Genomic DNA, 144,179 nt, shown 5'->3' on the forward strand with positions numbered 1-144,179 from the left:
TCTATGTTTGTAAATAAGTCATATTTTTATGTTCTTATTACCAAAATGTAAGTCTATGATCACAACCACAGTGAGCATCCTCTTTAGACAACTAACCCAATTCGTATTAGGTAACTACGTTATATTTGCTTGAAATTGTCGCAATAACAAAATAACACGTTTCCACATAACTACTTACATAGATGAAATAAACATTAATTTATGAACACATCATTCTTTCACTTCACTTTAAACTTACTCGTCAATAAATAAATTATTCTATACCTATCACTTATTTAACTTATATTACAGGGCTACTGCATCGCCTGTCTTGATTATGTTTCACAGACGTCAAAGACTGAGTTGATTTCACTTCTTCAGGAGAAAGTGGTCTTCCCCTAAATTCGTCTTCAATTTCTTGCAATGTCCTATCCTTCGTTTCAGGCAAGAAGAAATATGCTATGACAACGCAATACGCCACAACAGCTGCATAAATAACATAGGCCCCATGCACTCCGATCGTCTTAAATAAATATGGCACAGTCTTCAAAATTATGAAAAAGTTTCCGGAAAGGAAGAAAACGCTGATGCTACCCGCTAGACTTCTGTAATCCAAGGGGAATACTTCACCAGCAATAATAAATGGCAAAGGAACAGTTCCCGTGGCTATTGATACCATGTGGATGTGAATTAAGAAGATTCCTATAAAAGGATGGTCATAAGGAAGCATTTGATGCGCTTTAAGATAGCTGTACGCGGCTATTGCCAAGTATGCAAACAAATTTATTCCAACGGTTGCCATCAACATGGTTCTACGCTTCACTTTCTTAATTATGTATACAGCTATCCCGTTCGATATAATTCTTTGAGTTCCTAACGTGATTACCATCAAATAGATATGAACTTCAGTGCCGATTACGTTAGTAAACAAATCGATAGTGTAAGCTGCTAATATATTTGCTCCAGACCATTGACTCAATGTGTAAATATGGATCATTATAAAGATGGGTTTGTAGAATTCCCTTTTGCGTATAGTAGCGTTGAAGAAAGCGAAGTTTGCCTTCATGCGTTTAGAGAAAGTGTCCTCTACTATAACCTCGGCCTTCGCTTCTCTTACGATCATACTAGTTTCAAGCATTCTCTTCAATTCTTCGTCTTCAGTGTCGCCTCGGAGCCACCTGAATACTTTCTCGCTTTCCGCATAGCGGCCTTGGTCTGACAACCACGTCGGCGTCTCTGGCGAATACAAGACTATCAGTAGATCTATGAACATTAGAAAAGCGCAGACCAATGCGGCTATTTGCCAATGGAAAAACGCTCCCAAGGTGTGGACGAAAACAACTCCTGTAGCAATTGATAGAGATATCGTGGTCAAGAAGGCTCCTCTGTTTTTTGGGCTAGTATATTCTCCTATCAACACTGGACCCAACGAAGCAGTCATGCCCATAGCACATCCTTTCAGAAATCTTCCGATGAGCAAGACTTTTATGTTGGTCGCCAATATGATGCAAAACCAGCCGAGAAGCATGGTGATTATGCTCAAAACGTTTGCAGTCTTCCGGCCATATTTTGCCATTACTGTCGGGATTATGAAGTTACCCACTATCAATGCGAAGCCTATGATTGCAGCTGAAAAGATACACAAAGTTACAATTAGTGAATATCATATAGTTTAGGTATACATAAAAAGATGTGTGGCACTCGGGGACTGCCGCGGTAAAGCTATTGCATAGCATGCCTTCAAGCCACACCTCCGAGCCCGTCGGAGTGGGGAGCGTGAGGTTTTTTCGTTACGGAATTTCTCGATTCGGTCCCCGCGCTCAAGGCCCGCGATAGAAGCTATGCAATAGCTTATTATTGTTTATTTTACTTTAAGTTGATTGAATGTATCAAACTCTAAAAATAATCTAACTAACTAGGTAATCGATATCGATTTTTATTTTTTACAATGACGCGTGGAGTTATAGGCCCGTGTAAAATTATCAAAAATTATGTAATTAATAGTAATTATTATCAAAATTATCAACGTTTCTGCATCAGAAGATAAATTAGCTATAACTGATTAAGAGTAACCAGTAGGTAGATAAGATTTCGTGGTTATATTGGTTAATAACTATTGCTTGGGGATTATTTTCTCTAAAGCTTTGATTATCTCAATAATCTGTTCCACAAGAGATATGTACCTACGGTTTGCCAGATCCAATCAGCTTCAGTGGTTTATTTATTTCTTAATACTTATTACAAATAGGGGATATGTGAAATTTCTGCTGGTTTTTTTCGGTTACTTTTTAACCGTAATAACTTTTGGAAATAAAACACTTTGATATTTAGTTTTATAACATTCAAATGCTTTATAAATGAGAATTTTTTTAAAAATGAAATAATCGCGGGATTCGAACCTGCTTTTTCGCTTAGCGAGCGTTTCACAGTGGTTTCACACGTTCGAACCCGTCTAGTGATTGAATTTTTCTATTCTTTAAAAATATCAATAAAACACTTTTTAACATGATTTTTCTCAATATATCTTTATTATCTAAGATAGTGCATGCGCACACTTCTGGATTTTGACGTCAAGTTTTATCTCCAATTATTGTTTTGAGGAAACTGACTCACAATAATTGTATCTACTGTCGCGATTTATAATCTAATCATCAGTAAGGCCTTGGCTTCTATCAGTTACTGAGTTACAGAAGTATAGGGGATATAAAGATTATTTCTTTTGCGATAAGTAAACATGGGGGAAATCGATCTTTGATATTTCAAAGGTCAATCTAATAAGAATCAATATTATTAATTTAACTTTAATTCTGAGCCCGATTCTTGTCATAATTCGTTATGAAATCAATCATCATATAGAACAGTTCATTATGAAGAAACACCACTAATTGACCAATAACTACCTACAGCTACACACACACAAAATATATTGCCACGGATCCTATAAAAGTGTTCAAAGTTTGAATTAAATCTGTCCGTTTAAGTAGATCAACATACAAACATACAGGTAAAGCTAATACAAGCGTTATAAAATTATAGAATCATCAAGATTAACCAAATTTACTTACAAATCCAAGATCCTGCGGTATCATCAACTGGTATGATGGAGTCTGGCTGTCGGAGCTGCGGCAGCACGATGGCTGCAAACCCCATCGTCAGGCCATGGGATGATAGGTTCAACGACACCCCCAGGGTTACGAAGCACTGGAAAATAGCATTTATGTTTAGGAATATAAGGTTTAAATTCGTCACTGCAGTTTGACTAGGATATTTTTGTGTACGTTTGGTGTCTTAAAAAAATAAACATCACTGTATAATTATTATAATTTAAGTATTAAAGAAAAGTCGCTCCCCTGTCTGATCTGTCTGATCTATGTATCTGTAAAACTACCGAACGGATTTTGATAGATTTTTTTTGTAGTGAAACTTCGCGTGGGTCGCTATTATGTTTATTATACTAATGTTAATGTTTGAACTACTTCTTCGCTTATTACTTACGAGTAATAAACTCAATTTTTGGGTAGGTAACTAGGTAAATAATAAATATGTATAAATAATTAATTATAAAAGATATACTGAGATACCTATAGGCTCTCTTCATTATGTAGTTCATACAGACACGGAAAATGAACTTATTTGCTTAGAATATTTTTTTCAGTTGCACTCTATCATTAGGTAGAGTCTTAAAGTACATTGTTTTAAATTCTGCTTGAGTTAAAATAATACATACTGAAAACGGCTAATACATACTTCATAATTTATCCAATAATATAAATCTAAAGAGTTTGTTTACACGTCCTAATCTCAGGAACTATTCGACCGATTTTAAAAATGTACGCGATCCCAGAGCACTATAGAGTATAGACGATAATGTTTACCACAAGGCTTGCGGCACGAGCTAAATTAAAAAGTACCTAAGTATATGTAGTACGGTAGTACCTTGAAGTTACTACTCTTAAAAATGTCTATAAAGTTTAACATGATTTAACTTAAGTTTTACTTGTGAAATGTAAAGTATGTTGGAAAACAAGTGTTGTTTTGAAGTATGCGCTATGTTATCGATATATTGTTATGTAAACGATAACATGTGACAAATACTTAGCTACAATATCAAGATATGGAAGTGTATATTTTATTTATTTAATCGCTACTTCTAAAACTTACGTCAATCCAATCTAATAACATTGTTTTTTTTTTAAAGATTAAGTGCGAGTCGGACAGAAGCTACAAACCTTACTGTTTTATTATATTGCTAGCTTACCGCCCGCGTCTTCGCCCGCTTTGTCTAAAATCAATGAATCACTCTATCTATTAAAAAAAACCGCATCAAAATCCGTTGCGAGTTTTAAAGATTTAGGGACTTAAGGGATTTAAGGGACATAGGGACAGAGAAAGCGACTTTGTTTTATACTATGTAGTGATTATGATACTGCTTTCCGAATCGGTGGTAAATGTTAAAAATATGTTATGGCGATTCAAAAGTGCTTCTTAAAGATGTCTAATTGAATAAATAAATGTTTGAGTTTGAGTTTATGTTGTAACTTGTAACTTAAAATTAATACTTTTCGCATTTTTTCCTTTATCTGTGCTATGAGACGTTGCTTTTGTACCAAATTTCGAGATTCACGGGAAATACCTTATAGGTTATGATGCTCTTGCGAACGTCGAAAATTTGCAGGCTGGTTGTTTGTTTGAACGAGCTAATCCCAGGAAATATTGGATCGATTTCCGGAAGTATCCCTGGATGCTCTATATAGCCTACAAGGCTATACTGTAATATTCTTTACCTACCATGTGGATCGCTTATAAATAAACGCATATTAATTTTGTCAAAAATAAATATAAGTGTTGTCCAAATAAAATCATTAAAGACTAATAAATTATTTTAAATAATAATAAGTACTCAGCGTATGCAAAACTATAACCTCCTTGGGGCTTAGTATACCGTTGCTGGGACATCCTGTATATCCGAATGTAAAAGGTAATATTTGGAAGATGCAAAATAAATCATTATTTAGCGATATTTAATTAAAATATCAAGTTTAAATCTATATTAGTATGTTAAACAGACTATAACCACAAATATAATACCTAATTTGCTGGATAATTAATTTGCATTAACGAATTGTACAGTAGAGTCTGACCAGTCAAAGCTGAACCCAGCAAAGGGCGGAAAATTTAAAAAATATGGACCTGGTAACATCGGCTTTAGTAGAAAAAAAACATTTTGATACTTTTGATATTCTTAAAGGTGATCATAGTATATAGGTACATTAGGTACACAACACAGCAGGATTTAAACGTTATTAAAGCAAATGATTTGAACCGTTTTCAACAAAACTGACAACTAACTACGCAGAAACGCCATGATGACATTCCATGTGGCCGCTACAAAAAACACACGCTACACAAACACTTATGCTCAACATACAAAGATCTTACCACACATATTTAGCTGAGTACAAGGGGTAATTCAATATATAGGTAATATTATTTATGTTATATGCAATATCCATACAATATTTCCTAATAAAATATATCTTTACATGATTACATACGTAAGTACATATACAGTAGCAAACGTTTAAAGGTTTATAAAAATACTGTTTTATATTTCGTCAGTCATGCATACCAAATTTGCAATTAAAATTTATACATAGCGAATACAAACTATATACCTATAACTATTCATAAAGTATTATGTATAGGTTAAATAATACACTTACTTGTTTTTTGAACGGCGTTATCCATGATTTTCCCATTTTGTAGCCCCGTCACACCCGACGCGACGTTAGTTTACTTCAAAATCATTTTGCGTTTACGTTCAATGCAAAGTCGACACTTGAGGATTTTTATCATCAATCGATAATATCAATTGATATAGACATACGTTTACATGTACACTTCAGAACGTTTACATTGCTGATGGCGCTATGCCAGTATTAAAATAGTATATTTCGTTATTATATTATGTACTTATGTTCTAGGTACTGTAGAGTAAGGCCCGTATTAATAACCGGTCTCAGAATTGAGTATGCTCTTACGTAAAAATTTAAGCTGCTTAGCTATACTATAATCTAAACTTGAGTTGTCACTTGGGGTTTTTCTTTTACTCTAGATAGGGAAGCGCTTGACCACAATCTCGCCTGATGGAAATCTAAGATGCGGACTAAGATGGTACGCGCTTCCCTAGTAGGTACCGGTTCACTCTTCGCTTGAAGCTCGGAGCAATTAACAACTTGAAGACCCTTGAAGAAGGGTTGCGTTTTCAGCTGAGTTTAGCGTTGATTAAAACAACACTCGGCTCTTATGAACACGCTGTGGCCTGTGGGCTGTGACGCTAAGTAGCATGATTGGCTCCCAAAAATCGATGTTTATGATCCCGCCAATGCGAGCGATCGCATTTGAGACGCTCTTGATATCTATACTAATATTATAAAGCTGAAGAGTTTGTTTGTTTCAAAGCGCTAATCTCAGGAACTATTAGTCCGATTTGAAAAATTCTTTCGGTGTTAGATAGCCCATTTATCGAGGAAGGCTATAGGCTATATATCATCACGCTAAGGCCAACAGGAGCGGAGCAATGCGGGTGAAACCGCGGGGCACGGCTAGTGTATTTATAAACAGCAACGATCTCAAGGTGCTCAACTGATTTCGTACTGGAACGCGAGTATGAGATCGGTTCCTAATCAGGTTCTTTATAAATGTTACGATGTGACTTATGTCTAACAACCTTTCACTTTTGCCTACTACAGAGCTATTAATTAATTTCAATGCATTTAGATTAACTTTAGTTGACGACTGACGTAGCCTAAATTTAAACTCATAATGCAATATTTTTTAACTAGCTAACTAGGTACAACACTAGCTTTATTTTATAGTTTTTTTTTATCGTTGATTAATTTTATTGATGATACTAGTAATGTCCATTAATTCTACTAGATACCTATCTATTTACCAGAAAAATATATAGATATGTATAATAACTAAGTATGTAGTTATACTAGTTACCTATTTTAAAATTATTTCAAAATTGTATTTTTCAAAACTGTAAGTATAATTGTATATATATGTAAGTACCTAGGTACTTTAAGGTAATTTTGGTAAAAGATTGGATGAAACTATTATTAGGTACTCAAAATGAGTTTCTATCCAAAAATATATTTTATTATCTTATCGATAGGTACCTACCTAATCGCTATCACCAATATTATACAGACATTTTCAAAAGAATTATTAGTTACCGCATCTATTTTTAAACACCTTCAATTGATTGGCAAATATGACGCAATATTATGTTATAATCACAACACAAGTATAAAACTATATCTAAACATACCTAGTTACGTCGTAGGTATATGTAGGTACATAAAGAAAATTTAAATCCTAAAAAAACGTACACTAACACACAATTACACTAGTTCCACTTTATTTATAGGTATTTTTATTACATTTTGCAAATGCAAATAAAATGCAGTTCTTAAAAATCAACATACCTAGGTATCTTTTTAAAATACAATGCGTAAAAAACTGCTAAAATTTTTAAAACAAAACACACGCGGCTATAAATTTTAACTAAATATTATAATTCTATCATCTCACTCATCACTGTACAGAAACTAGGTAGCTCTAAATTCTTTTTATATAATTATTAACAAACCGCTGCTTTATTTATTTAAGACGCTTATCTGACAAAAACTATGTTAAATTAATTAGCAACTCAGATAAATTATATTTGCTAACTGACAAACATATTTTTTATTTATCATTAGAAACAGCCGGAAAGACTGGAAGAAATCGCTTATATAAGTAGTTCATTTTTATTTTTTCAAAATTATTTTTTTCAAAATATACTTACCACAAATTATTTAATTCTTATATTGTGTGAACAACGTTTTCTCTACATTAAACACTAGCTGCTCCGCGCGGTTTCACCCCCGTGGCTCCACTCCTGTTGCCCGTAGCGTGATGAAATATAGCCTATAACCTTCGTCGATAAATGGGCTATCTAACACCGAAACAATTTTTCAAATCGGACCAGTAGTTCCCGAGATTAGTGCGTTCAAACAAACAAACAAACAAACTCTTCAGCTTTATAATATTAGTATAGATATAAAACAAAGTCCTCCGTTGCGTTGATCGGGCTGTCTGTTTGCGAAAACTCAAAAACTGCTGATTTTCAATCGGTAGACCGTAGAGCAATGGATCGGATAACGTAATTCTTCCAATGGATAACGTGGTTCTCGAGAATGGTTTTAGCAGCGTATAGATTGTCTAATCTAAAAATGAACGCCCCTCCACTGTGTTTACGCTCACATTCAAAGTACGTGTATAGACGCAATACACACAAATTGGTCTGCCTCATTGGTCGTTCAGTCCTCCAGTCCCGTCCATGCCCGAACGACAGGACCAGTTGGCCAACTAGTGCATAAATGACGCGATGCACGACAGAACGGACGTGTCATTCCGTACATAGCGCGCTCTCCCCGCCATACAATGCTAGGCACCTGAACTGATCGCCCGATTAGTTGACAAATCAGTGCGCGAGTGTCAAAGTTTGCAGTAGAATCGACGCACGCACACATATAAAGTGGTTCAATAATTATTTGTCCTCACACATTGAAACAATTAAGTTTAGTGGAGGGGCGTTCATTTTTAGATTAGACAATCTTTACCTATATATTTTTCTATGTTTGAGACAGCTAGTAGATAATTATATCTAATCACATAAAAATGGGTAGGTATCTATAAAGTTTCAATAAATCGTTTTATATGTATACTAGCGGTCCGCCCCGGCTTCGCCCGTGGTACATATTTACCTTTATCTCTACATAAGAACCATCCTCGTACTTCAAGGAATATAATAAAAAAAGAATTATCGAAATCGGTTCAGCCGTTCACACATGATGCGGGATGCCGTGACAACGCGAAACGGGTTTCATTTTTATATATTATATAGATATAGATTCTTAGGTAAAGTAATGGCTCTTATCCAAAGAAGATATGTGTGTTATACAATGAATATAACTTTAAAAGTCTTATCTCAGGTAATTGAAGATTCAGATAATCCTACAACATTTTTGTTACCACCTAGCAAATAATGATATTAATTATCTCGCATATTTTGCTATCTACGTTTGTTTCATAAACTTGGTTCAGTTCATAATTCATTGACTTAAAGTGGCTTATATAATATGTATATGAAACATCTTACCGTATTTTCTTAATACTTTAAATACTGTATTCATTTTAGGGTGAGAAAACGACATTTATCCTTTTCTTGATAGTTAAAAATTCGTTATAAAGAGGTTTTTCGCAAAAAATGTTCGTAATGTAAAGGGATATTAATTTATATTGAATCTTATGGACAATTCAAGGGGATTACGAATTTGTTAAATCGAGGAAATCGTTATATTGAGGTACGTTAACTGTAGTACTTATTACATTATTACGTATCGCAAATTGTTTTGGTACCCAGTTAATTATACAAAATAAGGGACGCTCTATTGTCATCGTTACAGATGATGATAAAACCATACCTACTTACCTACTCATAGTACAGGTAAAGCCCCGGACCCCAGTGCACACTAATGAAGATATATCAGACTGAAGGAAGTTCCACTAAACATAAAAGTATATGTTCAATTTCTATACATTTGCTTTAAATGTGTCTCAATTCTCAATTAATTATTAAATTTAATGCATAATTTAAGATTATGTATTTCGCCTTCCTATAATGTACCTACAAATACTCTGTTGGAAGTTTTATATGGAGTATAGAGAATTAGAGACATACATGTTTGCCTTTAAAATTTTACAGGCGTTTTTAATTTGTAATGTTACTCTACGATGTAATTTTTAATCACATCACACACATCCTACTATTTTTAATTACCTAATTATTTTAATTATGTCAAAGATTTTCATATATTTCGAAAACTCTATTTTTTAATTATGTGAACTTAAAACAATAGTTACTACAATAAAATATTATGAAACAATTAATATTATGCAAAAGCGCTTACAACTTATCTCAATTGACTCTACATTTTTACGAAGCAATCTGGCAGAATGTATTCAGAAATCAGAATAAATCGACGCCCCCCGCGAATAATCCGGTAATGACCTATTACGGGGTTCTTCATGTTATGCGTTTTTCGGCATCTAGAAGTTAAAATACACCATGTCAATTTTTTTCAGAATTTTTCTATCTTTATTTACGAAGATATAAAAAACTACGCGTTTATTCCATAAAATAACATTAAAATGTATTTGAAACGAATAATATGGTTTTAGATCTTTACGAAAAATAATATCAATATGATTTGACAGTAAACGTTGTTACGATATTATTCAGGTAAAAAGTTTTCTACATTATTTAATTAAGTGCTAGTACAGGCTTATTCGGGGTTTTATTAAGAAATCGATTTCCCGCTACTTTCATTATGGAGTGCAAGTATGCAAGGTATTTTTTTAAACACTCTTTCTATTACTGAGCAAATGATTTACACAGCCTTAGAAAAAATTAAAAGAGATGAAAGTTTGATAGATAAACGAGGCAGGCATCAGAATAGACCACATCGAAACCTTCATCTTCATCTTCATTAGATGCTGGTCGTCCGACTCAGGTTCTACCTGCTGCCCAAAATAAGCCCCCATCAGCATGGCTTCATGCCACAGAGGAGCACCGAGGACGCCCTCTATAGACTAGGTAGCCACATCAGAAATAAGAGGGAGGAGAAGAAGATTTCTGTTGTGGTATCTCTAGACATAGAGGGAGCCTTCGACAGCGCCTGGTGGCCAGCCATAAAGGTTCGGTTGGCCGAAGTTGGGTGTCCGGGGAACGTAAGGCGGATGATCAGCAGATACCTGAGTGGAAGAGGTGTGAAAGTTAGGTATGCGGGTGTGGAAGTGAGTAGAGAGACCAACAAGGGGCGCGTGCAGGGTTCCATAGGTGGGCCGCTCCTGTGGGACCTCTTGCTGGATCCTCTGCTGTGGATGTTAGAGGAGATGGATGTGTTTTGTCAGGCTTTTGCCGACGACATTGTGCTAGTGTTTGATGGAGATACTGCTTTAGAAGTAGAGACGAAGGCAAACTGCACATTGAGGAAAATTGACGAATGGGGTGTCAGAAATAAACTAAAATTCGCGCCACACAAGACATGTGCCCTGCTCTCGACACGAAAATTAAAATTTGACAGGCCACGACTTGTAATGGGGAGTGTGGACATCCAATATTTCGAAAGTATTAAGATACTGGGTCTTACTATTGATGGCGGCCTGACATTCAACGCCCATGTCGGGAGCGTTTGCAAAAAGGCAATCGCCCCTTATAAGCTATTAGCAAGAGGAGCTAAAGTAAGTTGGGGGCTTAACCCCCAAGTATTTAAGACTATATATATCGCAGTTATATAACTATATTGTATGCATCAGCAGCGTGGGCACCCAAAGCGGGAAAGATGGGGGTCCAAAAGAGGCTTAACACCGTTCAACGGGGTTTTGCCCAGAAGATCTGCAGAGCATATCGGACTGTCTCCCTGAACTCTGCGATGCTGTTGGCTGGGATTCTCCCTCTTGACCTCAGGATACTCGAAGCTTCGACGCTTTATGAGATCAAGAGTGGTGTGTCGCACCCGGCGGTGTTGAGGGACAGGGAGATGGAACGAATGGCACCCGCGATACGGACCCACATACGGCAGAGCAAGTAGAGCTGGGGTTTGGCTTGATAGATGCCTATGCCGACGTGGTGAACAGCCACGTCTTCAGGGTCTATAGGAACGGCAGCAAGATTGCGGCCGTCGAGTCGGAGCCGCCCTTTCCGGAAACCGGATTACGATCTGTGTCCTGTTTCATTCGTCAAGCGTATTTTGGGACAGGGTACGATCAGCGAATGGGACAGGAGAAACGATGTAGGAAGAACGGCCGGAGTCGCGAAGCCCTTTTTCCCAAGCGCTGCTGCTGTATACAAGGTAGTCGCGAAAAAGACATCACACACCACACCACACAAGTACTGACTGGTCACGTCGGATTCGCCTTCTGTGAGGTTCTGATGAGGATTCTGATTACATTTTTAACTGTAATAGGACCATAGTATAATTTTCATGACTGTGTAATCATGTGTAATAGTCGTGTTTTCAGTGCAGTGTCTATTTTCTATGATAATAATAACTATCGTGTTTTGTGAAACAATCCAAAGTTGTTTCATTTACTAAAATGTCCTGTATTTCATAAAACATACTATAATAATCATCAAATAATACTTAAGTAAACTATTCGAATAAACAGTAATAGTTATAACAATAAAATGTACGTTACTGTTAAACAATCGAATAACCAAATAATAGATTATTACAAATGTTCAGTATACAAAACAAATAACACGAATATTAGCGCAACAAGATTTTACTGTTGCCGTCGAAAATATAAATTTACACGAACAGTATCGTAAGTGACATTACTGACCAGAGCTTGACCTACACTAGTATAGTAAAATGAATCCAGTTAAATTATAACGAAGCCCTTGGGACTACTTAAATTTTGTTGAAATAACCAGATAGCTGAAAAAATTAGCTTCCATATGCGATATTAAAAGTCTCTGATACTTGTTGTTTAATGGAGTTATTAAGGAAAAATGGTTTTTTATTTTTCCTGAACATTTACACTTTTACGATTACCGGATTATTCGCGGGGGGCGTCGAAATGTGCATGCCAGATAAAATTCCGGTTAGTTTTAGGATTAAATTTATAATTTATTAATAAATAGATTCAAAGATAAAAATGTAAAATAACAAAGGACTTCTCATGCAAATTAGCAGTCCATCTGCCACTCTACAGTGCACGTTCATACCAATTTATTTTAATAGTAAATTAATATAGCTGCCCTCATAGGCGTTTTTCTGCTCTATTGCCCCTTTTTCGAGTTTTCTGTCTATAAGAACCTTCCTTACCTTCCTTTCCTTGTATTTATGATGGTGATAGATGATTTATTACTGTTGCCGCTTTAACAAAACGCTTTTTACCAAAAATCGAAGTTAAGCAACGGTTGGCACGCTCATAAATTGGATGGGTGACCAATTTCTTTTTACAGTTGCTATTTAGCTCAATTTTACAGAAACCTTAAAGTGTTGCGAGTTCGATGAGTTTTTCTGTTTCACTCTCCGTATACCTCTGTGAAATATTATAAAAATAAATTGTTTTTAAGAATTTTCTTACCAACATTTCAAGCAGTATTTTTTATCTGTGATCAATCTAAACATTTCAAGGGCTAGACGTAAATCGCGTAAAATGAGCGCCCAATAATCCCTCATCCAAAAATTTGTTCCTAGCTGAATATCTTGTTTTCAACATTATCTAATATCTTTGTCTTTGTTTGTGAACAAATATTACGCATGTACCAAAATATAGCTGTTATTATGTTAAGTTATTATGTTAAGCATTATAATCGGGGTTTTCCCAAAGATAAATGTAAATATTTTACGATACATAATAATTAATAAGCAATAATGCAACTGTACTGCGCTCTCGGGAATTTATAGATCGATATAATCTTTAAAATAGCTTGATTATCGAGGAAAGTTATTTAGAAGCGGGTATAAATAAATCAACATTACAACAAAAACGAAAAAAATTTTTTTTTCTACATGAATACAATTTTTTTTTAATTAATTCTTCATATAGACCTACCAGATCTTAAGTTCAGTTTATAATAAGAAGGGAACGTCTATTCCTAAATCCTAACAGATTTACATCGTTGAAAAACTTGCGCAAAAGATTAGATACCAGACCCACTGTATAAACCAATATAAGTAAGTAGGTACTCAGCCTTAATAAATATACAATAAAACTTATCAATCTTAATCTCCAGTGTAAAGTTTTGTGTGTTCGTATAATATTATGAGACAATGTCGGTAATGTGTTTACATTATTCGTAGAGATCATTTTATATTCATTTGTAAGTGGTGTGCGACGTTATGGTACCACCTTATGTAAAACAGGTAAAAGACAGTAATATTTAGTAAACTGAAGTTAAAATAGTGGTCATTTTTAACCGACGTTCCCTTGAGTTTTCAAATTAACTGCATTATTTTGTGTGTGATTTTTTGTGCTTAATAGTGAATTTTTTGTCGTATTTAATATTTTGAAGAAAATTTGGTGAATTTTTATGCAGAAAGGCTTTATATTTCGATACATTTGTGCATTGTAATTATAAAAAATTTATTTTATTATTGTTTGATATTACGCAGTGTGTTGATTTTACGGTCTACTCTGAAGTTGGAAGCAATGGCAATAATGCCAATTAGTAATTTTACTCATTGATGGTGGAGAAGTTAATATTTGTGAACTTTATTTTCTTATGTTTTATATTGCAAGTTTTAAATGAAATTTAATTTCTAAAGAGTGAAAAAGTATAAAGATAAACTTAAAATAGTAGACTACCTATAAGAAAGACAGAAAGAAAAGAAAGAAAACGTTCACAAGTAAGGATTAGATGTATTTTCTGGTTTTCTAGCGATGCCTAACTTACAAAGTATTGAAGCGATTGTAAAAAAAAATATTTTTTTTAAATCCAGACCCAAGAACAAACAATTATTTATCAGTTAAGTATTTTTATTATAAACCAGTTACGAGTACCTTAAATAAATACAAATAAATACAAATAAATAAAAATATAATAATATAAGCATTCGTAGACGGAATAAACCAATTTTTTTAAATATTAAGCCTGAAAAGAGATAATAAAATATGTTATTGGATCACAACTGATTATTGAAGACTTCAGATTATAGATTTGATAAAATCAGCAGTTTTTCCATCCGATAATAAAATTAGGTCAATACTTTCAATCTAAGTAACTAGGTTTTACTTCCAAAAATATAATGTTTGTTAATAATTTTAAAATAGTTATTTCTTAATAACCCGTAAGAAAACATCATAATTTATGACGAAATTTAAATAATGTTGTACTATAATTTATATTCATGGATGTTCCTTTTTACACCAGTTGAGACCGACGTGATGAGATATAATATCATCTATATTATAATCATCAATATCGTCGTCTTAATCTTCACCATCATCGTTGTCGTCTAAATCTTCACCATCATCGTTGTCGTCTAAATATTCACCATCATCGTTGTCCTCTAAATCTTCACCATCATAGTTGTCGTTTATATCCTCACCATCATCGTTGTCGTTTATATCTTCACCATCATCGTTGTCGTCTATATCTTCGCAATCATCGTTGTCGTCTATGTCTTCATCATCATCGTTCTCTTCAATATCTTCACCATCATCGTCGTCGTCTATATATTCACCATCATCGTTGTTGTCTATATCTTCACCATCACCGTTGTGGTCTATATCTTCATCATCATTGTCGTTTTCCACATTATCAACAACATCGCTGTCGACTATAACTTCATGATCAGCATTACCGTCGTCTATCAGTGTCGTTGTAGTCTAGATATCTTCACCATCATCGACGTCGTGTACCTATATCTTCATCATCATCGTAAGCGACGTTGTCTTCATCATCATCGTCGTCATCGTCATTATCAGCTAGTAAAAGAAACTTTATATTACTTTCAGACATGGGCGGTGTTAGGTGTGCTCGTCAACATGCTAGGACAAGGCATGGTCCTAAGTTATCCTTCTAGTCTGATCCACGCTCTCCAGTCACCCGCCTCAGATATACCAATTGACATACATATGTCATCGTGGATCGGTATGTTATTGTCATATTGACATGTTTTACTTGCAGACATGGGCGGTGCTAGGTGTTCTAGTCAACACACTAGGACAAGGCATGGTCCTAAGTTTTACTTCTTGCCTGATTCCCGCCCTCCAGGCGCCTGACTCTGATATACCTATTGACATACACATGTCATCGTGGATTGGTATGTAAAATTTATCGTGTTAACACGCTTTGACATGTAGGTACATATTAACATTTATTTGGCTTCAGAATTGGGAAAATATTGGGAATTTGAAAATTCAGACTTCATTTAAATCTAAGACACTCGATTTGAAATTGACGACTGTAATGAATTTACCTAAATTACAAATTACCATATGCAACAAAATAAAATAACATTCACACAATTTAAAAACCTTTCAGTGCGCGATCGGTTCAAACTTGGCCCTTGAAATTTTACTGAGATATTAAATTTTTACTATGAAGTTAAAAAATGATGTAATTTATTTGTATACTTACAAACCGTTTTTATGTCATTTGTATATGATAATATTTAGATCGTGTTACAAAAAGATGATACTTTTTAAGCCTCTTATCTTTATAATCGAGTAATGTAGACGACTGATAACTTGAGCCGTATTCAAAACATAGAGATTTAGGTACCTAATGAATAGACTTATGATAAAAAATGTTATGTTTTTGTTATTTTGATGTTTTATATACTATAATAATAATTAACTATTCGATTAGTAATTTGTCAGAGCAATATAGAAAACATCGCGAACCTTTAGTCGTAATAAATATTTAATTTGTTACCAACAAGTCCATATACATATTTAAAATTAACATATGTAGTTTTACAATAGGTATCGCCTCATCTTCATAATTATAATTAGTTAATTTCTAGTAAGATCCCTATATATTATATAGGGTATATTTGCTCGGTCTATTGACTTATATTGATTATCTACTTAGATGCAGTTCTATATATTACACACTATTTACTTACGGCTTGCCTAAGCTTTAATGCAGACACATTAATAAATCATTCACTGTGTCCTTGTCGGATTTATTATTTGCGTTTCTATCTCTATTAATATCTGCTTTTTTTTTCCAGCATCATGCATCGGGATTGCCGGCTTTCCTGGGTTCTTCATATCTGGCTTACTCATGGATTTAAAAGGGAGAAAAATGGCACATGCAATCGCCATGATACCTGGGACTATTGGATGGTTACTTATATATTTTGCCACCGACATAAGAACGATAATCATTGGAAGATTACTGGGTGGCTTAACAGCTAGTGCCACTGTTTGCTTGGGAGCTGTAGTTATCGGAGAATTTAGCAGTCCATCTAATAGAGGGATGTTTCTCAATATGAAGACGGTCGCAGTTTGCATGGGCAATACTGTAATTCATATTCTGGGATACTTCTTGCACTGGAGAACTATTGCTTTACTAGGCGTTGTGCCACATGCTGTCGCACTCACCATTATTATAACCTGGCCAGAGAGCCCAGCGTGGTTAGCTTCAAAGAAACGGTTTGAAGAGAGCGAAAAGTCTTTTCTGTGGCTAAGAGGAAACAGTGAATCATCTCGACGAGAATTTGACGAATTGATCCGGGCGCAGAAGGAAAGAATGTCGGAAATACCACTGAATCTAACAATGAAAACCAGGGTGAAGGAATTCTTCAAGAAATTCACGCGACGCGACTTTATTAAACCACTCATTATAATCATATTCAGTGCGACGTTGTTAGAAACGTGCGGTAGACACATCTTTCCTGCATATGCGTTACAAATCATTGCAGCAGTCACAGGAAATAAGATGAATTCGTTTTACTATACTTTAGCAATTGATATAATTATAACCACAAGCGCTACGCTATCTTCAATATTAGTTAAACTATTGAAACGGAGAACGTTGTTGTTCGGTACAGCGTTCCCTGCGATAATTGTATTGTTTTGTGCTTGTTTATATTTATTCTTAGTAGCTCAGGGTGTTATTTCAGCAACACGCCCTTGGATACCAATAATGTTGTTTGTATTGTACTTCATTCTTGCCAATTTAGGTTGTACACCCATTCCACTTGCATTATTGGGTGAGGTATTTCCTCTAGCTCATAGAGGTTCAGGTTCGTTGATATCTGGTTTTGCCTTATCTTTGCTATTGATGTTTGCTTTACAAGTAACACCATATTTGCTGGTTAGTGTTAAAGTTTATGGTACGTTTGCGTTCTTTGGTACTCTTATGGCAATATCGTTAATTACTCTTCATTTTATCTTGCCTGAAACAAAAGATAAAACGCTCCAAGAGATTGAAGATTACTTTAATGATGGTAAATTCAAAGATAAATTGGACGATGAAGCTGGTATGAAGATGCTTCACAATGAAAAAGAAAATAAAGCATAAGTGTAATATATTGGCGCTAACACGATTGAAACCGAAACGCTCAGCCGGCCCAGATGGTATACCAGCTTTCCTTTTTAAAGATTGTGCTCGAGTGCTGGCCGAACCACTATTGCATATTTTCAATGCCTGTTTGAAAGAAAATACATTCCCAACACAATGGAAAATTACGCGGGTGATACCCGTGCCAAAGGGTAAATTGAGTGGAAGCATTCAAGATTACAGACCTGTTGCAGTACTGTCAACACCTGCGAAGGTTTTTGAAGCCGCTATACAGCACAGGATGTACGAGCAGGTATCGGGGCAGCTCTGTGATGCACAGCATGGATTTCGGCCTGCGCGTAGTACTTCCACTAACTTGCTCAATCTTATGGCAAACTTAGTACCGGCGGTGGATGCAGGAGTGCAGGTAGACGTTGTATACCTGGACTTCCAGAAAGCATTTGACACCGTCGACAATGATGTCTTATTGAGGAAGTTGGCGGAAGTAGGATGCACACCGAAATTCTTGCAATTCTGGGCATCTTATATGCAAGACCGACATCAGTATGTCTCTTTCAACAGGTGTGAGTCCAATCCCTACCTAACAACGTCAGGCGTAAGTCAAGGCAGTAATCTCGGTCCTCTGGAGTTCGTTCTAATGATTAACGACCTACCGGAGGTCTTGGAGTACAGTCAGTGCCTTTTATTTGCCGACGACCTGAAAGTTTTTCTTCGAATAAACGAAGAGGCGGACTGTGAGCGCTTGCAAAGTGACTTACTTAAAATCTTAGACTGGAGTCAGCAAAATAAGTTATATTTTAATATAGCTAAATGTTCTGTTGTCAGTTTTACTCGCGCAAATAAAATAATAAACTACAACTACTCACTTGGATCCGTTCCTATTCAACGGGCAAATAAAGTGCGCGATTTAGGAGTAGTCTTCACGCCGGATCTGATGTTTCGTGAGCACATCACAAACATATGCAAAAAGGCTTTCAAAAACCTTGGGTTCCTTCTGCGCCAAGCAAAGGATTTCACAAATATCGCAACAGTAAAAGTGCTCTATAACGCGTTAATACGCAGTCATATGGAGCACAACTCAGTTGTTTGGTCTTCGCATGAAGAAAAATATAACGTAATGTTAGAGCGGGTCCAGAACAAATACATCAGATATCTGTATTTGAAACTATACGGGGTATATCCCTTTTACCCGTTAATGTATCCTACACTATTCATTTTGGGTATGGTAGGATACAATGAACTGAGAGTGCGACGGGAATTATCCTTTGCACTGTATCTAATAAAGTTATTGCGGGGAGTCGCGCATAACCCCGAAGTGCTAAAATCCCTCTCTCTATGTGTGCCGGACAAATATGTCGAGAAACGTCATAGGCCGCCGCTATTTTACGTGCCCAAAGCGCGAACCATGCTGCTGGCGAAGTCTCCGCTCGTACGAGCACTACGTGGACTCAATGACCTACATGGAAGAGTGGACATATTTACATGCCCGTTGGGTGAATTGGCAAAGGTTCTTCTTTATATTATTAGTTATTCATTTTAATTTTTATCTGTTGTTGTATTGTATTAATTTTATCTTATTTCGTAGATTGTAAGTAAGTTTGTTTATGTTGTAAGTTTGTATTTGTATAGAATTATAGTGTTAGTCAGTACCGCATTGGGTTTATCCTGTAAAGGTTATTGATTTATGTAATAATAAATAAATAAAATAAATAAATAAATAAATATTTTTAAAAATTTAGCTTTTCTAATGTATGACAAAGATCTTAAGAAAAATAGTCATTCAGTAACTATACTATAGATGTTGATGGAATTTCACTTATTTCGATGACATTTTAATGATTTTGAAATAAAAAATTGCGTTTGGCACCTATTTAACAACGAAAAAAACGTCTTGCAATAAAAAAATTATGTCTTATGGATCTATCTAAAGGCAAAAGATTAAAAATTACGCGTTAATAAATGACTTTAAATTACGGATATTTTCCTGTGCAGATAAGATGCGCACTAATAAACGCAACCACTGCGGCCAGTCAGACAGCCCGGACTCCCGAAATAGGAACAAAAACAATAACAATAATCAAAGAACCAACTATACTAAAATTCTCTCTTGTCAACAACTCTTATACGAAGTGAAATGAGGGATATGTACAAATATTTTTAATGTATATATATATTTAGTAGCTATGTAAATATATTTTTATGTAGGTAAGTTTCATTCGCCATTTTAGTGTTAAGTTTTTTTACTGTATTTTTTTATATTATATCGATATAATAAAACAATTTTTTGTAAGATTGTTTTTTTATTCCAAAACAAAAGGGGGAAATAAATTCGCAATGACTTTCCTGCTCTTCCTGATAAGATACTTATTTTGTTGACTAGGCTAAAGGACTTAATTAAATTTTTGTTTGTTCAATATTACCCATAGAAATCTAAATAACAAGACACTAGAAGTCGTAAGCGTGCGTGACCTTGTCGCCACTCAGGTGATTTGCACAACACCAGTGCATTCGTCACTGTTCAGTTGCTCTGGAGACGTATGAGTGTATACATGGTGTGTTTCAGCAATTCCCATTGCGGAAATTCTTCCACAAGTTGTAATTATACTTATAAAGGAATAATATTTCATCGGAAAATATTTTTTTTTAGAAATAATGCCGTTTTTCCTTGAAATTATAGAATATTTACAAGTATTACGAGCGTCACCATAGTAATCGAAATAACAATGAATGACACAGTCGACCATTCTTATTATCACGTTTGTTCGTATTGGAGCAAAAAGTCTCATATACTTAGGGATGTTATTCTAAAATAAACCGTAAATTCGTGCGTTAGGATACATATTCAAAAGCTTAATTTAATAGATAAGTTAGTTTTCACTAAAATCAAGCTGTCCAATAAAAGGCATAGTTTACTTGTGTGTACTGTTTAGCTTTCGGTTTGAATGTGTTGATTTTGGCGACAGCGGTTTTCATACGAATTATGACATTATAGCATTTCTATGTGTCTTGTTATTTAGATTTCTATGATATTACCCTAATCTCGAGTAAGAATAGATACATTTCTTATCAAAACACCCTAAAAGTATTTAAACATTAAAAAATCATAAAATCCACTAAAAATATTTATGGAAAATTATTGTGTTAAATATTAGCTTATCAAAATATTTGCAGTTATATTATCATCTAGTAATCTTTATGACTATAAAATAACAGTTATATAGGCATACGCAGTGAAATGAGATAATTTTGACGCTAAGTTATATTATACTAGCTTTCCACCCGCAGCTTCGCCCGCGCAGTCAAAGAAAAACCCGCATAGTTCCCGTTTCCGCGGAATTTCCTGGATAAAACCGGGATAAAAAGTAGCCTATGTCCTTTCTCGGATATCAAAATATCTCTATACCAAATTTCATGCAAATTGGTTCAGTAGTTAAGGCGTGATTGAGTAACAGACAGACAGACAGAATTACTTTCGCATTTATAATATTAGTATGGATGATAGGTAGGTAATATTTGTATTGGCAATAGAAAGTAGAAACATGATTCATTAAAATTTCCATTTCATATAACTGTTCCTTAGAACCACTATTATTATACCTGAAAAATTAAAATTCAACATGATTTGTAAAGTGTTTCCCCAGAATTTATTATCGTCTCTATATCTCTTTCGACGATACAATCAAGAAACCTACTTCGCCAAAAATGTCTAGTTGAATAGATAATTATTGGCGTTATCTATACTAATATTATAAAGAGGAAAACTTTGCTTGTTTGTTTGTTTGTTTGTTTGATTGTAATGAATAGGCTCATAAACTACTGGACCGATTTTAAAAATTCTTTCACCATTCGAAAGCTACATTATCCACGAGTAACATAGGCTAGGTTTTATCCCGGAAATCCCACGGGAACGGGAACTATGCGGGTATTTCTTTGAAAACGCGGGCGAAGCCGCAGGCGGAAAGCTAGTGATGAATATCCAGAAATATATTTAACTATCTACTACATATTATCTACTACATATTTATAAACATTACCAGCTTTAAGAATTAGGTAGTGTAGTAATTGAAGGAATAATAGAAAGGAAAGTGACGAAAAGAATGCGGGATTCTGGCTCCTCCATTCATCCGACGAAATATAGTCTGTAGCATTCACTTACTTCACATGCTACTTCTTCACGTAGATATTATTCAATGCCATTGGAGATCTAGAGATAAACTACGATAACATGGCGCGCCCCTCCAAATTACTGTTTCAATGTGTGTAGTGACATCCTTACGAAGGAGTTTGTATGTAGTTGTACGTATTCGTCTTTAGTACTTTACGTCCAGATTTGTTGGTCAACTAATCATAAGTTGCCGAGCGCCCAAGACAACGCACGTGTCGTTTTCATAGAATACGTCAGTGCAGCACCATTACTAATAATAATGAGCGATTAGAGCGTGACTAGTCGAGCAACAAATCCGTGGATTTGTTTTTGTTTGACGGCCGTCTCATTACGCACACATGCGTTGTGAATCTTGGTGGTGCATTGTAAATACTTTCACAAATACTTTCAAACGTTTTGAATTTTGGAGGGGCGCGCCACGTTATCGTAGTTTATAGAGATAAAACCACCCTAAACCTAACCTATGGGTAGAGACCCATAGGAGTTAGGACCCATGGTTTTAGTAATTGCCCTGTGCGAGCTCAATTCGTGTGGAAGCCATCAACTAACACTTTACATTTTACATCTACTTACTAAATAAAGCAACAATTTTGTTGTTTTCTATGTTCAATGAAAACTAATTATGTACATTATTATACTTTACAATATAAAAGGTTCATTAAATCATTAAAAAAATGTTTATTATATTGATTTTACACGCCTGACATAAAAGTGTAGCTTATTCATTAGCCCTTCGGGTGTAAAAAATATCAGGCGCTAATAATTTTTGTAAAATAAGATAAATCAAATTAGAATTAAGAGTAAAGAGGTGATTAGACGAATTTAAATAATTATTTACAATTAATTATAATTTTTAATGACGCAATATTAATTAGGTACCTACTTTATGGACTAAATGTAACAAATTATTACTTTTGCTACTACTATGGTTTAAATAGTTTAACAAGTCTAATCGACCAGCGTTTATTTAGGTATATTAACCTAATCATAAACCAACGCTTTCACTGCAATCAACCACTCCATAACTAAACTTTACACACAAAATATTCCATCAAAAATACTTCAGCAGTTTTCGCATAATAATCGAAAGATGGATTAAAATGTCCACCCTGCAACCCGCAGCTACCAGAGGACTAAAATCCACCAAAACTGGTTTATTAAAATAAGTGATTATTTTTATTAAGACAGGTCGAGTTAGAAAAATAAACAAATTGATAAAGGACGTGTCGCGTTGGAATTTATGTAAATTGGGAGGGCAGTGGGTTCACAGTTTAATTTATCGCCGATTTATTAGTGTCCCGGGTTCGATTCCCGAATGGGGTAAGTTTTTTTTCCAAGGAAGGTATAAAGGTGTGTGATGAATTTGTTAACATTTAAAAATAGATTTTAATCTAAACCGAAATATAATTATAGTTATAAAAAAGTTTCCAATAAAACTTAAGTCTATTTATTTTCTAGGAAGGTAGGTATTAGATATTATATGATTAGATATATGTCTATTACCTACACCTATGCTGTATATAAAAATATATAACTAATATGGTAATAAAATATACATTTGAATTTGATTGTTTTTTTTTTAATTATTAAATAGCTAGGTACTACTTTGAGCTTTCCTTTCACGAGTTTCTAAGTGTTTACAATTTCAAACTCAGCCCATAAACATATTTTATGGTATTAATTGATCAGGTGTTAATTTTACTCCATATAAAATGAATGCGCATACAGACAAATTCGCAGTTAACCGCTAGTTATTATGAAGTGCCTGTTTAGCTTTCATAGTACTGGACCTAGGTTCAAAGGTCTGTAAATATATATTTAAATGCTTTCTCACGGTTCAGCTTATGTTTCTTATAATAAAAGTCAGCGATAATGCACGTGCAATACTTTGTACTCGCACGAATATCGGATTAATAAAAATTTATAATGTTTAGTGCTTTCTGCGCTTGATACCTATGTCTTTTATGTATAAGCTTTCCACCCGCGGCTTCGCCCGCTTTGTCTAAAACTTAAATAACGGCTAACCCCTTCTCGATACTCTATTAAAATAACCTCATCAAAATCCTTTGCGTATAGTTTTAGAGATTTAAGCATATTTGAATGTCTTTTCACTAAAAATGTATTTCTTGGATTTTCAAAGATCAAAGAGACGGTAGGTAGGCGGTAGGTAGACGGTAGGTTGTAGGAAGGTATGTTACGAATTTATCGTGATGAACATTAAACATAGGTACCTATCCTAGGACAGGAAGGATCTAGAATCTAGATTTCAATACGAAACCATTTAATGTTTCTATTACCTGTATAAGAAACTCTACATTTCAATTTTAGTATTATTATTAACCTTGTAGGTATGTTTTATGAAGTATTAATTCGCTTTAGTGAGTAAATATACTCATAATTGACGCAATTAATCTTTTCGAGGTAAATAAACGAAATAATTTGTATAATAAAGTTGCAGACGTTGGTCATATATTTGTAATACCTCTCGTGACTCATATACAAAGGTAAAAATTAAATCGACAGAAGAAACCACAGGCGTTCAACGGAAAATAAAATTCCTAGCACTATAAGGCTAGTAAAAAATGACATTCAAATAAATACGTTCTAAATTAATTAAGCGAGTCTAAATTCTTCACGACGTTGGGTGTTTAACGTTGAATCATATTGTTATACATTATAAATGCACAAATGTCTTAATTAAAGATTGAGACCGGCATAATAACTCAGAAAAAATACACAGCCTCCACTCAGTTCGAAGATTGCTTTTTGTTTCTTTCTAACAATCGCATTCGGATCGTCTGTCCCTTTTTTGCGCCAGACGAACTTGTAAATTGTACTTTTTACGATACATCCAGTTTCAAACGGCGTATCCAGTTAGAGCGCATACAAAAATGAACTTTATTGATTTAGATATACAGTTAGAACTAGAACAAACGTTATGGTTGTTAATACATTTGCGTACTGATTAAGATGATCAAGTTATCTCGCTCGAACAAAACAAAATACAGCACAAGTCCTTTGAGCTTTCGAGTTTAGTTGCGCGATTGCTTTTTGTAGCACCGTCCCTTTCCTCGAAGCATTTCATTCGTAACGAAAACCTGTTCGATTCTGAAATCTTCTTAACACAACGAAATTTCAGTGAATAATAGACTTTACGACTTTCACCCAAGGGTGGAAATAATCGGGTGGGATTATAAAAGATAAGTTGTTGAGAATGTTTACGTTAAGATGTTATTGTCACGTTCTATCGATGCGAGATGTGGATTTTCTCTTTTTGTCCCGTATTGAGACATACAGGCATTGCGCTGGACGTTAGTTTCCGAACTCGCGTCATGCATGATTCATACGGAACCGTCTTCGAGTTATGCAGTTTCACGCGAAACGCTGACAGTGACATTTCGTATACGAGACACGTGGGACTCGTATTTTTGACTCCTTTTTGTCGATTAAGACCTTTTATGATCTCGTATGACACACTTCCTTGTTATCCTCGCAGCTTACGCCGCGGCTTTTTTGCTGCACCTACACGAGAAATCAAAAATTGAACAACCCAAAACCAGTTATAAGTTACAAATTCCTTTTTTATATTGGACAAGACTACGGGCGGTTTTTGGCGTTGGCTGATTAACAATGATTTATTTATCACTTTTTGAAGGCGACTCACTTTTTGTGTTACGCGTTAATTGCTTGTTTTGAGGAATATTGTATTTTATACCCATTTTATGTTTTAATTACTTCAAGCCGAGGATGGTATACACGACGTACAATTTATGGACCAATGGAATTATTATGATGCTTTATAAGTAATCAGAGTCTTTATATGCAAAGAATAAGTTCACAGGAGAATCTCAAATAAGGGTCTTAAATATGGATCAGGTTCTTCTGCTACAAATTGATGCGACTGACTTGGTAGGTTATACCTATATGGAGCTGTTACATCGATATTGTCGGTTAAAAATAAATTTGTACAGCACGTGCATACAACATCCATGAAACAATCATTTCATTACTGAAATTTAAGTTGTCAAAAAAGAAAAATAATTTAATCCCAAAAAGATACAATAAAAATTAGCAACAACAATTTTTGAATCTGTGTAAAGTACTGTTTATTAGTATGAATATCATATAGCTTAAAATATACATATATTTGAACTAGATAATTTCCATGTTAGTATACAGAGTCAGTATACACTTATTTCTACCGCGTTTTCAAAGAAAAACCCGTATAGTTCCCGTTCCCGTGGGATTTCCGGGATAAAACCTATCCTATGTGTTAATCCAAGTTATTACCCTCTACATGTGTGCTAAATTTCATAGTAATCGGTTCAGTAGTATTAGCGTGAAAGAGTAACAAACACACACACATCCTTACAAACTTTTATAATAATAACATTTATAATATTAGTAGGATTTAAATAATTTTGCTATTTGATTTTCTAAACAATTTTAAACTATACAATAATCGAGTGTACGAAAAAAGTTACCATATTTGTCACAATAGAAAAAAAAACATTAGTACGTAAAATAACACATGATATTTTTCAGAGTATACATGTTTTAAAGTCTATAACCAGAAGAAATATATTATTTTTGAGTGGCATATTTTTCTAGCCGGGGCTAGGAGACTAGAGTCTTGTCTTAAGTAAACTATAAACAAGAAATATCAAAATTTTAGTTTGTATGTTACAATTTAACTCAAAACTACTCAATAAGATTGATGCCGACTGCCGAAACAAATGGTTAGTCAATTTTATAATAACAACACGCTAGATATAGAAACAACATCTACAATGATCTTCACTAACTCCTACACCTAATTTCATCATAACAACTGAAATTATAACAAAACCCTAACCACAAATCTAGTCCAGTGAATGTATGAATAAGGAATTTTTGTAAAGTTCCCAGAAAATTTGTCTTACTTGAGTCGTCAGCAATGTCATTACTAAACAAACATTGGCATAGTAGTCTCCATCACAAACACGACCCGTGATGAGTATTTACAGACCACTTAACAAATAGATAATTATATAGTCCGTTCTCAGATTTACTTATTTTACTTGCGTGCCGCTACATTTTGTTTTTATTTTTAAAGCGACATGCTTGATACTTGGGAACTTTCGCTGTTTATTCTTGGTGATGTGCTTGGACTTGCAATGTTCAATTGATGCTATATTAATTATACAAAGAAAAATAAAGAAAGGAATATATTGTTAAGTTATAAATTATAATTTTGAAAGTATGTAAGTACTATAAGGAGATATTTAATTAATATTTGCTAACAAATATTTGAAAGTAGATGTAAAAATATCAATTTTTTTATCAATGGCGTTAATTAAGTGCCGATGTAAATTTAATCTACATACCTTTTTAATTAATAACAGAATACCCACTTTAAAACATGTTACGAATGACATTATTAAGAAAGATCAAGAATAAAATATCGCCTCTAATTTGACTTTATGTCATATTAATACCGAATATTACAATGTATGCAAATTTCAGATATAAAAATAAATGAGTGGACTAAATTGCTATTCCGCCCACCCATCAAGTCTATACTTATCCATCGAAGTTGACTCATTAAAAACATTTTATCGCATGCAAATCCATGAATTATCATTGTTTATGTTAGTGCATCAGTCAGCATAGCGCTAAGCAATGCGATTGAGACATTATCTGGTTACTATCCGTGCGAGCGAGACGCAGCACAAATACGCCCGCGTATCATTTGTTCGGAAATAACTCCGCGCCAGAGCGGGACGGCGTTATTGAAATGTCAGACTCGACGCGCGCATAATGAGAAAACGGCTGTCTCTTTCGCTCCTGACGTTTTACAATCGTTTATTGTCATGTTACTGTCTCGTTTCGACGCAGATTGAGATGAATACGCCGAGCGGCGAGCCCGCGCCGTGTCCTCCCGCTAATATTATCGGCACCGCGCCGGTGTCGGACGTCGCTGCGTTATTTTTTCTCCCGAAACTTTTTAATAAACAATCGTTTATTTATCATCGTGATCTGTGACTTTTATGCGATAGTGTTTGTTTGACAGTTGAATGTTTAATGAATTTTTTATGTGCTAAATTAATTGACAAGTGTGTGTGTTGTGTTGCGAATGGATTGCTGGCGTTGCATTTAGTGTAATGATTTAATTAGTGACAAGTAAGTTGAGCCCTTAATTTAATAATTAATTAGGATCTAAGGCACGTGTGGTTTATGAGTGGATGTTGTGAAGTTGCGGCGGGGGTGTGTATATATGTAGATATATCTTGCTTAGTGACAAGTTTTAGCGAAATGTTCAACATGTGGTCCAGAATATTTTGTACCTGCCGGTCGGTCAGAAGGGATTGCTTTTTGTTACTTTAAAAACAAAGAGAGCCCTGCGACGGCAGGGTGCCCGCTCTCTGCCGTAGTGCAGTCACGTTTTCAGCTTTTCCCGGGAATATTTTTTATTTGTCACCTCACCGGGTATCATATGCGTGGATTTACATTCAGTTTTAATACTAACGCTATATTAATATGTCGCGGCGGATGTAAATAGACGTGCAGTTTGAATTATAATATCTGCGGTCGTTGCTTTTAAAAAGTTACCGCTTAGAAAATAGTGAGTTTCAATGAGTTGAGTCGTTTGTAGTTATTTCTAGTTACAACTGAATAATGCACTTTGATCTCAAGATTCTTGACGCTTGATAAACTTTTGTCATTTAAAAACGCGAAGAAAGAATGCATTGATAATATTAATGAGATAAATAAAGAGATATAAAGTAAGAACGTTTTAATCAATTAGTGTCGTAATTAAGCTGTTTAATATCCGGCAAAAACTCAAGTATTTTAATGTTTTGTTTCGCTTTTAAAACAATAGGTTACTGCTAATGACACGGCGTGGAATAATTAAATGTTAAGTAAAACTTGGTCAGATAACGTATTCCGATATTGAAAAAGGCTCACGTATTTCGGACTAGCGGTTCTTGAGTTACAAACGCTAAATAAACTTTGAAAAAGTTGGAAATCCTACCTACCTACCTACTTAATATATAAAATAACCAATACTCCTCTTACACTGATTAATTCCTATGATCCAATAACTAAGTCAAAAGAAGAACACTAATTTTTTTAGGTAGGTAGGTACCTACCTAAAAAAATATGAACAATGCAGCGTATCTTCAAGTTATTTCGCTTTACTTATTTTATTTAACAGTGAATGACATTGATGTGGTTAACTACAAGAACAAAAAATTAATATAAATGCACACATTGTAGGTAGGTACTAGGTACACACTAAATATCACATTATTAGAAATTCTTAAAGTAATAGTACCTACTTAGTCGCCTTACTTCTTGCAAGCATGCAAGCACATGAGAAAGCTACGGTCCTCACTCCTCACATCACAATTACGACTAATGGACTCTATTTATTATTTCATAATTTATCTATGCTAATTTTCTTATGTAGGTACCTATATAGTATATACAAAAATATAAGATGGGCTATTTACACAATCTATAACTCAAGAACGGCTAAACGGATCGTAACGTATTTTTATCTCTAGCGAACACGATTTAAAAACTGAGAGAACAGACGTACATTATGTGTCAAAAACTACTTACTTGAGTAGGTACTAGGTAGGTACCTAGTTACCTGATTTTGGAAATTATTTCACCACCAAAAATATTTTTGTATATCGGGTCATCTAGAGCGGAGACGGAACGGCTTGCTATATTTATAAGCACTTACAAATTACAATAAGTACATCTTAATTGAATTCAACTCTGTAAGACGCGACAGTAACATGAAAATATGGCCGACACATGAGAGAAATCAGAAATGTCAATTTGACAGTTAAAAGACACAGACATCATATTAAATTATTTAAATTATTGCAGTTGGTATTGTACATTATATTTCTCGTTCATAAACAAATATGTTTATGTAATTTTTCCGATTAGTTATCTTCAATAATTGTTATAATTATATCGATTAATTGGACAATTCTTGCCATTACACAGAAAAATTAATCTGAAGTTCTTCTCAATTAACTATTACAAACCAATCCAAATGTCTTCTAAACAATCTATTCGTAATTCGAATTCTCGTTTCCAAATTCAAAATTAAACCGTCGAACGTTTTTGAAATTTCTCCGTGCTTGCGGACATTTCCCTACAAACTGCGGAATGTAAAGTACCTATACCTGTACCGATACCTATATCTATACCTATACCTATATCTTGACAACTCAGAGGATCACGATCGGTTCCGGCGAAGCATTGGCTGATCACGAACGAACGAAATATCTCTTTATGATGGGTTTTGTTTGGGATTTTCCGTTCTTTGTGTTTTTTGAGAAAGTTATTGTTCAAATATGTTGCACAGTTTAAAAGCCACATTCTATATTTTAAATTACTTTTGTAATTAAAATACTTAATACATTCTTGTTTCTCAAAAATATATTATTACTTGTACATAGGTAGTTAATATTAAAATAATAGGACTACATATAGGTATATATTTTTAAGTATGTGTGAATTGAGTGATTAATTTTAAATACTTTACAAAAAGTTTTATATAAGTACGGCTATCATTTAATTTACTGCAGCGACCCAGGAATTTGCTACAATCACTGTTTTATTGTGATTTTGTTTCTAAATTGAACCATAATGGTTTACTTCCTTTAGCATTAATACGATAGAACATATAGACAAATCAGAATAGTATAAGTATTATCACATTTCTTAAATCTAGTGTCGAACTGTATTCTAGTTATGGCATACAATAACCTGTGAATTGTGATATTATCTTAATACTATTATAAAGGCGAAAGTTTGTATGGAAGTATGGATGTATGGATGTTTGTTACTCTTTCACGTAAAAACTACTGAACCCATTACAATGAAATTTAGCACACATATAGAGGGTAACTTGGATTAACACATAGGATAGGTTTTATCCTGGAAATCCCACGGGAACGGGAACTATGCGGGTTTTCCTTTGAAAACGCGGGCGAAGCCGCGGGCAGAAATCAAGTAACATAATATAATTATCTGAGTATATTTTTCAAGTTATTAGTTATCTTACATCGAACCTATTTTGTCTCTGCTGGAATCGAATCAACGATCATGAGGTCAAAGATTACTAAACTAATAGTTAGAACGATGTTCAATAGTTTTATATTTCGGGTCAAGTCAATTGTAGCCGTGGCTTGGTGAATAAGAAGATAATTTTGTATAATATAAAATCTTTACTTTTTTAAAAACTTCAGCCATATCGGTTCAGTAGTTTTTGCGTAAAATCACAAATATATGTATTCATAGAATCATTCGGATTAATAATTATTAGAAGTATGGTTATAAATAACGATGTTCTATTATATTTTGTAGTTTTAAATAAATAAAACGATATCTGAGATCATTCAATAATTTTCAAGTTAAAGTTAATTTTTGTTTTTGTTAATTTCACTAACGAACTGGCATTACTTAACGAAGTAGGTTTGCAAAAATTCAAGAAAAAAAAATAATCGACCATAGATTCAACGATTTGAGTAGTATAATTTTTTTACGTTTTCAAATGAAGTATCCGTGTCTAAATCTTCATTATTCTATGGTTAGGGTTGTCAATATGGAAAAATTAAAATGTTAATTCAAGATTTATACATTATACGGATGTACAAATTTAAAAGAATGAAAGTTTATAAAATAATACTGTAAGTAATTTACTCAATAAAATTATAACAATACATAAAATACCATGGATAAACCCCATTAAATTAAAGGTACAATAAATAAAGAAAATAACTATTATAAAGTTAATTGAATGTTTTCAAATACAAGCAGAGCGCTATTCTTAATACTAACAACACTAAAACATTATTCAAAAAAGGTTCAAACAACACAACCCTGAATATACAATAATGAAATAACAATAAAGTGTCAGCCCTAGCGTTTCTCGGTCGATGACTGAAGCTTGATTGAAGATCAATCAGCTTGATTAAGCAATTATCAAAACTATACGTTGCCATCGCACGAATTTCTCGAAGGGTCTATGAATAAACAGCCATTTTGCCGTGAGACGATATAATATAGGATGAACCATGTTCTTTTTTTAAATATGGTTTTTAAATGTGTTGTGAACCACACATATTGGGATTCTTTTTTTGAAATGTGGTCTTGTTTCGGACGTTATGTACAAAGCTTTGTTTAAGTATTATTTAAATATAGACAGTCATTGGTAATATATTTTTATGAAAATCTATTTTTTAACTTATCTTTATGGAGGGTAATTCTTATTTAAATGCAAAGCTTAACAAACAAAAAACAATTCAAATAGTGAGAGAATTGAATCCTCTAAAATAAAATAAAAATAAAATAACATTTATTTGCCAAAAACATGGTACAGAGAGGTGTGAAGAGATAATTGTTCAGCATGTTTCGCTTTGTATAAAGCATGCAAATATATGCGTATCTCGTATCTAGATATCAGTATTAATTTTTAGACTACTTACCTAAAATAAAAATAAAAAATAAAAATGTGTGCGTGTACTAGTGTACACACGTAAGAAGTGAAACTTCTTTGTGACCTTATTTTTCAAAAAATAATTTACTAGGTATATGCAACTTTACAGAAATACGTCGAATCAAAGATGGCGCGTAACGGAAAAATGTCACGCGTAACGAAAAAATGTTACACTAAATTTTTTTCCGACCCCGTTATAGAAGTTTCACTTCAATAACTTTGAATCAGTAATTTTCTCAATAATAATCCCTACTCTAAACTAAACTTTTCTCATTATTATAAATGTTTGAGTTTCAGTACACTTTGAGTACACGCACAGGTCTACAAACCAACATAACACGTTCACATTAAGTATTATTGTGATTAATTACACAATACTCGGCTAACACTTTATCATATATTCCAATAATCTATCAAAGATATCAATCAGCAGGATATTTTCACATCATTTATAACACTATATTTATTAACATGTAGACATGGGTTTTTCAATTTCATGCAGGAATATATTAACTTCAAAATCATGCGATTTGTTAGATTAAGAAATGTAGGTACATGTTTAGTTATAAGTCGCTTTTTTTTAGCTTCACTTGTATGTTTGTATGTAACATGACTCTTTAAGACTCGATTTTGATGCACTTGAAACGGACAGATTTAATTTAAACTTTGTACACTTATCAAGTATCGGTGACTGTACAGTAATACCATCAATTATAAGGTAAGGGTTAAAAATCAAAAGGTTGGCGAATCAATTACATTTAAATTTTGAAATTGTACACAAAACTCAGAATCAAATGGGCACATACCTACAATTTTTTAATTAGAAGTGAATAGTTATCAAAATTAACGGATCGGTGATAACTTCTCTAAATCCTGTTTGTGGAAGCTTTATTACAAATTGAAAGAAGTTGTTAATTGCGGCGTATTGATGAATATGCCGTGAGAATGAATTTGAAGATGATTCTAATTTTTTTTAATTAAATTTTAGTGTCGTGTCTATGGTTTTTGTACTCTGTAGTTTGAAAGAATTTTGAAGATGATCAAAAGTTTTGTGTGGGTACTCGATAATTGACTCATAACCTCATTACTATGCTGCTGAATTAAAACCGGGAAGTTTAATATGTCCAATGGCTATAAACTATCTTCAATTCTTAAATCTGTGCGGCAATATGTATTCAAAATATAAGCTACAAAGCCCTACCGGTACAAATTAATCCTTCATGATAGTACACGAACGAAAAACCTATGTACTTTACAAGGAAAACGGAGAGTCATGAACGATTTCCAAAAATCAACATTATCACAGCCTCGATCGGAATTGCGCCACTACCGTGACATTACCAGAAAATGCGGCGACAAAATATTTGTACAGTCAGCGTTGTAATATACAGAAGCGCGTCCAATTCGGGCCTCTACAAACAGAATCGATGAAAAAAGCGTCGACAGAGTCATCTTCTGGGGTAGAACTAATTGGCCTTCGCTGACCATCCTTAAAAAACGTTATTTGTTGCTTCACTATTTGGTTCGATAGAAAAACGCCCAACTTTTTTCCATCTTGATTGCATCTATCGATTATACTGGTGCATTGGTGAGTTTCAGCTTGGTTTACATCTAGATTTCGTATGCAGACACCTGTACCTACTACCTGTATAAATATGTAACTGGCTATTGTCTCCAACAAAAGAGATCTATCCGACGACTTGCTAACAAGGGTTTTTGGGAAAAAAATCAAGAGTGCTCCGAATTTGTTGGCGAACAATGGGAACCGAGAGGCTCGGCTCAGGTAGAATAAATTCTATTGTTAGCTGCCATTAGGACGTAATGCTTTTGGATTTTGTTGTAATAAATTCAATGAATGTTAAGCTTCGGGAAGGAACCCTGGTATTTGACTTTATTGCTCAACTGGCGATTCGACGTGAATGAGTAAAATATATAATAGTGCAAGCTGTTGGTGTATGTTTTGTCAAAGTGAAGCTGAAATTCGTCAATAGTTACCCCTAAAGGAATAATATTTCCTAATTATTCGCTCTCAAAGAAGAATTTAATTCATAACTTTACATTCCAATTAAGTTGTTTCATCGAGATGGAAATGATCACCATTACACTGATCAGTTTTCGAAAGTTATTCTTCATTTTATAATCCTTTCTTAATTAATTCATTATTTAATACGAAATACAGTTCTCCTCTCGAGACAACCGTCAAGATTCTCAACATAATCCTGCTTAAAACAAATTTTATTCATAACCTTCTAAACTAGCCACTCAATATTTTCCTAGAAACCGATAAAACCTCGCGGCTTACGAGAATCGATTACAATAAACCTTTTCTATAACATCTCGATCAGAATCGAAAAAGTTCGATCAGATATCGGAATTTATATTTCGGCTTTTCAATTAATGGTGATTCTCGGCAAGTGTCCGTTACGGTGTCTACCTGGTCGAGTATATTTAGACATCAAAATACACTTTTTTTGTTGGATATCTGTGAAACTACTTACGGGGAACACAAACCAATTTCCTTTGTTGGATCTTTAATGATTTTTTCGTCACAATTTAGCGATTTGGTCGGTCATTCTGCGAACGCGGTATTTGGTTACCTGAAGGTGTGTTTTAACTGTCAAGAGGGTGTTATTTATGGAAGGTGGACGTGATTGTACCGATATGTAAACCTATTAGATAGTGTGGTGACTTCTGCCGAGTTTTTGCGTGCAATCTTGGCCCGGAAATAGGTTAATTTCACGATTCTTTATCCGGCGATTATGTGGCTTGTTAGCGAATTTTCGAGCTTGAGTTTAGTGATGTTATTATTGTGATAATTGAGTTCTTATACTTCTATGTTAATTAACAATCGAATTGTCTGTTTTAAGGTTTAAAATGTATAATAATGGTTTTTAAAACCGATTTAATCTCTTAGTATAAGCAATTTATCCTTTCTTAAATTCCTCAATTCTGCCTGGAAACAAGTGTTCTAACAAAAGCTATATGAAATCATTTTATTAATATTTCCATATGATACATCTAAAGGTACAATAGTTCAAGTACGGGACGCGGTATAAATTGTAGTATTAAATAATCAACTTCGGGTCGGAGTATGTTTGAGCACGTTATCTGACGGACAGACAGACAGGAAGCCCCTGTTAGACCTCATCTCTGACAGGCTGATCTCGACAAACTACCTCGTTACATGTTTAATCTTGTTGTGAAATTGATATTGTTATGTAAGGTGCTGTAAATGTTTTTTATCTATGTACCTACAATCTACAATGGGGTACACAATTTTGGTTCTGTTTTATATCTCTGTGAAGCGTTTCTTTGTTATGAGTCTTTATATTATTAGGTTTTATTGGTTTTTGTGTGTTCAGTACGTGATATTTGTAGTCATTGGGTAAAGCTGTAGCAGCTGCTTGTTTAGTTTTTATTAATGCGTTTTATTAGTGGCATTTAAATTCATTTTACAAGGAAGCAATCTTGTTTGAGCAAACTTTTGAACTCGATTAAGTAACCGGAAGTAATTTACAATTTGATTGAACTTCTAGAACATTGAACCTGTCTTTAGATAAATAAATATACCTACATTTAATTTAATACATCTTAGTTAGGATGCCAGTAATACGATCAAAAACTCCCAGTCCCTCTAATTCCGGATCTGAACCAGTACCCATACCCCACAGGATTACTTCATCAAACACACATGCATTAGGCCCAAGCTAGGTGATAACCACACTTACACTTCCACTTAGCACCACCACGCTAGCTACTGATGTTTGGACATTATAGTAATTTTGGATTATAACATCCGCTGCAATGTAGATGCGTAGAAATTTTTTGAGACTTTTTGAACTTTTTGAGAGATTTTTTTTGTTAATTGTGATTAATGTGGGAGTTTTTGGTAGTACAGTTTTTGTAAGGAATGATTGTTGGCGTAAAGTTAGGGTATAGTAAATAAAAAAATTCAATAAATAGTATAAACTATCAATACTGAAGAATTTTTAAGTGTTTTAAATATTAAGTTTTTCTACATTAAAATTATTTAAGTAATACTCCATTCAAAAATATTTGAACAAGTTGTGTTTCAGATTTATCTTCTCACGCATTTTTAATCTTATCATATATGTATATATAAATCTCGTGTCACAATGTTTGTCCTCAATGGACTCCTAAACCACTTAACCGATTATAATAAAATTCGCACACCATGTGCATTTCGATCCAACTTGAGAGATAGAATAGTTTAAACATGTAGGTACCACGGGCGAAGCCGGGGCGGACCACTAGTTGTCATATAACATAAGGAGCTAAGGAAGTCGTATGTTTGTTTGTTGTTAATCTTATAATACAAATTTACTTTGAAGCGCGTTACAATCTCCCACTGTTTTCTTATTTAAAGAGTTATCTATGAATGTCTGATTATCATTTTACATCTACCGTACTTTTTACAACCTACCCGCTTTAAGTATTCGTTGCTTTTTTTTCATTTTCATTTCGGACACTTTGAATTATGGGTTAATTGATATTAGTGATAAAGAAAATGTAAAACTCGCATAATTTTTACGATCCCACATTTTTTATACCCTCACTTTTCCTTCTCTGTGGTTCAGTTTTCAGCGTCAAAATTGGTACATCCATCGGATAAACAATGCTAAAAGACTCAATCTAGTAAAGTACAAACAGATAACCTAATTGCTCAAAAAAACGTGAAACACCTGCCTAAAAAAAATACCCTCAAAAAAAATCTCGAACAAAAAGAAAAATCGATTACTTCCCAATATCCCCAGCCTCTATCTATAAAACCAATAAACTCAATCCGTACTTTAAATTTCACCTCTAGGAGTAATGGTTAAAAGTTAAAACCAGTTTTTGTAGGAATGCGAGTGGGCGTCGGTTCTATTCCCGGTTTATTTGGATAAGTTCGAATCTTTAATGACTTGCTTGGTGTGATAACATTATTAAGTGGAACTAGATTATTGTGAATTGAACGTGTTGAAAATATCACTATGAAGTATGAGTACATACTATTATATCGTGAGTACCTACTGGATAGATATGTATTCATTTTTGAACAAATATATTAATTGTAGATGATATTTTAAGTGTTTTAAATGTGTTTTTGCGGTGGTAATGTCGCGTTGTTGAGATTAATTTGGTTGATAAACTCAATTATAAAGTGCTTACTATGAATTATAGTTGTCATAAGTGTATTATGTCTTGCAAAATTCAAGTTCTTCTCCACGAGGAAAGAAAATTATTTTTTCTGAAACCTGGGAGAACTTTTTCTGACGCATTACCCCAAGTTCCCAAAGGCCATAATAAGATACCTCCATACAGCCCGAATCCTGTACTATTACCTACTCGAAAAAGACATACCTATATAAAAATAGCACGTTATAAAATTCATCAAGTTCTTCTCCACTAGGAAAGAAAATAGCTTTTTAAAACCTGGGACAACTTTTGACACAAGGCCCTAAGTTCCCAAAAGCCTATAAGATACCTCCATACAGCCCGAATCCTGTACTCTACTCGAAAAAGACATACCTGTATAAAAATAGCACGCTATAAAATTCATCAAGTTCTTCTCCACTAGAAAAGAAAATAGCTTTTTCTGAAACCTGGCAGAACTTTTTCTGACGCATTGTCCCAAGTTCCCAAATGCCTTAATAAGATACAGCCCGAATCCTAACTTTCAAAAACACGAAGTATAAATCCCACATAATTTCTTTCACATTGGATTACCTCTATAATTAATCCTCTCAGCCCGACATCGGCCATATTATTATTGTGTTATATGGATCTTAATAAAGGCTCTTGTTTTAAAGCTCTATTTATTACGATCGTTCCATCCGATTGTGTTTAGTTGTATAATAAAATACGGTTGCCTAATAGATGGAATTTTTTGTCAATAGCTGTTAGCTTTTAGATAAACAACTATAGCAAAAGTATATAAAGAAATATGAAACTGTTTAAATAATTTCGGTTTGGTTTTCAAAACATGTTGTCTAAGATCTGTTACTGTCACGCCCAATGATATTATCTTTATATATATAAAATTCTCGTGTCACAATGTTAGTCTGCATACTCCTCCGAAACGGGTGGACCGATTCTCATGAAATTTTCTGTGCATATCGGGTAAGTCTGAGAATCGGCCAACATCTATTTTTCATATGTACCACGGGCGAAGCCGGGGCGGATCGCTAGTAATATATACAAACAATATCATTGGTCACGCCTAAATGAGTGTGACATGCTCAAAATTTGCTTTTTTATAAATAACATAGTTTATCGAAAAATACCTACAGTATGTATTCCGATTTAAAAGATTTTTGAGGTCTCAGAATTCAACCATAATTACAGTCTAATCCTTATAAAAAATACCGTAAAATCATACACAAGAAAGTGCTTATTTCTTAATTATTTGCAATACTTTTACACCAGTATTGTTGGGGCAAGGATTAAAATTAATATGTACATACATTTAAGATTTAAGTGTCCTCGTGTATTGTATTAATACAATAGATATGACAGTATTTTATAAAAGGCTGCAGATTTGCGAAAATTATGAGCATTAAGAACCTTTCAAGAGGGTATTGTTGGTTTTTGCAGACATGTAAATTTTTTCATTTGTACCTTGAAGTAGATTGTCATGAGGTCCTTGTTAGTTAGTAGGTAGATTTTGTTTGTGTAATATAAAGATTTGTGTGTATTTTTGTATATAGTCGCAAGCTGAAGCTTGTTAAAATAGGTAGGTAGATCTAGATGCAAAGATTTTTCAATTTATTTATTTTAATATACTCAGTAGGAAAAACGATAATAATTATAGCATGTTTCTCTATCATACGGTGTACATTTTTTAAGAAATAACGAAACGTTGTTTTAAAGCAAACATACATACACGACATGTAGACTAAATTTTATCCTTAAAAGTAACCACATGAAATTGTAACAAGTCAAACCCTTTTTGAGTACCAAGAAAAGTTATTTAGCGCGTTCAATATTGACCAAGCGGAGCCGGGGCGCACGGTAGTCTATTAGTTGTATGGATTCTAGCTCTTGGACAAATATTGATTTTTTGGGAGCAAGGATTAGTAACTTTAAATAAGTTTTTTGTGTGGAATGCTGTTTGTTTAGTTTGGTATGAGCAATCGGGTTAAACGTAAAAAATAAAAGAAGGTAGTTACGTTTTTATTTGAATTTTGTGGTTTGTGCTATATATCACTGAAGAAGAATGGGTTATTATGGATAAATAATGTAAAGAAAGCTCTGGGGGAACTTAAAAAAGGCAAAGTAAAATCATATTCGTTTTAGAAGTTTCATCAAAATCTGTTCAGCCGTTACGTAACAACAGTAGGTAATAACACTAATAACATTTTTAATCTGCATACTTTTCACCATCATTATAACATAAACATAGAAAATACCTTAGCTATAAACTCCCCACCTATTCAAATAGTACTAAATTAATCCAAACATGACAGTTTTATTGCATGACATATTTATTCCCGTTCCATTGATCGGCAAATATGGACACAAGTGCAGCGAGGTTGTTGTGAAGTAGCAATGCAATGTAAACTTTACAGATTTTCGTTTGCTCCATAAAAGCTTCTCGCCTTAACCAGGGCTGTCGCACGATGACTATAATTTTTTTTAATAAAAATGTTTTATGTTTAATTATGTTACATGTATCTAGTATGTATTTTCAATTCGATTATGTAATTGAAATGGTATTAATTGTTGTGATGTTATTAATAAATTATAATGTAATGAACATTATTTTTAAAAGTCTAGAAATAAACGAACGTGCAGCACTACGTTTACATTAGGCCTGTTTAGATGTTAAGAGTGCATTTATTCTATCTTTACTTAAATACTCATATTTAATATACCTACATATTAAAGCTTTTTTCGTGTATTAAATATAAAATTAAATTTATGTTAAAACCAAAAGTGGCAACCCTACCCCAGTCAATATTGACTCACTCAGTAAGCTGCAGCGAGGCGTCACAGCAAACTACCATACAGCAAACATTTGTTGATGTCTGTTTGCCCACAGAACCTCTGCTCTGTTATCATGCCATAATGTTAAACGCTCAACGAATTAACCGTGTTTATTAATTAAGTAATTACTTCATAAAATGAACATTTTTCTGCTGTAGAATTAAATCATTTATTTATTTATTTATTTATTTATTTCTGATTCCTTACAGCTATTCTTACAATAATTACATAATAATTGAACAATACGCCAATAAAAAGGAATTCCATTAATAGAATCATGAGTGATTTTAGTGTTGTTTGTGTTATACGAAATCTATCGAATTTCAAATTAATTCCTATTCCTATTAATTCCTAATTTATAGTTAAGTTATGCATAATTATTATTTAAACATCGTCGTTGCGGGTATAGTATTTATTAAACTGTATTAAAACATACAAAAAATACTTACTTTGTTTGGAGTCTGCTATATAATTATGTATTTATCCTCCTATAAACTTTAATCAATTTGCCAACAAGCAAATAAAGTCGGCAATAGTATCAAATATCAATTTATTTTTATTAAACAACAAATGCGTTATTAAACCTCGATAATAAATTATCGACCAGCCGACCACCCTAACTCAGCGTAGACAAATAAATATGGATACCTACACTTACAGCCAATACGTAAATACGCTGAGTGCACGTTTCAATACTCGCCTGTGATAAAGTCGTGGCGCTGCGGGCTGATAGTGATGTACTGGGGCCGATTTAAATGTCGATATTTTTTTTGTATTATTCGATGTTGAAATTTATTGTTGCTCGCGATTTTATGGCGGTTATAGATTTAGCTATGCTTTTTGCACTACTTTATGTCGAACTACATAATCACGAATTGTAATGTCTTCCCATTAGACAGACATAAAAAATTGTTATATAGCCTTTTATGGAAACTTAATTACATTTTTTTTAAGATACCTAGCTGAAGTCCATCAATTACATCGTATTAAGACGTATCAGATCCAAAACTCAACAGTACGTCAATTAAATAAAAACAAACAGATAATAAGTAAACAAACATATTGGATCACTCGCTCGATAAATCGGCTACAATCAAACTATTGAATACAAGAAAACATCATTACATAAAACAAAGGTACAATAAACACGCTTACCAATATAATCGATAACGCTATGCTTGGTAATAATGGCCGGGGCGTTACTGAGCCACAAAACGAAGAACCAAACAGGTATGGTACGTGACGTATATGTGGGACGCACACGCGATGTGTGTGCGCAAATTAATAGGGATTTGGGGGTTTTAAGTGAATTTTGTTTGCTTGTCTGTTCTTTTATATTATAGGTAAGTATATGTAGGAAGTATCTGTACTAAAATTTTAGGGATGGATTTGATTGTTGTTGTACAGTTTATTTCGAAAACTATATCGATTTTCAACATTTTTTTACCAGCTGAAACCCGCAGTTTCCGAATAAGGCAAACCGAGTTAGGTGATTTTGATTTCATGTACGATCTAATTGTAAGGTTAAGTAGTTAATAAATCTCCGTTCAACTTAATTAGATGACGCGTCATATTTTTTAAATTATTATTACTGAATTTATTAATTCAAAAGTCAACTAATTTGTGGTGAAGCAAGCGATTGAGCGGCAAATAAAGCATGACGAATTGAAAAGATGCACTACATCAATTCGAATGTACTTTAATGATAGCGACCGAGCCTCAGCTCTATATAATTTACAAAGGATTGAGTTATTAGAAGTACCTACGAGATACAAACGTGTTCACGTTTAATGCGCTTGCTTTTCGGACGACTTAATGTGATTTTGATATGGAGAGTGTTGAATAAGATTTTTTCCTTATCTAAGATTGAGTTTTGTATTAAGACGTTCGTGGCACACGAAATGGGAAAATCGAATCGACTCAATCTAAATTACTTGGGACGTACATTTATTAAACTCATTAACATACTTGAATATTTGAATATTACACGAGAAATCTAGGATGAGGTCGTAAATAAGATCTGAATTGAGACGTTAAGGAATCTAGAAGCTATAAAAGTTTGTTTTTGATTGAGAATACAGTTTTACGTCGTATTAATATTTATGGAGGTTTAAATGATCTTTGATCGGAATCGAATCGATGACAACAGCTGATGTATTTATTGAACTGCGACTAGTTTCTAGATTACTTTCAATTTCTAAACTAGTTTTTATTATAGGGACATTTTAAGATTAAACTTATGGAGAGAAAATTGTTATATACAATAGAACAATGCAGTCGACAGGATTCTGAATATAGTGTTTTATTATAGTTTATTAAATAACGTGTATAATTTACGATGCATAAACCTTCACATGCATCTAACACATAATTAAAGCTCATTCATAACGTCACCGTCTAGTCTTTGTTTTGAAACGAAAATAAAGGTTTATCAAGAGGGACTTAATGCGTTATTTTTTCTCCCACAAATTATCTCATTATTCGTATATCCCTCTCGTGAGACGTGGGCGTAAGTTTGTCGCTTTCTTATGACCCTTTTGAATTGATTACAGTTTTTTTCGGCCATTGTAGGGTAATCACCGCATGTCTTTATCGTTCTTAATGATCTGAGATTAACATGTTCTGCCTAGAGGTTGGGACTTGGGATGACGACGCTCGAATTTCACTTCGTGTTTTAGAATACAATTTGAGCTTAGTTAATTAATGCTCAGGTCGACTGTCTAATGATATTACACATGAATTTATAATTCTGAATGACTAAGTATATTATATAATGTCGCTGCCTGCTCATTAAAATTTATAAGTGTCGATGATAAATTCATGTATTTAATTAAATTTGGATAATGATATGCCAATAAATTATTGTCATTAAATTGAGATGCTTTAAAATGTATTAGATGTATAATAACACGGCGAGCACTCACAATACAGGCATGCAATCCCATCGAATAACGGTACTCGGTCGCTCATCGAGAAATAATTTATGTTACAAGGACTAGATCCGCTTTGTCATCATGTGTTTATTCAAACATTCAAAGCGGCGCGCTAACGACATCGGAATAGCTTTTGAAAAGCAATTAATTATTAATTTGGGATTAGATTTTCAATTCTTAATTATAACGTCGATATATAACTTCACGTCAGCGTAGCCTTTGTTACAAAACAAAAGGTGGGCATTCGAAAGCGGGACCGCGAAACGAGTCCTAACGAACTCAAATATCCTTTTCTTTTTCTACGCTGGCAAGACAGCATGTCGGCGCACGAGAGCTCCTCCGGGCGATTTGGGCATTTTTTTCCTTTCATACCGATGTGGTTGCCCTCACCCGAGCTTGTTCTTGCTGTAATGGCTTCATTATACCAATCGGAATCTCGGAAAGCTTGCGGCAAAAACTGGCCGCTATAATGCTACTCGATCAAGATGCAAGCGAGTTTTATGAGCGCGCGCGGGTGTGTGCGTATTCCCAATTCGTCGCGGTTATACTTTTTAAGTGTTTATACAATTACGCATTCGGTTAAGTTAATTTTCACGAGAAATAGCAGTGGTTTGGTGTAATATGATTAACAGTTGAATAAGAATGGTAAGACAACTTTACTTTTTGGTTAACTTTTTTGAAGTAAATTGGTCGTGGTGTTTGGTTTACATTCGTAATAATATATTGCGTTTAATTTACTTCGACGTTTAACTTATACGTACTTTTATATAATTATTTACGTTCAATGACAAATTGTGATTTATTACACGCTTAATTATAATAAGACTAAATAAATAACATGCATGTATTTTGAAATATTAACAATTTTCGCTGTCCCAATTACAGCAATAAATATCGACTTAAACTTAATTATTTTCATCATATTATGTGGTTTGTGTCAAGTGAAATACATACATATATATATTTTTATATTTTTTCATAATATCGATAAAACATGCACATCACTAGCGGGGTGCCAAATCGACGGTCATGGCGGTCCTGAATGAGGCAACGTAATGACAGGCTCCCTTGTAAATTCGTTGAACCATCCAATTTCTTTACCATCAACATCCAAGTGACTTTATTTTACATCGCAATTAGGTACCCGGTACTTACATTATAATATAGCTTCGTGGAAGTCACTTTTAGCACAAATTTATTTTTTGGTAAATTATCATGTTAATGACTTTTCCTTTTTATTAAAATACTCGAAGTTTCAATTGTGAATAAAAAGATGGAGGTAGTTTCACAATTTTTTTTAATCACTTGAACTTGTTAAATGGATAAATAGGTTAGTCTTTTTTATCCACACCGCGTTATTGAATAGATGCTCTTTCTCAAATAACTACATTAAATATACTTTAATATAATTGAATTAAACACCAAAAACAAACCCCTCAACACAGGTTGAATCGTGATTCCAACTTGAACTCAAATAAACTTCATTGTACGAACAAAACGCTCCATAGTCCATACAAAAGGCACATTAATCTGCGGAACATGTGTTTATCTCTATTCAAGGTAAGGTGAAATAAATACGGTGGTTCGCAATTGAAATGTACGCCACTTAATAACCAGTAAGATCGAACGATAGTCTAGCTTTGTGCTTGGTTTGTGGGTATGACAGATTTTAATGTTAATAGTCGGTAATTTAAACGTTTGTCTAATCTCCGAAATGTGTGAACTGCTCTTGATGGATGGTAGATTAATCTGATTTATTAAGGTTACTTGTCAATGCACAGTCTTTTTTTTTTTGTTATGCTCTATTTTTATTAAGTATTTAAGTGTATTAGATCTAAGTTTACCTAAAAGTTTCATTTATACATTTTTAAAAAGTATAATCACAAATAATTCGTCAAAAACACAAATATAAGTTAATAAATGCAATTTCCCTGCCCACATGTGAACCGCAAAATGATCGAAGCGAGATTGGCATCGTTTAAACAAGTCGATAATTTGAAGTCGTGATCGCAACACTATCACGTATTAATCGATCAATTTGTAAGAAACAATCGATGAATTTTTATTCGAGTCACGTGTGGTCGCGTTTTAAGATTAAAAGTATCGATATATCTTTATACAACACTGGCCGTGGCGGTAAAGTGCTATTATGTTGCGCTTTGTGACAATGATTTTTCCTTAACAAATAGGTGTTGGGTTCAATTCCCAGTAATAGAGCTAATGATTTGAAAGGATCTGTCCTTTTAGATCAATAGGGGTCTGTTTTATCTCGATTGTAGAGGGGTGAGTTATTTTGGCTTATAAACAATCAATTTGCTTTAAAGGTAGTACGAAATTATTAATTAAAAATATATATTTAGGCTTTGAATAAGATGAATGATTATTTTTTAAGTTAAATGTCATCGAACAGTGACCGTGTCCGTTTAAAGTGTTACATACAACCTTACAAACATATAGATGAAGCTAATAAAAGTGTGTTAAAATGGCTAATATGTGTTTCTCAAAAACTTACAGCAAACTACAACGCACTATCGTAGGTATAACCCAGCCATGGCACCGACCTATTTAACACGGTCGGGTTATACCAACAATGCAATGACTATGTAGCTAAGAATTCCGCACATTCTCAATGCAAATTACGTAGGCTTGACAATTCTTTGTGTATTTCTATGCAAATTGAACGAAATTCAATGTTATTCCATGATTAAGAGTAAATTGAGTTTTAGTGTAGAATATTTAACTGTTTGATATAAAAAAAAAATGTATGGTATTGCCATATTTTTACATTTTTACATTTAAAAGTTACGTATAGCAGCCGCGGAAGTGTCTTACCTTTTTTTTGTGTGTATTTTCTACAAAAATAATTTGGCTTTTTGAAGACAAATGGTCGCAAATCGAAAAACCAACAAATCGAAATTCCGAAAAGTTTATCCAATAGTTATAGGTTGTTTGTTTCGTATATTAAGACATATTATTTATGTACATATAAATAACTAATAAGATTAAATATGTACATACATAAATCTATTTGTAGGCAATATTATATCAACGCATTCATTGCTTGTGGGCGGGATTTGTCACATAAATACGAGTGCTTTAATGAGTTTTAAATTAATAAATCATTCTGACCTTTTCATTGGATAGCGTAAATGTTCATACGGTTTTATTATTTATCGATAAAGTTGTTAATTTTTTTTATATAATATGTTAAGAGTCGGCAAGTAATTGCTTTAGGGTTAATTAAGGGAATGAGATACTCTCATAATATTAGATAATACTATTACTATATTTAGAAATTAAAGACTTTTTAACGGATTTTAAACGCGATTTATTCATTCTATTATTTTCCCGACGTTTCGAACACTTTACAGCGAGCGTGGTCACGGGGAGACTTGAGGGGAGACTTGAGTCTCCCCGTGACCACGCTCGCTGTAAAGTGTTCGAAACGTCGGGAAAATAATAGAATGAATAAATCGCGTTTAAAATCCGTTAAAAAGTCTTTAATTTCTAAATGTATAATACTCGCGTAAAATCAAACATCAGAAAATACTACTATTACTATATGTTTTAGGCATGTGTTTGTATGTGTCACACAATGATGTATCAATAAAATGTCTTAATTCAAAGCACGATTACGTGAGTCATCGTAGTACAAACAGTATCGATAAAAATCTAGCTGTTTTAAATAAAATACGACCATACCCATAGATAGGTACAGTGTTGCAATTCTCCTGACTCAAAAATCACGTAATAAATATATGTATCGATAATCGTTAGCTCAACAGATGAAGACTCTTAATTATCGTGTAAGTTAGTGCTCGTGTTAATCGTACTGTGTTCTTCGTTCAAATCACAGATTTATCTGTTTTGACAACCCTATAAACCAGCGCAAAAATTCACTATAACCACTAGTGTTGGTGTATCGATACTGCATTTTTGTTTTTGTCTCATTCCACCTCTCTCACCAAATATTGATAGAATTATGACAAAATATATATATGTATCTTCAAGTCAAATAATTATTGTAAGTGCTGCCAGCCCTATTAACCCTAGCAAGAAGTCACGATAAAAATACACCACTAGTGTTGGTGTATCGATACCGCATTCCTGTTTTTGCCGAGTGTCGCCGGGGCGCGATGTCCAAGATGTCCGATAGTGTAACTGGTATCAAGTTGCGATGTTAATCGCGTACAAGTGAAGAGATTTAATACTTATTTACACGGAAAGTGACGGGTTTAAAACGGGGTTTTTAGAGTAATTCATGGATGTCAGAGTGAGTTTTTAAGGGATATTTTTAGGATAAAATTGTGTAAAGTTTATTTATGAATAGATCAAAACATCGATTGAATATCGCTGCAACGGCCGAAATTCGGTCTGGTGAACAGTTATTGTTCTAAATTCTGCCTAAGTGTGATAAATACCTATATATGCAATCCTATATATTCAGGTATTTAGGTACTTCCATTTAAAAATTAAATAATTTCAGTAGAAATAACGAAATCTGTTTAAATGTATTTTCTAGTTTAAAAATGTCTAAGTATGAAAAATCGCATTTTCTCATAATTTATACCACACATACATTTTCTTATAAACACGTATAGCATTGGCAGTTAATTAACCCTTGCAGATTTATTGCGATATCCCGCGATGGTGATAAAGACCAAATCGTACGGTTTAGGGTAAAAAAATAGTTTTATTACACATATTTTTTAAAGTACTTTGTGAATAAACCAATTCAGTTTTTTTTTTAATAATATAGATTACCAGTTACTCAATTACCAGTAGGTATGGTATAAAAAATAAATAAATAGTTATATAAAATAATCATAATGGAACCCGGATCAACCAGCTAGCTTAGAAAAAAATGCCTTGCACCTACCCTTTAAAGTTAAGGCGGCATCACACGAGCATTAAGGCGGGCACACACAGACCCGTCTGATAATTAAAGAGGCCAACGGATGATAAATAATCAACTGTCGCGTTTTTACCGCACATGTCATTATCTCGACGGACTCTATCAGCCGTCACTCGATTAGGTACGAGTTTCCATGGAGCTGTTAATACCACCCTTGATGCATACTACTTAAATTACTTCATCTTTAAACTATCAGTATTTACGACGTACAGCATATATATTGCTGTTTTATTATAGGGGATTAAAATATTGAACAACATAATTACTCGAGCTCTATCATGATCAGTCTATCATGTTCAAGCAGGTCAGAAATAAATACAAAACACATTTTAAATTCATTCTGTTAAAAGACACTAACAATTTTATCAGCTCCATATGATATCCGTTGTTGAGACGACAGCGTAGCGCATACATAATCGAACGGAGCAACTTGATGAGGCGAGTGAGAGAGATTTTTTGTTAGCCATGAGAACGTAAACTAGTATGAAAAACTATACAAAACCTATAATTTTACTTGACGTTTAAGTGTCTGCTACCATATTAATACTAATCGACTTGTAGGTCAAATCGATCAATCGGTCGCATCTTCTCGATTATCCTCATGAAATGTATTGAATTAGTACGTCGATGATTTTTTAATTGATGTTATTTGTTTGTGCACGCGATGTTTTTAGTTTTATATGTTGCTATTTTTTTAGATATATAGTTTAAAAGGTGTGAATGGCCGTATGGACAATTAATTCGTTGGATTGATTAAGTCGTTGGATGTATTCCAGTGAAACCGTCCTACTAAAATGCAATAGTAAGGAATATAGATTGCATTTTTTTAATACATTCAATAATAATTATATCATTAGGCTCGGTAATATCATCATATTTATATCAGTCGATATAAATAAATTGCTTCCTTTAATTTAAAAATTCAACCCAAATATTAAAAAACAACCTCATTTAAGAAACAATTGAAATACACCGCAACATTATAAATACACTCGGCAACATTAAATCATCACATTCGATTAAACATGTTCAAAAAAGATTCACGAACAAATATTAAGCAATAAACAATATGAAACACATAAATAAATATCGTAATCAACGCACTGTGCAAAAACAATAAATTGCATAGCGGTATCGCCATAAATATGAGCCTGATCAAATGACATATTGTAAAACGCCATCTATGGGAAGTTTTCACAAGATGTATCCATTAAGAGCTGTTGAAACCGCGAAAATAATTTTTTTTTTTACGTTTTCATTTTCATCGATAATTATAAACGCATTATGTTGTGTACAAACAATATTGAACAGGTGGTTTTAATATAAATATCTGAACAGGAACTTCGTTGATTATGTAGGATAAAAAACTTAATGAGATGTTTTATTTCCTTATATGTCCAAACTAGCTGTGCTCTACTACCATTTTTCCGCCACCGCAGTGCTCCCCCTGTTGGTTTTAGCGTGATGATGTTGATAATTGGGCTATCTTCCTTGATAATTGGGCTATCTAACATCGAAAGAATTTTACAAATCAGACCAGTAGTTCCTGAGATTAGCGCGTTCAAACAAACTCTTCAGCTTTATAATATTATTATAGATAGATGGTTTAATATTCTATGAAGTTATAATAAGTCCCATTTATATTCTAACAGGGACACGGTTGTTAAGATGTTGCTCATTTGTACAAAAGCATGGCACGATTCAGTTAATGTTTTTTATTCAAACATGGAGATATGCTCTCTCTTATATTATGTCATTTCAGGATGAAACTATAGTATAAAATGTTATCCCGTTACCACGTAATTAGAGCCTGTATTTTTAATCAATAAACATAATGTTTAAATTAAGAAAAAATATTTGAATCCATACTAATATTATAAATGCGAAAGTAACTCTGTCTGTCTGTCTGTTACTCAATCACGCCTAAACTACTGAACCAATTTGCATGAAATTTGGTATGGAGATATTTTGATACCTACCCGAGAAAGGACATAGGCCACTTTTTATTGCGAAATATGTACCACGGGCGAAGCCGGGGCGGACCGCTAGTAAGTCATTAAAGTGCTTGGATTCGTATAATTTAAAGGTGCGTTATTCCACATGGACTTTCTGTAAGTACCAAGTTGGTACCTCAAAAAATATTATTTTATAACTTGTCCTTACAAAGTGCAAATATTTAAAAAATAATATTCACATGTCCTAGCATTCGCAAAGCCATCATCGCAAGGGCACTATTAAAGGTCAACATTTCCCATTTAAAATAATTACACGAAAAAATTTAAAGTATAAATCAGCCATTAGTCGGGCACACGGTGTTGCCAGCTTCAATTATGTCATTAATTTATAAAATGACTCCCGTCCAGCCTTACGGGGTGTAATGAAATGCAATAAATAAAGCATAATAGGGTAACACCTGCCAATCAAGTAAATGTTGCCAGCTTCGGGACGTTTTTTAGAGCATTTATTCGGTAATGACGTGTAAATAATTGAATTTTTAATTGTGATGGTTTTTAATTCGATGGTCGTTGGGCGGGTATTTGGAAATTCTTTTATCGATTGTGGCGAAGGAATTTCCGCTTGTGTTTATGAAATGTATTCACAAATATTTAAAGCCCTAATTGCCTATGAGTTTACAAGTAATATAATATGTTGTTTGTCTATCGACATATATTGTTAAACTAGCTTCCCGCCCGCGGCTTTGTCCGCTTTGTCTAATATGTACTTAATAAATTATATACTTACTAAAACGGTAAAACCTTCCTCTTGAATCACTCTATTTATTAAAAAAACCGCATCAAAATCCGTTGCGTAGTTTTAAAGATTTAAGCATACCTATGTATGGACAGATAAATTGACTTTGTTTTATACTATGTAGTGATACACCTAATCATTATTACAAAAATTTGTATAATACCAAATTAAAAGACCTATAAACTTGAAGTGCCTGACTTCGGCACAACCACCGCTAATAGTCACGCAAGTCAATATTTCCCAGAATACTAAAGCTCTGTTGCTATAATAATTCATTAAAACAACCCCTTTATTAACCATTGTAAAACTAACAAAGTAAACGATTACGGGAGCTGGGTATTTTTAAATTATGCCAACATTGTAGCAATGTTTGAGCTTGGTCACGCGCTGTTATACCGCCTTATTTGTTAAACGAAACATAATAAGTTATTTTTGCGCTAAATACACGCGAAACAAATGATTGTAATCCAAACATGTCGATATTGTTAAAGTTGAAAATATGTATGGAGGTGTACTTGGTTTTGATTTAGTGGAAACTGCTTTGGCAGTATTGAGTACGTAGTAAGTATAATTAACATAACATGGATGGGAAATAGGATGTGAAATGAACTCTTGGCCCGACAACCCGGATCTGTACGTTGCTATCATATAAGGCACAACACAGGGCATCTGAATAGCAAATTACCCAAAAAACATAGGTACATAACTACTGTAAAGTGCAGTGTACAGAATCAATTTTATCACAATAATGCACCAGGCGGTCAGGATTTACAAAGACTTTTGCAATGTCACACTAATTGCAACTCAAAATAAAACGCAAATGAACCATAGCAAAATACATTACCAATCTTACCATCTGAAACCTTTTAATTCATTCTCTTCTATACTTTCCCCACAATTATGTGATTGTGTATTCATTTGATGTACCAAAATCAGCTATTTCTATACTTCCAAAGATTTTAAATCGCAAATCTTCTTTTCCTCACCTCGTATTTTATTAGGTACCTACCTACTATTAAGCATTCTCTTCCAAAATTATTTATTACTAGCTGTGCTCTTCGGTTTTACCCGAAGTTCTCCGCGGTCTTACCGTGATTATATAATATATAGCCTAAAGCCTTCCTCGATAAATGGGCTATCTAACACCGAAAGAATTTTTCAAATCGGACCAGTAGTTCCCGAGATTAGCGCGTTCAAACAAACAAACAAACTCTTCAGCTTTATAATATTAGTATAGATTCTGATTCATTTATCCAGGGGAAAACTTACAATATTCTTTGCTATTTCCAAAGCTTTCAAAGCATTTAAATCTCAATACTTCTATTTCTTACTCGTATTAATAAACAGCAGAGAGAAACCACGGAACACAATTCCTTGTGGTCACTTACAGAAATTACGCGTTAGCACCAACAGCCTGTGAAATGGTTACCGCAGGGCTGTTTAAATCGTTTTGTATGACTGTCTGTGTATTTCTCGTGTCAGTGTTTGTAAATGCTTCATATACGGGTATATAAGTTTGTGTTTGTAGTCTAATGTATTGGAAATGGCTTGACTGATTTTTATGAAGTTTTGTGAATTGGATAGGTGTTAAATCGTTAAGTATAATTTTGCTAGATGGTTAGAGCTATGTCGGGTCTGCTAGTTCATATAAATGACTAGCCGTGCACCGCGGTTTTACCCGCATTCCTCCGCTTTTATTGGCCTTACCATGATGACCATACAGCCCACAGCCTTTATAAACGGGCTGTCCAACACTGAATAACTTTTTCAAATCGGTCCCAAAACTCCTGTGATTAGGACATTCAATCAAACAAAACATTTGATTTTCTCCCATATTTTTTTTTATGTATATGTAGTAACAATTAGTATTGATAGAAAGTTATAAGATATAAACAAAGAAATGTGTAAAATTTAAACTATCGAAATAACCATTTTGTGGTTTGTAGTTAGGTTAGTAGTTGTCAAATTAATTGACCGTGAAATCGTCGACCGCACGCTCATTCATAGCTCATTGGGAGCAATATGGGTTTTGTAAGCAGTTTTTGTGAAAATATTATGCTAGTTACATTGATTCCTTTGTGTGCTTTTGTATTTGCATTTATTTATTTTTTAAGGAATAAAGAATTTTCATTCATTCATTCATTCATTCCTTGCTATATGGTTGAAGTATAAGAATCTATTTTCAAATTTGGAATCTTTAGAATTTCTAGAATAATCGATACCTATTCTATAATTTTAAATTTAGAATATGGAGATTTTGTATCGAATTCGAACTTTTTAATTCGAATTTCGAATCTCGGTACATTTCGAAAGTGAAGCAGCTTTTATTTTTTTATTTCGAGAAAAGAGGATTAATAGTTCCATGTATTCATAATCTGAACTAAATAATTAATTGTAGGTAGTAATAAGTTAAGGAAATATAAAATTTTCTTTCAACTTAAACGTATCATTCTTAGCAATGATTTTCACGCGTTTGCAAATTACATACCTTACTTATGGCACTAAGTTTGAATAACAAAAGGCCAGATGTCCAGGCTAGGCTTTGTCTGTAGTTAGAACCAGCCTAGCCACACACTGCGTTTAGCTTAACATTCTAATACTGTATTGTAGCTACTAGCACAGCTACTAGGCTGTGTTAAGGCGAAGCTGTTACAAAATTTTCGTGAGTATTAAAATTTTTTATAATAAAAAAAAAACGTAAAAATGAATTATTGTGTTGATACCGATCCTCGATAAGTGTACAATGTTTGAATTAAATCTGTCCGTTAAAAGTGAGTTAAAATCGGTTTTAAAGAAGTCTGTTACATACAAACATGGCGGTTACATACAAACATTCAGGTGACGCTAATAAAAGCGTGTTAAATTAATGGACGTAAAAAAAAGATGATTATGACGTCGACATTGAATTAGATAATTCTTGGTACATAAAGTTCTATTTCAAAGCGAATGTTATCGCAAAATATAGCCATATTTACAAAATAAAGGTAATTAATAAATGTACAAGGGCAAGAACAACGTTATCAGTAGAAAATATAATTGAAGTCCAGACTAAGTCAATTATACAATTAATATTAATAACTCATTGACTACTTATTGCTCTGTTTACGTGTCTATTTTTAAACATACATATGAGTTTAAATTGAAATTTATATGAACTTCTGTGTGGAAATGGTAACACTTAATATAAGTACTGGGTATTAAATTTAATTGCACTGTCTGGAAGTATGTACAATATAATTTATATAAATGATTGGCTTGAACGAGTTGCTTTTTCTTGACAATTTCGAAAACAACTTTAACGTTTAATTCAATTATTTTTTATATCCATGAAGCGTGGCTTAGTTTGTGCATGACTTTTTTTTGTTATGTAGGTACATATACCAGTAGGTAGATATATGTAGGAATATGCGATTTGATTGGATTTCTCATAGTTAAGTATTTCTGTGTTTTTACTCTTGCCCGTTATTCGCCGTAGAAACTACTTTCCGAATCGATGGTAAATCTATGTTATCACGATTCAAAAGTGCTTTTAGAAGAAGTATACGTATAATTATTGAATAAATAATGTTTGAGTTTTATTTTAGACAATTAGTTTAATACTAATTGTGTAAAATCCTTACCTTCATTTTTTCTCGACTTTCAAATTTCCCCTATTGCTTCGCCTTAATCAGGTAGTTTACAGATCAGTATGCAGGGCCCGACTTCTAAGAATAGAGATAAGCGGCATTATTGCGCCCCGCGGCTCCACCCTCGGCTCCTTAGAAAAATGTTACGTAATGTACGACCGTTTGACGGTTACAATTCATAGATGGCGAATTCTTTAAGTATTTAAATAAAAAAAAAGAAAATTTATTCGAATAGTCGAAAGTTTTGCAGATTCCTATTTTAAATTTGAATGTTAGTTTGGAATATTTTTTTTGCTTATTTATAAGTACAAGTATTTAGCTCTATAACTCCTATTAATAAGTAATACAGTTAGTAACTTGTGCATTGACTTCTATTTTCTACCTTAGGTACTGTTCACCTACTTTCATATTATTATGAAAAGTTACATATTGTTTATTTTTGCTTTCAATTGCATATCTACTATAATTACCATAACCATAGCGTAAATAAGCTGCCCAGTAGCAGTTCAAAATCTGTTTAAACACTTGTTCTTAAACTCTCCTGAAGGATCAAAAAGACAAGGATACACTTACACCGTTCTTCTCTGTCACACATATAGAAACTATAGCATCTTCTGTACGAAAAAGATTTCACTCATGTTACTTTTTCTTGCTTGATGATCGTTAAAACTTTAATTCGAAAGTACGTATTTAGTATTCAGGTACGATAATGTAATTTAACGCCGCAAATGTACTCGATGTACATTTAAATTAGTTTGAAGAAACGATTTGAGCGCGTCGTAAAGTTCGCCGTTTATCGAATTTTTTATTTTTGTTAACTGGTTGCTACTGTACTGTGGTATGGATGACTGAGGGTAGTTGTAATTTTTATGTGTGCGGGTAGATGTGATTTGCTTTATGTTTTGTTTGGATAGTTTCGTTTTAATAATAGGTACATATTTTGGTAAATTTAAACTGAGATAACAACAAATGATACTTGATAGCTTCTAGTAGGTACATCCCATTAATATGAAAAAATAATTGTGTTATTTTTTCATTTTATTTGTGATAGACACTCCTAGATAAATGATAGGCCCTTTAAACTTTATAAAATGTAAAAAAAAACATAACTGAATATTTTTATAATCTCATGGTGCCTCTGTTCTTCACTAGTAATATATTTTTCTTAGCCTCGAACATTCGATCACGGGTGGAATAATTTCTTTGTAGGTACTCAACGAAAACTATTTCTGTGCAATAAAAATTATTATATCTCTCAACGAATGGATAGAAGCCAAGATATCGTGAACATTGTACTGTAAGGAGTTATGTAGTGTTGATACTTTTATTCAAGAGAATCCATAAATAAAGTACTTATTCCTCGGATATATTTGTCTTCGCCAAGGATACTAATAAATGTTGATACTTTATAGATCGTTCGTATCAATCTGTTTAATGGTTGTGTTAAACGAGTTGCTATAATTGGACGGAAACGTTATGATACTTTTTAGGGAATACTATTACGATTTTTAAATAGAATCTATATTATATCTGTAGGTTTTTAAGAAACTTAATAACTACGAGTTTATCATTCATATTTTAAACTTTAAATTTTAAAATATAAAAAACGGTAAGTACTTATAACTAAAAACATATATTTTTTCAGAATGATGTGTAGAATATTCCTTATGTGTAGTATATTCACCACCTTGTGTTAAAACTGTTGAATAATTGACAATAAAAATTAAAAACCCGCCACAAGCAACAGTCACGTAAATGACGATATTTATACGCCAAACGCATCACTATAATAATGTTAAATTCATAGAAAAACACTTAAACGTCTTCCTTGAATCAATAAATTAATAATCAAAATACTAATCTTTATAGCATCAATTTCTTTTAAAACAAATAAAGAAGCCATAAACAGCATGGGAAATAGCGTAGACTAAATTTCACCTCGGTTTTACAACTTTTTATTCCGACACCATAATATCCTTCATGTTTGGAATAAGCTTATTCAGAGCACACATAGTTAAATTAATCAAAACTGTACCTTATTGTTATTAAAATAAGAGTTATTGATTGATTGAGATTGAGTAACGTCAGCAGAAATAGAATTTGTCAATCAAAAATACACCTTATTGCTATCAAAATAGGAGTTATTGATTGATTGAGTTGGAGCATCATTAAGAAGTCGACAGCGTTGAGTAATAAAATATAAAGAACATAAAATTTGGTGTGAATGGATGGCTATGCAATTCAAGTATATTGCTATGACAATGGCGCCATAAATTCCAGGTTTAGACGTACTAGAGACGGTCTAGGCTAGACTATTCTGTTTCTTGGCACGCGCCTTGTTAATGGCCATATATTGAATTAAATAGATTTAAGTACATAATAATACCTACTATAATTTAAGTACCTAGTGTACCTACTTCTCCTGAGTTTCGTTCACTTATTTACTTAGATCATTATTCATTAAGTAATGATCTAAATTCTAAGCTTATTTAAAAGTTCTAGAAATATTAAACACGCTCGTCTGTAGATAATTCGAAACATGGATAGGGATAAAATGATATTATTACGATGAAAAAAAAAAACGCGATATGTGACGTTTTTTTTTAAATGTTTTTTCGATAAAGATGTAGAAAAAGGTAATGATACTTTTTTATCGTAATGTCGGTTCAATAGTTGTTATATTATTCACAAACAAACAGATAAATTAACCACTTTATTAATATTAAAGATAAAGATTTGCATAAGTAACTGCAACCAGATAACCTTTGAAAGTTAATTCTAACAATTTTTATACGTTTCTTATAAATATCTTTTACATATAAAAGATAGTTTATCTTTTAACTAAAAGGTACAAGTGAATTCAAAACCGATTAATTTCAAATTAACAATTAAACCTACAGGTGTAGGGATAATATCCAAAATGGCACCTGCTTAAAAATAATAGATAAATTATCCTTTAATTATGCCTTTTTATAATAATTACTAAACATTAAAACATCGATAGGTACATAAAGTATTTTAAATTTTGATATTGCGCCATGCTCTTTCGCTCTCCTTCCTTCTACAACATTAAGTTGGTTAATTGCTCTCGTTACAAGCAATACAATGTTTCTTATATATAAAATTCTCGTGTCACAATGTTAGTCTGCATACTCCTCCGAAACGGGTGGACCGATTCTCATGTCTGTGCATATCGGGTAAGTCTGAGAATCGGCCAACATCTATTTTTCATATGTACCACGGGCGAAGCCGGGGCAGGCCGCTAGTTTTTTTATATATAAGTAATTCTTTGTCCTTTGCCTATACATACTTCGTAAAGAGAGTGCTAGTATGTAACTCAAAAATGTCTCAAACCGGTTTTATAAATATTTAACCCATAGAAAGCTTTTCTTGTTACATTATAGATATTATATCAATATTTTTCGCTACCTCAAGTAAAACCGGGAGGCTCATACTTTTGATGATATTGATAACAATTATCACCAAACGGACGCACGTACCGCGGTCCTCAAAGGCATACGTTAGCCATTGTAATTTATGGATGAATACACGCTCGCTTACGGAATCCTAAATAGAGTATAAAGGATCAGCCGATGGTATATTTTGTGACGGGTTAATATGCAACTGTCTCTGTCACATTGTAAGGGATAGAAAGGGATGGAACGCTCTTGGAGTCGATTTTAGTCATTCATAGTGAATTATAAACATTGTCTTTGTATTAGTATCTAGTAGGTATAATATTATATTATCTGTGGCATTATTAGTCTTTTTATAAGAATTGGTACAAATTGAGAGTGAAGACGGTTTTTATGAAAGTTGGTTTTTAACATAAATATTCGATAAATGTAAACAAACAATCAGCTAATAATATTTGCATTTGAATTCACCAATCAGATGACAGCACTCTTAAACCAACCGACCAATCACATTCACGTATTTTGTACGCAAACGGTAACCGAAATTTGAATTTTCGTACCAATTGTTATTTTCAACACGTACACGTGATTATTTATGGGTGAAACAACCCATTTCTAATTGTCTGACGTGGTGTACTGCATACAGTTTATTCTGTGTGACTTTTAATGTTTTACGAAACGGTACAAAATACCAACATTTTGAATAGCGTATAATTGAGCGGGTAAATAGATTCTATTTGTTATTAAAAAAAGTTAATTACATATGTGTATTATCAATTATGACATGTATGAAATGTCCTATTTTCAAGAAAAGATGTTTGAACTGATTCGTATAATAAATCAAAGGCTTAATTAGCAAAATTCAGGCAAATGTATGTCGATTAAACATGTGGTTATTTCAATTAAATAGTTATGTCATTGTACAACACAAATGACATCAACTTTCTACAACAAAACACTTCTACAATTATTCACTGACATATTTAAATTCAATAAAACCGTCAGGCCAATTATGCTCCCGCGAATCGTCACCAAACGTCGCCTAATGAACGATTTAACTTCGCATCACGGATCCATTCGAACCACACGGCTATAAGTCACACTGGACAATAGTAACCTATTAGATATGGCCTCTACTTCATTGGACCTGGTGTTGAAAACAAATTGTCTCATTAAAAAACTCCGGCGCATGTGTGCGTTCGTGTTTAACGTTAACACACGTGTACATGTGTGATTCGCTTGTCATAACCGAAAACCTTCTGAATCAAGTATCACTCAATTAAAGAGAAAATATCTCCCCAAAATTGTGGATACAGTTACACGAGGTTTATCGACCTGTACCGATAAAAAAGTCGATTAAAAATCGATGATGAAATATATAATAATGACCCGCTTAAGAGTGAGCCCCGACACCATAAGGATAGACGGTTTCGAGGAATTCTGGACAGTTCGACGGCTAAAAAACAATTAAATCGTAATTAAGGTCCGTATTAAGTTGGACGGCATGCGTCTGCGCATTACGCGCTTTTTGAAGCTAGAGATGTGACACTTATATAGATTTGTATCGATATAATTTTTCGGAAAGTTAATTTTATGCATAGTGATATGCAGAATTTACCATTTAGATATATCATAAATACACAATTTATTAATTTGTTTATCATTCTTAAATTTCATAATTTAAAATGCATATTGATAAAGTTCGTTAGGCTAAAATCCAATTTACAGCTTTTAACACATGTAAATTCAAATGCTTTTATACGGTTTCCATTTTACGTATACTTTACATTTTAGCACTATAATTAGTGTGAATCTAACATTTAGAATGTAACACGCTATTTCACAAGTATATGCAAATAATAATCTAATGATCATTTACATGGTATTTTACGAGAAATTCACGCTTTGCCATTATTGGTTTTAAATGTTATAGGAACTACCGTTGCTTCATTTGCATATACATATTACGTATGTATGAATTACAATATTTATGTTGGTTATTGTGCTCACAAAAAAAGGTTGCAGTTTAACAATTAAAACTTTCATCTGTCATAATTATCCAAGGAATATGAATATAAACTTTACAGTATTAATTACAAACGTACTTACTATGATTGTACAAACAATTGAATTCACCTGCTTTACCTGCGTACTAATGATCGGAATGATTTCATCGATATCGATATGTTCACCACCGACATCACTAGTCATTCCATTTAGGGGACAATGCACGTTCAAAACAATCACATCTTCATTAATTACAGAAGGAATTTTACTAAAGGCTCCTTAATAGCGTTAAGGTTCATTTACACTAGGTGACATTCTGAAGACAAAATATTTCTTAATTAATCTCTTAAAAGTATAAAATAATTTATTTGAATGGATTTACTCGGGAATTAATTATTTTGAGTAAACGATTAACTTAGGACTTGTCTATCAGAGATAATCAGATAACAGTTTCCAAGAACCCTTAACCGTTCTGTTAATAAGCATTGAAATAGTTGTATGAAAAATTTAAAATTCTGTAATATTTACTAGGTACCGTTAGAATAAGGATACGTGTAATCTTGTAAGATGTTGTATGAATTGACATTCGCTTCTAATTATACAAAAACATTAGACGACATTTCGTTTATAAATAAGTATTTTTTGAATAAATAAATCTAGTGTAAACTCACATTAAACTACGAGAGGCCGATAAAAACCTGTTGAATTCAAATGTTGCCCTTTTCAGAACATGCTAACATCTCGTTATGATTTCATAATTTAGCCGCCTTTTACGGTATACGCTTTTTAGAAATCATCATGTCTTGCTAATTTTAAAGAGTGCATAGCTGAGACTGCAGTTTCTCTTAATTAGACTTTTTATTACTTGTTAGTATGTTATTGTGATCATTTAGGTATATGATCAGAGAAAAAATTACATAGGCTAGGTAGCTATGTAATTTTTTCTCTATTTGTATAGGTAGGTATAAATATACTATTTTGGTGTCTTAATCAGGGAAGCTGATTTTAATTCTAAGCACACTTGATTCTGTATTAAATTTAAAATAACTTATGAGTCATATTAAATAAGATTTGTTTTATTTTCATTTCATTATTATCCATTTTAATAATTAATTCTATTAGCTTTAGCGATAGTCTGATATACCGACAATCTACGCATACGTTGTTTATATTTAAAGACTACACAAATCTATGTTCATAAAAACCTATATTGTTATTTCTACACTTCATTCATCATTTTGTTTTCTATTCCTCAATCAACATTAATATGACTGTTTGTAGGTCATCACTTAATTCTTAAACGAGATAATTGCATTGAGTCGTCTGGATTGCCGCAAAACAACGTAATGCGTAGTGTTAAATAGATTGTTTGTAACATCACATCTTTGTACAATCTGGGGAAAATATTATAATTTAAAAAATTATATGTGGAAATTATAAGAGCGCGCGCTTCTGTAGCATGTTAAGGAAATTTATTCTTAACATAAAAACGCACCTCCTTTTAAAAAAATTACAAAAAATTACAAACAATAACACACTCCTTTCTTTGTTCCAGGTGACAAAATGCCAACCCGTATCGACCGCGCCACAACATTATAGCGCAACAATGACGGGAACAGAAGCGAGAGTGGAGATGACTTGATCGTGTTGTTTTTCCGTACAAACCAATAATGCCAGGACTCTATAATGCCTGACCGGGAGGCTGTCGGACCTGCGGGTAACGGTTTTCTGCCACTGCAGTTCCCGTCGGCGTTCGCTGCGTTCCATGCGACTGCGCCATCGCCGCCTGGTACCATGCACCACGCTACGCACTACCATCACCATGCTCAGTAAGTTTTGAACCTTATTTGTATTGACCGAAAATTGCATTTAGCTTGTGTGTTTATGGGCAAGTTTGTATTCGTCTAGTAGTAGTACCATGCATCACGCTACGCACTACCACCACCATGCTCAGTGAGTTTTGAACCTTATTTGTATTGCGGGAAAGGTGCTTTCAACTTGTATTTATTTGTAAGATTGTTTAAGCCGGCTGGTACTATGCACCACGCTACGCATTACCACTATCATGCTCAGTAAGTAATTTGAACCTTATGTGTATGGAAGGAAAAGTGTTTTTAGCTTGTGTTTATTTCTAAGATAGTTTAAGCCGTTTGGTGTCTAAACAATCCTAGGATTGCTTAGACGGAAAAAATGAAATTAGGAAAAAGCCAATATTTATTTGGATTTTAAATTGATAATTTATATAATAAAATAATAATTTATATATTTTTAATGTAAAATATGAATATGCAATTAACATAGTAATGAGATATATGCCTTATGGTGTCCAAAAATAACTTAATTAAATTATCTACGCATTATTAAGTTTTTAATTAAAATTCTTGCAATTTTATTCTTATCCTACATAATAAAAGGCGACTGACAATATGGTTTTATAAAGAAAATCTAAATTTAGTGCCATAAAAATAATTACTATAGACGATAAGTAGTACTAAATTATCCATAGCAGAAATATTTTCAACATTGTAGTTTTTATTAAAGTGGAAGAGGGAGATTTTGATTATAAATTCAAAACTAAGTATACAGCTTATGGCTATAAAATTATCTCAAGTCTGGGTATTATAAGACGATTCTATAGTCATAAAATAAATTAATTATTACGTAAAAATAGGGTTTAAACTTTAAATATATTAGATATTTAGGGTTTTTTTTATATAATTCCTATGTCGGTGTTTTCCGCTTATGTCAATTAAATTATCACTGACTAGCGGTCCGCCCCGGCTTCGCCCGTGGTACATATTTCGAAATAAAAGGTAGCCTATGTTCTTTCTCAGGGTCTAAAGATTATCTGTGCCAAATTTCATCAAAATCGGTCCAGTAGTTTATGCGTGAAAACCATATACATACATACATACATACTTACAAACCTTTCCTCTTTATAATATGTATTAGTATAGATAATGTAGCTTTTTAGAGGTGTCAGTCTTTAAAATCGGTTACGTAGTTTCTACACTACTAATACACAAACTTACAGTCGATTTCCTTTATCCTATAAGTTTCAGTATTCTCATTGTACCTACATTTATGATATACACTTATAAAACAACCAAGAAAAGACATCTTTAACGCACCAAAGCGATTTCTTTTAATGTTACAAAGCATTCATTTTGCATTATTTTTTCAAATCCCACATTATGTTTATGGCATTTCAAGTGCCTATCGTAATCTGAAATAATCGAAAGAGCTCAGCGTATCGGATGAAATCATCTACATAAGTAATTTTATTATTATTCTCTTGAAACGCAAGTGTCCTTTTCGATCGTTTCGTACTCATTCCGAAACGCCAGATCCATTTATCGGATAGACTAGGGCTGGCACTTGAGTGTTTTTAAATTTAATTAATTTAAGTTCTTATAAAAGTTTAAATAGGTGAATAGAACTTAAACTTTAAGTGTAGTGTGTACATGATTTTCGTATTCTAAAAATATTATAATTAAATAAATAACTCACATATACCTACACACAGTATATTATGTTTGATGGATAGTTCTAGAAATATATTTACATGTAAATTAAAGAAAAAAAATTAACTTTTATGTGGCAGGTGGCAGCCCTAACTAGACCATAAAACTGAGTGGTTCATTAAGCATTTGCACAAGACCCTTGCTACCTCTTTATGTATTAAGGAATATTTTTGCAACTTAATCGATACTTAATTTTATCATGTAAATTTGCATATTCATAATTTGCAAACTAATTTTGGGAGACTTTGTATTTTATGTTAATATTTGACATTAACTAAAAATGCATTGAAATGTTAAACAGGGAAAGAGTCAATAATATTTTTATGCTCAGTAAAATTTTAATTACCGTTAAAATACTCAATAATAACAACGATTTTTAAACATAAACGGAATGTACCTACACAAGAAATAATTCAAAAAGTGATAAAAAAATTGAAACATCTATAGTTGCAGGCTTATTTTGGGATTATAAATATAGGTACTTACCTCGGTATTTTATCTGCTTTACATATACAAAAACCATTCTAAATTTAAATACCATTCTAAATTTAAATACCATTCTAAATTTCGATAATATCAATTCAATATTGTTTGCTTTCTATGGTTGTCATTTTGTGAAAGTAAAATTTCTAAGTTACGCTAATAGGTAAAACTTATCGTTATCACGAATATAAAAGCACGCAGGTAAAACGTTTGATTGGCCACCATATTAACGCAGTTTACGGTCGAACCATAAAACCGGGGTGAGACAAGGTGTTACTTAATGATAATTTATTGCAACAACGGCCATGCGAGAGCCTTTGACGATAACATTAATCTCCTCTAACCGGACAAAGGTACAAAAAAGGGATCGAATCAAGAACAGGAAGTCATCAAAGGAATTGAGACATTTACAATGTTAGAGACGTTAATAAAAGCAAGCATTTCAACAAATGACTGTGCGGCTCTCAAAGGGTGTGTGATGTATGAAGCGGACGAGCCTCGCTCGAATGCAATGATTAATGCTCGAACTCGGACGCTTTTCTCTCGAATGTTCTAGAATATTAAAAACTTTTAAAACGTTAATTTACTAACAGTCCGCTCTTACAGCTCTGATGGATGCGACGGCCGGCTGGACGCCACAGTTGCAATATTTTTAACTTTATTGTTCGGGCTCTGAGGATCAATAGTGCTCTTTGTTCTTGTGTCAAATTGAAGTAAATCAGTACTGTGAAGTCCAGTAAATCTTTCGCACGAGAATCGAGTTGGTGGAATGATTAATTTATATTCCTGTGTTATTTGTTTAAGCTAGCGAATTGTCTTGTGAAGAGTTAGCTCGGGCGTTTGTTTGTGTCCATTATTTTTATTGTGTTACACGAGGCTTAGTTCTTTCGGTATTTCAGGGGTTTTGGCTTTGATGGTTAAATGGTTAGAGCGTTCTGGGTTTCATTCAGTATATCGTTAAGATGCTTATTGCATATGAGTATCGATGTGAAAGTTTAGTATGGAATGCAAAATATCTTGCCTTACTGTAAAGTGTAAACTGTAAAGCATAAAAATATTGCAATGTTAAAAAAATAAGTAGCTTTTTAGCCGAAATACTTTAATCACAGTTAAGCTAAGTTTAATTAATGTAATCATTCATTACAATTCATCGCAACATACGATGCACGCATTTTTATCCAAATTACAAACAATTTTGCAGCATCGTCTTAACCATATTAAACAACAAAATATTGTTCGGTTCAATTATGAATATTGCTTAATGTCTTGACCATATTATTATCCAATTTATTTTCGCATGAATGAAGTGTTCAGATCTACCAACACAAAAAGCTTAATCCTAGACAACATCAGCATGTTATTCTTGCAATATTTGTCTCCAGTCCATACGGAATTTCGCCGGAAGTTTCGGCCGAGTGTGCCCATTAGCGGCTCCACGGTGCCTCATTTAACTCTCCGCTGCGATAATTGCCACCACGTGTTTATTTCTAAGCATTCTAATTATATCACGCACAATGGGTTGGACACGATTGGCTATTTTCGGTCGACGCTTTGGGTTTAGGGTTGGTCGTGTTATTTAGTGTTTTCTTCAAATACGTGTGTTAGATAATAGATGATTGGTTGTTTTACTTTGTATAAATTATGGTAACATAATAATTATCAGAGCTATACATTAATAAGGTAACGCCAAAGTATTAAGGTAAAGGTACAATAAGTTCGTTACGGAGTAAAGTAACAGAATAGTTCGTTATTTTTTTACACATTCACATTCAAACGGGCAAAATATTTCTTCTACAGCTTTTGCGTTATTCTAATACAGTTTGAGAGCAAACATTTTAATATTATAAGTACATAAGAAACTAACGATAGGGCTAAGTGGCGTGCCATGGGTGAGACCTACGTCCAACAGTGGACGAACACAGGTTGAAAGAGAGAAGTACATAATGTGCTGTCACAAACTAAATAACTCACAGCTGACAACCCTAACACTCAGTCAATTCTGTTCGACCACAAAAGAGGTGTTGCGAGCCGATGTCGTTTGATTCATTAACCAAAAACCTTTGAACTGATGTAATGTCTAATGCGTTATGTGTAACGGTAATGACATTGTTTTTGGTTTGTTCAAATTTCTTCTGTTTGAAGTTTTCAAACACAAATACAATAAGAATGTATTCAATAGTTCAAAGAAGATTTAGAATTCAATTTATATAGATATATTGGACGTTAAAGCTTATAATTGAATAACAATTCTGTAAGATGGCAAGAATTTGATAATCTGGTCAAGTAAGAGTCGGGTATGCAAGGAGGGTTCGGTTTATGTAGATTACAAATAGTTGGAATTTATAAATTAGTTTTATCGATGTCCTAATTCTAAGAAAGTAGAAATAAAACGAATTAGAATTTCCTTGAATAATAAACAAATCCATCGGTATCAAATGATATTTTTGATAAACAAACACACAAATAATACAACTTTCTCTTAGAGGCTTTAAAAAGAACCCTAAAAATATAGATACGCATCTACCGTCATAGGTAAAATATTTATCAAGTTAAGCCCAATTTATAGATGTTTAAAATATTATATGACGTTGAATAAGTTGTTTACATAAATAATAGACATCTAGTAATATTTATAATAAAATCTCACCGTGTGAAATAAGAACGGGTTGGGAGTTAGTCCGTATTAACAGTTAGGGATCAAATCGTTTTAATACTTGATATTATAAAGCGTATAGAATTTATATTGTTATAGCTCGGATCGATTCCAAGTACAGCTTATCTGTGACATGTTTGGGTTAATCTTATGTAATGTGAGAAATGAAAGGTGAAAAAACGAAGTTGTTAATTATTAGAATGAAGTTAATAAAATTGACAATAGAGGCGTTAGGCACGAAAAAAGATAGTTCAGGATTTAAAGATTGCTATAGTTATCAGAATTGCCTGTATCATCAAGGGACTTGCAATCTTTGAAAAACAGTCCATGCTTTTCTATCGTCCATATAAATATTATGTATTATACTAGGCTTCCGCCCGTGGCTTTGCTCTTGTACCTAATCTACTTTACAAATCATATAGATACTAAAACTTTCCCCAAGAACCACGCTATCCATTTGTGGAAACAGAACCAAAATTGGTGCTCTAGTTTTTGAGTTTATCGCGTACATACAGAGCTAGACATATCAGAGGACTTTGTTGTATGTAGGGACGAGCTTTCCTCTTATCTTTCACATGGTAACCGAACACCGATGAAGATGTACCATCTAATTGTCGACACTTGAAGTACAATGTGCCACACACGGCGCATTGTTTCCAGCAATTTGCGGGATGCGGGCCAAAGAATGGCCCTTCAGGTTATTGTGAGGACATGTGGTAGCTGTTTATGGCCTACGTACAAAACAGGCTTTGACAATTCATAAGCGAAAGACGGAACGGCTCAATTAAAACTAGTGAATAGTGATAGATAAGTGTTGTGTTTCCAATTGTTTATGCCTTATGGGTATACCTTTTTATGGTGTTGTAGATTTCATCGATATGACATGATTATTGTTTTGATTGGTAATAAATGTTCTGTGAACTTATTATTTTTGGTGTTTGTTTACTCAGGTAAAGAATAGGAAAATATAGATGCATCAAATATTATAAATTATAACATAATATAAATTTGAAAAAAGAATCCCAGATTCAAATGACTCGCACATATTCCGTTATCATAATGCAACTTTTCTACCATCACTATACTTGGATATCTGTTAATATTCCTCCAGATACGTTAGTCGCCAATTCTATCTTAACTGCAGCACGAATAGTCGACGTTTACGGCTTTTCTCGTACGTCAGTTCAATTATTATTCTTGGAAAGGCAAAAATTGCGAGAACTCGACGTTTCCTTTTGATTTATTGGTCTGGTTTGAGGATGTAGAGTTACTAATTGTTGGTTAGTTTTGAGGTTTGGAAGCCATTTTGTTATTGTGGAGTCCTTTGATAGGAAAGCTAATGATAATACTTTAAGGCTGTAGAATCATTTCGTGTATGGTGTTCCACAGTTAGTTCCACAGTTAGGCATAATAAATTAATAAGCATGCCAGTAACTATAAAGATTTGTGACAACTTCACAAAATCTTGATTAGGTCGTAAATCTTAGTAACGAACATCTTTCGTAGGTACTTATGGAAAGTTCATAATATCACTACCATTTGGTACAGGCATCCTTTATTGAATGCTCGATCTCCATTTATATAAAATTTTCTAAACGTCGCTAGAAATAATACTTACCTTAACCACTCCAAGAAATCCCGTTCAAAATAATTGTAAGCCTTTTTCCATCTATTACAATAACCACAAACTGTTGTCAACTACAACAACAGTATTTCATTCAAGCAGTGCCTGCCTAATTCTGAACCGAACAAAAAAATCATTTAGACGGTCAATCGGGCCATAAACGGGATCCGGTCGTAAATTGGAGCTTCCTGGCATCCTGGACAGAGCACTATTGTCATAACTCCTCTATTAATAGATTGGGGTATGGCTTGATAGATATTGGAAGATTTTATGGTGAAGGCCAGTGTGGAAGCTGTGGTCAGTTGTCTGTGTATATGTCTAGTAAATAATCTTGCGTTATGTGTTTTTTCTAGTAGTGTTTAGGTTTATGAAAAATGGCTTGAGGATAAACCTTGCAAACTAAATAACGTGGTATACTCTTTAATTGAGGTTCTCATCGATAGTAATAATTATAATAGATAGAGTATAAGAAATTAGTTATTTGCATGGTACAGTTTTAGTTAAGTAATTACTTATTAGTATAGTAATATATTATATTATCGGTGGTGATATTAGCGTTATATTTTGGTTTATGTAGGTGTTCAGTTGTATACAATTTAAAAGTGCTATCACTAAAGAATGCCACTTTTAAAAGTTAAAACGCGTCTGTCCCGGCCCTTACACCAAGTCGTATAAAAGATGTATTAGGTGCACTTGAAAAAACAGCAAAACCGCAGAACAAGCCAGCACAAGTAAAGGGCACAAATGCAACATTAATCGAGTTGCAATAAATCGGTCGCCATTTTTACGCGCGATTGTTCCCGCGCAAACCGCGTGTCGTATTAAAACCTTTGATAAAACTTCAGTGAGCACGATATTTATTATGGTTGTGGGTTCTGTATATTTTAGAAAATATTTAGACGCAGTGACATAGTTTTTAATCTGAGTTTTGGAATTCATTGCCTCTATAATGTACCCACATCGTTAAGCAGAATAATCTTTTGTTGATAATTGAGGGTGGATTATTTCAAATTTGATTGTTGTTTTAACAGTTACTATTAAATTTTAAGTACTACGGATATAAACATTTAACTTAATCAAAACTCGTCAGTTTATTTATTTTATTTATTTTAAACACTTTATTGTGCTGCCAACATTACAAGAGTAGATACAATAAAACTTAAACTAGTACAAGCAACACAGAAGGCGGCCTTATTACTAACAAGTAATCTCTTCCAGGCAACCAACAGATTGTGTGAAAAACAATATTATAATTGAACAATATTATTATGAAATAATCAAGCTCACGTTTTATAATTAAGTTTTTAAAATTAATTGATTATATCACTAACTCAGAACGGTTTAAAGAGTTACTTTTAGAAATAAAATAATATGGGACCCTAAAGCCCGTTCATTGTCACATTGCGTGCTTAAATTCCGTTTTATTTACAACAAATGTGACCGCAGTAAAATTTAAAACAATGGCAATATACAGTTCGGTAATTACCGCGATAATTTATGATTATTGAATATTCATTTGTATAAAGAGATTAATTTCAGTTAAGTTATTTGTATAACTAATGTGTATAATTTTATTAAGTGTGTACGTCTATTTCAAAATATCAATTACTAGATTTCGCCCGCGTTTTCAAAGGAAAACCAGCGTAGTTCCCGTTCCCGTGGGATTTCCGGGATAAAACCTATCCTATGTGTTAATCCAAGTTACATTCTATATGTGTGCTAAATTTCACTGTAATCGGTTCAGTAGAATTTGCGTGAAAGAGCATACACACACACACACATCCTCACAAACTTTCGCATTTATAATATTAGTAGGATACTGAACTGAATGGTTGAATTTTCTTTCTATTTATGCGTTTTTAGGGCTATCGTTGTTAGGCTAAATGCATTTTAAATATAACTATCGTGGTAATTATATAGTGTGTTCGATTCCCGTCTCAAGACTTGCTTTTCAATTGTATCTATGTTAAAAGTTAAATATTTTTATCGGCTTGATTAGTACAGCATTTATTAACTGTAACGTGATTTAAATATGATCCACAAACATAATGTAAAAGAATATAAAGGCCAAAAAAATGCTACGAGCAAGACTATTCATTCGTATCAGACATTTCTCAACACTTTCAACTAGATATCGAACCCTATAATATATATATGTTTTGATAACTAGGTTTCCGCCCGCGGCTTCGCCCGCGCAATCAGAAAAACCCGCATAGTTCCCGTTCCCGTGAGATTTCCGGGATTGCGTCATTTTCCCGGGATAAAAAGTAGCCTATGTCCTTTCTCGGGTATCAAAATATCTCCATACAAAATTTCATGAAAATTGGTTCAGTAGTTTAGGCGTGATTGAGTAACAGACAGCGACAGATAGAGTTACTTTCGCATTTATAATATTAAGTATGGATACCCAAAATAAAGATTTAAATACACAATAAGGATCGTAATTCTGTCAAAACCCAACACAAATAATGTATCAAATAAAAATATTTGCCAACAAAACTTTTATAGTGCTAATTAAACTGCTACTGGCTTGTCACGCGACGTTGCGTGAGCTTTTTTCATGTGCACTCAGCCTCCCATGATTACTGAGGAGATTTGATTTCAGTAATAAAACGCGTATTACGCAGAGTTTTATTGCTTTTTGTTCAGCAAATGGTGGTGTATGGTGCAGTTTTTAGTTAACTAGATGTGCCCTGCGGTTTTACTCGCAATGCACACCTTATTGGTATTGTCGTGACGATATAGCCTCGCTCGATAAGTAGGTACTAACGCGGACTACGGACTATGTAGAATTGAAATATTTTTTCTAATCGGCCCCGTGATTCCTGATATTCATTCGCATTCAAGCAAACAAACAAACAAACTCTTCAGCTTAATAATATTATGGGCATTAAAATAAAGTAGATTAGTACTTTTCCTTGCAATAGTACTCGGCAGATATTAATTAAATAAATTGTATGTGACAGTGTTACTTTGTTAAAAAAAATTGGTTGTTTGTAAAGTAGGTTTACGATCGAGATGTTTACGTGATAACATAATGCAGTGGCAGCGCTCGAGATGAGACGGGAGATCGGTCCGTCTCTCTCTCGTTATACCTGCGATCGCGCTCGTGAGGTTTTGGTGTGACACAAGTTTCTGAACATGTCACCCGACTAAAACGATTTTAAAGACGTTATCACGTCAAAAAAGACAAAACATTTAAAATAACTGACGTATTCCTTGTTAATGAAATTTCTCAGTGATTCTAAACACTACAAAAGCTCTGAAACGTTATACGTTATCAAAGTTGAAGCTTGGCACCTGCCGCGTGTTTACAGAGACAATATGGGACTTGTGGTGCGATTTATAGGCTTAAGCGGTTAGCGATATAATCAAATAATTAACTGAAGAACTGAACCACATAAAAATTATTTCCGATTATGCTCATATTTATAATTAAGTTGTAGAATTAGGAGAAAATGTTAATTAAATGAGAGGAAACGAAAAACAAATTTCAACGCATGTTAGGTAGATTTTTTTTTACTGTATAATAAATAATAATTGAGATTAGAATATACAAACAAAGCAAATTGTTAGGTCTAGACTCTAGAGTTAATTATTGAATAATAGAGTAAAGCGTTAAACATTTAATTCAAACTTGAGATGGACTGCTAATGCCGTGCAATGAATGCCGTGCAGAACACAATACTATTGTCTGTTATATATCAACACTACTACAGTACTACTAGTACAGTACATAGTATTAATTAATATAAATCAAAATTAGATTTATAAAACTAAGTAATACGTGCTTGATCTTATATTTCTAGCTGACTTGAAATTACTTTATTGTCGCAACCGCTTATAACTTATAGTCCATTAGAATCAAGGCACAGTGTCAAGGGTTAGTTTTACACGTGATGTTGAATGTTGATGAACTAACGAAGTAGGAAATAGCGATATATATACTTAGAATCAAACGATTTATTTCGGAAGTTTCGGTTATAGTTTTATTATTATGGCTGTTTGTTTATTTTGTTTTAACTGGGAGAAATAATGTGTGGGTAGAATAATTTTCATTCAATTATTATTGAAAACCTATTGACCTAATAACATATTTTAAACTCGGTTCAGATGTTCGGATACCACTACCGTGTATATATTTTGAATTAAATAGATATATATACATAGGTAATTTACCGAATTAAGTACCTACAAATTTTTAACCCTCGTCGTAAAGCTTTTTCGTGAAAATTAACAGTTTGAAATAGCAAAAATCTTAAGCAAAAATATTACAATTTTGATTAATTATTAAACACCCAGGCTGTTAAATACACCATGGGATAGTAATACTAGAAGCACTACCAAGAATTTAATTTAATTATATTCCAGTAGATAAAAAATATTTTATTTATTTTGCTTATAATTTCATGCAACGATTACATTGTCAAATCAACACGCAATCGCGTGCAAATTTCAATAAACGAAAATTTTATTAACTCGATAAAGAAATAAACAAATAAAGTGAAAATATTAAAATTCATTCTCTCTTTTTAAGGAAGTTTTACAACGTTATCGTAAAAATACAATTTCATTCCGATCAGGTGATATTTTATAGTGATATAAAAAGTGGAGATGTTAAAATATTTGGGCCGTGGATTGGGTAATAAATTATTTTTGTAATGATTATTTTTATGATAGAGGAAGGGATGTGATAAATCACCTGTAGTTTTGCATTTGATGGGATTGCCATAAATAAATAGGAATGAGGTCAATTACAGGTAGTCAAAAAATCTCGATAATAATGGCAACTAAAATGAATATTGCAAAAATGTTGTCTACATTTGAAAGCCACTTGTGCCCGTGATAGCAAAGAAAACGGGGAAAAGTACAACACAATTTTGACGATAATGTCGTAAAACATTACCCTTCCGAGAGTCGATCCAGTCAGTGTAACAATACTTAAAAACTCTGTTAAAACATGTCCCGCTGATGAAGAAGTTACAATTGTTACAGATAAAGGTCAAAACCAAGGGCCAAGACGGTCGTTAAACCCAGTTTCAATAAAAATCGCCCTAGCGCTCGAACAGGCCTTTTTACGACTCATTCGGACGTTTTATAACTTCTATACATATAAATACGTAAACACAGCTCAAAAACAGGGAAATTTAAAACTGTTTACGGAGTCTAATTGAAATTTTATCGGCCTTAAAAGTTTGTGCCATGTGCATGGAGAATAGATCTTCTTGTTTATTTTCATGCGCCGGTATTGCTGTGATATTTTTAATCTGTGGTGATCAGGGTGTTTTAATTGAAGATCATGTGTTTTGTCATTTGGGTTCGGTTGTATGTATATGACAATCAGAATTTAGTATTGCTAGGTATACAAGTATATAGAAGTGTGTGTGGTGTTAACGGATGTGTGATGATTATTGCAGTAATACAATCAACACTTATAAGAACACAATATAATTCATCTTGTTTTGTAGTTTTATGTAAAATGCAAACTGCACAGCATTTGAACCAAATATCTTATACACAGCTAGCCAAGACAGTACGCGAGAATAAAACTTTAAATTCAAATGAGTCTTCCATCAAAACTTATACCACTGATTTCTTCTTCCAATAATTCATCGAGACACTACTTATTTCTTCTGCCAATACATAAATCGTAATATGTATTACAAAATAATTTATACTACAGAATAAACAGAAGCTTATTGAACTGTGACGTCACCAAGTGCACTGTTTGCATACAGGACCAAAGGTTAATATGGCCGTTGACTCATTGTAGAATGGATGCTTTGACATCTAGTAGATGTTAAATTGGATGGCAATGAACTTGCGGATGTGTATGTTGGTAAAGTTGGTTAGAAAAGGTCTGTTGGTAAGACTTTAACAGATAGTTAGGGCATATCGTTTAATTGGGTTACTAGCTTACCGCCGCGGCTTCGCCCGTTTTGTCTAAGACCTAATAAATTATATACTAAAACCTTCCTCTTGAATCACTCTATCTATTAAAAAAACCGCATCAAAATCCGTTGCGCAGTTTTAAAGATTTAAGCATACAAAGGGACATAGGGACAGAGAAAGCGACTTTGTTTTATACTATGTAGTGATTAGCAAAATTTCTTTAAATCAAAACCCGTACTACAGATTAGAGAATCCGTACGACAGAGATACATATATAATATATCGAATGCAATATTTAGCAGAATTAAAATAGGTGTGTTTGTGATATTATGGTTGCTTTATAAATTATAATATATTAAAAACATTCGATAAATCTGCATCCTTATTTGAAATGAATGCGTAGATGCAAAATTATGAAATATGGAAATAGTGGTACGTAGCTTCTGGCACTCAGGGATCACAGGTACAAGCAACAATGAAAGAATTCATAAATCGGTTCAGTAGTTCCTAAGATTAAGACGATACACAAAAAAAAATCCACTGCTTGGCGGGCGGAGTCTAAGCTCGCTATCGCGAACGCGGGTGTGCGCGAAGTCATTCTTGCAAACTCGCCGCGCTGCCGCTGGCCGACTCGGGACAAACATGTATGGAGTCGTCATACAGTTATAATATTGTTATACATTTATTCAATTGTTGATTTATTGGTTTTATTTTCTTGCTTATAAACAAATAATCTTCTTTCCAACAACTACTTAGACATAATTATTATTATTTCGTAATGTTTACTTTATTACAAAATAATACAGGTTATAAATAATCTTTAAAATAACAAAAAATATTGTTACTCAGAAAAAATTAAATGGTAATCAATAACGCGGACTACTGAATTGATTTAGATAGAATTTGATGCTGACGTAGATATTACATCATGCCCAGAAATGAAAGGTACTATTTCTGAAAGAAGTTATAAACCCTAATTCTTCTCAGTCAAAGTCAAGAGTGGAAGATATCACTAATACAGTAAAACTGATGCGAAACTTTGGATGTTAATTTGTATATTTTTTTGTTAGTTGTTACTTAATCACGTCAAGACTACATTACCAATTTTGATAAAATATAGCTAATTGCCTGGATTTACACATAGGATACTTTTTATCCGAACTGAACACTTCTGTGGGATAAAACAGGATTCACGATATAACCTAATTCCAAGCGGGCAAAGCCGCGGTCGGAATGATATTTTTTTAAATAGAAAAATTGTTTTAAAAAAAACACAAAATATATTGACGCATGTATTTATTTTTTGCACTCTATTATAATTGTAATTATTCATTACAAATAATCAAAATAAAATAGCCAGAACAAAGTTAGGCCCTGGTAGGGTAGGTAGGCAGGTACAGCAATGTGAGACGAACACTGGCTTATTTATACCAATAATAATGTATTATAAATATTAAATTAAGTTTACAACAAAAATACATAATATTAGCTAATGTGAAAACGAATCAACCAATCATCCCACAACAATGAAATGTGCACACAAATATTCATCCAAATCGGTTCATGTGATTAGGAGGAGTGACTGCAGCGCCATCTTCCGGGCCCAATTGAGTATTTGAATAAAAAAAAATTATTGATTTTTTTTATGTATTTTGAAACTTTATTATTAATAATATTGATATTTAATACAAATAACTTCAAAAAATTTTTTTTCCGTTAATTATAAGCAATTAAAAATTGATGAAATTTAAATTAGAATCACGTGACTACAAACGCGCCATGACTGGTCACCACAGTTGTGACGTCATAATGTTATAGCTATTAATTACTGCAGTACATAGCGTTTACGGCTATTACACGTGACTAGACAATAATATTGAAAGTTTATTGCTAAAATACGATTTGTTAGTTGGTTCCGAATTAGTTAGTTAGTTATGAAAATAATATTCTTGATGTTGATATATTTATGATCACCGATTTTTGTCAGGAGTTTCCTTTGTAGTATTCGTACATAATGTTACAAAACGATAACTTTTGAGGTTCGCCATTTTTAATATAAATTTAAGTAATATAATTAACAATTAATATAATTAATATGTAATTTAATAATGACAACAAAATTAAATAGATCAAAACACTGTATTTATTATTAACACGCTTTTATATTAGCTTCACCTGCATGTTTGTATGTAACCGACTCCTTTCGAAGTTTCGGCTCGATTTTGACCCACGGATTTTGTTCAAATTTTGAACACTTATCAAGGTCCGATGACAATACAATAATATCATAAATTTATCCTGATAAGGATCGCCAGGATCAGCTTAAACCATATGTTTGTATGTAACCAATTCTCTTTTCGATTCGATTTAGACCCACTATAAACCGACGGATTTAATTTAAATTTTGTATACTTATAAAAACCCGGTAACAATACAATAATTTCATGAATTTATCTTATTATCCTGTTTAGTTTTTCAAACTATATTTATTTTTCTATCAACTGCAATGAGTGAAAACTAACATTATGACGTCACACGCGGTCAGGTGACGCTTCGGGAGTTGTCGGCGTGTCTTCGGTACTGGATTCAAAGACAAATTTTTATTTTGAAATAACTTTTGAATTATTGCAAAAAAATAAAAATAAAAACAGTTTTGTTATAAAACTAATATATAATCTTTCCATTTATCACAAAAAATTTTTTAATTCAAATACTCAATTGTGTTTCCAGATCACCCAGGAACTCAATTTAATATACTTACACAAAATTTTTCGAAATTAAAACTCACATTACTATGTAAATATGAATATAAACCTGTTTTAGTACTAAGCAATTTCCCGCACAGGTGTAGTAAGTATAAATGAAATAAATATCAACATCAAATTCTTTATACAACATACTTATCTACCACCTACTAAGAAATGTAATTCTTGAAATTTTTTCGTATTTTTTTTAAATATAATACTACTCCAATGAGCTCCTGTTCCATATCACGTCCGCCATACTTCCACTAAGTTCACCATGATTTTTTATTTCTTTGCACTTTGTTGCTTTTTGCTAAAAATGGAATCATGCGATAAAACCAGTAGAACGTTGATAACATACATTTTTGACTGAATAAAGGTACTTACGAAGGAGTGGGTTCACATTGTGAACAATCAGTGGTTTATTTTCCTTCTGGATTCCGGATTTCTGAAAAGATTATCTATGCTATAAATGAAAAAAATCTTACACATTCGTTATGTACTTAAAACAGGGGTACATATCAAACATCGTCTATAATACAATTATCATCAAATTTAAAATAAAACCAACTTCTTCATTAATTTGTTCCAATTGTAAGCATTCTTTTTTCTCCAACCTTTATGTTTCTTCTTCTTATTTTCTTTATTGTCCCCATTTGTCTCATTTTGTCTTATCGTGTTGTCACCCTTTTTTACGATTGCGCGAGCGACACAAGTTCCCCGTGTGACGGCCGTAGCGGGAATGACTCGTGCAGCGATCGGGGTAGGAAGGTACAGGGCGGCTCTCGCTATATTGGCTGGTCGCGCGCTAATTTCAAGTATTTCTTGTTTATTTCAAAACCATCGCATATTTCAAAATTCTAAATCGGTAGACGTATAGGTTGTATATTTTATAGTTAATATCCAAAAAGTCGTAACTTTACGTTTGTTATTTTGAAGATGCCAGAGATTATAAAAAAATAACAATGAGAACTTTGTATTTTTTTTCTATCGAGAAAATATCATGGAATCATGTTTCTAAAACGGTAGACGTATTGTGTTACTATTGAACTTTCTTGTCAAGAATTTTCATCACGACAACTTTAATAATATAAAAATTACGAAGGTTTGAAAAGGGCCGTAAATGTTAGAAAAATTAATTCATCACCTTAACGCGTTCAAACAAACAAACTCTTCAGCTTTATAATATTAGTACATATATCAATGCCATTTTATATAGATATTAAAGCGTATAAATGAATGTAGTCTATCACGGGTCAAGTGAAGATAGCCCAAGTAATATTGATTACTTAATAATTAATGTTTAAACAGTGGCTCGTTGTATGAAAACAAGACTAAAATGAATAGGCTTTTGATTTATAACTATTTGCTGTTCAGATATGTTTTAGGTCTTAAATCTTAATACTTCCGCCATTAATAATTGCGTAATATGTTAGAGTAGTTCAGTAGTGAGCTATATTGGGATGAGGGTGTAGGTTCTATGTTTGTTACTTATTGGAAAAATAATATGTAATATTTTATGAATATTGAATATTATTTCTGGAGCTGGACAAATTGTTTCGTCAAACATATTTTTTATAAAAAAGTTTTCAGTTGCGTAGCTTTCATAGCCTCTTGCGTTGTTATGCCTAGAAACTTTAATAATTATCATGACAATTTATTTAAATTCAAAAGCTATCACATCTATTTGTTACGAGACCATTTGCTTTTCCTGGCTTTAATGAACACTGGTATGAAATCGAAAGCACAGAATCACAAACAATCAAATATCTCCATTTTATAATGTTATGCTACTAGACTAGCTGTTTGCCGCGCCCGCGCCTTTTAGCCTTATATAAAAACATAGCTTACCTATAAATACTATTTACCCAGTAATATATAGGTAATGTACCTTTAAAAAATGGTAAAATCATTATTAAAATTGATAGAGCGTTTATATTTTACAGACAAAAATACATATTTATCTTAATATTAGTGTAAATGAAATATAATTACTCATAGTATTTCACGTGGCAGTGCGACGACCCCACCGGAAGTGTGTGTGTTTGTATTTGTATACACACGCGTCAACGCGTTTCAACGATATTCTACAGTTTATGGTCTGCCTTTTATAGCTCTATCTTTGACCAGGGGTTCAGTGGTTTAGTTAGTCTATGGTAGATCACAGATTAAAAATGTCTTGCGTATTTTTTTTTTTGAAATAAGGTTAGTGGTAGATGTTGTGATTATTATCGAAGTGAGGGTGAGAGAAATATAAGAGAAGAGAGAGATAAAAGCTGGTTAAAAAAGCAAAGAATTGATACTACTGATTTTCGAATGATGGTAGATATTCATTTATTTATTTTATTACATTTAAAGCATAATGTACGATCAGTGTACCTAATAAAAATAATATAGAATTATTGTACGTATAGGATTGAAAATTATAGTTCAAAATGAAACTTAGAACGACTAGTTACTACACCTGCGTCACCATTTTGCAAGTTGCAACCGACCATTTTACAATATCTGAAAATTTAAATGCTATTAATTTTCATCTTCTTGTATTCGTGAAGATCAATCGTTATGTAATCAATGAACAGATACACTAAGAAATACTAAAAGTTTTTTGCAAGATTATCGTTTTCGGTTTCGTACCATAGTCCAACTATAGTCCACTGAGCCACTGCTTTTCTTTTATATAAAGGAGATTTCAAAGTTATCCCAATGTATATTTAGACTGTATATTACCGTTCGGTAATTGTTTACATAACTGGTCACTGTTTATTTTCCCTTCATATGCATTAAAAAATCACCGGAATTATTTACGTTCATAATCTGTTCTGGTTTATTGACTTCTGAACGTTTTCTTTAATCAACTTGTTGAATGTTGTTGACTTGGTTAATAATAACTCATATTTCATGAGTTCAGTGATAAGCTGATAATCAGTGACTGGTCAGCAAATGCTGACATTTTGTTAATGTTTTTTTTCTAGTTTTTGCGCGTATATTCATGTTTTCCATACAATTTCCCAAACATTAATTTCATTTCTTTCTAAAGAATTATTTCCATAAAGAATTTGGTAACGCAGGTATAAAATGGAGTTGTTTTCAATCGTGTTTTTATGTGTTGTAAGTATCAATTTATTTCATGACCAAATTTTAATACCACTACACACTAATCTAAAAACAACGCGGCAGATCCATAAAAAGCTGTTATAAAAATACCCTCGAATTGCGTAATTGTAACGATGATAAACCATCATAAAAAATACATTGTAATTGTGTCACTCTCGTAAATTTTAAATAATTTCGACACGTGTCTATGTGAGTCGTAAATCTATTATTTTTAGTACAAGCCGCGGTTTATGGGTAGTTGGATCTTATCGTAAAAGTGCATTGCATAATTCGGTGCACGTGTTTTTTTGTGTGTACGTCTATTTGTAATTTTATGTAGGTACTAGAGGTCCGCGCCGCAGTCCAAAAGCCCAGCGGCGGCGCGCCGGGTGCGGCACCCGGCGCGGCGCGGCGTCGCCGGCGTGGGCTAGTTATTTTTAAAGTTATTAGGGGGTGGGCGGGCAGTAGAAAACAAGACGTGTGGCACTCGGGGACTGCCGCGGTAAAGCTATTGCATGCTATCAAGCCACACCTCCGCGCCCGTCGGAGTGGGGAGCGTGAGGTTTTTCGTTACGAAATTTCTGGATTCGGTCCCTGCGCTCAAGGCCCGCGATAGAAGCTATGCAATAGCTTAACAAATAAACAAACAAACAAAGTTTTCCTCTTTATAATATTAGTGTAGATAAACGCGCCAAGTTTAAATTCCCTCTGACAAAATTTCACTGTTCCTATGAAAGTTCGATATGAAACACGTCAAAATTTCATATTTGTATGGGTGAAATAATATAAATTCTCGAATTTTGCATGATGGAAATTATCGTACAATCAGCGTACGATAATACTATGCTATCGTACGTATCGTACGTAGGCACAAAATAATCGTATTTGTACGATAATTATCGTACGGTTCTGAATCGCGCAAGCGAAATTTTTTCGTTACGGAGCTATATATACAACTTTCCGACATCATCCATTGAGGACTTAACGGCCGGCCAGTCGAGTAGACTGGTCGAGAATTCTTCCTTTTTCGATCGAGGAATTCCACCTTCCTTCCTCCACACCTTCAAGCCACACCTCCGCCCGTCGGAGTGGGGGAGCGTGAGGTTTTTCGTTACGGAATTTCTCGATTCGGTCCCCGCGCTCAAGGCCCGCGATAGAAGCTATGCAATAGCTTAAAATCTCTCTAAGTTTAATAAAAAAATATTTTTATTAAAATCAAGTAGCTTAACTATTTAGTGATGAACATGATAATTATAAACATTGCCAATAATTTTATTGGCAATGTTATGTCAGAGCAAGCAAAGGAGCAGGTGGGCCACCTGATGTTAAGTGGTCACCACTGCCCATAAACACTTGTAACACTAGAAGTGTTACAGGTGCTTTGCCAGCCTTTTATGGACAAATAAGCTCTTTTCTTGAAGGCCCCAATGTCGTAGTTGTTCGGGAACACCGCAGGTGGCAAATCGTTCCACAGTTTCACCGTACGCGGAAGGAAGTTGCGGGTGAAGCGGACAGTGGTGGAGCGCCAACCATCCAGATGGTGCGGATGGAACTGGTTTTTACGGCGTGTGGTCCGATGGTGGAACTGTGCGGCTGGTAAAAGGTGGAACAATTCCTCAGAGCACTCCCCATAGTAGATTCTGTACAGTATACAGAGAGACGCAACGTGACTTCGCACTGACAGTGGATCGAGCCTATCGGAAAGCCTACGGTCATCGACAATTCGAGCTGCTCGACGTTGGATGCGGTCAAGAGGAAGGCGTTGATACTGTGGGGCTCCGGCCCAGAGATGCCGATTAAGTTCGCCCCAATCCGAGACTTCTTGGAGAGAAGACTCGACTTCAGACACAAGTTTGTTTCGACTCTCATTGAGGCTTTCCTTTGAGGTGTTTGCACGGCCGGGATAAAGAGCATCCCCCGTACTGTCGTCTGCATAGCAATGAATGTTACTGATTTGTAAAAATCATGTTTATAATTATCATGGATAAAAATAATTTTGTTAACTTTTGCAGGATTTAGACGCGATCTCTTCGCAGTTAAGACTAGCCCAGCTACAGAAAAAACCCTTTCATTTGGCGTGCTTGTAGCTGAGATAGATAGATGCGATCGCGCTAATCCGGCAAGCCAAGGAAAAACAACTTTTTTTTGTTCCCAGAACTTAAGAATGTTGTCCTCTACATCTCCTAAATCTGAAGGGTTAGCCGTAGCCAAATATCTCCAACACTCTTGAGCGACGTCGTCATCCTCATCAATAAATCTATTGGAGTGTTTTTTTGGCTAGCTTTTGGAGTAAAACATCTGGCATCGATATAGTAGACATTGTCTACTATATCGATGCGACGTTGCCGTGTTGTAGACAACAACGCGTGCGTGACACATGGTTCGCGCGCAAAATTTGAACTCGGCGCCAATTTTTCTGTGACCCGGCGGCGGCGGCGGCGCGCCGGGGTCTCTCGGCGGCGGCACGCCGGCGTGGCGCGGACCTCTAGTAGGTACTAGCTGTCCCTTCTACCTCCTGTCCTCCTGCCCGCTGTAGCTTTTTTGAAATAGCTGTCCCGGCAAACGTTGTTCTGCCATTCTCTTATCACTTAGGTAGGTATGAAAAATAGATGTTGTTCGATTCTCAGGCCTCTCGATATCCAGAAATGTACACAAAATTTCATGACTATCGGCCAAGCCGTTACAAAGGAACTTCAAAAACCAGAATTTTGATATACATATTCTATCTCCGTAGAAAAAACTTCACAACGGAACATCCATTTTATGTTATGCGATATTAGTAAGCTGTAAGATAAGACACAGACATACATACATTTAAATTAACTTTATCCGTATTGATAATATAAATGTTAGTGGTCCAATTAAGAAAGCAGTCAATCAACGAAAGTGCATGTACGTCATCTAAAATGGCTCGCAAAATAGTTTTAATTGGTCGTAAATCAGATTCGCTATTTAAGTATAAACATGATAGCGTTATCAGTGTAGAATATTATTGCGATTTATGTAATGAACTAGAATTTTAAGTTTATATTCATTCATGTAACTAGGCACAGATCATATCATTCAAAGAAAGTCTTTCATTATTTTTTTTATGGAATGTTGTTTTTCTTCATATTCACATATGTGATATGCGTTAATTGTTATCTATTAATTTTAACTTTGTAGCTAAAAGCAAAGATTACAAAATATTCAAATAGATATGATTTATTCGCTATACATTGGCGAAAGACGCGGGTTCGAAACTGGCCTCGTCATCGAAGTTTTCTATTCTAAAAAATATATATTTATAAAGCATTTGAATGATATAAAACTAAATTTCGAACTTAATTGGTTACCAAGTCTTATGCTGGTGCAATTTTTTTACAATGATAAATTATGAAAATATCTTCATGTGTACAGTTATAAAAACTATTTCTACTGTAACAAAATAATTGAAACAAACTAACTGAGGTCAGACTGACGCGATCTTTGCTCCAGAACATTATCTTAATTACTTTGTAAACATTTGGGCCACAGATAATATATTGTTGCACAATTTTTTTGTATGTTGTTCTATGTTTTTTTAATGTGTTATATTTAATAAATAAAGTAAATATAAAATGTCACTGCATTTTCCATAAAACATGTATGTCTGGCAATCGAGATTATATTATTATATTCCTATGTAGTATGTAGCAAAGAGATTTATTTTATTTCTTTTTTTAAAGGATTTTCGATTATTATTTAGTTTTTAATCTTGCTTGTTTTTAAATTTAACACCATTGAAAATAACACGTGTCTAAAAACCAAGAGACAAAAACATTTTACTTATTTAAAACTGAACTATTGAACATTCTTCCACTCCAACTTTCAAAATCCCAAAACTGCCTAGGGTGCCCATTATTCACGACATTGTCCCCAAAACAAGACAATGCTGGTCACCCGCTGGTTTCTCGGTACCTTCACACTACAGGGTGATTCACATTTCATTTCATTTATTTTAATTGAGCTGTCATTTTGGCATATTGAAAAATAAAATGTCAAAAAATCGTTGTCGGCGCGACGGGGCGCAATCGGAGGTACCCATTAGTTTAACTTCGATGAGGTCACTGTGTATTTTTAAAACAAATATATTAATTTTAGGTCTTATTGCATTTATTAGTTAGGATTTGGGACACGCTGTATTTATCGCATTTACGGTTTGGTTGCGTGTTATTAATTATTTGTGGCGAATTACATGGAGGTTGCTGAATCACCCTGTAGATTTAATTTATTTGGTATTTTAAATTATGAGTAAAAAAAATAGTTTTGCATACAGACGTGTCATACCTATTTATTTTCTTAATATTATAATATCCTTCATTCCTTCATTAACATTATAAATTATGATCGTTATTTTTATCAATAATATGGACATGTTACACAGTAGAATTTGCCGGCAGAATGCCTGAACGGATTTGGAGAAACTTAAACTTGGAGAAACTTAACTTTATAGTTTATAACTTACATAATACATCGCTGCATCTCCAGAGCAAAGCTACGTGGAGGTAGTAATAACTGTGTCTACGTTAAAACTTAAAAATAAAAACTTCCAAATGCGAATAAAAACTCAAATATAATGAACAACACTCCACTGCCTTTCAGAATTTTTCTATATTTATAGAAACTATTGCAAAAAGTATAAAGGGTCGAACCATTTACTTTTTAAATGCCTATTAAAAACCATATACATAGTACATACATATACAGAGTAGTTAATACAACAAGTTGCAACTGTAATTATATAGAGCAATTAACACGCCCACTCGACCTCACATATCATTTCACTGACATAACTTTCCTCATATAACGCCTGCAATTGGTTGACACAAAACCTCCCTTTTTGCGCTTGGTTAAACAGAGTAATTAGAATCTAGCTTTTTATATTCATATACATATGTGTATGAAAGGGCAAGGTTTAATCATTAACTATATAAAAAGTGTTACGGTTCTTTGAAAAATATGTTTTTTTGTTTAAATTTCAGATTATTAGCAGTATTGTATTTTACGACGTGCCTTTAACAATTACTATAGGAAAATAGAAAACATATAATTTACGAAAATCAATAGGTACATGTTATAACTTACCTTTACCTTTTTGATCTTCCTTAAATGCGTAAAACGGTACAAAGATATTTCACCGAATTTATAAATATATTCCAATTAATAAAACAGATTTATCTCTAAAATATTTCGCAATTTAAAAGCTTATAAGAAAAATAAATAAATGCTTAATGGCCGCCATCTTAAGAACATAATAAATCTTGCCTTATTCTTTGTTGAGTCGGACAAAATTATTGAACTAATCCTTGGCGAGAAACGAAGCGTGAAGATATTATAGAGACATAAAATTTCGTAGTTAACACCTTTATTTGAAGGTTGGAATAAATATAAATTATTATGTGATTATGGGTTGCGTTGATTTTTGGTTAATTTTTTTTGTGGTTGGTATGGTTTATTTCGGAATTTTGTGTTTATATAAGGTCAAATGGTTTTTTCAACTAAGTTAGTCTTTATGTATTTAGTAAATACTAGCTTACCGCCCGCGGCTTCGCCCGCTTTGTCTAAAACCTAATAAATTATATACTAAAACCTTCCTCTTGAATCACTCGTTCTATTAAAAAAAACCGCATCAAAATCCGTTGCGTTGTTTTAAAGATTTAAGCATACATAGGGACATAGGGACAAAGAAAGCGACTTTGTTTTATAATATTATGAAGTGATATATCGTTAAAGTTCACAATACTTATAGAAGTATAAAGTTATTTAGCAAGAGCAATATAAAATTTAGAATGAAAAAAAAAATAGGTATAGACAATGAAACCCAGACTCTTCAAACTAGTTCCAAAAATTAGGATAATATAATGTGCACTAACATTTTATCAGTTGATTACACACTGTCCGAATATTATATTACAATTTTATTATATTTATTATCTTAAATTTGATCTTTCAATAAACGTAATAAAGTTATAAAAAATCAGGTAGTCGATAGGTATCTATTAGCTTACAGCAAGGTAGTATGAATAAATTCATGATTTAAATCATTAGGTACAGTCTACTGTCTACATATACATTGCACTAATTGATGCCTGCGGTTTTGTTTGCATAAGTGTTATTTTAATTCCTTTATTATAATAATAAGTATAAATACATAATTATTATATTGCTAATAAGTCTGTCTGTTACTGAAGATCGATTGATCAGTTTTCGATATTAGCCGAAATGCTCAGTAGATAAACATAGATTTATATGTATTTAATTTGTCTCACGTGTAGAAATAAAACTTTCATAACGTTTATTTCCTTTGAAAAGGACATGTATAAACGTAGGCTTTTTATTTTAGCTATGGATAGCAGTTAGTAGCTTTTATGATTCGAAAATATCCTACAAAAAGCTATAAAATCCTAACCATTTTTCTATCAAATGCTTGTATTCAAAACTGGTTTTATAAATTATAATCTCCAGCTCATAACAATAATTAAGAACTTGTAATTATTGTAATGAGAAATATCTTCAGTTAATAACAAATTTAAATTGCCTTGTAATATCATAATGTTATACTTTACAACAAGATCATGTGATAAGGAATAGAAAGGTTGATGATTTAATTATGTTTACTACCAACTTTTATAAAATGCAGATCAAATAGTGTTCCCTATCATTTTCATTCTTGAAAAATATATAAGTGGTCCCAAAAAATAATGTCTGGCTAGTTAACACATGGCAATTTTTTTTACATAGAATACTTAACACTAATCCCATACATGACCCTTTATTTTAGGGTTGTCACTTGTCACACATAAAAGTATCTTTTTACCTAGAACTGCAGGTACATCGCTCGAACAAACTGATCAATCAAAACATTAAATTCGTTAACACGTTCAATAACAAGTGCGTTAACCCTTCACTAGCTGTCAACACTCAATATTGAATGAATAATAATTCGACAGAACGACCCTTTCAATATTTAGTCTGTGCGAAATCTGTAGAACTTGTTCCAAAACTTTCTTCCTGTTAGGAATCCTTGTTTCCCGTCTCGCTCACACCCGCCGGCATGTAGCGAGGTGTGACGCGCGAGAGCGGGACGGGTGACATGAAGACGTCACGCAGCGCTAAGGCGCGCGGCCTGCACTCCTTTATTTTGTTGGCAGACATAATTTTTGTTGTTTTTTCATGATCCCAAAGCTACGTCTTTGTTCGACTGAGTCTCGAGTTGGATAATTTCTTTATTCCGAGATGAACACACAATTTTCTGGGCCGCATTATTACGTTATGGAGTTGATTCGCGTAATAATTTTATTACTGGCCGCAATGGTGGAATGCTTTTACGTTTTAATTTTATTTGCGTCTTCAATTACGGTGAATATTGATGAGAATTAAGTGTTGGTTTTTTGTGACTGTTTTTGTGCCACCTGCGTCGGTTTTGTGAAGTAGCCACGGTGTAGTTATTGACTTTGAGACTCTTGACTTGTTTTATTTTTTTGTACATTAATTACGCAGACTTTAGAGCTTTCTTTAAATTTTGGTCGTTATTTTAATAAAATCATAGCATTGCAGCGAAACTTTGCATATTGTATTTTGTTAGTTTCAAATTGGCAAATCTAAATAAGTACCTATATATCGTTCTTTTCTCCCACTAAACATCATAAAATAGATTTAACTTTAGTGTAGAATACATACATAATATATATAAATTACAAAATAAGTCAAGAGCCATATCTTATTCCGATGTTACTTTTCACCTCGTCTCTAAATAAAATATCCCTTTGTCCCTAACCATGATGTCATTCAGTCGATAAGAATCTTTATCTTCAATCAAGCCAAGCCAAACACTCACTAAAAAATATCCGAACCAATCCATCGCTAACTTAATTGTAATACAATGCGTAATCAATTGTTTTTAGATTAACAACTGATTTACAATTAGTTCGCGGAATCAATTTTTGCTAAGTCATAAAATTTTATGACGTCATTGAGAAAGACATATTTATTAATACTAAGCTTCGAAGGGTTAAATGATTAGGTTTTTGTTCAATTGTCTTTATTTAGGATGCAAGAAATTTTAAGAGGAACAAGATTAAAGATAAGATCTCAATCTGAATGTCTGATCTACTGACTGACTGTTTTGTTGATCGAAATTAAAAATTTCTATAGTTTTATAGAGTTTAGGCATTATACATTTTTCAAGTAATAGAATGTAGAAAAATAAATACACCCATAAAAATTCCGTACACCACTTTACAGTACCCAAAACACACTATAATACCTACATAGCAAAATATACATCAGACAGCCTTCTCTAGCAAATCTAGACTCTGCTTCACGCTTACATTTTCCTACTTTAATACCTTCACACAACTACAGAACCTCAAGTTCAATAATACTGTTAAAGTAAATTTATTTATTATCTGTGTTATTCTAAATTGCGTGCCTTCCTGTGAGGTGTATAATCTATGGTCTCTCTCTGCTCCGTGACATTATAGCGACTGCATGTGTTCCCGGTATTTTTACTTAGAAATAAAGTTAATTTAAAGTAATCAGTGTTTGTGACTCATTAACCCCATCAGATTATGGGCCCAGATAGCTCAGAAACAAAGAAAGTGCGAAATCTCGTTGTAAAATCAGTGATTAAAACATTACATGTGAACTTAACCCCATCAAATACTTATGCTTACATCTTCCTACCACTTTTATACCTTCATACAAATACTTACCTAATGCTTATACCCTCCTTCAACTTCAATACTCAATCCATCTTTTTGCAGGTTAGCAGCAGCAGCAGCAGCAGCCGCTGGGGCCACCAGTGAGCTGAGCTATCTGGCTGCACTCCACCCCGCCTACCGACCAGTGCCGTACGACCATCCCCTGTATGGGGCTAATACTTTACGAGGTGAGTGTTCCATGTGTGTTAGAAGCTGTTAGTACCTATATACCTAACTAGCCGCTCCGCGCGGTTTCACCCCCGTGGCTCCTCTCCTGTTAGTCGTAGCGTGATGGTATATAGCCTATAGCCTTCCTCGTTATATGAGCTATCTAACACCGAAAGAATTTTTCAAATTGGACCAGTAGTTCCCGAGATTAGCGCGTTCAAACAAACAAACAAACTCTTCAGCTTTATAATATTAGTATAGATTATTATTATGGGCGGGAAATGCAGAAAAGGAAACCATGAGAGTTCTATGGCAAAGGAATCATGAAGAAGAGATAATAATATAGTTGTTATCCTCTGAAATTAAACAATTCATGTAAGACGTTTAAAAGTGTTAATGAATAATATTTTTCAAGAAACTACCAATTATAGATGGCTATATAGTTGATGAGCTTATAATTATGCTGTATTTTTTCGCACATAAAATCTTTAAATGAATTAATTTTCATTTAATAAAGCGATTATTATATACAACGGAAACATTGTGGCTTCAACGGTGATCATAAAGAGATATAATTATTACTAAATGTATAAAAACGCGAAACCTCGAACACAAGGAACTATTTTTAAAATAGAATATTTAGTAGGACAAACGATAAATACTTAATGCAAAACATTCATTATCTTTAGTTTGTAAAAACGATCTACCTAATTGTTATAAAATAATCAATCTCATTTTCATGAATTCTATGAAGTAATATAGACTAGAATATGAAATGACATCTGACCTGAATGCACCAACAATTTACTGGTAAAGGTGACCTGTGAAACCACTTTTAAACATGAGCTTCGTTATCAGACGCTTACTTGTTAATGATAAGTGCAGTAATGTAATACCTAAGATTATTCTTGAGACCTAAATATTGTTTATATTATAGTCTTAGATTATAGTCGAAGATTGACGGGTTGCTACGGAATAGGGTTTAAGTGATTGGTTGTAATTAACAGGACAATAAGTTTGAGTAAAATTTTAGAAGCTTAAATGTCTTGGTTATATTTCTTCTAAGTTTAAATATTGTTTTTGATAGTTATATGCAAGATTTTTATTTGGAAACGCTACTGTGTTCCAGTTTTAAATTACAAGCTTTGACAATTTTCCAGCTATATACAATCCATAAAGAATTCTTCGTTATGGGAATTATGATACTGTCCTACTACTCATTACTCGACAAATATAAGAAACAGTTCGCAGTCCGGATCTATTCATAAATAGCTATCAAATAAAAAAACATCCGAACTGTAACGACGAAACGTCTTAATTGCAAGCTCGAAACTCCAACCCTTTCAATGCATGCCAATTTTAAACCACGCGGTCCTCTAATAGCCACATTTACCTATCTGTCATCTTGCATTGCTGCATTCAATTTGGAATTCTAATACACGGTGAGAGGGTTTATTTTTAACCGCCGTGCGTAAATACATGGTAGCAGTCGTGAGTTCAAATCCTAATTAACACCTTCGTGTATAGATAAATTGAGATGATAGCACGGATGTGAGTTGTAAGGGCTCTAGACAATATTTACGGTTGGTCGTTTTTGGGCCGGACCATAATGGACTGTACCGTTCAATATTTTCATATTTATTTTGTGCGCAGTGCCGGGTTAAGTTTGTTTGGAGTTAGGATAGGTTAGGATTCGTATGTTCGAGGTACTGAATAGCTACATTGCTACAATTTTATGAAAAATAGTATGTGTATAGATGAAAAATTAAAACATGAAATATCTTTATATACATCCAGTACTGCCTTCGAAGACGCATTTCCGATATCTAAACTAGTTATTAGTAAAAAGCTAGTTATTAATTATTATTGAGTATGTTGAGTATAAACACCAGAACTATTTCTGAAAGCACTTACCTATTCGATAATGAAAATAAGACACATAGAAATATGTAAAGTAAAGGCGGGCAGGCGGTTAGTTTAATACAGATAATAGACACATTATATGCTTATGCCCACAGACTACAAAATCACTAATTCGCTAAGCCATATAATTTTGTATAAAAGCAAAACATCGAATATTACCCATTCGGCACGGGTATACGGAGTGATGACATTTAATCCTGATTGTAAAAGTAAATTGTTATAAAATATATTGGTTTTTGAGTCATAAGTTATTGTAGGAAAGTTCTATTTGGCTGTTACGTAGTTATGTTTGAAGCGCGACTGATATGGATGAATTTTGATGTAGAAACAGTTTTAATAGGAAAAATGAGTATTTCCATTACATTTTAGAAGTATGTAATTGATTTAGAAGTAATAATATTTAGTAGGTATTGCGGTTACCTATGTCCATATTGATTTGTTTTTAAAATCTTGTATTGAACATTCATAGAGAAATGGTGTTAGTAATTATTGATTGTATTTTTATTTGATATATAATAATTTTTAAAATCCTTACCATTACAATTACCAATGTTCTGTAACATTTAATAATTAACGAATTATTTGACTGTCTCAACAAAATCTAGTGTTTCAATATTTGACCTATTACTAATTATTAACCAATAAAAAAGGTTAAAATGAGAATATAGGTCTGTAGAGGACACGGGCCTTCCGGCCACTGTGCCTGTAACGTGAGAGGTCTCGGCCCAAGGATAAACAGCACCCGCTGGGACGGTGACATGCAACAGAGCAGCAATTTTTTTTTGTTTTATTTACTGACTACATCCTTAATATTTATACTGTGCTTATTTCATACGAATGCATTTGTTGCAGTGATGAATTTGACAGATCAGAAGTATGCAATAAGGCAGCTATTTTTTTAAAGTGACTACTTATATCGAGATGATTTGTAAAACGTACAGCTTTTACAGTGTTACAATTTATAAGGCACATATTCTGATTAAAGATCTACTTTAGGTTTCATATTCTTTATGTATCACAATATGTCGCATTGTATTAGTTGTGATGTGGATAAACGATTTAGAGATGAAGAAGCATTTAATTATTTGTATCAGCTGTTCTTCTAGCGTTTAATTGTACCTACAATTAATTAAATAAATAATTTATTTTCCCATAATCATTGAACAAATTAAAGTGACCCCTGAAATGTATAACCCATAATTAATACATAATTGTATTAATATGTAAATAATATAATAAATCGTTATGATGCTACAATTTGTTTGATACCGTCCAACGAAAAAATCGCACCTAATTGAGCGTTATCTACAGCCGTGTAAAGTTAGCCAGTAAGCCGACACTGCGGATTTCTGACCGTAAACAATTTCGGTAAAAACCGGTTTCATTTAACTTTCCGCGAATATGTTATTCTAGATGCTGGCTTCAGAGAAATTTTATTGATTTCATATTTATTTGAAACCCTTTGATACTTGATTGGAAAAGGGTTTTTCAAAGATCCTCGAGATATTGTTATAAATTATAATGTTTTATTTTAATGCATTTTGTTTCATAACTTGAATCTTGGGAAGATTGTTGTTCCAAAAAAAATCAAGCCGATAGGTAATTAACAGTTTTTTGATATAAAAAAAATCAAATGCAGTCGAGTGTACTTTTAATTTGCGATAAAAACAAAAAAAATGTCATGACAGTGTCTACCGGATATTGTCTTTAACATCTCAATTCATAATTTTGATAAAATCTTGACAGGACCTCATTCTAGAGCGGCCCTGAAATCTTTTATTAACATATTGTATAAGAACGTTACAGCTTTATAATTGAAATATAAATGAATTCAAATCAAAATAACAATAAAACAGTAACATTAAGACGTATGTGTAAAAGAAATTAAATCCCACAGAAACAGCTTACCCAGTGTTGTTAAAATTCACTCGACTTTATTACTGCGTTTTATTATTCTCATAATTGCAGCTCTTTGAAATAAGATTTTTAATAATCTTTCATGAAGACCATAATTTAACAATAACACTCCAAAGCCGTATTTATTCTCTATAAAATATACTTTAATTAATCGCCATAAAAAATGTACTTTGTACCTTAAACGTTCACATTATCATATTACATTAAATTATAATAAAATAATTAAAACAGCTAGCTCACTCGACTGCGTCCATTATGCTAAATATAGACCGTCATCAGTCGACTGCAAAATTTCGCAACCGAAGTGACAAGCCGAAACTTAATAACTTACTCAGAAATGCACCAACAAATTGGGAGTCAGGTCGTCTAACCGGCTCGGTAACCCAACACTGGCTTACCGAACTCTCCGACACATATAAATTGTATTTTTATTCAAATGGAGCTTGCGTGCCGCGATAAAGCCTCCTTAAAAACAAATAAGTGCTCCTCCATGCATACAATACAAAACGCACTTTAAACATACCTGAAAAAGATGCATTATTCCTCGATGATTGCAGCTAGCTAGCCAGCAATCGTGATTCAGAGAACAAGAAGCTTTAAAGTTGCTGCAACAGAGATGTTGTTTCTGAAGTAACCACTCTTGTTACATTACTTTTAGCGGAACACGACAATGATACCGAAGCGCACTATGTCTCCCTTTGCAATACTGTAAATGAAATCATGAGAACACTGCAGAAGGTTCTAAATCAAATGACAGAGCATGATGAAATACGCCATCCAGAATTTACCAACAGGAAGACCTTATTCGAAAAACATACTGAGAACGATTTAAAGGTTCATTGAGATAGTTTTTCACTCAATTTGTAAGCCTTGTTAAGCAGACCTTGGTTCGGCTTCGAGACTTAAAAACAATTGAGTAATAAAAGTATTCAAGGGTGACGAAGATGATAAAGTATAACTCCTTATATAGAGGCAGGTTTAATTATGGATTGATACATTCTGAGTAACACTTAATTAATTAATTAACGTCTCGCGTTCCGTGCAAGGAATTTTGTATTTTGTAGGCTTAACGCTCGAGGCAATCACGAGTTAATTAAACAGCCATAAAAACGTACCAAACCGAATTCCTAAAGCCATAACAAAGTTCGCAATCGAGCAATTTTAATTTGGAGTAACTATAATAAACGGAGTGGAGTTTATAAAATCGTTAAGCGTCTCCATAAAAATCGATACACCGAAAAATTATTATTAATGTATTCGTATATTGAATCGATGTATACGTCTTCAACCTTCGATAATCGTAAATTAAGGTCCAAGAGTTAACTGAGCGTAAAAACTGTGAACGAAAGATTGAGAGTTCATGTTACTTCGAAATTGTAAAAAGAAAAAGGCTCGAGCGCGCCCGTGAAAAAGAAAGAATAATAGCAGATGTCAAGTTACCGGAGAGCCCATTGATATTGATACGATGTTCCTGAAATGATAAGGCAACAGCGTAAACAATAAAATGTGTTATTGAGAGGCGACATTCACTTTTAAATGGAAATTCTTTGGTGACGGCTTCTTTTTACAATTTAGAAAAGAGATCGGGTTAATAATGTAGTTATACCTTCAAATGCATTGGGTAATATATTATTTAGATGTTTAATCGTCTAAATAATAAAACCTTTCCTATTTATAAAGATCAAAAAATATACTTTTTTAGGTAAATCTTTTATTTATTAACACTTTTAAGTTACAAATACCTACCACAATCCAATGTTCAAGATATTAAACTCTAAATATACATTTATACCATCATTATAACCCTTATGATTATTCTTAAATAGATAAAAAGAACCTACTTGAGAAATGAATGCGTTATGATTATTTAATTAACCGTTTATGTACTTTAAGCACTTAAAATGTTGCGTTTATCAAATGAATCAAACCCTGGACCCTAATCATTGTCAAGGAAAGAAGGAGAGGGTACCGGAACGGGTTTTAGAGAGAGACAGACGATGCTTGACAAGTCACCGGATTAAAAGCCAAATCTAACATACCCCGCATCCGAAGTGATCGAATTCACTCTTACAATCTACATTGCTCGGTACTTTGAATAAATCTGACCAGCAAGATCCTGTAACAAGAAGAAAAGCACCAATGTATCATGTACAACGTACTTCCAACGAACTTCTTACAAGTGATGGAGGAACGATTTTAAACGCAGAAGGCTTAATTTTGATCTCGGGTCCTTTAATTGAGCGACTTTTTATACCGTTTCACCGAAACAGACTTGGAATTTCATGTTAATAACATTCGGATACATTAATGTTTATATTTTTTCGCGGTTTGCCCAGACATTGTTGGGTTTTATGTCTTGTCACGAATTTTAAGGATCTCCGAGATTTGCATAATGGTTTAGGAATGCGAGTAAATTAGATGTACAAATTGCAGTCGTTATACGTTCAATTACTTCGTAAAACGATAAATTCTTGCTTTTACCAGAATTCTGTTTATAACGGGCTTATTTTGCAAGGTATACAACATTTACACTCTTTATTTAATTTCCAAAATTTGATTTAGCTGTTGCACCATTATCATGTGTGTGTGTTTTTTATTTAGTTATCCTATTAATATTATAAATGTGAAAGTTTGTATGGATGTATGGATGTATGGATGTTTGTTACTCTTTCACGTAAAAACTACTGAACCGATTACAATGAAATTTAGCACACATATAGAGGGTAACTTGGATTAACACATATGATAGGTTTTATCCCGGAAATCCCACGGGAACGGGAACTATGCGGGTTTATCTTTGAAAATGCGGGCGAAGCCGCGGGCGGAAAGCTAGTTTATCATAATTTAGTCTACCTAGTTTTGACCAAAATCAAATTTATGATATGCTAGAACCAAATCTTCTAATCTTCAAAGTATAAACAAAAGCTAGTACTTCATCATTTCCTCTAAATATCAGTCTTATTTCTACGCTCATGTCAACGACTATTTCTCACATTTGTCCAATCATTATAAACAACCGCTTTATACTCGCAAATAAATTCATAAATTAAACTGTTAAACTATTCATCATAAATCGATACATAGCCAAGATCCAGTTTGTATGATTGACGATACGTACCTCGCGACCTGCTGTGCTCTTAACTGCTGCATTTAAATAAATATCTCCAGTGATTCCTTTAATAGCGATAATAGTTTCCTCTGTGTTAATGTTATTATCATTTATATCTGTTGTTGGTTTATATATTACTTTGAGTGTAGTTATGAGAGGTTTATTTTGGTCCGTTTTGATCTTGTTAAAAATGGATATCGAACATGCAATATTACTTACTGTTTTTCATTTATTCATTTATGGAACTGATTCCGTCTTAATAAATAGAAAAAGGGTGGAAAATAAGAAGTACTATATTAATATAGAAAAAGAACATTAATACTATAAACGTAATTAAATTATAATTGATTTGTTTACCTTTTTCAGACGAAGATTAGATGTTGTTTGTGTAGATATTATTAAAGGTCAATATGCCATAAAATAGATAGCAATTTTCTATTACATAATAACTGATTATAAAATCAATTAACTAAATATCTATCAAATGATACGTTTTTTCTTAAATTACTGTCATACTGCTATTGTTATTACCATCAGCTATAAACAACTAGAAATCTCGATTAGTTATTTTATATAAGACTAGCTGTGCCCCGCGTTACAAGCATTGCTCCGCTTCTATTGGTCTTAGTGTGATGATGCATATAGCCTTCTTTGATAAATGGGCTATCTAACACAGAAATAATTTTTCAAACCGGACCAGTAGTTTTAGTAAGCGTAGTAGGTTAGTAAGCGCGTTCAAACAAACAAACTCTTCAGCTATATGATATTGATAGTATAGAATAAACTCTGACTTATGAACCCATAATTCGATATCCATAATTGAGTATTTGAATTAAATTTTTTTTTTGTGATAAATGGAAAGATTATATATATTAGTTTTATAACAAAACTGTTTTTATTTTTATTTTTTTTGCAATAATTCAAAAGTTATTTCAAAATAAAAATTAGTCTTTGAATCCAGTACCGAAGACACGCCGACAACTCCCGAAGCGTCACCCGAGCGCGTGTGACGTCATAATGTTAGTTTTCACTCATTGCAGTTGATAGAAAATTAAATATAGTTTGAAAAACTAAACAGGATAAAAAGATAAATTCATGAAATTATTGTATTGTTACCGGGTTTTTATAAGTAGGTATACAAAATTTAAATTAAATCCGTCGGTTTTTAGTGGGTCTAAATCGAATCGAAAGGAGAATTGGTTACATACAAACATATGTTTGAAGCTGATCCTGGCGATCCTTATCAGGATAAATTTATGATATTATTGTATTGTCATCGGACCTTGATAAGTGTTCAAAATTTGAACAAAATCCGTCGGTTTTAAGTGGGTCAAAATCGAGTCGAAACTTCGAAAGGAGTCGGTTACATACAAACATACAGGGTAAGCTAATAAAAGCGTGTTAATAATAAATACAGTGTTTTGATCTATTTAATTTTGTTGTCATTATATGTAATTACATATTAATTATATAATTGTTAATTATATTATTTAAATTTATATTAAAAATGGCGAACCTCAAAAGTTATCGTTTTGTACCATTATGTACGAATACTATAAAGGCAACTCCTGACAAAAATCGGTGATCATAAATATATCATCATCAAGAATATTATTCATAACTAACTAACTAATTCGGAACCAACTAACAAATCGTATGTAAACGCTATGTACTGCAGTTAATAATAGCTATAACATTATGACGTCACAACTGTGGTGACCAGTCATGGCGCGTTTTTAGTCACGTGATTCTAACTTAAATTTCATCAATTTTTAATTGCTTATAATTAACGGAAAATTTTTTTTTTGTAAGTTATTTGCATTAAATATCAATATTATGAATAATAAAGTTTCAAAATACATAAAAAAATCAATAATTTTTTTTTATTCAAATACTCAATTACTAATTTATTTCTTTTCGTAGGTTCTTTATTACCTTTTTGCTAACATTAATTAAAGCCTTATAGTGTACATTAATGAACGATTAATTAACTAAATCCAAGCATGAGCTAGCTATCCTTAGATCCAAGTAATAGATACGTACAAATGTTTTGAAACCCGTTTGATTACAAAAAATCCGTCGGTGCGATTGATCAGCCCTGTATCGAGATTGAGACATCTTAAAACAAGTTCCAGTATTGGCTTGGATGTGTTATGAGCTGAAGCGGTTTGGTGATATTTATGTATTTATCTTATATTGTTTGTAATTTGTAAGAATTGCAATCATTGTAAATTATGAGATGATATGAATTTTAAATTCATAGCGGATTAGATTTACAAAAGAGATGTTCCAGTAACTACTGAACGATTACCTAGTCCAGAAACTAAGTCTTCTAAGAATGATGAACTACAGGACTGTAACGAAAATGAGAACTGATCAATTGAACGAAACAGATATGGAATTTTGGAATAGATATTTTCAATAAATTTATAAAGAATAGAAAAAATTCGATCACGAGGCGGGACTCGAACCCGCATCCTTTCGCGCCACTCCGGGGCGGATGCCTGACCAATTCAGCCACTCGTGACCCGCCAGAGCAATCGAATTTATTCTATTCTTTCAGTTTTATGTGTCTAAGGGACACACCGCGCGCCATCTATCGCCATCTATAGATATTTTCTGTTTACTATAATTGATTATTTGATTGAACACAATGCTATTAAATTCTTGATATTAATTTATTTGAAAAGGGCATGGCCTGCATATTAGAGAGTCAACAAATCAAAGAACAAATTCGTCAGTGCCACTTGATAAAACGCAAGAAATAAATTCAATTTTAGTATCAGTCCAATTATTATGTACTTAATTAGACTTGTGAAAGAAAAACACAAAAAATAGGCGCCACTATTACAAACGCTTCCGCTCATGCTTTATACCGCGGTTCCGCCCACGACACACGCTCATAATCATTCCCAGAATGTTTCCAGTTTTTAACCACTCCAATAGGAGAGGTAATTGCTTCATGTTTTAGTATACGTGTATTTAATTTTTATTCTAACGTTTAATTCGATTAATCGATTCCATTGTCCGATAATCGATTGTCTCGGTTCTTTTCAAAGTCGATAGGCGAAGTTCATCGGACGTTATGTAATAATTGTTCATATGATTGGCTTGTTTGCTTTTTTGTTGTATCTAATGAAGTGGTATCGTTTACTGTGATTTATTCTTTTGATTGTGCGAATTTAATCGAATGCAATTTAAAAATGGGTTCTGTTGAATTGTTAAAAAAAGGGAATTTCAATAAAGTTGTACTGAAAAGGGAATTTCAAAAGCAAGTGATTTTAAAAAGGGAATTTCTAGAGGCGCATGTATTTTTAAGTGAGTTTCAAAAGACAGATATTATTAGATAATCGGAGATAATTATGTATAGGTTACAAGTCCTGAACTAGAAACTGAACCTCCGATCTCCCTAGAAAGTGCAATTAACCACTCCACCTTTTAACCATAATATGTGTTAGGGGAAACATAAATCACTTCTACCGGGATCGAATGTCGTACCATTCGGTTCCTAGAAAGTTAATTAACAAGTCAACACGTGTTTTTGCGAATCCGACAACCATGTGGTGAGAATGTGTTTATTGAAAATCCCTTTTGGCGGTTTTATTTTGTCAACTTTGGTTTTTGTGTTGAAACTAGTTATGACTGTGATTGTCTTAATTATGATTTTTGACACGACAATCTTATATATAAAAATGAATCGCAAAATGTGTTGGTAAGCGCATAACTCGAGAACGGCTGAACCGATTTCGATAATTCTTTTTTTTATTATATTCCTTGAAGTCCGAGGATGGTTCTTATGTAGAGAAAACGTAAACATGTACCACGGGCGAAGCCGGGGCGGACCGCTAGTTTGAAATAAATGTATCTAAACCTAATTAAGGTATGATATGTAGTTGAAGTATAAATGTAATCGATAAATAAGTTGTGTAAGAAAATCATTTCAAAAAATGTTTAAAGTGAATTTAAAGTTATTATTAGATATATGATATTACATGAGTATATACATAATATAATATGTATATATGTACTTAACTACTCGTATGTAGGTTCATATATAAAAACGAAACAGAGTCATTCTAAAGTAAACATCGATTATTTTAAATCAATAGAACTATGACAACCATAACCCTCTTCTTATTTACTCAACTATCCAATCAGCTTCTAGATAAATATTTGTTTTAGCCAATAGCCAATTGTTTGCTTGTAATTAAAGGTTTTACGTACATTTTTAATTGCTTAGAGGCGGAGTTTAATCATGTGGAACTTCAATATTTATCTTCACTTTAGTAGTATAGAAAAAATATAGATAGAGCCGAAAGTAAAAAATAATAACTGCTCATGGAAACAATATTTAGAAAATTATTCAACTGACGTTTTTTTAGATTTAGTACTATTTGATATTCATATTGATAATGAAGAAGAAGAAAAGTTCTATATAAGTAATATAATTCGCGAGAAATTAGATATACATACTTACATAATAGCATTTTAAAAGATCTTGAAAAGAAGATAATGTACGATACATTACTGGATATCTTACCAAACAATGCTATGTAACAATTTGTACCTATCCATGTTTCTTAATTTTGATTTTACATAAGTTTTAAAATAAATATTGTTAACAGTTTTTATCCACAATTAAGAATGTATGTGTTCAAACCATAGTTTTAAAACGTACAACAAACGTCGCCGTCTCTTACACTATAATATCCTAAATCCTTAAAAAGAACTCCTACACAAAAATTAACATCAGATTTAATATAGTGTCGCTAACATTATCTGCTATTTGGCGACGTCATCGGCTTGTAAAATAAATCACTAGACATACCACCCGAGCCATAAATTGCAAGTAACGTCAGCAACACTTCATTCCGTTAAATTAATGAGAAAATAATTCTAATTTGAAACGCTATAAGTCATTAAAATGGTGGATGTCTTCATTTTGTTTTGTACAGGCTTAGGTTTTATAGGCGTTGTTTCAAGGAAAATCTTAAATAGGGATTAGTGTATGCAGAATAGGCAAGATGTATTTCATTGTCAGGGAATTTTGGCTGTTCATTGCTAAGATTATATATTATCATGATGATGATATTATATATCCAAACGTTTATCATATATTGTATCTGTTTAGTATTTAGTAGAGCGTAAAACTCACTTTTTCAAATAAGTAAGAGATCCTGTATTCTACACCCGAATATATTTTTTGTTATTTTTTTGGCTTATGGTGTATCTAGAAGATTCTTTTTTCCTTTTCTTAATCACATCATAAAATTCGTTAACTTAACAACCCTTTCCGCCAAAATCCACCCCTATAAAATTAATCACAAAATTGCTGACACTATGGTGATAAAAACACATAAACAATAATAATTATCTAAAGCTGTGAGCACATGGTCTTCCGACCAATTATCTTAAGGGTGAGCTAATGATGTATGGAAATAGATTCCCTTTCGATTGTGATCAAGGGATCTTTCAGTTTTTTTGAGTTTGAGTTTGAGTTCAATGTGTACTCCACCTGGTTTATGTGGAAAGGCGCTAAAGTTGTTTTTTGTAACACTGCTTAGTGTTAAACTACATTGTTTAATTGAATTGTTAACATGTTAACTTCGAAATTAGTTCTGTAACTTAATTCATTAAAATTATTTAATGTACCTCAAAAGCTAGCGGTGCTAGGCATTTTCTAACGATACATGTTTATTTTTTTTCTTTCTTTCATTTGCTGACAGTTGAGCTTCGTTAATTTTATAACCCTAAAATGAAGCGAAATCTATTAAATCAAACAATTATTTTTTTATTTTACTATAGAACTATACTTACTTGTGCTTTGAAATAACGATTGTATTATAGTTTAATTAAGATATCTATATTAAAATATTATTAAAATTTTAAATATTAGTAACCTTTATTCGCCTGTCGTAAATTGCCAAAAAGCCACCGGTCATATCTATCAAATCCTCAAATTAAACGATTTTTTACTTTTTACACTTCTGAGAAGCAGATGTGTTGCTCTACCTGCTATCACCTTTGATTATAACATAAAAACCTCGTTAGTTTAGGGTTGTCAAAACGGAGAAAATCAAAATTTGAAAAAAATATTTTTAAAATTGCATTTATGTTGCTTTAAAATTTTATCATCGTATTGATATTAAATGGGTTTTATATTCGTTTTGATTTATATTGTTTATAGAATTGAACTGGTCAAGCAGTTTCTGACAGTTTAAAAATTTGACGAACCATATAAACACCGCTACTTGCATGGTGAGAAAATTGACTTTTATTTCTATTATACATTAGGTTTCTTAACAAATATGTTTTGAGTGACAACCCTAGCTGTTGCTAAACAACACAGTCTAATCAGTTTTATGACATTTGATGTTTTAATGATATTTGGTAGCAATTCAGTTTTATGTGAGCGAATTTGAGGCTGAAAATAATCTTCGTGATTATGCTTTTACTGTTGCTTTTATTATGCAAAATTACTATTTGATATACTTTAAATATAGTCCTTACTAAGGAGTAAGGTTCAACGTTTAGAAAACTATTGTTTAATTTCCCTTGAGATTACTTAATACTTAATTGCTAAGCAAATACAGATATTATTTTTAAATAGTACCATTTTTAAATGAGACTGACAAACGATATTTTAACGCTTGCCGTTTCATAATACCGAAGTGTAATAAAAATTCAAATTTGACCGACTCAATATATTTAAATACGAAGGTTGCACCTTCATCTCGCCGCAAACCGAACATGATTTACGCGGCTCATTTAAATGTCACCCACACAGACACACAAACCGCATACTAGATGTCCACATCGACTAATTTTACGCCCGATCGGAGACAATAAAAATTAATACATCAGACGAGCGCCGCCTCAATCGATACTCGAATAATCGACTAACAAAAAGCGATTCAATCGATTTAATCGCCCGCTCGATTCGAAAAAAGGACGCATAGACCAGAGAATTCGGATTTCGAACGAGTTTTTTGTGGACGTCTGCCGAATGTCGCAAGGGTGACCATCGGCGGAATTCGAGTCGAGGTTCGCGTGTGTTTTTATCGATATCGATGATTGTTCTCACGGGGAATGAAGACATAAAAATTTTGGGAGCGCGGCGCGTCAAACGGGGACCACATGCGATATTTTGAGTGGTTTTGGGAATCGTGGACCGGCCGAGTGTCGGCTAAATTGGTGGTCCCTAACGCCTACAACCCATTATTTTGGTGAACGCCTCGTACGATCAACAAATCAAGACGTTTCCTTTTTTTGCTCGCGCGTGTTTGTTTTGCGAAATCGTAAGGCATGTAATTATAATGTGCTGCGCGTTATACTTGATTAATAACTAAATAATCATGTTAGTTTAATATATTACGAAGTCGTGTGCGTTTTTTGCTGAGCTTCGAGATTAATATCTAGTCGTTATGTAAAAGATAGATAGATAAACTCGATTGTATTTAAGTATAATTATTAACATTGAATAATATACGAGATGGCGATTTATGACTATTATTATTATCATAATATCTTGGATAACACACTGTTATAACTGCATGTTTGGATTTTCAAAATCTATGACGCTTAATAATCACAAATAAAACAGAAATTCAACAACATATACGAAACATGTTAACAATTAACAATTTAATTTACAATTTTACAATATATAATGTAGAATTTAAATTGGGCTGTAAAAACAAAGTTTTGTATAAATTTCCGCCATATACGTGTATAAAAGTTATACACGTATATGGCTTGTATCTCTCGCGGATTATAGCGCAGGAGATGAACCATAAATAACCTATAAATGCTGACATTTTAATATCGATGTCTTTAGTAACGATGATGAATTTCGGGACCTTTTTAAAATAAAATTATATACGCATTTTGTATAGTTTCGGTGTTCGATGAAACTTTGACGTACGCAAATACTCGCCCCGCGGTTTTATTCACATCCTTTTGCGTTTGCTCCGTTTCTTTTGCGTGATGATTTATATTATATTTATATTGTAGTGTAATAATTTTTCAAATCGGATCCGTGGTTCCAGAGATTAGCGCGTTCAAGCAAACAAACACTTTAGTTTATAAGTATTAGTAGGTATAGGTTCGGGTTAAGGTACCCAATACCCACATAATTTTTAAAATTATATGCAAATTACCTTTATTATGCTGTGATTAATCTCGCTCTCTGAGAGCTTACCTGTTTATATTATGTAGATTCATAAAATAGGTTTAAAATACTTATGTTTAATATATATGTATATATTTACGTTTCTAAGAAAACTTTAGAAGTAAAAAAAAGTTGATTTAAATTTGGAATACAACAACATCGAATAGCTAAAGACTTTTATACCGTCTAAAATAGTAACCAATAAAAGTTAATCTTACTTTTTACGACTAGATCTTAAACTACATAAGTAACCAAACAAAATAATACATATTTGCATAATCAAGTCATTAAACGCCAGCTGCGTAGAATAGGTAGCACTTTATATACGATTTTGACATCTCAATGAGCCATTGGATAGTCTGTGCTAGCTTCTAGGAATTTATGCGTTTAATAATCTGTTGTAGAAACAGGCGGCAAACTTTGTTCGAAATTTAAAAATTGCTTTTTTTTGATGACCAATCGATTAATTTTTTTTTATTTTGTTGTGTGTTTATTTATAATGAAGTAGTTATGTATCTGTTGTGGTAATATATTATTATGATAATAATTATTTTACTACTTTGAATTAAATGTTAGTGCACGAAGTCGTCTTAATACGATTATTTAATCGTATAAATAATAAGCAAAGTTTTCCTTTGATACATCTTTTTATTACTTTAACATGATATATATTTCGATATTTAACTATCTAATTATTATTTTTATTCCAGGTCTTGAATACCTGAGTGCAGCACGCAGTCTTCATCCAGAGTTACATGCGGGTAGTACGCTTGCAAGTCAAGATTTTCAACTTAGTTTAGAAGGTAAGAAAAATTGTTTATTTTTATCTACTAAAAGTAAAATCATTCGTTGTTGTTGAATGTAATGTAGACAATATAATTGTAACTTGTAATTTTTCTAGTTTATTTGGGGTATTGGCAGAGTAAAATCGATATTTTATGCAGTTATTTATTACTATTTAACTTACTTAGTAATTTAATCTTACTACGATTGTAAAACTTATTGAATTTATATTGCGAAGAAACAGAAGTTGTTTTTGTTTTCCACGACTGCGCGAAATCATCTAGTTTCGTTTGCTTTGATTGCAAATAATTAATGGACCTTCCTATAATAAATTCTATGATATTGATTTATGATTGTCAATAAAATGTTCTTAATGTTACGATATTCCCAGGTTCAAGAATAGCATCACCAAACCGTCTCCGACTCTCCGGGGGTGCTATAAGTGCATCAGCCAATCGAAAACGGGCTGTATCCTGGAGTCCCTACTCCGCTGAGTCCCTGGACCTGGCAGCAGTGATCAGGGCGTCTCCAGCCAGCCTGGCGGTTAGAGCCCCCTCAGCAGCATCCACGGGAAGCTATGGCCATCTTAGCGCTGGTAAATATGGCTGTATGTTTGTCTATTCTCATATAAAGGGTGATGTGTGTATGGTAAATAATGAAAGATGACTTTGTATTTTATGTTTCAAAAAACTAAATTCATTTTCATTTCCTTCTTCATTTTTGTTTCCATTTTCTTCTTCATGTTTATGTTCATCTCCATTTTCATCCTCATCCTCAACTTCAACTTCATATCCATCCTCATCCTCATCCCCATATTCATCCTCACCCTCATCTTCATCCTCATCCTCATCCTCGTCCTCATCTTCATCCTCATCCCCATATTCATCTTCATCTTCATCTTGTATATATCTTCAGATATTCAAAAGCTAAATAAAGCAAAATACTACCACTTTCATTTATAAATTACAATCATGCGAATATAACTAATCTACTGGTTGTCTGAAAGAGAGCACTTATAAGTTATAAGGCTGCAAAATTAGTTGTCTTTTTCTGTAAGTACATAGTTGACTGTTTGTGCAACTATAACGTATTAAGGGTTACCTACTGTCTTTTTCTATAAGTAGTTTTACGGTTGCCTGTTTGTACAACTATAACATTAAGCCGCCTTCTATTTTTTTTTCTTTTAGAATACGTTTTGTTTGTATTTTGGCAGCACAATAAAGAGTTTAAATGAATAAATTAAGTGTTACCTACATTCTCCAGGCGCAATATCCCCCGCACTATCCCTATCCCACGCTTCCCTCGCGCAGCAGCTCCTTGCGAGAGGAGGTGTGGGGGGGAGCGGGGTGCTGCCCGCGGGGGTGCTGCTGGACCCCGCGCACCAGCAGGCGGCCGCTGCGGCTGCGCATCATGCGGCGCATGCGCATCTTGTTGCTGGTATTCATCGGTGAGTTGGGAATTTAGGCTATTTGGGCTGTGGGTAAATACGAAAATTGTTCTTTGTATTGTTCGTTGATGGTATAAAAATAAATAAATATTTCTGGACAAAATTTTTACACATGGCATGATCTGATCCCATACTAAGCTTTTCACTTGTGTTATGAAAACCAGATGGCTGATAAACATACATATTTAATTTTAGATAAATACTTATAAACATATGTAATTAACACCCAGACACAGAGCAAACATCTATGTTCATCATACAAATATTTGCCCTGGGTGGGAATCGAACCCACAACCTCTGGCGTGGAAGGCAGGGTCACTACCACCCAAGCCAACCGGTCAGTCAAAAAAATGAAAGAGAAAACCTTTAAAGTATAATATTATATTGTTTATTTCGGTGTTACACTACAGATGTGTCGAAAGTATATTAGCCGACGAAAGTAAAAAAGTAGTAGATCGTAGGATGATATGAATAGGAATACCACTTTGAATGTTATTAATTTTCTTTTATATTATGAATTAACCACATTTCACCAGTATGCGAACTACATTGAAAATAGTATGTATTATCATCTCGACAGTAATATACCTAATTCAAAAACTTACCTTTTTACCTCCCCACTAAACATCAACTTTTCCCTACAGATCTCACATATCATCACCAACCCAGCTACTTATAGGGGCTCCAGTGGACGTCAGACCGGGCCTGGGGCTGGACAGCACCCCACCGCACATGCAGCAGCAGGAAGTCACTAGTGTTATGGAAGCTGATAGGTAAGAGAAAGATGTTTAGGTAGAATAATCGACGATGTGTTTTAAACACATAGGCAGCTTCTTGACCTAAATTTGGGCAGGGAAAGGAAAAGAAGCCGAATATGGATTATAAAATCTTAATATATATAAATCTCGTGTCACAATGTTTGTCCTCAATGGACTCCTAAACCACTTAACCGATCATAATAAAATTCGCACAAAATGTGCAGTTCGATCCAACTTCAGAGATAGGATAGTTTAAACATGTAGGTACCACGGCCGGGGCGGACCGCTAGTATATATATTTTAAAATAATTTTGATAATTCATATCGTGCATATAATGATGAATTAGGCAATTTGCACTGTTTGATACCATAATGGTACGCAACAGGAAGAATAGGCTGAAATGAAATGTAGGAAAATAGTTACTGCAAGCTTTTTTAATAGATCTTTTTTAAACTAGCAATGATTTTACGATTAAGATCGTATAATATCAGTATATTATAAGCTATTATAGAAGCCTAAAATAGCCTTATGGTTCCCAGCGATTATATTGAGTTTGCTCTACAACACATACTGATATTAGTTTATGTTAAAATTCTGAAAATTTATGTCCATTGTCATATACTCGTACTAGACTACAAGATTAACAAATTATTTTCCATTTCAGCGCTTCAACAGCGCTAAATCAGCGCAAATCGCCCCAAAGCCTAATGTCCCATAGAGACAGTATGCACAGCAACAAGCCGCTGAGTGCAGCCGCTGAAAGCACTGTACATGATGGATTGGATTCTAAAGACGAACCAGGAGATTTTATTGAAACTAATTGTCATTGGGTAAGTTACAACGAATAATTTTTTAGCTTACTTATGTATTGACAAACATATAAACTATTTATTCTATGTCAAATTTGTGTTATCTGGTAAAGTGCATACAATACGCTTGCAATCGTTGAAACTGGCACAAAACTGACTGACCGATTTAAATATTCTATGAAATTCAATAGGTATTAGCGCTTGTTGATAATTCTCCTGGTAGTTAGATATTTAACACTTTTAGAGCTAACTTATCTTTGTCATTTTGACAAATAATCTAAACTGAACTCACCCAGAATTATTGAAACTGGCCATTACTCCATTCCAGTTATATTTAGTAAATACCTTTCCTAATCTATGAAATACAAATCATACTAAATAACTATGGAGTTTCTTGCCGGTTCTTCTCCATAGATACTGCTTTCCGAATCGGTGGTCAATGTTAAAAATGTTAGGACGATTCAAAAGTGCTTTTACAAGAAGTCTAATTGAATAAATAAATGTTTGAGTTTAATCCTTCACAATATAAAAGGATTCACAATTTAAAACGTCTCCACAATTTCAGTAACATTTATGAGAATCCTTTGCCCTAAATTGTATCATTTTTCAATTACTACTCAACTTATGGTATTAAATATTTGTGTAAGGGCCAATTTTTCATTGCATGGATAAAACTTATTCGTCGAATAATGTATAAAACAACCATTTTAAAAACGTATTCTAATTGCTCGTATGTGACAATTTACGTGACATTTTAATATTATCGTGTAATACTTTATTGGGCGGATAAGTTTTATCCAAGCATTGAAAAATCGGCCCTAAATTGTTTATGAAATGTAAATAAATAAATAAATTCCAGGTGGACTGCAAACTAGAGTTCCCAACCCAGGACGATCTAGTGAAGCACATAAACACAGACCACATCCACGCCAGTAAGAAGGCGTTTGTCTGCCGCTGGGTTGGATGCTCTAGAGATGAGAAACCGTTCAAAGCTCAGTACATGCTGGTCGTGCATATGAGGAGACATACGGGGGAGAAACCGCATAAGTGTACAGTGAGTAATATATATCTTATTAATTATAATATTTATAACTAAGAAAATATAAAAAAGTATGGCAGATAAAGACCAAAAGGCCAAGGCTCAAAAGTAATTTCTTCTTTATTTTTAATTTATATGTGAACAATAATAAAATGTCTCGATCTTCCAGGACATAATGTTATCATAGTATGTCATATAATGTTAATCTTATTATTTCAGTTCGAAGGTTGCTGCAAAGCCTACTCCCGGTTAGAAAACTTAAAGACTCACTTACGGAGCCACACCGGGGAAAAGCCTTACACTTGCGAATATCCCGGATGCGCGAAAGCCTTTTCCAATGCAAGTGATAGGGCTAAACATCAAAATAGAACACATAGTAATGAGGTAGGATATCTGATTAAATTATGAAGAAATAAACTTTTGGAACTAAATACCTTCTTCATTGCAAAATTCCATTTAATTTTAATAAATTTTTTACACTAAAAAAGCATTTTCACTTAAGAATTTCACTTACATTAGAATATACCGCAAAATTGATAGTTTCTGATTCTTTAATTAGTGTATATTTTCTGTTATAAGTTTTCTGGACGTCCGTAACTAAGTCAATAAGTCAGTAATCCCCGTCATATATTTCTATGATCCAATAGTAGGAAAGGATATGGGCTTATAGTGATGGTGATGACACAAATAAGACTTTAATATATTTATAATTCTATTCCAGAAACCATATGTATGTAAAGCGCCAGGTTGCACAAAGAGGTACACCGACCCTTCATCACTTAGAAAACACGTGAAGACAGTCCATGGAGCCGAGTTTTACGCCAGTAAAAAGCACAAGGGTAAGTTAATATTTTTTTTTAATTCAACTGCCTGTTTCAATGATTGAGCCTAGTATTTTTACTGTAATACGTATGTGACTAATTAGTATTTTGTCAATGGACAGTATAATGTTGGTTCTTTCATTTTTCTATAAATTATTTGTTACATACCTATTCTTGAAATAAATTCTTATTGTTATACCTACTTAGGTGTGAATTGAACTCTAACAGTAAAAAAATCATATGAGACTTCATTTTCTGTAATTCTTTTTATACCTATGGATAAAAATACCATATTGAATTCAAAATTTAGCAATACGTGTAAAAATAAAACCATAAAACATTCTCTCCAGGTTGCAACCGCGGCGATGACTCCGCAGAATCCGGTGGTGGGGGAGCTGGATCTTCCCCCCGTTCAGAGGAGGGGGGAGCTCCCCTGGGGGTGCGGCACACCTCTTCCGCGTCTGTCAAGAGCGAGAGTCCAGCATCTCCACTACCCTTGGGGCTGCATACTCCTGCTCATCAGGTAGGTTTTTTTATGTAGCATAGCCATCTCAATTAATCGAACTACATTATCTCAATTAATCGAACTAGAGTATCTCAATTAATCGAACTACATTATTTCACTTAATCGAACTATATTATCTCTTTTAATCGAACTACAATATCTCAATACAGGAACTTAATTAACCGAAATACAGTAACCCAATTAACCGATGAATCATTTACATTATTATTGTTGAAAAATTAAGTGCACTTTTCTATGATCTTGAATGAATCTTTTCTATGAAAAAATTGATTTTATCTTCCAGCTATCAGCGCAATGTGGGGGTGAATTGGACTTCGGTGGTTCTGGTCTTGGAGGCTTTAGCGATGAAAATGGCGTCCCTTACTTTAGGCTAGATGGAGAGGTAAGCTATTTCATCTACACTAATATTATAAAGAGGAAAACTTTGTTTGTTTGTTTGATTGTAATGAATAGGCTCATAAACTACTGGACCGATTTTAAAAATTCTTTCACCATTCGAAAGCTACATTATCCACGAGTAATATAGGCTAGGTTTAATCCAGGAAATCCCACGGGAACGGGAACTATGCGGGTTTTTCTTTGAAAACGCGGGCGAAGCCGCAGGCGGAAAGCTAGTTATAAATATTTTGATATTGATAGTTTTTGATCGTTTCAATTAATTGCACAAGTAATAATTATTTAATAAATGCAGCTGAAATAAAACTTAGAAAATCACATTCAATAATTGTCTAAAAACTCTGCCTAAACCGGTATCAGGCAGAGTTTTCAGTGACACGACAGATTTTGATCAAAAATGTCAAAAAGTAATATGTTAATTTCAATGACTTTTTAATAGCTTTGTATTTGACGATGTTGACTTAGTTGTAGCTATAGTCCGTCATTGCTGTAACCAGACTAATCGTATCATTATTCCAGGTGGAAGGCGAAGTAGTGGGGGAAGTAGGGCAACTCCCTCTAATGCTGCGCGCTATGGTGGCTATCGGCTCTCCCCGCGCACACGCCGCACACGCCGCACACGCCGCACACGCCGCACACGCCGCACATGCGCCGCGCTTGCACAAACTGCCGTTGGCGCGCTTCGTGCCGCTGCAGCCCGACGTCGGTGAGTACACGGCTTTATATCCTGAAAATAAAATATCGTTTATTGAACAAGGTTCCTTACATCAAAATATAGACCCCAGACTCCTAATATAGCTTTCGCTGTGTTTCGGGAGTGCCTTCCCGATGTTATAGGCCATCCACACGTCTGCCGAACAACGTGACAAACAACGAACACATATAGGATGGTCTATTAAAATAATTCAATAGTAATTAATAAGTTACAAAAGAAAATTTTACTTAATGAAATAAACCTACATAATATTTATTTTGTACATTTCATTTTCATCACCAATTTCACTAACTTCATGTAGTTCATCAATCTCAGATCTTCCATGTATTTCCTTAATTTTATCCACTTCGTTAATTTAATAAATTCGATCATTTTCATTAAATTGATTAATTTTATCCAGTTCATCACGTTCACTTATTTCATCACTTTTAATAATTTCATTAATTTTATCCATATCGTTACTATCAACCATTTCATCCATTTGATTATTTTCATCAATATTATCTGTTTCATCACTTTTAGCTATTTCATCAATTTGACCTCTTTCATCACCCACTTTATTAGATTCATACAATCCGTTACTTTTTTCGTTTATTGCCCCCATTTCGTCAATTTCACTCATATAATCCATTTCATATTTAATCTTAAATATTATTCACTTATTTCCAGGTGGTGGCGTGCCCGGTAGGACGGAGATCGGTAGCACGAACGTGGCGGTAGAATTGAAAACTGGGCTTCCCAATACGAGGCGAGACTCTGGAATATCTTCTGGCAGCAGCCTGTATAGTGCTAGGTAATGTATTGATTTTATTTATTGTAACGTTTGAAGTAAAATTTTATTATTAATTATTTCTTTCAAAAATCAAGACCACGAACAGCATTCTGATTGAAATTATTGCCGTAATTTAATTCTACATGGCTCAGTTGCTCATTCGATCCGTATAATTTATTTCCTACACCAATAGCCATTTCTATATTATAGTGTATCCACCTTCTATTTATATGAATATTGATGACGCGAAGCTATCAGAATTTCCTCTATCAAAAAGTTTTCAATGACTCTTAAAGTTTTCAAAATTAATCCCACCCAAGGAAACATCAATTTGTTGCCTGGCAGAAATCACTGCATAGTGATAAGGCCGCCCTTTGTGCTTTGTTTATTGTAAATTGTTATTTTATGTACCTGGTCTATTGCACAATAAAGTGTTAAATAAATAAATAAATAAATCAATACCCTAGTTAAACTAAACTTCTAAAAGTCCTAGACCATCAGAATAACCTAACTAATAATAACAGATCATCCGATATCTCCCGCAAGAGCAGCCAAGCGTCCGTAGTGTCTGGCGCGGTGGGTGCGGGCAGACCGCCTCCCGCTGTGTACGATCAGCTCTCGCCGGATAGCAGCCGCAGGTATGTTATTAACATTATCATGTCTCTCTCCATAATACACGGGTACCACCAGAAGGAAGATACCCGGTCCTTTGGGAGGCTTACGTGGGGACACAGGTCCAACACGCAGAGGCCCTTTAGAGAATTTAATGTGTTGTGGGACACCAGCCGCAGCCTGCCCATGACTGCACTATAGAGATACAGCCCTGGGCAGTCCGCGGCCAATGTAGGACTATTGCAGAAAAATGGAAATGAACAAATCTGGGTTATAGAAGGGGGTGTTAGATGGACTGGTATATTGGTTCTATGGGGACTATGGACGTCTGCCTTTTCAATATTAAAAATTGAAAATAATGGCAGACGGTGACTTGCCAGTTCGGTAATTCGGTACATTATCATTATTATAATTTATCATGTTCTTTATTATTTTTATCAGCATTACCAGCGTCGTCATTTTCACTATTTTCAGCAACACCGTCATGTTTTTCTTTAAAATCGTTTTCTTAACTTCTTACTACTTTAAAAAGATCAGACAGTTAAACGAATTAAAACAAAATAAAAATCAAATTTAATTTGCCTTTGTCAATATTTACATTATTATATTATTAGCTGTTATAATCTGCCACTTTAAAGAACTTGAATTGTTTTTGAAATGGCAATATCGTCACTTCATGAAACAAGGCGACGATTTTAGCATCTTTGAATGTTGCTAAAGAAGTTTCACTTCTGACACGTGTGCTCAGCATACACGCTTTTTTTTAGATTTTCTTTTAAATTGTTTGTTAATTTGCTACAATAATTAATATTTTCACAGATCTAGTCAAGTATCGTGTGTCGGTTACGCGCCGCCTCCATCCTCAGCTCTCGCCGCAGTACAAGCAGTCAGAACCTCACAAGGCAATCAGGTAAATATAAAACTTTTTGAAGTGAAACTTCTTTATCGGGGTTGGAAAAAAAATTAGTGTAACATTTTTTCGTTACGCGTGACATTTTTCCGTTCCGCGCCATCTTTTTCTTATCCCTACCACGCGTGATTCGACGTATTTCTGTAAAGTTGCATATACTTAGTAAATTATTTTTTGAAAAATAAGGTCATAAAGAAGTTTCACTTCTTACGTGTGTACACTAGTACACGTACACATTTTTTTTGATATTTCATATAAATTATTACATTAATATGACTTTCATCTCCAAATTATTAGCTTGGAATCTTCTGTTGCATTAATCAATTGTACCATAAGAACAGAGAGAGTTTATCTAAATTCTGTTTAACATTTAATAATGAGACAAAAGGCCATATTACTTGTATTACATCGTATAAATAAATAAAAAATCTTCCTGAAACTATTGCAGTTTATAAAACAATTCTCCATTCAACATGTAAATTTTAGAAAGAATAGAAAAAATATAAAGCATTTGAATGCCATAAAACTAAAATATCAAATCCATTCAACATATTTTTACACATACCTTATAAGGTATATATTATAATATAATATTATAAAGGGGAAAGGTTTATATGTATGTATGTATGGTTTTCACGCATAAAGTACTGGACCGATTTTGATGAAATTTGGCACAGATAATCTTTAGACCCTGAGAAAGAACATAGGCTACCTTTTATTGCGAAATATGTACCATGGGCGAAGTCGGGGCGGACCGCTAGTACCTTATATTTTAGAGTAATATACTGTATATTTTAGAGTACTATACCATACTTTTTCCTTTCCAGGCTGTTCTCCTCCGTGGAGTAACCTGCACAGAAGTAAGGGCAGAAGAATTAGCCCTAGAGCTGGACCCCAACGTGCAAGTGAAAGAAGAAGCCAGAAGACTCTCAGAACAGTCCAACCTGAGCGACCAGCAGTACCAACCGTACCCTTGCAGTAATGATGATGTGGTTAGTAGATTACCCTTTAGAATTAGATCTTGGCACAGATCAAAGAAAAGAAAGTCTGGGTCTAATAGGATTATCATTAGTTGTTTAGTTTTAAGCAGATGGTTAAATATGTAAGCACATAGTATGGCGATAGATACAGAAACTTTTAAGAAGTTAAAAATAGAAAGTCGATAAAAAAAGGTTGAGAGCTTCAGGATCGAGATCCAAATAGGTTCAAAAAATTTATTAAAATGCAATAATTAATATACAATTTTAGAATAAGACAGTCCAACTGCGATTCCTTAAACTTTCTTTTTTTTCAGAATTTCTTACAAAATAAAAAAAAATATTGATATGAAAAGCTTTTAAAACATTATTATATATTATTGTATTTATTATATAAATATTGTACACCTTTGTATGACCATATACGAGCGAATAAACAGATTTGATTTTATTTGATTAAAAATATCTAATTTCCTCTCCCAGGGTGATGTTCCATTCCCGTTCAAGACAGAGGAAGACCAGGATGCCGTCAACTACAAGGAGTCCCGCTCTAACTCCACTGTGGTGATCACCACTGCACAAGTTCACCATCCCAACCAAGAGGTTAACCTAGAACAGGTTAATATATTTTTTTTTACATGGAGAAATCTTAAGAACTATGATGAAAAAAAATAAACAAAAAAATACCTATTAAAAATTCTAAATTACTCATGATCACAAAGAAGTATTAAAATTTTTAATATTTAATGATGCATCCTTCCTACTAATACTACGTTTAAGTGCGAAAGTTTGTGAGGACGTGTGTGTGTGTTTGTTACTCTTTCACGCAAATACTACTGAACAGATTGCAATGAAATTTAGCACTCATATAGATGGTAATTTGGATTAATACATAGGATAGGTTTTATCCCGGAAATCCCACGGGAACGGGAACTATGCGCGTTTTTCTTTGAAAACGCGGGCGAAGCCGCGGGCTGAAAGCTTGTATAATATAAATTTAAACATTTTTTACAAACAAAAAAACAATAATTGATCAATGTCAATTTCTATTATTAGTTAATAATTAAAAACTGCATTTGATAATAAACTAAACATTTAAGCAATGAAACATTATGAAATCCTTTATTTTGTATCACCAGGTTGCTGAAGGAGAAATGGTCGAAAACAAGCTGGTGATACCAGACGAAATGATGCAATATCTTAACCAATCCATATTGGGCACCGACACGGCACCAGCTAACACCGACTCCAAGGAAGACAAGGAAGACGACAGTCCAACCAAAGAGAACATACAGAACATACCCACAGACATTCAAAACGCAAACAATTCCTCTGACAAAATAAGCGATGTAGCCACAAGCGACGATTCTCTACTCAAAAATCTAGGTGCCATAGGTAGTGATCTCAACATAAGTGATATACAAGTCGATTTAAGGTCATTAGATGTTAGTATGTCGGGTAACAGCGGCTCTCTTTTAGCTAAAACGCCGGACGATAAGAACCCGCCGTTGCAGGAACAAGTTATTCCTGAAGTTGTTAATGAAAATTGTGAGAAAGAGTTTAATTCTAATAGACCACCAGCGAGTCAGGCTTCGATACCCACTAATCCCTTACAATCATTGCAATCCATGACTGCGAATCAAACGGAACAATCCAATAGGATGCGAATGAACAATCCCTTACCTCAAAAGCAGACAGCAGTTACTAAAACAAACGTTCAAACAACTATGAGCACGAATCTCCCGCACGGCATGTTAAGTCCGCAAAGTCTACCTCACAGTACGATGAGTCCACAGAGTGTGATGAGTCCCCACAACATGCCGAACATTATGAGTCCCCCCAGTGCGTACAATGTGATGAGTCCCCAGAGCGTCATGAGCGTCATGTCGCCACAACACAACGCTATGAGCCCGCAAAGCATGCAGAGTTTAATGAGTCCCCAAATGCCGAACCAAATGGTGATGAGTCCCCGCCACAATAACATCGGCAGTCCGATGTCGCAAAATCTAAACAGTCCCATGATGAACATGGCGAGTCCCATGAGCCATGGAATGCCGAGTCCCATGCACCCAGGGCTTCAAAGCCCTATAACGAGTCCCATGATTCAAAACATGACGAACATGACCATGAACATGCCGTCTCCACAAAACCAGAACCAAAACGTAATGATGAATATGAATGCAAATACTCCACAAATGGCACCACCTTACAACAATCAGAGGCAAAACTGTAAGATGCCAAACAAAAACTACAACAACGTTCCCAAACAGTATCCTAACCAGAACTTTAACCAGGCATACCCAATGCAAAACCAAATACCGCAGCAGAACATGCAATATCCAATGATGCAACAATTTAACCAGAACCAAATGCAACAAATGCCTATACCACAGTCACAGATCCAATACAACATGAACTATCCCCAGAATTACGTGCACCAGAGCAATCAGATGCATCCAATGCAAATGTCCAGATCATCTATGATGAGTGTTGATAATAGCGGGAATATGAGTAGAGGCGTAATGAATAGTTACTGCGAGAACCAATGCCCTCAACAGAATATGCAATACCCCCAAAATGTGCAATACGCCCAACCACCTCCCTACAATTCAGTCAACAACGTCATGGGTCCACCACCCCCTAAAAATAATCAGTACAACCAATTCTACCCACGAAACCAATGGGAATACAACCAATACAACAAACAGATGCAGAAATCTATGCAGAATTCCATAAACATGTCGACAGGCAGTCAAAAACCTGTCAACGGGATGAGGTCCATGAACCAAATGAAGAACGACCAAACAGACTGTAGTATGAATAGTTTGAGAAGCCAGAACCAACCGAGTGACGTCCAAGTGTGGGATATTTCCCAATCTCAAATAGACGCGTCAAACAACAGGAAAAAACAGAACAGCATGCGACAGGACACGTATCAAAGGACATTAGAATATGTGGAGAATTGTGAAAATTGGAAAAGTTCAGAAATGGTGTCAAGCAGTACACATCCTTTACAAGGCGGGGATAACATGGTTGTAAACGACTTGCAAACTTCGTTATCTTCGTTTTACGAAGAAAATCAATATTTACAAATGATACAATAGTTTATGAAATAAATATGTATAATTATATTTTGAATGCAGTTAATAAATTTTTGTACAATTTTTACATCTAGCAATATTGTAGTTTGAAAATGTCATGGTGCTAGTTATGTCTTTGAATAAATTTTCCGCCTTTATATTAAGCGATTACATTACAGTTTTAAATGTTTTATACACTATAAATAAATACTACATTAGAAAATTATCAAGTAAGCTTTTAATAAATATTCAATTTTTATTAATTTCTTCTAAATGTTTTAGAAAATGATGACATTTTATTTAATTGATGAATCTATTTCGTATTTAGCGGCGTCCTAGCACAAGATTCTATTTCTATAAATTTTCGATTATGTACAATTGAAAAGTACATTTAGCATGTTAATTTTTTTCCCTTACGAATTACAATTGAAATATAATTCCCAGTGGTTGTAATTATTTAGAAAATAAACGATGTTTATAAGACATTTTGTGTCCAAAAAGTAAAATATTTCATACATAACTGTAATCTATACTAATATTATAAAGCTGAAGAGTTTGTTTGTTTGAACGCGTTAATTTCAGAAACTACTGGTCCGATTTGAAAAATTCTTTCGGTGTTAGATAGCTCATTTATCGAGGAAGGTTATAAGCTATATAATATCCATCACCCTTAGACCAACGGGAGCGGAGCAATGCGGGTGAAACCGCGGGGCACAGCTAGTTTTCATATACATTGTTTCCATGGTGCATCAAAGGTTGTAATAAGTATATAGACTGATTAATTATTATTAGAAATATAAGTACATATGTAAAAGACACGCACAGGTTGTATATAAATTTGTATTTACGTCTTCCATTTAGCATTTTGTAAAATTGTAAATAAGTTTTTTTTTTTAAACTTCGATTAACTGGTGCCTTGTTATTGTAAGTGCCTTGAGATTATTATGTACAAATACTTTTTTAATTACTGTTAAGCTATCGTTAAGTAATTTTAAAGCAATATTGTCAATTTAGAAAGTTGAATCTCTTAGTTTTTATTGTATTGAGATTATTAGATTTATTTAGTTTAGTGCAAGTATTGAATAACGCACAAATAATTGTAATAGAATTAATGACGTATTTTGTAATAAATTATTGTTTTTACTGTTTGTAAAGAACACATTAAGCTTAAACAATATTTTAATGAAAATAAATTTTTAATTGAGTAATTTTTGTGTTTTTGTTTAACCCTGCCGCTCTTCTTTTTAATCTTCACGAGTATTTAGATTTTTAATTCCTACTAAAAGTAAATAAAATATGTAGGTAATCAACATAAATTAATTCTAACTCTATTTTCACATAAGTTAATGGTAACAAAAGCTACCATGTTCATAGTTTATCATTCAAAGAATTGAGAAATTCCGACATTCAATAAATTTAAACACTTTTTTAATCTACGACGTTAATAAAAACATAATTCTTATTCCTTTTCCTTCTCATTCATGAAACTATGTGTAATAGAAAAGTAGGGTTGAGTTCAGTAAAAATTCGAATTGTACCGAGGTACTTACTTTAGCAATCTTAACACGATAAAAATTAAGTATTCCTTATAATTATTATAAGTACCAAAACCAGTTTATTCAATATACATATTATGAATAATTGCATTAAATTAGGTAGGTATAGTCCGCAGGTACATACCTACACCGTAGAGATACAAGTCTCGTATTCAAAAAGATAACCAAAAATCGATGCAATACCAATAAATTATTAATTTATAATGACAAATCAAAAAACATTTCCTTGAAATTTACAGTATTTTCGAGTAATAATGGAAGAAACGCCGTAGACGATAAAGCAAAAATATAATTATTCGTTCGCATACCGAACGTACGTCACGCATGAATTTAAAATAAACACGATTATTTTTGAATATGTTGCCAGCAGACGCTCAATAAAATGAATAATAAAATCTGGACAAGTGTGTTCTTGATAGATTAATTAAAGTTCCGTAGGTTTTGCTTGGAAATCGAATTTAGGAATAAAGATTTGAAAGAATTGATAAACCACCGAATTCGAACCTTTTCATAGCCAGTCAATCTAACTACTACATCGACTAATTGAATTTGATTTTAAGATTTCTCAAGGTTCTATTGAGTAATATTTTTATATAATACTAGCGGTCCGCCCCGGCTTCGCCCGTGGTACATGTTTACGTTTTCTCTACATAAGAACCATCCTCGTACTTCAAGGAATATAATAAAAAAAGAATTATTGAAATCGGTCAACCTGTTCTCGAGTTATGCGCTTACCAACACATTTTGCGATTCATTTTTATATATAAGACTAGCGGTCCGCCCCGGCTTCGCCCGTGGTACATATTTACGTTTTCTCTACATAAAAACCATCCTCGTACTTCAAGGAATATAATAAAAAAATAATTATCGAAATCGGTTCAGCCGTTCTCGAGTTATGCGCTTACCAACACATTTTGCGATTCATTTTTATATATAAGAAGATTATGCTATACATAAGTAAATTTGAGGAATTTATCGTTTCTCTAATCTCTTTGTCTCTCATTAAATAAAAATATTCAATCGAATGTGATGAATTAGATAATAATTCACAAACTTATCGTGCGATAATTATTTTGTCTCCGAAACTTAATTTTAGAGCTTTTTCGAGCTTCCTGCGGAACGCTATTACGTCATAATCTAACTTTTCTTTTCAAAGCAACAGGACGGAAAAGTCACTCACGATTGGTAATAAAAGCATTTTTTTCTTGTTAATTTGCTTTTTTCACACATTACTTACATTGATCATATAATTTTCACGTTGTTTAAAAAACACAAGTTTTTATCGAAAATAGACTTGTGACTTTTAACCACATAATAAATGAAACAACATGATATAGTTTTACTTTTGTTTATTGAACATAATATTTATACTATCCAGAGAAAATTGTAAAGAACTAAATCTATCAAATTTAAATAAAAAGTAAATAAAAATCTCTATACTTAAAAACTTCATAATTAATACCTACTAGAAATGATGTTGCATTTTGATCGAGAAAGAACTAACATAAAACGTTTTCATCTATGTAAAATTAATGTTTTAATATTTTAATTACACAATACAATCTTTATGAGACTCAGATAAAAATGAAAGCTTTTTAAATACCAGATCTAAGACAGTTATAAAATTAAATTTGAGACAAATAAAATTTAAAGAACAGGTGGTAACCGAATGAATTAGATACTAGTCATAACAATATCACAATAAGATAGAATAATAAAATATTGCTTAATAAAAATTGCATAATCTATAAGTATAGAACATAATATTTTTAATCCATGAATGTCTATGTAGGATTGTAGGACGAAGGTGTCTATGTGATATCTCCGTAAATAATTATAAAATTAACACAAATAACTGTCTCGATGTACAAAAATAAAATCGCTTTACTTTGGGACAATATCATTGCAATAATAAGTAATTTAAAATGGATCAAAATTAGATTATGTTTTGTCTCTCCAAGTGTTAATGTTATGAATAAACTCGCATGTCAAAGTTTTTGCGACTAAACATCTTGAAAACAGCTTGACTGATTTTTATGATTTTTTAAAGGTATGTATTTGTTTAATATAAGTAGGTTGAAAAAATATCGCTTCAACCCATGAAATGATATTAATCCTCTATTAGTACCATAATTAATTTGTGTTCAATGATACCTAGTATGGTTAAAATATCTCCTTCTCTCTAACAACGAAAGATCTTTTCTCGATATATATCTACCTCAGTCACACTCGGACACAAGGTTCGCTTATTTAACACACGATATTGTACACTCACCTTTTGCATTCAAGAATTTTCTCCAAGCTGGCAAAGATTCACTCAATGTCGTCTTGGATATAAGCGGTCGACCTAATTGTGATATTTGGGTCAAATCTAACCATACTTCGGGAAATTATTTGTTTTGCTAGCGAAATTACTCAGTTTATAAACTTTTTCGTAGATTTAGCTGTAGCACATGTTTGTGTTAGCATTTTACTAAAATACAGCTATGTTTTGGATAAAATATAAACTTAGATATTAAGTAAAACCTATTCTAGATACCTAAGTACTGGAAATGACCTTGTTCTCAAGAATTAGTAACTCCTTTACATATTGTGTCCCATAAATGGTACAGCCTGGTACAGCTTTTATTTTATCAACTACAATATATCCTTCTCGATAAAAAACGCTTTAAAGAAGATTCATAAAGAATAACATAGACAAGATGCAGACAAAGAATAAAACAACTTCAAACCTTTCAAACGCCACAATCTAAGCATTAATGTCACGTCAAAATCCAAAGTAAACATTAATTAAAAAATATAAAAAAAATCCAAAAAAATTTTATCATGTGAACGAAACAATTGTTATGATAAATGTCAGAGGTCTGCTGACTGTGATGTTCAGGAGTGCGTTACTCGTTACCCTCCTCACTATAACTGTACCAAACCCCGTGGTTGCTTTTACAGGCCTCAAACACTGGTCCAGAAAAGCGTTGTACAATAAGATAGACCTCTGCACCCAATCCTGCTACAGCCAGATCATTCCTGGCCTCTACTTGAGCAATGCCAGAGCGGCCGCGGACCGAAATGTACTTCAACAGCTTAACATCACCCACGTCCTCACGGTTGAAGCCCGTCGGCTACCGAAATCAACTTTCGTTGATTCCAACATCTGCACGCTGTACATTAGGGCCAACGACACTCCTCAAACCAATCTCCTACCCTACTTCCCAATGGCCAATGCTTTTATTGAGGAAGGACTGCAAAAGGGCAACGTCCTTGTTCACTGCCATTTCGGAGTATCACGATCGGCGACGTTAGTGATTGCGTATATCATGCAGAAGTATAGCCTTAGCTTTGAACAGGCGTACAATTTTGTACGGCAGAGGAGAAAGTTTATTAATCCGAATCCAGGGTTTGTAAGTCAGTTGAAGCAGTATCATAAGATGAACTATGACGTGAATGGCTTGCATAGATTCGAGGCCTATATGAATGTAAATGCAAGAAGACATAGATATAAAATTGCTTCCATTGCAGCTGTGGTAGTGGGACTGATTCTTCCATTAGCAGTGATGGTTGGTTGACTATACTTGCACTGACGATTGCAATAAATATACCAGTTTGTTTTATACTTCTTTTTCTTTCAGGGTGCTATAGTTTAATTAGAAGATTGAAACTTTTTGTAAATATACATTTGCTATTATTGTCTCAATAAAGTTGATTGTTCATTATTTTTCTTTGAAATTTTTTTATATAGATACCTATCTATAACATTAGTTTAAATATTACAATACGTTTTTCTTAAATGTGAGAAAACGCATATTATGTTTGAAGACTGCTCGAAAAAAATAATTGTAGGTCACAATGTCTGAATTGAGAAGTCACTGTGAGTTATGTTTTGTTAACAAAACAACAGGTGTTTGCTATCAAAAATCCTCTTACTACGGTTAATTGAATAAACATATTATGTGGAAAAAGGTGGTGATGTAAATATAAAGATATTTTACAGAGAAATTATGAATTCATTATAGTGTAATCTTTCTTGTAAGAAAAAGAGATCATTTAAATGAGAGATATTTTATAATGTTATCAATTATATTTGAAAGTTGTACCTAACTATTTCTGGAATACATTCTATTACAATGTCAAATAGGTACTGATAAATTTTTATCTAGGTATATCAGAAATTATCTTTCGACTCTATTTTACTTTGCTCACACAAAACATATTATAAAAATCGGTCAAGTCGTTCTCGAAAAGTTAGGTTACAAATACTAACAAGAGATTTACTATGTATAGATAACACCAATCAATAAGTCATCCCAATACATTATACATTGAACATTTGCTATGCGAAAAACGCAATCAATCACAAATCACAATACAAATTGCGCAATGTATAACCATTTCGTGGTCTTAGCATTCCGACGTGGCACCTGCCTAACCTCTAATAATAATAGCGGTACAGAAATACCCCGCCAATTAATGGCCTGTGAAAAACATTCGCACTGTTTCACGTATACGTTTTGTGTTTAGTTTTTCACGTAGTCCAACGTTTTTGCTGTGTTTATCAAGATCGAGACGTTTTCAGATGTTTTAAAATCTTTACTGTAAAATAAAATAAAGACCGCCTCCGTGGTACAGTGGTTGATGCGTGAGCGTACCGAGGGGTCCTGAGTTCGATTCCCGGTGGAGACAACGAAAAAAAAAGTCTCGGTCTGGCAGGACACAGAAGGCTGATCACCTACTTGTCCCTAAAGAGAATCGATCAGTGAAACAGATGTATAATGCATCTGCCCCTTACCCCACTAGGGGACATGGGACTTCATAAAAATAAACTGTAAAATAAAAGCATTCACATATTATATTGTTAAAGAAAACTATGCAAATTAAAATATATTTCCGTAGCAAACTTCATACCGATCCAATCACGTTTATTTGTGTGAAAAATCTGTTTTTCGCAAACTTTCGCAACACAATTTTTTACGTTAAATACCTAAAATGTCCAAAAAATCGCAATAATCGTATCTTGAATAACCATTGAAAGAAGACATGTTTCAAACACAACTTTATTTGTAGGTACTCTGTATGTATATCTCAAACTCTTACAATATACTCTTTTACCATTTATTAAAATATCGTTCAAGCCAAAATTTGCCAGAGACTCTCTGTGCACAAATAAGTAGAATATAAATTCAGTGTCCACTTAATCGAGCTACATTTTCAACAATTTAGTAGCAGATTACAAAGCTTTGCATCGATAAGAAGTTCCTCGTGAAATTGGTGATATCACACCATCCACGTTGTATTGGTATCATCATCACTACATAGTATAAAACAAAGTCGCTTTCTCTGTCCCTATGTCCCTATGTATGCTTAAATCTTTAAAACTACGCAACGCATTTTGATGCGTTTTTTTTTAATAGATAGAGTGATTCAAGAGAAAGGTTTTAGTATATAATTTATAATGTTTTAGACAAAGCGGGTGAAGCCGCGGGTGGAAAGCTAGTTAAACATAAATCACAAATAAATATATAAACTAGGATAATACCTGCTTCTACGACACAACTGGACAAATTTATAATAATTAGCAAATTTATTATTTCTTCCAAGGGCCTGGAACATTACCAAGTTCATTAACGTTTATGAAATATTACATAATGCACTGTGCGTAATTTATTTTAATTGATTATGTTATTTATAATATATCTATATTAATAATTATAATATAGCTCTACATAATATTATATTCTATGAGAAGGTTTATTAATTTATTTTCATATAATATAATATGCTCTTTTAGTTCGTTAAACATCAGTTTTATTGGTAAATCACAATGATACGGCATGATTAAAAAAAGCAGGATCAGTTTGCTTTCGAAGCAATTTCGAAGTAAGAGCATAGATATTAGATCCAAAAAAGAGTATTTATCTGCATTTAGACACTGGTGGGTACACTCTTGAGCACTTTCTCGAGCATCTCTACGTAATGTGGCCGTTCTGCTCGATGCTCTGTTCGGCACAATGTTCGTAGCGAACATACTAATAACTCACGATGTAAATGCTAATGTATTTTCAATTAAGTTATTATTTATCGTTAATTACAAAATAAAATAACATTCATTTATTGAATCACAACAAAGTCAGTCATTACAACAGATAAATAAAATGGGTATTTTAGTACAATGAATAACATTTGAATTGAGAACAAAATTTATTTATATAATCGTATGTCTGCCTGTCTAACCGTCAGTCACGTATTTCAACAGAACAAAAATACACACATTATGCATTAAATTTAGTAAAATATATATACGTTATATTTTATAAAATAACATGACAGAAGCTTGTTGAATCTAAAAGCTTTATGAAGGATAAATCATCTTGTGGTCAATTTTTTTATTTACTGTGAGCAAAAATTGTAACTTATACTAAGGCGGAAACGCGGAATTTGTCAGACAGACTGTCGGACATTTCTTGCGGAAGTTTTCTTGCAGATGGACAGGCGGCTTAATACTATAATTAATGCGATCTAGTATTTTCTGTCTGTCTGTCAATTTGGGTAGAATAGAGCACAAGATAACTGCATATTGCTGTATTTATCTAGACGTAAAGTCTTGTTTTTAAATTTCTTGTTTTATACATATAGAGACTAGCGGTCCGCCCCGGCTTCACCCGTGGTACCTACATGTTGACGTTTTTTTTCATAAGAACCATCCTCGTACTTCAATTCCGCAGCGCACGCGATGACATAATTTTTATTAAGGAATTTTGTACACCTTGGGTTACATTATTGCATTTTTGGTAATAATTTTTTTGAAAATGCAATATAGCCTATGTTGCTCAGTGAAGATGCAGCTTTCTAATGGTGAAAGAATTTTTGAAATCGGTCCAGTAGTTTATGCGTGAAAACCATACATACATAATTACAAACCTTTCCTCTTTATAATATTAGTATAGATAGTATAGATGTTCGCTTAAAATAAATTCGCTTAGAGTTATCTTATAAGTTATAACTATAGATTGATCGTGAATAATTGAGTATTATTTATCATACCATAAAGTCTGTTTTTAGTTCACAAACAATATTGTCGCTAAAATTAAGACTAAATTGCACAAGACCGAATTAAAATGACTCACACGCAAATAACCAACATAACGAATGATAATATAAGTAATGTTTTGGTCCAAAATTCCCCAAATTATCATATTTCAAACATATTCATATGGTAAGTGTGAAACTTGGCAGAGTCGGTTTTAATGCGGTATTGCTATAAAGTTTGAACGCAAATAGAAACACTGTGATTTAAAAATAGACGGAAAACAGTGTCGTTTTGAAATGAAAATGTTTCGAGGTCTTGTGTGCAAGCGAATAATGGCAATTGAGAGCCAATTCGCTGTAAATTCAATGTTGTGATTGTTTTTTCGAGGATTAAGATAATTTTTCAATGAATTTAAGACGTGGATTCTGGATTTATAATCTTTTAAATCGTACTCAATGTTTCGTGTTAAAAGCATTCAACGTAATGAACCAACTTTTTGTTGTTGTATTGAGTCGAGCTTGAATACACTGAGAACCTATATTTATTTATTTATTTATGATAAGGTGCCTTACAGCTATAGTGATACAATTTTTGAGATGAATAAATACTAAGCTACGCCAATTAACAGGTACACCAATAGGTAGTAAAATAATATACATATATGATCAAAGACGTATAAGAATTTTACAAATGATAAGATTTTAATTTTTAATTTTTTTTATTTTAATTTTTTACCTATGTTATATTTTTGATGTTGAAGCTTTTGAATCAAAGTCACGATTTTGCAAATAAGTCTGTCATTGGTTTTTTTCTCAAAGTTTCTTACGATAAATATAAGGACTGAAAATGAGTTTTATTTGCTGCCATTTCCGACTAGTTGTAGGAATACATTTTGTTGTAATATCTCAGTTATGAAAATTACGTAAAGTTCTTTTCGAGCTTTCTATAAGTTTTTAGAGCTTTCGTTTCGTACGAAAGCTCAAATAACTTTTTAATTATTTGAGCTTTCGTACGAAACGAAATATATATATACGAATATTGTCGCATCATTTTTTTTTAAATTTAACTTTTTATCTATAAACGTAGAATATTATAATTTGTCTATGTTGAAGCTTCTCATCCTTTTCAAGGTAGTTGCTCATCATATAGAGTCTATTTGCCATAGATCTAAGAATTAAATTGAATTGACCGCCTCCTCGGTACAGTGGTTGACGCGTGAGCGTAACACCGAGGGGTCCTGGGTTCGATTCCCGGTGGAGACGAAGAAAAATATCTTGGTCTGGCAGGACACAGAAGGCTGATCACCTACTTGTCCCTAAAGAAAATTGATCAGTGAAACAGATATAAATGCATCTGCCCCTTACCCCACTAGGGGACTATTCAGGCTTATTTGTGAATATTGTCAGATAGGTAGTTAACTATTATTTATAATTGTGTAAACAAGAATTTCAGATCTAATTATTTCTGTGCGTCAGAATCGGTTCAGTGGTTCATAGAGACTTTTAGGCTTAGGTACACTTTTAAGGCATAATAATTATTAGTAGTTACTCTAACATTAAATTTCACTCGTCCATGTGTTTTTGACACACATACACTAAATTTTCATGGTTAAAAATCATCTCATTAGCTAGCGAATTCGTTAGTATGAACTTATGGAAAATTAATTAAAAATAATGTGTTAACTACTTCACTTTATCTAAGAATTCAAAATCATCTTTGGTAGAGTAACAACTACTTCTACTACTACTAATATATCTTTGTTTCATGCCTTCAACTTCTAAGGACCTACAACGAATTACAATAGTGACTCTATGCTAATGTACTTATTAAAATGTGGCGTACTAATATCTCGTGAAATATATTTCTTCGATAAAATATAATATCTTTTCTGCCGATTCACATTTTTCTCATCATTTTGAAGGACTTTTGAATAAATAGTACTTATTTTATAAGAAAGGTCAAGAATACTGTATACAACGCAACACAGTGTTATCATTTGTTGGCATAGCACTCGACGTATATTTCACTAAGAGTAATTGCTGCATTTAACTCATTCTAACAAATTAATTTGATGGCATACTAAATGGCGATTTTCAATAAACGAAAATGTGCTTGTAATGTCGTTATCATAAAATGCAAGAATAAATAGTGCTTACTTATATTAAAATCGTACAGAAGGAATATTCAAGTGCATATTTTTTTATCAAGAAAAACTTCTTAATAAAATGAAAACCTTATTTCGTGTAATTTGTAGTAGGTAATTACAAAGGTAGGTATGGAATTAAAACAATAATCGTACAATGATTCATAAATATATTTCATCTTATTCTTATCACATAATATTACTTTGAAAAGTATTATTATACCATTGCCTACTAAATATTTATTTTCCTCGCCTTTCCCAGTCCATTCCTTTATTTCTGTTGTCAATGTTTAACAAAGAAGGATTCTTTCATTATCACTTAAAGCTATCAACGGATTTGTAGAGGCTCTACTTTTGCAAATGTTAAGGGGCGGTCGTTTGTCCAGGTCAAGTATCAGCTCGATTGCCAGCTCCAATATAATATCTAAATATACTATAGGTAAATAGTGAAATTAATAAATCTTTTAATAGCTTTTACATCCTGTACTACTTCAGTGAATCAAAGACAAACAAAACAATTTAAGATCCAATAAATTTTCTCAAACATAAGAATCTGAAATGAATTTGGCTTGACTTCATATTATTCAGTTAACATTAACTGAAAAACTTCGCTGTGAGAATTGGCGTACAAAATTGTGTACGAAGCTTCTGATGTTAGAGCCTGTCACTTGTTGCGTATAGATTAATCATATTTGTTTACATTGAAACTGATCTCATAGGACATAATTTACTTGTAGGAATAAGGCATTAGGAGTCAGATATGTGTATTATGTAGTATTATAGAGTAGGCTAGGTGCATCTACCATTTACCAAAAACGAGACAAAATCACATCCACGATCCAGGCCACAGCATTTAGGTTAATGTGACTGCACTGTTACTGTACCGGCCTATTTATAAGACGCGGTTTATACTAAAGCCTAGGTATTATAAGTGTTGTAACAAAAGATATTTTTGGATCGTCCGAGCGTCGTGTTCAGCAACAGTTCGGTCGTGGCAGGCGCGGTGAGCGTACCTCACGAGTCCCGAGTGAATATCCACCCAGTGTAAGTTATTTTGCTTCAGTGTTACAGTGAAGTGGGTGCTAACACACTAATACAGGAGCGCGCGGCGCGGGGTCGGGCACGGAGTGGCGGGTGGCCGGCGGGCGGACGGCGGGCGGCCGGCGGGCCCGCGTGGGCGCCGTGTGGGTAGAGAAATTTGATAAGCCGCTTGACGCTCCAAGCCACTTTTGTATGCAGTACGGCGGCGATCACGGCGCACTATTTTTAACGGCCGAATGATATTTCAGTTATTTTCTGCGCGGCGGCGCAGACGGCGGCTGTGTCATTAATCTCTCAAACTATGCTTTGCATGTTTTGTAGCTTTCGGAGTTATATCTAGCTAACTATATACTGTATTGACGTCATGTCTTGTGGAAATTGCAAGAGATAAATGCAAAATATAATTAAATGATGGTATACATATAAATTGTGAGGCAACGATTTTTGTAGCAGGAAGGCTTAGGAACACTTTGACATGCTTTGAAACGATGAATAAAATGTATCTTTAGCCGTTTGTTCTAATAAACTATATTTTGTTAGACGTTAAGTGTTGCATTACTTTGATCAAATTATGCCAACGATAATTACTATGCTGAACTTTTCTTGATATACAGATTAAAATCAGCTAAGTACCTGTAACTGTGTAGGTTAATTCATTATTCATATCAATAAAAAGATAATATTATATACTAAAGTCCTAAATATGATTGTAAAATTAAATATATTCACTTAAAGTTTGTTTATACAATTGAAAATACGAGTCACAAGGTCAACACTCAATTAAATTGACAATCATAAAATTGAAATCATGTAACATCAAACAAAATAGAAAACTTCTGAAAGATCGACGATTTCAGAACATAAACTTTTTATGTTCTGAATCGTACAATATTAATATGTATTTCTTAATGTTGTGCAATATGTAATAATATAAAATATAATTCTATAAAAAATACAATAACGACCTGCTTCGATGGTATTATTTAGAGGCCGAAGTAGAAATTCATAGAAATCCATAGAAATTCAATTCAAAAAACGTTAATTTCTAAAATATGTTTTCTCGATTTTAAATCTTTTGTTTACATTTAAATTACAGTGGTTTATCATATATTTTACGAATAACTTAACCAAAAAACAAAGCTATAATATGTGTGAATTAAATCAACGGTTTCACAATTCGAAAGGGAAAATTGAAATCAAATTATTAAGTACTCGCGGATATAATGTTAAAAATGTAAACAATATAGAAAAAATGTAGAGTTGTGACATTAAAATGAGGTTTAGTAATTTTGAGTCTATCTTGCAAAACTTATTAACTATATCATTTATAACTATGAAAATACAATACTCTACACATACAATACTCTATAATAAGCATATAAAATATATAATTAAATAAGGCTCTGGGTGACTCTATTCATAATAATGAATTGGAAAGTTTACCTCACTTTCGGGTCTAAACTACAACATCATATTGGACATAATTCAAGACCTATGTTCAAAGCAAGGGATGCTACGATTGTTTCAAATGAAAATTCGGGGTTGAAATAGGGCAGAGATAAGTTTGACGCGGAAATAAGTTTTGCACGATTTTACCGTAATACAGTGCAGAAGCTGTTGTGAATAATATAATTAATTATCCTTATTTAAACTTAATTTATCATAAAAACGTTAATTATAAATAATGTTATTCCGACCAATCGATCGTCTGACATTTACGGTTCGCTTGTGTTTGATTTCTGAGAACAGAAAACAAACATAACCTATGTTACATGTCACTTTGCAATTAAATTAAATTCGTATTAATAATAATGTTAAATGTTCTCGTATACATTTAGTTGGAGTGGCTGTTACTATGATAGAAAATATACTGTCTTTAGTTCTAACGCAAGGGCGTTAGATTAAGGAATAATATGAATCTGATTCTTGTAGAAGACTGAAGACTTACCTTATCAGTTAATACATTAAACATAAATTATTATTATGTGAAAATCTTTGTTTGTTTTTAATTTATGGCGTGATTTTTGTGTCTGGTGATAGGAACTTAATATGTTTTACTTATTCCGAAGCAAAGGCGATGCTGTCAGCGTCAAAATATTAATCATCAAAAGAAAATTTTTGAATTTTGAAACACTATTTTATGAATGCTTTATTGCTACAATAAAAAATTTAAACTTAACCATTAAACATAAATTGCAGTCTTAATCTCTACTTGTAGCGATTTTTTCAAGGCATCAGGATGTTTGGAGATAGGTATATAAGAATTGTTATTTGAATTCAAATGCAAGTTTGATTGTTTGAATTTTCAAAAAGATGTTATAAAAAGGGTTATACTTATTTATCAGTTATGTAGCTCATGATGAAAAGTCTATTTACGTAAATTAAAAATTGTCAGTAATGATATAGTGATTTGTATTCCATTAAATTATGCCTAAAACATTCAAAATAAACACTTTGGATTCTTAGCGGGCGAATTCCCATCGCTCTTTCTCTCTGCTTTTGGTTCTTTAATAAACGGATCTAGATTAAACATCACAAAAAATTATGAACGTCCAAACCAAATCTTTTTCAATAACAATATGAATTGAAATAGTAAGAAGAAGATAATTATTTTCAATAACCTATTCTATTCAGACCTTATTCATCTTCCACGAGTAAGATAAACCTTCTCCAAAGAGTATAATAATCCTAAATGTTAAATTAACACATTTCCTAGGAGTTCTATAGTATACTAGATCTAACAGACCTAGATTTCAATAGATATTTCAAACACACACGTCACTCAGCCATTCCGATCGTATTTAATCAATGACTTGATTCGACACACATTGGGATAAAATTAAACATAATAGGACCAAATAAAAATAGTAACAAATAAATGTCTGCTGTAAACAATTAGCTTTTAAGTATTCTAAGTTATGAAATGAGTTATGTCCTTTTATGAGGAAGGTATACAAAGCAAAGCTATTGTACGAGTGTACATTGAATGCTTATGTACGAATATTGGGAATTAAAACCTCTTTCGTACTCCTTATTTCTTTATTATTTCGTATTCCTTATTCATTATTTCCTGAAAACATTGCCTGAAAAGATACTGTGTGTTATGACAAAATGAATAATGAACAATTAATGCTCTTATTATTATTATCAAGTTCTCAGATAAAGTTCGCCATGCCATGCTAGATTTAAATTTTATTCATTGTTTTCATGGTAATATGTAACAACTGCTAAAATCTATCGGTTGTTAAACTCACGCGTTAACTGCTACGCCAAACAACATTATTTCAACAACAACTCTATTACAGTTTATTGTTTACAGCTAAGAAGCAAATATATTCATACCAGCTTTCCACCCGCGGCTTCGCCCGCGTTTTCAAAGAAAAATCCGCATTCCCGTTCCTGTGGGTTTTCCAGGATAAAACCTATCCTATGTGTTAATCCAAGTTACCCACTATATGTGTGTTAAATTTCATTGTAATCGATTCAGTAGTATATGCGTGAAAGAGTAACATACACACACACATATACATCCTCACAAACTTTCGCATTTATAATATTAGTAGGATAACCTAGATCCTAGAATTTTGCAATACATTTAAATAGATATTTAACTTATGGAACAGATTGACATTTTGGTATATTTCTCCTCTCATTTAAAACGTAAACAAGCATAATTCATAAGCTCATAATTATGTACCAAGTCGAACTCATTAAGTATGTATTTGCTATATAGTGCTTAATATAGAGCATTTAACTAGCGCTCTACATATTTTGTTACAGCCTTCGACATCAATCAATTGGCAGATTATGGAAGAAGATTTAAAAAATCTGCACATGATTAACATCACTACAGCTCTAACTCAAACTCAAACTATTTATTTATTCAATTAGACTTCTTATAAAAGCACTTTTGAATGGTCATAATATTTATTAACATTAAAAAAAAATAAAGTGATGATACTGGTATGTCCAAGAACCAGAATACTCAACGACAGGGTGACATATTGCCCTAATACCTTAAACCTAGGTCTATTAGGCATGTTTGATATTCCTAAAGGGAGAATAGTTACTGTGTTACTGTGTACCTACCAAATTTCATCCAGATTGATTCGGTAGTTTAGGAGAGAAGAAGAGACAGACATACAGTTACTATCGCATTTATAATATAATAGTAGATAGGATAAATAATTGAAAAACTGGCTTAATTTATGGCATTTATGAGCAGGATACTTCATGTCATCTTGAAGGGTGTTAAAGTCACTTCTATGTTTTCATACTAACATACCACAATATTGGACATGCGCAATATCATAAACTCATAAATATTTTAACTGAGACGGTAAACCATAAAATTTAACGAGCTCTAAAAACTAAATCTTAGGCTAAAATAATATATAACGTTATATTTTAGCTCCGACATTGATAACAAGTTTACTCATATCTCGAAGGTTGGAATTGAATAACATGTGGTTGCTGGAAAGTCTATTTAGAGATGCCTAAAGTACATCCAGGATTCGCAATTCTCTATATTTAATACAATATTTAATTGAACTATGGAAGTATTGATCTCAACAGAGGTAAACAACGCACCTATACTTTTTGTATGACATCTGTAGCGCCGCTCATAGAAAGAAGGATAAATGTGTAAAACATAATTTCATACTCAAAGTGTATAATGGTTTAAATATTGAACTATGTATTTATTTCAATTATAGGATTTAAACTATAGATATTAAAATGTTTAAACTTAATAATATTATGTTCGCGCTTAGATTTAGGAATCCTTAATCTAAGTGTTCGCGTATCTTATACCTACCTACTTTATGCTTGTGAGAAAGTCATGTTAGTTCCGTTCAAAAACGGTAGAAGGGATTTTAATAACCTTTGCTCTATTGGATAGCTAAAAAATGACAGGTCACCGTGCAGATTTAGCTTGTAACTATACAAAATCTATCTATTACTGCTAGTAGGTAACTAATAAATGATAAACTGAGCACCCATCATAGAACAGACCGCGCTGTCAATTGCTTAACCTACAGCTTTACAAGACAATCAAATATGCACACTGAAAATGAATATCAAACATGACAAACAATATCCGTTCCGTATTAATTGCTATTACGAATACAATACTTCAATTTGGCAATCAACCAATGAGAGACATATTCAAAACGTTACGAATATTTTTCTTTGTGAGTCATGTTGCTAAAAATTAAAAACAATGTGCAGTGTGTATTACCGAGAAGATGATTAAGAAATAATGATATTAATGTAAAATGTAGGTACCTTTTATCTATAAAATGTACCTTTTATCTATAAAAACGCTTAAACATGCATTCTAGAAAATATTATCTTCGAAATGTAAATTTCAAAAGTGAAAATTTCATTTTTAAAGTGATTATCAACTTATCAATAAGTAGAAAAAATTTTAATGACAAGAACCTATCACCGATTCAATATGATTATATTTTTTTTATAAATAATTTATGTATATTGCGTTGAATTCGATTGTTAATGCGATTTCGCATAATTTTATTCATAAAAAATTCAGGTATTACCTACCTATACATACAAATTTTTCAGCTTTTTCGCAATGTTCTTAAATGTAATTTTATTTATAACTATAATATGTTTATCTATTTGCAATAGAGTAAGGTATAAAACAAAAATAATTTTAAATGTAAGTAAATAAACTGTACACATTAGGTTGTCTGAAAGAGATCACTTGTAATATTTTGAAGATTATTTTGTATGCCAGCACAATAAAGTGTAAATGAATAAAATGAGTTTCGTTAACAATATCCTTCCTAGAAATCGGTAATGTTACGCTTAATGTGATTCTTGGCACATCCTCACACACAGACACTATCGCAGAGTTTTATCAGATTTGGCATGTTCGTTCGGGGTAAAAATATATTATTTTCTTTGGCCTTGAGATGTTATCTACCAGACGTTCTACATTATGTTTCAACCATGCGTTAATAAATTTTCGCTAATTATTTCATTATTTCAAATAATATTAATTTTTTGTATTATGTACTAGCTGACTCGACAGGCACAATCATCGAAATCGGTCCAGTCGTTTACTCATAATGCCGTGAACAAAGAAAATAGGGATTCGAACATAGGGATATATGGAATACAAACAAAAATTGCATAAACTCTCCATTTTATTATGATAAAAAATGTACATAATAATATTATATAAGTATACATTTATTGCAATATGTGTATAGTACATGCATATAAGTGTGTGTGTTTCGTCGATCGATGGTTGAAATCCGCCCTTCCAATCCATTGATTTTCAACTGAATTAAGTAGGTATAAGATACATCTGAAAAAAATACAAACACATATTAGTAAAGAGAACAATCTTGGAATCGCATAAGAAAACTTTTAGATAAAGACAAAAAATAATAAATAACAAAAGATTTTGAGATTGTAAAATCAAAAGCAGAATAAAAATAAAATACATGGCGTTCTAACATACAAGACGTGTTTTGTTTGTTTGGTAGATGACGATACAAGCGTCAGGTGCATTCTATTGTAATCTGGTACAATCAGACATAATAAATTATGTCTGCAAGAAGTTACTTATGACTGTGTTCAAAGTTAAATGTTGAGTAAACCTACACGACTCTACTAATCATTTACCACCGATACCACAATACAAAGTTTAAGTAAATGCCAATTGAGACGATAAACTTACTTAAATTATAATCTGTTACTGTATTACGAATTTAAACTTAGAAAATCATGATTGTATTTTCCTGTGTTTGATTAACTAAATCATAAAAAAATGTTGTGTGGTTTTATGAAACCACGGTAAAAGTGAAACTTTCCGAACACTGCTTTATACCTCCTCGGCAGCCGACCGTCACGCGACATGCGCTACACAGACAAAAAGTTTGAGACGATGTAATAAAAGTTTCACTTTAAAAAGTAATTCTTTCAATAGCAGAATTGTTAAATTAACCTACACAATATGGAACTAACCACAAAGTATCTAACAAGCTTTAAATCTGCCCTTAGTAAGTACCATAATACCTTACAGTTGCGCAAAAACACGAAAATTTACAGCATTTAAAATCACGTTCCAAGAGCAAAACTTACATTCCCGATACTAACTGTCATCAATAAAATGTAAACAATAAAACATTACGCAAACCAGAATATTCAGCGAGCGCTAACCTTCTGAAAACTGAACAGAAATAACTCCAATACCTACTCCATCTATTCATAGTCAGGATAGCAACACAAGGTTTTTAGCATACATTTTTCTGACAAAATTACTTCGTCCCTTTCGCACTCACGCGAAAAATTAAATGCCATCTCTCTCACGTGGCGTAGTGCCAGACTTACGAAATATGAAAATAATTATGAAATGAGTATAAATAATGCACTTACGCTTTTCAATACGGATTATGAATGTGTTCAAGAAATGCTGTTTTATTTTATAATTTCTTCATTCAGGTTTGCTAATAAATAAGTGTCTCTAATTTTTTATCAAGAATTAAGTGACTCGAATAATTTTCAGTCAGCACGATGACTTCTAAACAGACAAACGAGAATCTTGTTATCTCTTGTTATCGAGAAAGAAACTTGTGGCTAACATTTTATTGAAGTGAATTCTTTATCGGGGTTGGAAAGAAATTAAGTGTAACATTTTATCGTTACGCGTGACATTTTTCCGTTACGAGCCATCTTGATTCGACGTATTTCTTTAAAATTGCATATAGTAAATTATTTTTTGAAAAATAAGGTCATAAAGAAGTTTCACTTCTTACGTGTGTACACTAGTACACGCACACATTTTTTATTTGTTTTAACTCTTTGGTTTTCTTTATTTGATTACGAACATATTTATATTATTATTACTAGAGGTCCGCCCCGGCTTCGCCCGTGGTACATATTTCGCAATAAAAGGTAGCCTATGTCCTTTCTCGGGTATCAAAATATCTCCATACCAAATTTCATGCAAATTGGTTCAGTAGTTTAGGCGTGATTGATTAACAGACAGACAGACAGAGTTACTTTCGCATTTATAATATTAGTATGGATTTTGATTATATCGTATTCGTATTGACACTATTGATCTAACGATTTGTAGAAACCCATACGCTCCTACCGCCACTTCATGCATTTGTAGATTTAGAATTGAGTATTTGAATAAAAAAAAATTATTGATTTTTTTTATGTATTTTGAAACTTTATTATTAATAATATTGATATTTAATACAAATAACTTCAAAAACATTTTTTTCCGTTAATTATAAGCAATTAAAAATTGATGAAATTTAAATTAGAATCACGTGACTACAAACGCGCCATGACTGGTCACCATATAGTTGTGACGTCATAATGTTATAACGTTTACGGCTATTACAATAATATTGATTTATTGCTAAGATACGATTTGTTTGTTGGTTCCGAATTAGTTAGTTAGTTACGAAAATAATATTCTTGATGTTGATATATTTATGATCACCGATTTTTGTCAGGAGTTGCCTTTGTAGTATTCGTACATAATGGTACAAAACGATAACTTTTGAGGTTCGCCATTTTTAATATAAATTTAAATAATATAATTAAAATTAATATAATTAATATGTAATTTAATAATGACAACAAAATTAAATAGATCAAAACCCTGTATTTATTATTAACACGCTTTTATTAGCTTCATCTGTATGTTTGTATGTAACCGACTCCTTTCGAAGTTTCGACCCGATTTTGACCCACTTAAAACCGACGGGTTTTGTTCTATCAAGGTCCGATGACAATACAATAATATCATAAATTTATCCTTTTATACTGATAAGGATCGCCAGGATCAGCTTAAAACATATGTTTGTAAGTAACCAATTCTCCTTTCGATTCGATTTAGACCCACTATAAACCGACGGATTTAATTTAAATTTTGTATACTTATAAAAACCCGGTAACAATACAATAATTTCATGAATTTATCTTATTATCCTGTTTAGTTTTTCAAACTACAATACATATTTATTTTTCTATCAACTGCAATGAGTGAAAACTAACATTATGACGTCACACGCATTCGGGTGACGCTTCGGGAGTTGTCGGCGTGTCTTCGGTACTGGATTCAAAGACTAATTTTTATTTTGAAATAACTTTTGAATTATTGCAAAAAAAATAAAAATAAAAACAGTTTTGTTATAAAACTAATATATGATCTTTCCATTTATCACAAAAAAATTTTTCATTCAAATACTCAATTCTTTTCATTCCATTAAATAATACCACCTACCATTTTTCTTATATAGATATACATTTTATGTACTTAGATTACTATTATGTATACATTTTAGACCCAACAACCTACATTTTTATCATTTTATTTTTCACAGAAAATACCCAATAAAACTACTAAAATTATAGTACACTACACAATAAACGGATTTTTCTTAGAATCGATTGAGTACATCCTATCAACACATACTCAGAAAAACGTTTTATCATCAGTTTATTTTTGATCTTGACCTACTATTGGCAGATTTATTATAATATGAGTTACGTCTGCAAGTGATGCTAAAGTATTTCAAGTGTTTTCTTATGTGACGTATGGATTATTATACTAACTTTTTTGAAATTTGAAGGGACTCCAGACCAAATATCTGCTAGACCTATTTGTGCAATATATCCATACTAATATTATAAATGCGAAAGTAACTCTGTCTGTCTGTTACTCAATCACGCCTAAACTACTGAACCAATTTTCATTAAATTTGGTATGGAGATGTTTTGATACACGAGAAAGGACATAGGCTACTTTTTATCCCGGGAAAATGGCGCAATCCCGGCAATCCCACGGGAACGGGAACTATGCGGGTTTTTCTTTGAATGCGCGGGCGAAGCCGCGGGCGGAAACCTAGTACTTCTATATCTCTTTACATCATTTTAATTTACGACCTGTCAGCTTGGGGAAACTGCTATAAATGTACCTACTTATACGGGCTCATTTTTAACGCCCAACGGTGTAGACTACATTATTGGTTATTATTACAAATAGCCACCAATACCATAAAAATTAGTTCCTTTCCTACTACATGATCAAATGCTACAAATTTTCATGACTAGAATTCTAAGAAACTCAATTGACGTTGGCTAAAATGTAAATTCATGAAAAAGTCTAGAAAACCACCTATTCCCGGTATCCATACGCAAAAACTCATTGAAATAATAAACATTACACCTACATAATTCACACTGCAAACGAACATACAAAAATTACCCTTGTTTCATTCTAGAGGAATCTTGAGGTACGTGACTATAGTCGCGCCGATGTGTATTTGTTTGAGTCAGATATAACGCAAATAAATATCTAAGGAAGGTCTTCTTTTATTTTTTACGTGTTATAATCCTTAAATAAAACAGGTGTTTTCACACTAATGTTATGAATTTAAAAGTTTTCATTCACACAGAATACCAAACAGTTTAAATCCAAAACTGTTGATTCGATTTGCGTTAAATTCTACTATTATAAATGCGAAATTTTGTGAGCATGGATGCGTGTATGTTTGTTACTCTTACACAAAAACTGACAGATTGAGATGAAACTTTACAGTAATATAAGTTATACTATCCATCAGAATAAAACATTAACTCTAGAAATACTAGATTTTGCTAAAACCGCGCGGCATAGCTAATATCTATTCATAACTAGCAGTCCGCCCCGGCTTCGCCCGTGGTACATATTTACGTTTTCTCTACGTAAGAACCATCCTCGTATTTCAAGGAATATAATAAAAAAAGAATTATCGGAATCGGTTCAGCCGTTCTCGAGTTATGCGCTTACCAACACATTTTGCGATTCATTTTTATATATAAGAAGATAGGGCTCTACCAGACAGAGTCGCGATGTCTCGGCTAGATTTCCGCGAGATTGTAATTTGTAGAGAATTTGTGATCCGTAACATAATATTGCTTACATTTCAATACATTAAGGTACAGATATCGGATATTGACTAAAATGTAAGCATATCATAGTATAATGTACCTACTATCTATAACACATAATGATAACGATCGAACCTCTTTTTTGTACACTTTCAGAACCGAAAATATGTTTAAAATTTTAGTTAGAGACTAGAGTGGTTGATGATAAACCGGGTATTATATCCCTAAGCAGTTTGAAAAAAAAGAAAAAGTAGAATATTTAACGTAGGCTCTATAATATGACGATCACCTGAGCGAAGGTCAAATAGCTGAAGCATAAAGCACGATTTGGTGAACGTGCAAAACGCACGTATTCATAAAACAATGGCGAGCATTTATATCGTCACAATAACGTGGACAAATTAGCAATGTTCATTATTCATTCATTATTTATAGAATACTTTACAGAAAACTTGAGACGCCTCCCACGCTTGCATCCGTTACAAATATACGTATATAATTACTGACTGACAGACTGACTGATTATTTTTGAGTGATTAGTAATGTATACTTATTCCAATGGCTAAATATATCTAGCTAAATCCATACTTAATATTATAAATGTGAAAGTAACTCTGTCTGTCTGTCTGTTACTCAATCACGCCTAAACTACTGAACCAATTTTCATGAAATTTGGTATGGAGATATTTTGATACCCGAGAAAGGACATAGGCTACTTTTTATCCCGGGAAAATGACGCAATCCCGGAAATCCCACGGGAACGGGAACTATGCGGGTTTTTCTTTGATTTCGCGGGCGAAGCCGCGGGCGGAAACCTAGTATAGAGATAAATTAAACTAGAAGGTGTCAATGGAAGCTTTAATTGCAAGAGAAACACATAAGTATAAACAATTTAAATTAAGAATAGCAAGTCAAATTAATTGCATATTACTAAACACATAACGCAAGATATTAAAAATATATGAAGTTAAATACTGTATGTACTTAAGCTATAAACTAAAGAATAGATTAGATATTATTTTTCAAAGTAGTAGTAAGCTTTTCATTATCACAAACAAGTTAATAGACGAAAGTAGATAATATTATGCTTAAACAAATTGAAATCCTTTAACAATCCTGAAAAAGCAATCAGCATTTTCATATTATTTAACGTCTATAACTTAAAAGTTAATCTCTTATATATAAAATTCTCGTGTCACAATGTTAGTCTGCATACTCCTCCGAAACGGGTGGACCAATTCTCATGAAATTTTCTGTGCATATCGGGTAAGTCTGAGAATCGGCCAACATCTATTTTTCATATGTACCACGGGCGAAGCCGGGGCGGACCGCTAGTATATCATTATATTTTTACATTACATTGCAATCCCTTTATGTCCTTAACATAAACAGTGATAAGTGTCAAGAAAAACTAATAATAATTAATTGTACTTTCTTATATTGTACATTCATCACAAAAAACATGGAACCATATCCTACCCGAAATAAGAACCATTTTATCTTGACTCAATGAAACCTAAAAACCCCGCGTCGGATCAACTCGGGTAACCCGAATCTTATTAAAAAGTGGATATTTATAGTAAACGCGAGCGCGTGTTCAAATCTCTGCCAAATCACGAGATTTCAGTAATTGATCATGTCTTGGTAACAAATTGATTATTATTAACACTTGACTGTTTTAGTCCGGGATACATCGCCCATTTTTGCAAGTGATTACTATCAAGCTAATTTTTCGTGAGTAGCTTTATTTTGATGAGATGCCCAATAATTTCATGTACGAAACTCGCGATTGTGGTAGCTAACAGAGGTAACAAGGATAAAATATTTTGATTTGATGGTTCTTATGTCCTGGAGCCAGAAATAACAGCTTTGATTACAGAATTCAGAACACAGTTGTGTTTGAAATAGATTTCCTGTAACATAACCAGACTCGATAATATGATATCATATATATATATTGCTAAGTGAATTACATTAACGCATAACTCATGTTACTCAAATACTAAGGAGTAATAGATAAATCGTTCAAGATAATGCATTTATGATTTAACGCTTCTACAGGGAAAATGTTCTAAAACAGATTGTTATAAAACTCAATTCCTAAGCATCTGCATCGCATTAGCAAGCATCATCACTACATAGTATAAAACAAAGTCGCATTCCCTGTCCCTATGTCCTTATGTCCCTATGTCCCTTTGTACGCTTAAATCTTTGAAACTACGCAACGGATTTTGATGCAGTTTTTTTTAATAGATAGAGTGATTCAAGAGGAAGGTTTATATGTATAATAACATCCATTAAATAGTGGAGAAGTACTGTTATTTTTGAGGTTTCTAATGTGATGTCGTAAAAAATTACATTTTTACCGCTTACATTGCAAACGCAGGCTGAACCCTACGAGTTTTATCAAAATAATGTACTAAGTATTATACACATTGAAAAGGTCTACAGAAAAGTCCGCGATGGCATATGTCTATCTCTTATGGATAACCCACAATAACTTCTTTTTGTCATTTACTTTTTACGACAAATAATGGCTAATTTTCGAAGCGATTTTAACCAATACAGCATTAATCCTTAACCAATTAAATACCTTGAGTACATTGTTCATTTAATATAGATCTATATGGCCCTTTACACCGTATGATTTAAGGGAATATTTTCGAAGATATTACAGATTTAAAAATTGCGGGACGTAGCGTTTGCGGCGGTACCGGCCGGCCGCCCGGCTATATATTTTATACCCGTGCGAAGCCGAAGCGGGCCGCTATGTTTTTATATACAACGTTCACAGTTTTTCTGTAGTGTATTTAGGATCAGCAATGCACCCGTGCGAAGCCGGGGCGGGTCGCTAGTATACTTATATGCTATTAATAAAAATATTATAAAAAGCAAAGCAAAACTGCATCCCATTAAAATTAAAAGTTATTCTTTACTAGTGGTCCGCCCCGGCTTCGCCCGTGGTACATATTTCGCAATAAAAAGTAGCCTATGTCCTTTTTCGGGTATCAAAATATCTCCATACCAAATTTCATGCAAATTGGTTCAGTAGTTTAGGCGTGATTGAGTAACAGACAGACAGACAGAGTTACTTTCGCATTTATAATATTAGTATGGATTTGTCATGTACCTTTAACATATTATGGACCCTCTTCACTATGGGCAGCGTTGGGCGAGTATACAATACTCAATAGTGTAGAGGGCCTAAATGGTTATAATCGGCCGTCCTTGAAGATGATGATTTATATGATGATTTATAATCGCCGTAATGCCGGCAAACATCATTTTTTGGACCAACGCTGTACATTACGAAGAGGACCCATTAGTCGAGATATACTAGATGAGAAGCACGTACTCAACTAAAAAAAATGTTTATAATACACACACACCTCTCTGACATTCATGACAAAATGCATCCATAAATAAAGCATT

The 144,179-nt window shown here is 33.1% G+C and overlaps 4 protein-coding genes across 5 annotated transcripts; 3 read left to right on the forward strand and 1 right to left on the reverse strand.

Annotated features, from left to right (window-relative positions):
• Positions 1 to 40: 40 nt before the first annotated feature.
• Positions 41 to 6,186, reverse strand: LOC149898028 (facilitated trehalose transporter Tret1-like). The gene is made up of 3 exons (XM_090115904.1): positions 5,703 to 6,186; positions 3,045 to 3,180; positions 41 to 1,608 (listed from the first exon to the last, which is right to left on the reverse strand). The coding sequence occupies exons 1-3, from the start codon at positions 5,736 to 5,738 to the stop codon at positions 281 to 283; spliced, it is 1,500 nt and encodes a 499-aa protein (XP_089972030.1). The 5' UTR covers positions 5,739 to 6,186; the 3' UTR covers positions 41 to 280.
• Positions 6,187 to 13,879: 7,693 nt separating this feature from the next.
• On the forward strand, positions 13,880 to 18,088 carry LOC149898029 (facilitated trehalose transporter Tret1-like). Of its 2 annotated transcripts, none has more exons than XM_090115711.1 (3): positions 13,880 to 13,970; positions 15,565 to 15,700; positions 16,788 to 18,088. In XM_090115711.1, exons 1-3 carry the CDS (start codon positions 13,947 to 13,949, stop codon positions 18,080 to 18,082), a joined length of 1,455 nt encoding a protein of 484 aa, XP_089971837.1. In that variant the 5' UTR covers positions 13,880 to 13,946; the 3' UTR covers positions 18,083 to 18,088. The 2 variants fall into 2 exon arrangements, with proteins under 2 accessions (XP_089971837.1, XP_089971838.1); XM_090115712.1 differs by lacking the exon at positions 15,565 to 15,700 and adding an exon at positions 15,737 to 15,872 and having other exon boundaries at positions 13,891 to 13,970.
• Positions 18,089 to 28,186: 10,098 nt separating this feature from the next.
• On the forward strand, positions 28,187 to 118,256 carry ci (transcriptional activator cubitus interruptus). The gene is made up of 20 exons (XM_090115713.1): positions 28,187 to 28,409; positions 61,947 to 62,220; positions 89,194 to 89,318; positions 105,128 to 105,220; positions 105,592 to 105,795; positions 106,464 to 106,647; positions 107,292 to 107,420; positions 108,071 to 108,236; positions 109,075 to 109,269; positions 109,474 to 109,638; positions 109,976 to 110,093; positions 110,426 to 110,598; positions 110,885 to 110,983; positions 111,517 to 111,703; positions 112,382 to 112,505; positions 113,009 to 113,122; positions 113,916 to 114,006; positions 114,834 to 114,998; positions 115,467 to 115,601; positions 116,123 to 118,256. The coding sequence occupies exons 2-20, from the start codon at positions 62,078 to 62,080 to the stop codon at positions 118,085 to 118,087; spliced, it is 4,575 nt and encodes a 1,524-aa protein (XP_089971839.1). The 5' UTR covers positions 28,187 to 28,409; positions 61,947 to 62,077; the 3' UTR covers positions 118,088 to 118,256.
• A 4,209-nt stretch (positions 118,257 to 122,465) lies between these two features.
• Positions 122,466 to 123,182, forward strand: LOC149898031 (uncharacterized). Its single transcript, XM_090115763.1, has one exon. It carries the CDS (start codon positions 122,466 to 122,468, stop codon positions 123,180 to 123,182), a length of 717 nt encoding a protein of 238 aa, XP_089971889.1.
• The last annotated feature ends 20,997 nt before the right edge of the window (positions 123,183 to 144,179 follow it).

The sequence above is a fragment of the Colias eurytheme genome, chromosome 24, assembly GCF_061535395.1.
Source record: "Colias eurytheme isolate Ceu_HAF_F1 chromosome 24, ilColEury1 Martin Lab GWU primary, whole genome shotgun sequence".
In the NCBI taxonomy this organism is placed as follows: domain Eukaryota; kingdom Metazoa; phylum Arthropoda; class Insecta; order Lepidoptera; family Pieridae; genus Colias; species Colias eurytheme.

Bases quoted from the DNA above. Each gene is read 5' to 3' on its own strand.
- LOC149898028 (XM_090115904.1), bottom strand. From the start codon at position 5,738: ATGGGAAAATCATGGATAACGCCGTTCAAAAAACAA. The intron at 3,181-5,702 runs GTAAGTGTATTA...GCTATTTTCCAG, and splicing joins TAACGCCGTTCAAAAAACAA to TGCTTCGTAACCCTGGGGGT. The intron at 1,609-3,044 runs GTAAGTAAATTT...GTATCTTTTCAG, and splicing joins TACCGCAGGATCTTGGATTT to CTGCAATCATAGGCTTCGCA.
- LOC149898029 (XM_090115711.1), top strand. From the start codon at position 13,947: ATGGTACCACCTTATGTAAAACAG. The intron at 13,971-15,564 runs GTAAAAGACAGT...TATTACTTTCAG, and splicing joins TACCACCTTATGTAAAACAG to ACATGGGCGGTGTTAGGTGT. The intron at 15,701-16,787 runs GTATGTTATTGT...TTTTTTTTCCAG, and splicing joins ACATATGTCATCGTGGATCG to CATCATGCATCGGGATTGCC.
- ci (XM_090115713.1), top strand. From the start codon at position 62,078: ATGCCTGACCGGGAGGCTGTCGGACCTGCGGGTAACGGTTTTCTGCCA. The intron at 110,094-110,425 runs GTAAGTTAATAT...CATTCTCTCCAG, and splicing joins CGCCAGTAAAAAGCACAAGG to GTTGCAACCGCGGCGATGAC. The intron at 115,602-116,122 runs GTTAATATATTT...TTGTATCACCAG, and splicing joins AAGAGGTTAACCTAGAACAG to GTTGCTGAAGGAGAAATGGT.
- LOC149898031 (XM_090115763.1), top strand. From the start codon at position 122,466: ATGATAAATGTCAGAGGTCTGCTGACTGTGATGTTCAGGAGTGCGTTA.